The following is a 142,239-nucleotide window of genomic DNA, read 5'->3' on the forward strand; positions in this document are numbered from 1 at the left end:
TTTTTGCCACCTATTTTGAATTAATTTGCAAAGGCCAGGCACGCGTGATTTGGATCACGCGTGCCTCATGTGGCCCAACCGGGTCACTGGCTTGGGCCAATGACTTGGCTGGGCTGGCTAGGTCCAGCCAGCCCAAAAAAAACATAAATAATAAAAAAATAGAAAAATAGAAAAATAAAAAAATAGAAAATATGTGTATGCATGAATAAAAATAATATAAATTTACTGGTATATTCACCAACGCCAGAGTTGGGAATAAAATACTGGTTTAAATTTATATTATTTTTATTCGTTATATTTTATTTTATTTTATTTAGCAAGAAAAAAAAATAAAAAATATATGTGCATGTATGAAAAATAAATTTTATTTTATTGGTTTATTCACTGACACCTGAGTCAATTTGTTTATTCACTAGCATTAGAGTCAGGAATAAAAAATATTAATCTAAATTTATTTTATACCTGCGTAATAGTTACCAACGCCAGAGTTGGAATTATCCGTAGTTGAATATTTACTAACGCCAGAGTCAGGAATATTGTGAATAAATCATCATAACATAAGCGAATAAAAATCTAGCAATTTGAGACAAAAACAACAATGCAGTTTGCCTTAGGCAGAACTTTTAAGGGGTGATAATATCTTCCCATTTATGTAACCAGTCCCGAACCATAAAATCTCTGTTGACCAGTTAGGGTTCCTAGTGACCATAATAGTAGGTGACGACTCCTCAAACAAGACATTTTCCCTTAAGGTAACCAGATGCTAGAAATCTGTTCTTTTTCCATATTCGTGATTATTTTGAGGACCGCAGCAATGTCGGGTGCGATATTAGGTTAGCCCAACCACACATAGGAGTTTGATTCTGGTTAAAGGGGTAGCCAGAAGGGATCTCAGGTTAACCCAACCACAAAAATTTTGGTTCTGGTTAAAGGGGATTGCCAGATGGAATCTTAGGTTAGCCCAACCACACACATGATTTTGATTCTGGTTAAAGGGGATCGCTAGAAGGGATCTCAGGTTAGCCCAACCATACAGAGGATATTGGTTCTGGTTAAAGGAGATCTCCAGAAGGGATCTCAGGTTAACCCAACCACACAAAGGATATTGGTTTTGGTTAAAGGGGATCGCCACAAGGGATCTCAGTTTAGCCCAACCACACAGAGGATATTGGTTCTAGTTAAAGAGGATCATCATAAGGGATCTCAGTTTAGCCCAACCACACAGAGGAGTTTGGTTCTAGTTAAAGGAGATTGCCAGAAGGGTTCTCAAGTTAGCTCAACCACACCCAGATTTTGGTTTTAGTTAAAGAGGATCGCTAGATGGCATCTCAGTATAGCCCAACAATGCAGAGGATTTTGGTTTTGGTTAAAGAGAATCGTCAAAATGGATCTCAGGTTAGCCCAACTACACATAGGATTTTGGTTCTGGTTAAAGAGGATCGCCATATGGGATCTCAGGTTAGCCCAACCACGTAGATTTTGGTTCTGGTTAAAGGGGATCGCTATATGAGATCTCAGGTTAGCCCAACCACACAAAGAATTTTGGTTCTGGTTAAAAGGGATCGCCATATGGGATCTCGTGTTAGCCCAACCACACACAGACTTTCGTTCTGGTTAAAAGGGATAGCCAGATGAGATCTTAGGCTAGCCCAACCACACACAAGATATTGGTTCTGGTTAAAGAGGATCGCCAGATGGGATCTCAAGTTAGCCCAATCACACAAAGGAGTTTGGTTCTGTTTAAAGGTAATCGCCAGAAGGGATCTGAGATTAGCCCAATCACACAGACTTTGGTTCTGGTTAAATGGGATTGCCAGATGGGATCTCAAGTTAGCCAACCACACACATGATTTTGGTTATGGTTAAAGGGAATCATGAGATGGGATCTCAGGTTAGCCTAACCATGCATAGGAGTTTGGTTCTGATTAAAGGGGATCGCCTTATAGGATCTCAGGTTAGCCCAATAACACACAAGATTTTGGTTCTAGTTAAAGGGGATCATCAAAAGGTATCTTAGGTTAGCCCAACAATATAGGACTTTGGTTCTGGTTAAGAGGGATCGCTAAATAAGATCTCAAGTTAACTCAACCACAACATAAATTTTAGCTTTGGTTAAAGGAAGTCATCAGACAGAATTTCAAGTTGACCGAGCTGCACATAAAGACATTGGTTTTGGTTAAAGGAGATTGCCAGATGGGACCTCACATTGATCGAGCCACAAACATTAACTTAGCATTGGAAGAAAAATGAGAGGAACCCTACCATTAGGAAATTCTCAAAAGAAAAAAAAAGAAAAAGAAAGAAGAAGAAGATATAATTTAAAGGGGTGCCAAGATCGAGTTCTCAAGATAATTGAGTTATACATAGTTTTTATCGTTAGTTCCTGATTGAAAGGATCGTTATAAAGATAAAATTTCAGATCAATCAAGTTGTGAAAAGATCAAGATTGGAAGTTCAGTTTTGTTTATATTTACAAAACTTACTATGCAAAGTCTTTGCTTAGTATGTATTAGGGGGCATCTGTTGTTACTCATATTTGGGTTCCCACATAAAAAATAAAAAAATACAAAAAAAATAAAAAAATATTCAGAAGAAATCCAAAAAAATAATAAAAGTGAGAAAAGGATGCTGGAAAGCCCATAAAATGGCTAGAAATTGGTTGAGGATGTTCAAAAATACAAGAATTGAAATTTGACAGTATATTGTTTTACTGATGAGAGCCTTGTTGATAAGGAAAATTCAATTTGAGGAAGAAAAGTCTAAAATCAAATGTTTATGAACTCAATTAAATTTTATAGAGGGTTTGATTGCAAGAAAAAATGTTTTTAAGTCAATTTGGGCTTAATTGGGAAGAAATTAAAGTTCAGGGGTCCAATTACAATTTATCCAAGGACTTGATTACAAAATTTCAGAACTTGAGTGACCAAACTAAAAATGGTCATTTCACATCTCAAAACAGCACCGTCATTATTCATCACCTTCTTCATTACAACAGGGAAGCCATTTCAGCAGGAAGAAGAAGAAGAAACAATTAGCCTCAGCTGGCACAATGCAATACGTTACTGAAACATATTGGCATTTATTCGGTTATAAAGCCAGAGAAAAATAGACGCCCCTACCATCGCCAACTTTTATCATTACTTCAGCAATAACGGTCTTGAGTGTCTTTATTATTAGGGAAAATGCATGCATTCTCTGGCTATAAAAGCCAGAGAAGGGATGAACAGAGGATGCTTGGGGGGAACAGAGAAGCGAAGGAGTAAGACGGGCTCAAAACAGAAGGAAATCAAGGAGAAAAAAAAACAGAGAGGGAGAGAAAATAGGAGAACAGGGGAGAAGAACTAAAAAAATAAGGGGGAGACAGATTACAGAAACACAGAGAGAAAGACAGAAACCAAAAAAAGAAGAGAGATCTTCCGGGTCAAAACTTCAACAAAGGAAAACAGGGGAGAACAGAGGAGAGAGAGAGAAGAGAAACAGAAGCAAAACAAACCAGAAAGAGAGAAGACACAGGGACAAGGGGAATGAAACAAAGACAGTGACAGGGGGAAGATCAATCAAAACAGAAGGAGATAAGGAAAAAACAGAGGCTTGAGCCTCTTCACTAGGAGGAAGAAGAACAGTCACTGCCGCAGCAACCACCATCGTTTTTTTTTCCAACTCAAACCACCACCAATGACAACAAACACGCTCCTTCACTCCAATTAATCTTCTCTCCTTCTCTGATCCGTCTTGTTGATTAACGTTATGCAGCAAATGAAATATAATTAGCGCAGCACAGTAACCAGCTAATTATAATTAACTGGTTACTGTATCTTCTTGTGCTGGACTTTAGTATTCCAATCCACACGGCTGGGTTTAGTCTAGCCTTGTAGAAAGAATGTTTTTTTTTTGTTGGTTTTGGTCTGGTTTTATTTTGGACCGATTTCGATCCAGTTTTTTTCTAGACCAGGTTCTTTGAAAACAATTCTTTTTGAAACAATTTATAATTTTCCCGCGTATGTTTCTATTAATTTTGCTTAATACTGAATTGTATTTTTATATCGTAAAGATACAAATCCAATATTAAAATATCTAGTTTTCATCAAAACATTGCAAAAATTATAAAAACAAAAAATATTTTTGTTTTCATGTATACGGCCAAGTCTATATAAAAAAATCATATCATATTTTCATACAAAGAAAATTTTTTTAAAAAAAATATTTTAACATGCATTTTGGCTTTAATAACCAGTTCATTAAAGTAATAGGCCAATATTTCAAAAATTTCAAAAAAATCATTTTATTTTCTTTTAGTATTTGAGATTACGAATTTATACATAAAACGTATTTCCGATATTAAAAAGGTATTTCTTTTGTTGATATAGAATGATTAAATTTTACTCGATAAGACAAGGATCTCCTTACAGAGGAGAACTTTTCTTAAACCTTAGGAAGATCAAAAATTAGAACATGCAATAACGCCTCAGTTTTTTATCAGACAATCAAACAATGCAGCTTAACTTAGATATGGCGTATTTGAGGTGCTAATATCTTCCCTTTATGCAATTAGTCTCTGTGCCCGATCTTTGAGACCAATTAGGGTTCCTAGTGACCAAAATATTAGGTCGCGACTCCCATTCCAATTTTTCACAATTCCTTGTCTCCCTATATTTTTCAAATAGATAGATACACTATATGAGAGTGGACGCAATCGTCGCGATGCCGCATACGTGCGACAATGTGGAAGATTTATTACATTAGTGGCCCAACCTAGTGTTTCAAAAATTCTAGCGTAAGGCTTGGTCTATGTTTTCTTATTTTGTCAGCCGGAGTATATGGCTTATGAGGAACAATGTTATCTTCAATGATAGAATTGCAACCTTCAAAGATAACTTCCCCTTGATTCTACATCGTCTCTCAAATTTGCTCAAGTATACAAATAAGTTCTTCATGGCTACGAGAACTGATTTAATTATGGGGCCTGAAGGTTTTATAGATTGATCTAACAACACCAAATCAAGGTTTTAAGCATGATGCATAAGCTCCTTTAGTCTCAATGTTCTTTTTCTGATTTGTATTTGTTAGCTTTTTATCTTTTATTGTCTGAAAGTTCAGTTTTATATTTTTTTTCTTTTTTGTTTTTTTTTTCTTCTATCTTGCTTTTGGCTACCTTCTAGTTAGCCCTTTTAATATATCGACTTCTTCCAAAAAAATAAGAAAGGAAATAATGTTCAATCATAGGGTATCTCTCAGTCAATGGGTGAGGCTGGGTTTACACCAAGGTACTCTTTTTATAATGTTTGCATATATGTGTTTATACAATGTTTAAAATGTTCAAAACTCATCAAGAATATGATAGAAATTATTTTAGTAAATCCTCTAAAAAAAATACCATTAAAAACAGAATTATTTTCACTAATATGTTTTTTTTCCTTGTTATCTAATCAAAAGTTAATTGTTATTATATGATATGAAAAGAAAATTAAGAGAATTACAGGTAGCTCCCCTCTAGTCCACAAATCCTGAAATATTTCTGGCTATAAGATCAATAAACGGGATATTCTCAATTATTCTATGGGAAGGATATCGATCAATTACCTACAACCCTGTAAATCCAATGTTGGTCTACTAAAGCTAATCGATTAAATTCCTTCGTTAAATCTACTAGGATTGCTTTCAATTGCTGATCTTTTAGGCAAATGCAAGAAGAAACAACTTAGCGCAACATTATTCCACCATAGTTTTTTATTTTTTTTTTCACATACCAATACAAGTTTTCAAACTTCAGATAGAGATGCTGTAAGGAACTCCTTTTCCTGTAACTCCAGGGTCAGAGAATGGCTTCAAAAGCTCATAAGGCACAACGCCTACTCCATTTCTATTCTTCAATTTAATGTCAGCATTCCTTTCATCAATAATTCCTTCAAACTCCTTCAACCTCCCATTGAACTTTACGAAAGCCGCATTTATAGCCGGTTCCTCTGTCCATGATGGCTCTATTTGCTGCCCAAGATACTCCTCATCGGGAGAATGATTTGATAACACATCCAATATAGCCATCACTGTTGTTGCCTGAATTTGTGAAGGGAATGTTGTCAATAGTATCACTTCAGGTTTCTCCCAAAATAGTTTCAGCAACTCATCGTTCGGGTCTTCGGTTGGCATATTCATCCTAGTAGTTGTAGGCCTATTTGGAAAGTATCCTGCATATGTATATTGTCCGAAATTCACTGCGGCATGATGACCGGAGGCTATCCATATGATAGTTGTCATGGTTTCAATAAGGTCCTGATGTGTTTTAAGCACAGGCCACCAGGGTTCATCTTTCTTGTCAGCGTGACCTACCGTTCGAACTTCTGTCCACCATGCTTGGAGCTCATTATCAGACACAATGAGACTTGAGTCTGGATAGTAGTGTTTGACATAGTCACTAACCCACTCTTTGATGATATCCCATAAAACCAAACCATCATTGGCATATGGATAGTCTTCCACCATCAATTTCAATCCATGTGGAGCAGATGGATCTTCCACAGCCATTCCCCTATCAATTATCAGAATCAGAAAGAAAATGTTTTAACTAGCAGCCGCTTCAAAAGGCTTATTAATTATGACTAGCAGCATCTAAGTTTGGTAGAATGATAGGCTAGCGCTAAGGATCGATCAAACATACCTGTTTATTAGATCCTTGGGCAGCGCCTCGTAGTCAAACCGCCATTCTTGATCATAGACAACAGAGCTTAATTCCATAGAATACTTGCCAGGAAAGAATGACGTCTCTATAATCCCTTTTGCATTAATTAGATATTGTCGAGCTAGAGCATTGATCTCCATTGTGTACCGGAAATGCGGGTGCAAGAGTCTGTAGATTGGATGCATTTCACTAAGTTGGCGATTGGCCGCGATAATGTATGGTTCTGTGCAGCAATGTGTTCTTAGCCTGCAAAATATAAAATATGATACATGTTTGTAAATCGATTCAAATCCTATTTTTTTCATCGCAATTTGGAACAAACCGAAAATTTTTGTACATTAATGCAAGGCGGCTGCTAACTCAAGCGCAAGGAAAGTGCATACCAGTGACTAATAAGTTGGTGATAGCCAGACTCATGTGCAAGGACATGAGCTTTGGCAAGCCTCCAAAGCCAAACACCCGTGGAATGCCAAGCTGGTCTAAACACTTGCTTCCATTGCGGCTTACCATCCATCGGTGGTCGAGTGAGCTCAATAGCTAGTGGTCTCAATGTTCCTTCATGGGTTAAGAAGAACAATGTCTGTGACCCGTATAATGTCGTGCCTTTCAGCTCTCTTATTTTGCTTACAAAAGGTAGGAATAAATCATGGTAGTCAAGGATGAAAAGCTTCTGATCTTTTACTGCCTACGTTCATCAATGCACCGAATTTAGTTTGTTAAGAGGAAAATCAAGATGAGTTTCAATACCGTTATTCAATCGGTTTTCTACTTCATACCTGTCCACATGTCATGAACCCTTTGATTTCTTGCTCAACCATTTCTGTAGTGATTGCTGATTCTTGGGGACCATAGATTTCAGGGTCTAGTTTACTCCTTAATGGCCATTCCTGCATGATTTAATGCAATACTTTCATCAAGAAAAGAGTAATGTTTCAGCATCGTTAGTTTTAATATTACCAACATGTGTGAACAATTGATTCATTTCTTGATGAACCGCATGAACCTGGACTGGTTTTTCCTTTCTTATTAATGGACAAAAATACTATACCGTGACCATTTTGATGCTACAAGGGTTGAGACCAGAAAGAGTCTGTCTAGCAAATTCTTCATCCCTAAACCAAAAAAATCTGTCTCCTGAAACACAAAAACTCTTAAAATGAGAAAATGATAGATATCTTTTCATTTATGATTGAATTATTAATTTCCCATGTCGAATCCAGTTCTTATTATAGGTATAAAAAATATCTTACTCTCCATGGTATCAGGAGTCTCAAATTTCAAGACATCTTTAGTTCCATCAGTAATGGCCCTGAAAAGGTTAGGCAGAAGATCTTTCCAAAACCCCTGTTTCTTAAGGGGAGGCAAATTGATTCCTTCATTGAATAGTGCATCAATGGAACTGAAGAATGGGAATCCAAGTTCACTGTCAACAATAGCGGTTGATAGAGAAGGAACTAGGGCATGCAATACTGATTTGAGAGTCTTGGCCGAAAACGTGCCCATCTTTATTTCTGAGAATTCTTCATCTCGAGGCACGTAGAAGCTGCTACTCCTTGTCTCCGTAAGTGGATCTATCAGCACAATTGTTTCCAAATGGTTAGAATCAATGAAGGATAAAATTAATTTCCATGATTTAGTTGATAGGTATAGATTAACAGTTATATATTTGACAATTTCTTTTAATGGATAGGTTTAAGTTTAGTAATTCTAGTTTATTTGATTATTATATAATGAAAGAAGGATTATTTCCATTACGTAGATTAAGATAAGCCTTTCAAGAAAAAAGAAAAAAAACATTTTCTTTGCTGGTTTATGAAAGCAAAGTTATTAAATCTATATTATTTAAAGCCTGGATTACGAATTAGACAAGTTTACTAAGATTAATTCAAAAAATTAAAATATTTTTATTTATATTTTAAAAAAAACGATGTTTTGAATTTTTTTAAAAATTAAATTAGATTTTGATATGATTTTATTGAATACTAGATTGACCTGATGATGATTTTTCATCATATTTATTTTAAAATCAAACTTAAATGTTAATTTGTAAAACTGGGTTTAACAACCTGGGATGAAAGGATCATAATATTGTATCTGTTTTTTTGAAACAAACAACATTGGACTTTGACTCGAACACAATCCAACACTACTATTTTTTTCATTATTTTTCTGCATTTTTACCTGACTCGGTCCGTGGTCGGCCAGTACGGCAACGCCTAGGGTACGGGTGCTCTTTGCCACCTAGCACCGGCCTTGCTGTCTCTGGATCGCTATCAGGATTTCCAAGATCATTGTACACGTCATAGTCATAGATCCTTTCACCTTTCTTTCGTTCTCCGTTGTCATTGCCTCGTAAAGTTTCAAGTTCTTCCTCTCTCAGTTTTGTCAATCCATTTGGTGTTTCTGATGGCAAGTATGACTATTCCATGAAACACAAAAATCAATTCATATAAAAAATTCCGTTATGTGGGATATTTTACAAGATTAAAATACCATCTTTTTATTTTTAATATTAGTATATTAAAACAATAAAATAAGTTTATTTAAAAAAATATCTAATTTATATATATTTATATGAGTCAATATTATTTTTTTATTTTTACCATATCCATATGATCCATGACCTGAAAACTTCACATGGTAATATTGACATTATCGTGAGAAAAAAATATATAAATCATGAACGTTGAGTTAAAGCATATAAAGTATACATGTCAGCTCCTCCGATGGATTATATCCTGTGATTTTATCACATGAAATCTTTTGTATTGTTTTTGTAGTTATTCACTCTTTCAACAAAACGTTTAATGTAAATTTAAATTTTTTTCTATAATTTTCCTTAATTTATTCTTATTTTATATTATTAGTGTGATAAAGATGAAATTTTCAGAACATTCGAACTGACAAAATGGAATTGGATCAGCCCACACATAACATCCACAAATGCCACCAAAACATTTTTAAGAAAAAAAATTGTACATGAAGTAACATATATATATATATATATTAAGAAAAATAATTATCCAACATGATAGTTGATTAATAATAACATCAAATTAAAAAAAAAACTCGGATCACATGAGAGTAAATAACTATTAAAAAATAATATAAATCATATTTTAGATATCACCTACTACTTTTAGGCTTTTAAACTGAAATAGTTTTTTATCATTATTTTTTGATATGATATTAGAGTTTTCATTTAAAAAAATATATTAAAGAAAGATATAAATAATATCTTACAACTTCATCTCATAATTTAAATTTTTAAATTAAAATAATTATTTGATGATAACAAATCTTATTATCAGAAAGTAACTAACCTTGTTAGTGAAAAAGAGTCTCTTCTTTTTATTGTCAAACTTCGAATGGATCCATGAATCACAAGTCACATGAACTGGTCCAGTAGGGAAGCCATCAAAGACAACATCATGAAGGTACATCTCTTTATGGTGCTCATTTTCAACAAAAATGGCACCAATCTCTCCAAAATCTGGTGGAACCACAAAATCCGCTTCATACTTGATATCCTCTCCTTCATGATCTATCTTGTATGCGTACTTTCGAATTGAGGGCTTCTCTAATCCCGTCTCTAGAGAAATTGAAAAAAAAAAGGTTGGAATTTAGACATGGAATCAACTTTTTTCCTTTTTTTAGGTGGGTACGTACAGCTTTTTTACTTACACAAATTTGTTCTTACTTCAATCATTCAAATATATATATAAATATATTTGCAAACAAGGAATATATGTTAATTTTTTTCAATAAATAAATCATTCGATAAGAACTTAAAAAGTTGTTTCTTGCACTTGTAAAGAAAAAAGAAATATAAAATACTTGGAACACAGGTCTTTCAAGAAGCACTGCTTACTTGGGTCAAGCTCAGCACTAACAAGCTCCAAGAGGAGTGTTTTGCCAAACAGGTCTTTAAAATCATCAAGTCCTCGTTCTATCCCTATTTCTGTCCAAAAATCAGCAACTGTTTGTTTCACAGTCACCACAGCCTTAACATCTGTGGACTGCTGTGTGACACTAGCTATAGATTTAATGCTTCCATGCTTATAGCCAACACGAACTTTTTTGTTTGCTTTAGTGGACAAGGACCTTGAATACACAGGAAAAGAAGCATGACCACTGCCATGGATGAATGGTTTAGGTAGTAGAAAAGGGATTTTTGTTGAAAGGTGTGACTGGTGAAGCTGTGGCTTCAACATTGTTGCTAATAGGAGAGGAGATACTTAGGTTTAACGAGGAGTTTGTTGTATGAAAATCTGTAGTGAGCAAGCTATGATATATAGAACTAGAGAGAGAGAGAGAGAGAGAGAGAGAGAGAGAGAGGAACATATTTTTCATATTGTCTATAATTCATGCATGTGATACATAAATTATTGGCATGCAAGATAAATAAATTTGTTTGCATGTTATCATAACATCATTTACATGTTCAAATTCAAAGAAAATTGTCAAAAATAAATTTCTGATGAAAGAGTGGATATATATGATTTGTTTAATAAACGTGTGAAAATTAATAAATCTGACTTTTCAAATCCAATTCCAAATACAGATACTATCAAGTTATATTGTTTGAATTATTTTTTTAGTGGATGTGACATGAAAAAAAGATGTGGATATTTAGGTAAAAATAGAGATAAAATTACCTAGATGTAAAAAAAAAAAACCTAGACGCCATATATATATATATATATATGGAGAAGCCTGTAATATGAAGAAGAAATCTCTCCCTTAGTAATTATTGTGTTATGACCATGTTAAATTATACATGCGTTTATATTTTCTGACACTATAAATACATTACCCAAAGCAGTAGGGAAGCTAGACTAGCTGGTTGGAGAAACATAAAAAAGGGAAACTTATGCAGAAAAAAGAAAAAACTTACCAAAGCTAGTTCATGACAAATAATCTTCTCAATTCAATAACTTGAATTGTTAGGTGAGGTTTCAGAATACGATTTATATTATTTTCTAATACATCCCCTTAAGTGAAAACCATTTGAACTTGAAATTTACAGAGACCCATATTACCTTATACTTAATTTTTATCAAATAAATTAATAGGGATGGTGAGATTTAAACTCGTAACTGCTTGGTCATTAAAGTTTTGATATCATATCAAAGAATTATCTCAACCCAATAACTTAAATTTTTAAATGAAATTCTAAAATATAATTTATATTATTTTCTAACGGTTAGTCGGTTGCACCAATTGAGTGCTTCATCATTCTCAATTGCTAATAACGATTTATAATCGAACTACTAAGAAACAACTATAATTCCACTAAATTGATTTTCTTTTTCCATATGATGCCCCCCACAAAAATAAAAAAAATTGCATATCTGGAGAGAATTGGGTATATTGTTTCCATCAAAGTACATGGTATTTCTTTTTCTATATATGCTGATACGTAAAAAGTTATGATTGTCCCGAATAAAGATGCAGATCTGACTATTAATTAAAGGTTCATACACGTTGTGAGCACACCAAAAAAATCAATTCTTATAATTTTGTTTATCTTTTAAATAAATTTTATTACACAGAATTTGTGTGTACAAGAACCTTATATATAATTAATAGCTTAGCTTTAATACAAGAACCTTATATATAATTAATTAATATATATTGTCATCAATATTCTATATAGATTTCATATAAGTAATGGATGATTGTTTATGGATGTATCGAAATTCACCTCAAAGAGTTGCATATAATGAATTATTGTAATTGGGTTGATGGTTTTATTAATTACATATTATCTAATCTAAAAAATATTAGTGGGGGCGATATTAAATGACCATGTAAAAAGTGTAAAAATAAAAAGTTTCTCGATTAAGATATCGTAATAATGCATCTTCTACAAAAAACATTAATTGAGAAATTCATGTGTTGGTTTGCACAAAAAAAACCATATGTTCCTTACGTGACCATGGTAGAAAAGATGGTTGGGTCAACTTTTAATTTTAGCAACGTGCATGGAGTTGTAGATGACAATAGTAATCCTTATAAAAATATAGTAATGGATGTGATGAGAATGAATCAAGGTTATGTAGGTGAATGTCTAGTCATAGATGAAAAGCCAAATGCAGATGCGGCAAGTTTTTTTATCTATCAAAAGACTCTGACGAACAATTATGGGATGAGTGCACAAATTATAGTAAACTATCAGTCGTTGCACAAGTGTTCACCATTAAATTAGATCATGGGTTGAGTGAGTTCAGTTACGATATAATTGTTAAATGAACGAGAAGTATTTCACTTGAAAGGAATGGTTGAAAGAGAACTTTTATACTGTTAAATCCATGATAAAACTCATTGGCCTATGATATTAGAAAATTGATATGTGTCCAAACTTCTTCATGTTGTAATACTTTGAAAATATAGAGTTGACCGAGTGCAGAATATATGGGCATGCTTGTTATAAACCCAGAATTAGTGGGGGGAAGGACTTTTGGTGCACATAAAAAAAACTTAGATACTTCTCCTTCTTTAAGATACTACAAAGGTTATTCATGTTTTTAATGACTGCTGAGCACATGACATGACATCATTCACATGATATAGTGGATGGAGTTATGGTGTACCTATTTGATGGTAAAGTCTAAAAATATTTTAACAGGGAGCATCTTCAGTTTTCAATAGAATCAAGGAACATGAGTTTTGAGTTATATATAAACGGATTTAATCCATTCAATTCATTTGTTTCTCCTTATTCTTGTTGTTCGATGATATTCATGATTTACAACTTACCACCAAGGATATGTATGAGACCAAAGTTCATATTTTTATCTACAGTCATATCAGGTTTTAATATTCTAGGTTAAAATATAGAAGTTTATCTTCTATTAGTGATTGATGAGTTGAAGTAATTATAGAGATCTGAGACTTTGACTTAGGATGTCTCGAGAAAACAAATTTTTCATTTGAAAAAGTTTTGATGTGAACTATTAATGATTTTCTTAACATGACATCATTTATACGATGTAACAGATGGAATTATAGTGTACCTATTCAATGGTAAAGCCTTGAAACATTTTAATATAGAGCATCCTTAATTTTCAATGAAATTAAGAAACATGCGTACAACTTTTAATTTTTCAATTTTTTTTCTTTTTTTCCTTTTCTTTTAAAATTTGATTTTTTATATCTTTTACAGTGAACTAACCAGTCTCTATGGATCGACTTGATAATCAAGGAGATTTGCTTCTTCATTTTTATTTTTTTTAATTCGAAGTTTGATATGATTAGTTTTTCTAGACGCACCAAATTTGTAATATAGTTCACATAATATATTTAATCTTGATTGATAAACAAACTAATACATGTATATATAAAAATAAATAAATTTAATCTCAATTCTTCAAAATAGGTTAAAGAAAATAAATTTATCGTAACACCGTGGTATATTATAAATATGCCTGGGGACTGCACAAATAATGGAGCTATTGCAAAGGGGCATTTATATTTTGGGATGTCAAGTCAGGCATGTAGAAGGTACTTTCATTCACATGCATCATCCCAGATAAGACATTATCATGATCAATAATAAATTAATAATTGAACGGAAGCCAGTCAATATGATAGAAAATATACACGTCATTCAAGGAGGATCACTCTTTTTTTCCCTTCATTTTCTTTTGATTGATTGATTCATCTCATATATTGTTACATTTTATTAATCACCATCAATTGTGATTAGTTAATCTTCAATTTTCTTTTTATTAAATAGTGAGAATCTAATCAGTTTCTTAATTTATAATTTGATTGATTTAATCAAAAATTTATAATTTTTTTATTCAAAATAATTTTGTTTAAATATTTTCATTAAAAATAAATTAATCTAGATTATCTTAAATATTGTTACATTGTATTAATCACCATCAATTGTGATTAGTTAATCTTTAATTTCCTTTTTATTATTATAAAAAATTGCAAGAATCTAATCAGTTTTTTTAATTTATAATTTGATTGATTTAATAAAAAATTTATTATTTTTTATTCAAAATAATTTCGTTTAAATATTTTTATTAAAGATAAATTAATCTAGATGATCTTAAATAATTTAAAACCCTGGCTTTACGGTTTAATAACTATAAGTTTTTACATTGAACGAAAGAAAATGCAAAAATCATTGAAATGGGTCATCAATCAGTATCCCAGAGATGGGGCTAGCTGGTTGATGACGGTGTCTTGTCGTTGAAAATAATGCAATGAAATTATTCCTTATGAAAAATGATTAATTGAAAATGTTTATACACGTGTAGCTAGAATCTACCACAAAAGTGAACCGGCAAAATAGCACATTCACATGAAATTTACAGTGGGGCAATATTAATTTTTTTTAAAATATAAAAAAACTAAAAGTATAAAAAATATTTTAATAATATTATTAAATCTAAGCAAGTGAGTTAATTTTTAAATAATTTAATGTTTTTTGTATTAATAACATTTTTACAATAGATTTTAATCATAGGATTTAGTTTCGGTACTCGAACCTATTTTGACAAAAAAATACGAAGTTTAAGTAAAAATTGAAGTGATTGAAGGCTGGATTCCAATTCCTTGCATGATTTTTGTTGTTACCTAATTTTTGACCTATTTTTTTATAATTTTTTTTAAAAATTCAAAAATAGCAAAAAACAATGAAAATAAAAAAAATATATGTTTTTTTAATATATTTGCATCTTTTTTAGCATTTTCAGCATCGTCTCAAAAGAATTTAAATTTTCAAAGGTCTTTCACACGCGTTCGACTTTTCATGCATTATTTTTAAAATTATTGATTTTCCTCGTTGAGTTGACGTTGATATTTCTCGTTTTAAAAAATATATCAAAAAATAAGAAAAATCAAAATTTAAAAAAAATAAAGAAGTTGAGGGACCAATGTCTTTTAGGAACCAAGCCACTTTGTTTATAAATAGAGATCACAACACACACAAAAAAGGTAGTTTTGAAAAATAAAAGAAACACAAAAAACTCTAAACCTAAACTGCACGCCTTTCCTTCTCCACAAGCCGCACGCCTTTCCTTCTCCACAACCGTCAGATCAACCACCTGAAGAAGAAGGAAAGAACAGAAAACCAAGAGGAAGAAAGAAGATTGAGAATAGATCTGAAAAAAGGAGAAAGAATAGGAAAGTTTGCTTGTGTTTTTCTTGTTTTGCAGGTCATCGTCGGCAAGGAAAGGAAGAAGGGAGGAAGTCATTCCAGATCCACCAGGTCCCCTTCACGCGCCGCCAGTGGCTGCCGCGCTTGGAGAGGACGCACCAGCACTGTTCTGGTGGTTCAAAAGACTTCCCAGCAGTTCCTAGATTTTTAGGGTTTATTTTGTAATTTTTGAATTATATAATGTGTTTGATTTTTATTATTTTGTAATATGTAATTATGTGTGTGAGAGTAAAAATAGTGATGAGTGCATGCTTGTTTTTTTATGTTTTTAAATAATAAAAAACCAAAAAAGATAAAAAAAAGAATTAAATGTTTTAATTTCCATAGAATTCGGTTTATATTTTTAAAAATTAAAATTAAAATACTATCGCACGTGTGCGGCGTCACGAAAAATGTTTCTCTCTTAAGTAAGTATCTAGAAATCGAGAAATATGGGGAGACAAGAATTCCTTGTCTTCAATTAGTGGAAAGCAAGAAAGGCGATCGCCACCTAGTATTTTGGTCACTACAAACCCTATCTGGTCTCAGAGATCGGGTACGGGGACTGGTTTTATAAAAGAAAAGTATTAGCACTCCAAATACGTCTTACCTAAGGTAAACTGCATTGTTTGATTGTCTGATAAAAAGTTAAGGTGTTATTGTATTTCTAATTGTTGGTCTATCTAAAGTTTAAGAAAAATCCTTCTCCGTAAGAAGATCCTTATCTTATCAGGTAAAAGTCTATCCGTTCTAATATCTATAAAAAAACACTATCTTTTTAATATTAGGAATATGTTTTACGTATAATTCGTAATCCCAGATACTAAAAGAAAACAAAAATATATTTTTAGAATTTTTGAAATATTGGTCTAGTTCTCATGGCTCTAATAAACTTGTTATTAAAGCCAAAATACACGCTAAAACATATTTTTTATTTTTTTTATGTATATAAAAAAACGATATGATTTTTTTTTATTTGAGAGACTTGGCCGTATGCATAAAAACAAAATATTTTTTTTGTTTTATAATTTTTTTTGCAATGTTTTGACGAAAACCGTGTATTTTAATACCGAATTTGTATTTTTACGGTATAAAAATACAAACCAATATTATACAAAGTAGATAGAAAAATACAAGAGAAAATCACAAAATTTTTTAGAAAGATTTTTGGAATTTTTAAAATTTGTTTTAATGAACAGTGGATTACTCTCCATTGTGCAACGTGAACAATGGAGCACCTGCCGAAGAAGAAGAAGAAGAAGAAGAAGAAGAAGAAAAAGAAAGGGAAAGGGAAGGAGGTTGACCTACGGTGGAAGCTTGGCTGCGACAAGGAGATACGGTCGGTGGCTTAGTAGGCTTCGGTGGAGGGAATGGTGGTCGGTGTCAGTTGTTGGTAAAGGAAGAAGAAAAGTTATAGAGGAGAGAGGCTCGGCGGTGCGCTCACTATATGAGGTGGTCGGGCGGTTTCTTGTGATGGAAATGAAGGTGTTCAATCTATGGTGATGATATTGATGGCTAAAAGCCGCAGTGGAGAGAGAGAGAGAGGTTCTGATGGCAGCAGAAACTGGGTGTTGGAGGCTGGTTTTTTGGCTTTCTTTCAACCATAATTTTTTTCTCCTTGGAGCATGCAAATCACATTTATTTATAGGTGGTGGAAGAGGGAGACTTTGTCTCTTCTAGTGCCAAATGTTAGCCCTTGGTTCGACCCAAAAGCACTCCAACCATTGCTTCAAAGAAGCAATGATGAACTGCTAGTTTTGTGCAGGAAAATGGTTGGTCGGGTTGGCTACTTTGGGGCGGTGCCACCACCTCTGTAGCCTCGATAAGCATGAACAGTTTATACTAGCGTGTAGTTAGGTATCACAGGATCATTTTCGCGCAGGTTTCATCAAATTTGGGGAAGAAACGAGGCGTCAAACACCTTAGGAACAAGGCCCCTCGAGCAACCTCACTGGAGAAGAAGATGAATAGTAACTTTTTTGCCAATTGCGCTTTAATCCTTCAATTTGTGACTTATCTCTAATTACATCCTTGATTCACTTCAAACTTTCAAAGTGTGAAGTATCTTGCAAAATATCTTGTTATTATTCATTGTCTTCTTCATTTGGCCTAAAAAGCTATTCAGGTGGCTACTTTTCAAGGGTATTTAATGATTCTTTTCTCAACCAAAACGGACAAACAATACACCACCATAATAGGTTAACATTGTACTACACCCCAAAGTAGGTCTCGCTGGAAAATTGTCCCTACAACAGTCGCAACACTACCCTAAAATGGCCAACCTGACTAGCTTTCAGCAGCTAACTTTTTTAGGCCATGATAGCAACTGTAAACCAATAGTTGGAATCTTTCCGGATCGAATTAAGGGCCAAGATTTGACACCAGTAAAAACAAGATGTCCCTCTTCCATACCCTATAAATAGGGGTGAATTTCATGCATTGAGTTCTTCCTAGTTTTTTTCTTCTTATCCGCCATCCATCTTCTTCCTTTTCTTTCTTCGCGCCTGCACTGCCAGCATAACCATCAACATCACATCAACATTCCCAGCACTGCTAGTTAGCCACCCCCCTCACATCAGGTAACCCTCTTCTCCTCCCTATTTTGCTGGAAAACCATGACAATTTGCATGTAGAACCATTCTTCTGTTTGCATTGCTAAGCCGAGCCAGCAACCATGTGGATCATGGGTTGGACCCATTTCAGCCCACCCCACCCCCCAAAAAAGCATAAGGGTATGTGGGGCCACCTATCGGCCCAACTCGACTAGGTCGGGCTAAACCTACTTCGGTCCAACCCATATATAAACAAAAAAAAATTTAAAGGCCCTTTAAAAAAAATTGTGATTTTCTCATATGTTTTTCTAATAATTTTGTATAATATCGGGTTGTATATTTAAACTGTAAGATACATATATGGTATTAAAATACTTGGTTTTCTCCGAAACATTTCTTAAAAAAATTAAAGATAAAAAAAAATCTCAAAATTTTTTAAAATTAATTTTCTCTTTCAAAAAAAAACAAAAAAATATTTTTGTTTTCATGTATATGACTAAATCCTAAAAGTTTTCTAAGCATACTTTTTACAAAAAAAAAAGCATCTTTCTCGTATTTTGAAATGCAAAAATAGAAATTGAATCCGAGTTGTGTTAAGTATTTAAATTTTATATATTTAACACTTTGTATAAATATGTAATTAATACATCTTTTATCTAGCAAATAGGGAGATACAAGGAATTTTTGTCTTTTATTCATGGAAAAATGGAATGATATTTGCCACTTAGTATTTTGGTCACTAGGAACCCTAACTGGTCTTAAAGATCGGGTACGGGGACTGGTTGTGTAAAGAAAAGATATTAGCACCCCAAATACACCCGACCTAAGGTAAGCTACATTGTTTTCTAGTTGTTTTCGAGTCTTCCTCGGTAAGGTGGTCCTTATCTTATCAAGTTAAACCTAACAGTTCTAACGTCAATAGAAGAACTACCTTTTTAATATAAAAAATACACCTTACGTATAAGCGCATAATCCTTAATATCAAAAGAAAACAAAATAAGTTTTTTTTGTTATTTTTGAAATATTGGCCTAGTTCTCATGACTTTAATAAACTGGTTATTAAAGCCAAAATGCATGCTAAAACACTTTGAGAAACTTAGCCATATGTAAGATAGCAAGACATATTTTTTTTATTTTGTACAGTTTTAATGAAAATCGGGTGTTTTAATACTGGATTTGTATCTTTACGGTATAAAAATACAAACCAATACTAAGCAAAATTCAGTAGGAAAATCATAGATTTTTTAAAATAATTTTTGAAGAAAATTTCTTTTCATTTTTTTGGGCTGGGCCCAACGCGACCCATGTGGCTGGGCTGGACCCAGCAAGCCTAGCTAGGTCACTAATCCAAGCCAGTGACCTGATTGGCTTTTAACCGCAAGTGTGCATGAATAATTCACGCACGCCTACCACAACCATAATGTAATTAAATTTCACATGCACAGTGTTTGTGCAATTATAAATGGAAGGAGAAGGAATGAAAATCTTACATGGTTCCTAGTCGTTGCTTGGAGAAGTCCTTCCTGAGCTTGTCGCTGGGATTCTGGGAAGAAGCTATGATGCCACTCCCTGCGTCTGGCTTCCCTTCCATTCTGTCTTCTCCTCGTGTTCGTCTCTTATCTCCTCTCTCTGTGTCTGGTTCTCTCATTCTCTCTGTTTCTTTTCTTTTGTTCTTCTCCCTTATTTCGCTCTGTCACCCCTGTATTTCCTCTATTACTCCTCTTCTCTTCCTCACACTCTCCCTTTCTCTATGTTCTACTCTCTTACGCTCTCCCCCTCTCTCTTTTCCCCCCTTCTGTTCGTCTCTTCTCTGGCTTTTATAGCCCGAGAATGCATGCATTTCCATGGTAATTGTATGAAGATTGTAACGGTCGGCGTGCATTATGGTAGCGAGGGATATTAGCCGTGGGACATGCTCCCCTGATTGAAGCAGCTCCGCCGCTAACGTCTCCATTATCTTTTACTGTCGAGACCGTTACTGATGAAAAAGGTAATGAAAAGTTGTCAAGAAAACGACATCGTTTTAACATTCAAAATGAACATTTCTGATTTGGTCATTGGATTTTTTGCAATTTTGTAATCAAGCCCCCCTGATAAATATAACATTTTATATATATGTTTATCTATCGTGACTGATGAGATCTCTTCATCATTTAAGTATCTTTCTATAATGATATTCACCAATCTTTCAGGGAAGAATTTTAGGCCATAAAGTAGATCATCAAGTCATTTTATCTTTGGTGTTTGGCTTATCCAAGACTAGTATATACCCCAATAAGAAATCAATAAGATTGGTGTTACCAAATTTTTAACAAGAGATCTTCCTGAATGTTTTTTTTTTCATTAGGATTTGTGAGATTATGATATTTTCCCCTGTATTTTAGATGATTTGAGATATTTAATGCCTATTAGTGGTACTTATATATATATGGCTCTTTTACCATATATTATCCCCTATGTTCTCTCACTATTAATAGAGAGTCACTATATACTTGAAGAGTGTAAGCTTTTAAGGCTTATATTGGGTTGAGCTCATTTTATCATATTATTGAAGGAGATGAACTTATATTAGAGCATATATATATATATATATATATATATATATATATATATATATATATATATATATTGATTTGAACAAATAAAGACTATATTAGTGCCACTCTTACGAATGTTAGAGGCATCATCTATAAACAACTTCTTTCTCTAAATAATTGGACCTTGTTTATTTCTTTATCATAAGATCATTGAAGGAACATTCAATTTAAAGTCAGTGAGAGCTTAAGCCTTAATAATTAGTTAAATCTTATATTGTAGTCCAAATTCTACCAACTTAATGGTCTAATGGATTAAATGCCTTTGTATATTTGGTTTATAGAGGATCTATCTAAATAGCTGATCGATAAGCACTATAATTAGGCGAGCCTAAAAGTAGGGATGAATTTTCTAAATGTGCTAACCAATATCAAGACCATTTTTTCCACCTTTAGATACCTTTTTTTTCTGTATATTATAAAGTCTAACTAGTATAATAAATCAATTTTTATGTTTCTTTTCTTTTCAAACTAGGGTGGTGTTAGCAATAATATCACATACCTTTAAATATAAACAAAATAGTATTCTTTTCCATTGACTATGATAAGTTATACAAAAAAGATATTAAGGCTTTTAGCTTTTCAAATACTTTTTCACACATTAAAGTCCATTAAAAGTTACTAATATTTTAAAGGTGCCAAAAAAAACAAGTCATTGTTTTTCTATCTGGGAAATGAAGTGATTCAGGACAATTTGTCGGCTAGGAAGCTTTCATACATCTTTCAATAATTAGGGATGATCATGTCTAGAATGGCCTGAACTTTTTCAAGGTTAAGATTAATCCTTTTGATGCTCACGGGTAACCCTAATAATTTACTTCACATATAAAAAAATACATACTTAAAACAACTTATATTTCTTTAGTATTTTTATAAGAACTAAGACTACCTCTTGTAGGCCTCATATGTGCTCTTTAAAACTCATATATTGAACTAGCATGTCATTCACATAGTTCTTTATATTCCTACCTAATTGGTCGCCAAATACCTTATCCACCATCATCTAATAGGTTTTTCTTATGTTATTGAGGTTGAAAGGTATGGCTTTATAATAATATGTTCATCTATTTATAATGAAAAAGGTTTTTTTTGTTTCTCATCATAGGGGTACTTGGGTATCTTATAGTAGCTAGATTTTTCATCCAAAGAACTCAAAATCAATGATTGAGTTAACCATCATATCAGTATTAATAAGAAAGAAGTTATCTTTCAGGCAAGACTTGTTGAAGTCAGTGACATTGGCAAACCAAATAAGAGTATATGACTTCTTGAATGATTCTCACTTTTAGAAGTTTACCACTTCATTGGATATCATCTTTTATTTTTCCCCCTTCAAAACTCTTTTTCTTCTAACAAATAGAAGAAAAAAAATAATTGATATTAAGTTAATAAAAAGGCATGTCTTAGATGATTCTAAGAATATACACAACCTAAAATGAAATCAATCTTTTAATTTTTAGGATCTCAACAAGTTCACTTTATTCAACCATTAAAGTTGAACCAATCTTCATTAAAGAGTCTAGATATTCCTCCTTTAAAATCATATCCTGCAATTCTCTAATGAATTTAGTCGAACTTTCTCTTCTCTTTAATGTCAAACCTTTTTGGTTATTAAACATGATGGTTTTCTTCATTTTTAGACACGAAAAGATGTATTTATAAAAGGTTAATTGGTTGCCACTAATCGTAACCACGTTGTCCTTTGTAGGGAACTTTAAAGTTAGACACTTAGTGTTAATGGTTATATTAATGTCATGGAGAAGGGGTCTTCTAATAATGGTATTGTATGCAAGGTTTATTTTAATGACCATGAAGATTTAGTAGAATATTCTGCACTAAGGGTACGTGCTCATGGTAACGAGTATCTTAATAGCTCCCTTTATACTTACTTTTTTCTTTCTCTTTATCCCTATTAAAAAAGTCTTGATTGAGCATAACTTAGAGGTATTAATCTTTATCAGGCCAAAGACTTATTTGAAGAAAATACTTATGATCGATGCTACCATTATCCATAAAGACTCAATGTATTTAGTGATTGGAAAGGATGGTGGTAGTGATGAATGATAGGTTTATACCAATGATTTGACATTTATAAGATGGTGAGAATATGCTTTCTATATAACTTCCTTATTTTTATTAAAGTCTTCCTCTATTGAGAACTTGTCTAGAATGAAGTTAAACTTTGTATAAAGGTAACTTTGTATAAAGGTTAAGATATCACTTGGTTATCCTCGGTTCTAGTATGAGTTGGTCTAATTTTATATAAATTGTTTAAAGTAGCCTTTCATTATTAGACTTTATATCTCCTTCATTAGTATAAAACAATCATCAATTTCACGAGGTCTTAGTATAAAAGATAGTATTTTATGGATTGTGATATTAGGGCATCTTTCATGGAAAGGTTAGAAAAAATATAATTTTCTCTTAATATGATAACATATATTTCCATTTTAGCGATATTTAGAGAGGTGGTTTAAAGCTAAAAGATCTAAACGGTTGTGAATATACCTTTTAATGTTTTCTTTGGGATTTGAAAATTATATAGAGACTTGTCTCTTTGGATTCTTTTCTTCTTTAACCTTAACAAACAAAGGCGAGCCTATCTTGCATCATTAACATATTTTAAGTGAATTTAGATATCTATTACATAATTTACTTGAAAGAGATTTCTTTCTAAAAAAGTATAGAACTCACTATATAGATTAGCATAATACTTGTCTTTTGAGGTTTATATGGCCACTAACTCCATAAGCCATCAACTCTTAGTACTTTATTGATCAAGCTAGAGAGGTAAGCTTTGGTACTCTTATTTTTCATTTATGTGATGATGAAAAAACATTAGTGGAACTTTTCTTGGCAGTGTTGAGTGACGAGTTCAAAACATAGGTCCTCAAAACCAAGTATGGACTTGAGGTGCAAATTATTGTACCATTTTCTCGTTGAGCCTCTAAAAATAACAGGGAAGTGTTTTCACTTAGTATTCATTATTTAGATTATTAACTTAATAGTACCATTTATATTTTACATGTGTTATCAAGGGTCACTCAAACCATCATAACTATTCAAATTCATCTTTATAAAGATAAATTCCTATATGGGACAAGGGTAGAGGTTTGGACTTGGTGGTCATAATAGTTATGCTTAGGATGTTAAACCACTTTGACCTTATACCTTAGTAGGGGCATTTAGGTTCAAGACTAACTAAATTCATCTAGAAGTGTAAACCTTTTACATGATATCCCTTTTGACGATCCTCTAATTGCAATGACATTCCAACCATTTCTTCACTCACCTTTTCTTTTGTTTCGAACCTTGACTTACCAACACATTTTGTAACCCCACATCCTTTCGAGTGTGCCTTCATGCCTTATTTTTTTTCTTTTTGAGTGTGTCTTTGAGCCCTCATCTCCCAGGTAATGTATTTTTTAACCCTACCTCCTCTCGAGAGCCATTATCTCTCAAGTAGTGTGTTTTCTAATCCTATCTCCTTTTGAGCACGCCTTGGGGCCCTCATCTATCGGGTAGTGTGTTTTCTAACTTTACCTCCTTTCGAGTGCGCCTTTGAGCCCTCAATTATGGTAGTGTGTTTTCTAAATCTACTTCATTTCGAGCACACCTTTGAGCCCTCACTTCTTAGATAGTGTGTCTTTGAGCCCTATCTTGCCATCCCTTCAAGACATCTCTGGCCAAATCCTTTCGCCAAGTAGATTATATGTTGCATTTGGCCAAGTCATTCATCACAATGAGACTATTGTGAAAAATCTTTGCATTTTTCACCTTGACAAGTCACCCAATACAAAAGGACTACCTTGAAAATCTTTTCATTTTTCACCACGGCAAGACGCCCATTACAATGAGACAATTTTGGAAAATCTCTGTAGTTTCCACTTGGACAGGTCACCCATTACAATAAGACCACTTTAAAAACCTTTCATATTCCATCTGGGCAAGTAGCCCATTACAATGAGATCACTTTGAAAAATATTTGTATTTTTCACTTGGGCAGTCACCCATTATAATGAGACCACTTTGAAAAAAATTTACATTTTTCACCTAGGCTAGTCACTCATTACAATGAGACCACTTTGAAAAATCTTTGTATTTTTTCACCTGGGCAGGTTGCTCATTACAATAAAACCACTTTGAAAAATCTTTGTATTTTTCATCTGGGCAGGTCACCCATTACAATGAGACCATTTGAAAAAAAATTTGTATTCTTCATCTAGGCAAGTCACCTATGATAATTTGACAATTTCAAAATTTTTAAATTTTACCAATAAGCAGGTTTGGTGTTACAACTATACCACTTCAAAAAAAAGGAGAAGTTTTTCTTTTTTTCACAAAGATCATCTTTACAAACCTTATCTCTATTTCTTTTGAATGCACTTTCTAGCCCTCGTCTTTGGGATAATGCACTTCCTAGCCCCATCTCCTTTTCCTTTGAGTGTGCTTTTAAACCCCTACCTCAAACACTTTCAGAAGGATTAACTATTTCTTATTCTGGAGAATCCATTATCTCCCATTCCTTTTTCTTCTTTACAAAGCTTACTATCTAAAGTCTATCTTTCTATCATAAGCATTGTAAAGAGGAGAGAGCAACTGTCATAACCTATTTCTGGGTTATTCCTCAAATTCACCTTTTTTCTTTCCAAAATAAAAAAATAAATTAATAATAGCAAGTAGACTGACATTAAGGCAAAAGCAGGATGAGGAGGATTCCAAAATATATAGAAAAATCAAGCTAAATTTGTTTTGACAAAATTAGAAGCCTAATTGTACTCCTTTGTACGAAACCTGGAAAAGCAATGTAGATTCTAGGTTAAATTAACTGATTTTTGGACGAATCATCATAAAAATCAAGTCCAATGACATAATTATATTTTTAATAGGCCAATATGATTTAATCATGGGTCAAATTAAAGTTTAATTACGTTTAAGAATTAATTTGGGTCCAATTAAAGGATTTAATTAGGTGCAAGGACTTAATTATACTTTAAATGGGTCAAATTAGTTTTAGTTGGGACTTAGTTGGTGAGAAATTAAGTTTGGGAGCCCAATTTGGGCTTAATTAAGAAGATTGGAATTTTAGGAGACCAAATTTAATTTTTACCAAGTTAATTGATTCAAATCAGGAGTAAAATTGTAAAAAAAACCAAAAGTTTGGGGTCAATTAAGAGTGAAATTGAAGAAACTCGCAACCAAGGATCATTTTGAAAAAAAGGTGTCAAGATCTATGACTGAATTGATTGAAATCAGGGGTGAAATTGAAGAAAATTAAAAGTTTGATGGTAATTGAAGGTCAATTTGCATAAATCCACAATGAAGGACCAAAATGAAAAAGGTGCTGAAATTCAAAGCTAATATTGAAATTTGATTGGGGCAAAATTAAATTAAATCAAAGGTTTAAGGTCAATTAGGGGTGAAATTTAAAGAAATTAAATATGGAGGACCAAATTGAACTTCGGTCAAAATCCCTAATTTAACGTTCAAAACAACACCATTTTGAACATTAAAAAAAGAAGGGAACCACATGACGCGTCGTTTGGTTACTATTCATTATCTTCTTCTTTTGGCCGAGAAAGTTGTTCGGGTGGCTACTTTTCAAGGGCATTTAATGCTTCATGTCTTAACCAAACCGGACAAACAATACACAACCATAATAAGCTGACATTGTACTACACCCTAGAGTAGGTCTCGCCAGCCAATTGTCCCTATAGCCGTCGCGGCACCACCCTAAAATGGCAAACCCAACCAGCCTTTAGCAACCAACTTTTTTAGGCCATAATAACAACTCTATACCAACAGTTGAGATCTTTCCAGGTCGAATCAATGGCCAAGAATTGGCACCAGTAAAAACAAAATGTCCCTCTTCCATCCCCTATAAATAGGGGTGGATTCCATGCATTTAGTAGGATGATACCAGAGCCTAAATTTGGTGAAAATCAACTTTTCTTCCCAATTTTTTCTTCTTATCCACCAACCATCTTCTTCCTTTTCTTTCTTCATGCCTCTGTCGCCATCGGCGCCACCAACATCTTGTTGACATTCCCAGCACTGCCAGTTAGCCACCCCCCACACCAAGTTGCCATCTTCTCCTCCCAATTTTGCTAGAAAACCATGGCAATTTGCATGTAGAACCATTGTTCTGTTTGCATTGTTGGGTCGGGCCAGCAACCATGTAGATCATGGGCTGGACCCGTTTCGGCCCAACCCATATGGCTGGGCAGGGTCCACCCTACCACCCCCCCCCAAAAAAAAAGAATAAGGGTCTGTTAGGCCACCTGTCGGCCCAACTCGACTGGGTTGGGCTGGACCCATTTTGACCTAACCCATATGCAAATAAAAAAATTCAAAGGCCCTTTAAAAAAAAATTGTGATATTCTTATATGTTTTTATAACAACTTTGCATAATATTGGGCTGTATATTTAAACTATAAGATACAGATCTAATATTAAAATACTTCATTTTCTTCTAAACATTTCTTAAAAATAATTGAAGATTAAAGCAAAATCTCAATTTTTTTAAATTAATTTCCTCTTTCAAAAAAACAAAAAGTATTTTGTTTTTATGCATACGACCATGTCCTAAAAGTTTTCTAAGCATACTTTTTACAAAAAAAAAAAGCATCTTTCTCATGTTTTGAAATGCAAAAATCAAAATCATAAGTAGTTTATAATTATTTGTTAGGGTTTGGCCAAAATATCAAAAATCCTTCACCAATCATTTTGTTCACTTTATATTTAGAGTGTTAGGATTTAGATGTAGACTTTAATATTAAGGGGTGTAAAACTATATAGTAGAGTACACCCTCAGGTATTAATGATAGAAAGTGCAAAATAAATGCAATGCTAAAATTTAGACTTTACAACAATTAGGATTTTGCCCGATAAGATAGAGAATCCCACACGAAGGAAGATCTGCTTTAAATGTTAGAATAGACAAACATACATGAACACGACTTAGAATAACAATCAAATAATAATACAGCTTACCTTAGGTTAAGTGTATTAGGGGTGATGCGTCTTCCCCTAACACAATTAGTCTTTTACCTGGACTCTTGCAGATCATTAGATTCTCTAGTGACTATAATATAAAATGGTGATTCCTGAACGTTAATCATAATTTTATAATTAAACCCAAAACTCTTTCCTTTCTCAACTCCTCCAAAGAGGTAGAAAAGCGTGTCATTGGATGTCACCCTATGGCTGGTAATACACCAATTTCTACATCAATTATACGTTATCTCTCTTCACGAAGAAATTTCAAAACCTAGATGTATAAATACACCTAGTCAGATGGCAAAAGTTAATACCCCATCCTTGGCCACACAAAAATAGCGATAAAAAGTTAGGCCTAAAGCTATCATGTTTAACCTTCAGCAAACTCCTTGTGAGTAAGGCAAATTATCACTTTAAGGAATAAAAACTGAGCCATGGAATATATCATCTTTCCAAATGCAGAAAAAATGTTGAAATTCTTCAGGCACTTTCCTGTAATCACGTGGGCAAGTCCTTTTCATGTCAAATTGTGACCTGAGGATGATGGACTAACAGCACAAGTGAACGACTGTCCATGACATTATGCAACATGATAAAAGGGAATAAGGTTGCTTTTAATGTAGGGATATTAGTGAGAGCAGAAGATGTTATTAAAATTATATGGAAGTAATTTGAATTCAGAACTAGATCGATGACCAAACAAAATATTTTATTTTGTGATTGGTCAGCAAATATAAGTTTCAGTCCTGAACAACCCAGTTCAAGGGAACAATGGAAAGAAGAAAACATAACGTGTCACAAGAAGAAAAGGAAGACATGGCATTGTTTTCAATGGAAGATGGATAAGAAGGTGAGCTAACAACAACAGCACTCAATATGACTCTCCTGTTTTCTAAACTAGACCAACCATATGGAACAGATCACAAATAGATCTCTCCCACCGTCCCACGTACATCGATCTATGTATATAAACCCATTATCATCCCTGGTTAATTTGTCACAGACAATATCACACAGTTCTTTCTTCTTTCAATCCTAGCTAGCTAGTTCATATAGTCTCTTCCAGGCCTTGAGATTTAGCATCGAGATGGCAAGTTTCAGCTGTTTTATCTTATCTCTCTTCATTGCTCTATCAATTTCAGGCGGCGAGGCAGCTCGTCAGCTTCTGCAATTGCCCCCTTTACCTGCGGTACCCAATTTGCCGAAACCAACATTGCCACCAATGCCTTCCATACCAACACTACCACAGCCTACATTGCCAGCCGCACAACCTTCCCTGCCTAAACCCACACTGCCTCCACTTCCTAGCCTGCCAACAATGCCTAGTCTCCCCAAGGTCACCTTGCCTCCACTTCCAAGCATGCCTTCAATACCCACTATCCCTATCCCAACAACAATCCCCACTATCCCTATCCCAACAGCAATCCCCTCTATCCCGTTCCTCTCCCCACCACCTGGAAACTAGACCATGCTATTGCTCATTCTGAGTTCATATCTTTTGGTCCCTGTGAAGAAGTGTGAGGAGTTGTGCTGTTTGCTTCTGGTGTTCTTCATTCATTTATATATATATATATATATATATTTTCGCTTCCTGTTTCATTCCCTGTATTTCATTGCCTTCTTGTATTATACACATATACCTTTATCAATTAAAAGAAATGTAGTTTCAAACATTGTTATCTGGTGTTTTTTCCACAGATTTGATTACTAAACTCTGCTCTTTCTGGATTTCTGCTGAGCTTCCACTATTAATGATGAAACTGTTGATTTCTAACAAGAGATTTATTGAGTACAAATGCCAAAACTTGACGTATGCCAAGAGACTACAGCAGATATATACCAAGTTCAAGATTATCTCCTGTGTTTAATGCTTGCAACTAGTGTTGAGACTTTTTTAATTTGAAGAAAAAAAAATGATCCAGATCTTTTTCCGAATAAATCTTGTGAAAACTATGGTTCACGGCATAATAGATAACCAAGCAAGTATTCAAGATTTTGATAGTCCAACCTTATTGAAAACAAATTATAGCAGCTCAGTTACCCAACAACCAATGTACTGTGAACAAATAGTGTTTTGTTTAGCTGCACAAAAGAGGAGAGGAGAGGAGAGGAGTTTGGATCCTGGAAACACAACGTTAACGTTTTTAATGGATAGGAAGGTAAACTAACAATAACAAAACTGAAAATCGTTGTCCTGTTTTCTCAACTATACAAACAATACAGGACAGGTAGATCTTTCCTACATCATCTATATATACCCAAGGAATGCCCTGGTTGGTCACAGACAACCTTGCACTTGCAAGATTCTTTGGTTGCTCATTTGTATCTCATAGGTTCATTGAGGCCTTGTAGCTTAGTAACAAGATGGCAAGATTCAATTGTTTTATCTTAGCTCTCTTCATTGCTTTATCATTCTCGGATGGCGAAGCAGCTCGTCAGCTCCTGCAATTGCCCTCTCTACCCTCTCTACCGAATTTGCCTAAACCAACACTGCCGCAGTCCACGTTGCCAACCTTGCCAGCCACTCAACCATCACTGCCTAGGCCTCCACTGCCTCCACTTCCCATCCTGCCAACAATGCCTGCTATCCCCAAGGTCACCTTGTTGGGATTCAGAATCAAGAACGATTAAAGCTTGATTTATAAATCATATCTTAGTGATGGAGTCGGATTGTAATTTCTATAATTCAGCCCTAAAGTTTAGGTGCTAGTCTGTCAATTTACTTCTTTTAGACAAGATCTTTTTATATAAGCCATGTATATGAGTTGTACAAGACAGAATAAATAAGGGCAATTCTGGTTCTTTCTCTTTATCAGTCCCTCTGTTTTCTTTACGATCAGTCCCTCTGTTTTCTTTATGGTATCAGAGCATAGATCTAGTACGTGAAACTGCTCATTGTTTTGCTTCCGCCAATATCAGCATGACTGAAACTTCATCAGAAAAATATTTGACAGAGAAAATGGATTTTTATGATACCTGCTACATTCATCTCTCAGATCACACTAATCATGCTATTGTCACTCAACTCTTGGAAGATGACAACCACACAACATGGAGTCGTGCCATGATGGTATTCCTAAAAGCCAAAAATAAGCTTGGCTTCATTGATGGCACGATCAAAGCACCTTCAGAGAAAGATCCTAAATGTTCAATCTATCAACCCATCCCTGATGAATACCATAATCTTCTTCGTCACCGCTACTGATGTCTGGGCTGATCTCAGTGAACATTTCTCACAAGGAAATCTTTCACGTATCTTTGAATTTAAGCGAAGGATTGTTGAGCATCATCAACAACAACAAACCATAGCAACCTATTACACAACACTCAAGTCTTTTTGGGATGAGCTAGGATCATACAACGATCCATCTTTATATAACTATGCAAGATTAAAACAGATTGTTGTAAGAGAAGAACATGAGCGAATCCTTCAATTCCTTATGGGTTTGAATGACATAGACTCTATTATTCATGGGCAAATTCTTGATGCAACCACTCCCCAACATCAAAAAAATCTACTCGCTTTTGCTTGATAGCCCTATTCATGTCATAAACGTGAAGAAAAACACAAGGAACACAGAGAATAAACAACCTGCAAAGTCACAAAACAGCAAAGGCAAATCTTTATATTGCACACATTGTGAGGGAGATACACATCCAGTTGATCGTTACTATTATATCATTGGATTTCCACCAGGGCATAAGTTCCATGGTAGAGATGTCAAGCCACCAAACAAGAACAAATGGTTTGCAGCCAATAATACCCACAACATGATCAAACTCAACACTGCAGCAAATGGACTCTAGGGCTTTTCTCGGTTCACAGAAGAAGAGTACAACCAAATAAGGGCATTACTCAGTAAAAATCAGTTTTATGGAAATGTGACAGGTAAAAACAATTCCAAATGTTGTAAAGCTGCGATCATTGACAGCGGTGCAAGTGATCATATATCCTATTCTTCTCATTTTCTATCCCAAAAAAGTAAAATAAAATAAAGTTTATGCAGTGTGGAGAGCAAATGAGATGAGAGAGGTTCTTAGCATATTGTACATCGCTTAATGAATTTGATCTCACAGAAAGGAGCATATTGTGGCCACATCTAGCTTTAGAGATTGAGAGGATCTGATTCAACTTAATTGGAGACCTTGATCTGCTAAACCGAGAGCTGCCACTCTTCTGGAACATTAGATGAGCCGTCTGCAACTTCAGCAAACAGACTTACATTCATAGCTCCTGATTAAGAACGAAAGGCTATCTACTGAGAGCATGATCTGTGCCCTGAGTTGCAACTTAGGTCCATTTCCTTTTCATGCACGTGAGGAAGACATAGATGGACTTGGCTCCAGTCACCAGCAAAGAAACGTAGTTCTCCTTCAATACCAGCACTTCCCTCTTTTGTTGCAGAACGGTGAGATCTTACTGAAAGATTGGCATTTACATTGGGAATGGTGAGGCATCGAAGGACTTCAGCATTGAAATCATGGAAATGTACAACACTTGCACCCATACAACAAAACAAGAAGCTTAAGAAATATTTAACATTAAATAAATTTTAATTAAATAATTTTAATTTAAAATTAATATTTAATTATCCGTCGATAAAACCATCGGTAAAACACTCCAATAGAAAGCCTAGAATCTCTAATTTCACAACAGACGAGGCTCCTTTGTTCTTCATCTTTCCCATATGTAAAAAACATCAATATCCATTTCTTTCTTTTCTCTTCTCTCCTCCACTCCTTCTCTTCTCCTCCATGCACAAGTATGTATTCTTCTCCTTCCATCTTTTTTCTTCTCGGTTCTTTTTTAATTAATATACTTTATAATTTTTTTTTTCTTAGCTTCACTTGCAACCACATTAAGGTAAGATTTTTCTTTTTTCTTCTTTTTTTGTGTTTTTTTTCACTATACTTGTTTTTTTATTTTTTTAATTGTTTTTGTTCTTAATAATTGTATGAATATTGTTGTAGGAATTGTTTTTCATATGATTTTCTTCTTTTTTCCATTTTTCCAAACGTTTTGAGTATTATAGAGTGTTGATTTATATTAATTTAATTATTTTATCAGTTTTGTAAAATAGATTTTTTAAAATAATTACCAACAGAATTACATATGATATTTTTTCGAGGGAAATACCAACGAAATGAAGCAGATAATTGTTTTTTGCGCGTTTTTTCTATCAGTAAATCCATCGATAATAATATTTTTTTACTAACAATGGACTTACTGACGAACAAAAAAATACCGAGGAAAGATTCACCGACGGAGCATTTCCATCGGTGATTTCGTTGGTAAATTAATTAACAATGGAATAATAATAAAAATATCAACAGAAAATTCCATCAGTAAATATAAAGATTGTGGTAGCATGAGAGCAGAAGATGTTATTAGAATTATATATAAGTAATTTGAATTCAGAACTAGATGACCAAACAAAATATTTTATTTTGTGATTGGTCAGCAAATATAAGTTTCAGTCCTGAACAACCCAGTTCAAGGGAAAAATGGAAAGAAGAAAACATAACGTGTCACAACAAGAAAAGGAAGACATGACATTGTTTTCAATGGAAGATGGATAAGAAGGTGAGCTAACAACAACGACATTCAAAATGACTCTCCTGTTTTCTAAACTGAACCAACCATATGGAACAGATCACAAATAGATCTCTCCCACCGTCCCACGTACATCGATCTATGTATATATATAAACCCATTATCATCCCTGGTTTGTCACAAACACTAGCACACAGTTCTTTCTTCTCTTAATCCTAGCTAGCTAGTTCATATAGTCTCTTCCAGGCCTTGAGATTTAGCGTCGAGATGGCAAGTTTGAACTCGTTTATCTTAGTTCTCTTCATTGCTCTATCAATTTCAGGCGGCGAGGCAGCTCGTCAGCTTCTGCAATTGCCCCCTTTACCTGCGGTACCCAATTTGCCTAAACCAACATTGCCACCAATGCCTTCTATACCAACACTACCACAGCCCACATTGCCAACCGCACAACCTTCCCTGCCTAAACCCACACTGCCTCCACTTCCTAGCCTGCCAACAATGCCTAGTCTCCCCAAGGTCACCTTGCCTCCACTTCCAAGCATGCCCTCAATGCCCACTATCCCTATCCCAACAATAATCCCCTCTATCCCGTTCCTCTCCCCACCACCTGGAAACTAGACCATGCTATTGCTCATTCTGAGTTTGATTAGTAAGCTTTCTGTCAAAAGTTCATATCTTTTGGTCCCAGTGAAGAAAGTGTGAGGAGTTGTGCTGTTTGCTTCTGGTGTTTTTCATTCATTTATATGTTTTCGCTTCCTATTTCCCTGTATTTCGTTGCCTTCTTGTATTATACACATATACCTTTATCAATTAAAAGAAATGTTGTTTCAAACATTGTTATCTGGTGTTTTTTCCACACATTTGATTACTAAACTCTGCTCTTTCTGGAATTCTGCTGAGCTTGCACTATTAATGATGAAACTGTTGGTATCTCACAAGAGATTTATTGAGTACAAATGCCAAAACTTGATGTATGCCAAGAGACTACAGCAGATATATACCAAGTTCAAGATTATCTTGTATGTTTAATGCTTGGAACTAGTGTTGAGACTTTTTTAATTTCAATAAAAAAAAATCAAAAAAATAGTAAAGTAACAGTTCAACCGCAACCTTAAACAAGCTCTTAGATTCAAATGGTTAGAAAAATATTCATTTGATCATAAATTTGAGTTTCATTACTAGGAAAGGGTGTTCTTATCATAGATGATTTTTTATTTGTTTTACTTCGTATAAAATCTAAATAGAAAACAATTTCAACATATTAGACTATATAAATATAAGAAATAATCTTGAGAAGAACAAATATAAATGTGAGGCTAGCTACCTGAAACTAATTGAGCAATTATGCGGAGCCAAAAAGGCAAAAAGCTCATAAAAAAATAAAGACTTGGCTAACCTTTAGATTGAAGGAGAAGCTTTACTTCCCAAGCTTCAACAGACAACAAACAAATGCCGGTGGTTTTTTGCAGATATTTTTATTAAAAAAGTTAATTAACAGCAAGGACACCTAGTTAAAAAGCTGAAAAAGCAAGGGGAACTAAAAAAAAGGAAAGAGGTGTGTAAAAAAAGATCATTCTTAGCTAACTATAAGAGGGAATGAGAAGCCCTGCTCCACAACCCTCAATAGATAACCAACAAATGTTGAGAGATTAATGCAACCAAAAACAAATGCAAGCTAGCTAAGACTAAAAGTAATAGACAAAATAGAAGATACTGTTGTGCCTGAAAATAGAAAAAAGAAAAAAAGAAAAAACCAGCAAGATCAACGATTCAAAATGCAGATAGACAAGCCAATTTCAAAGCAGTCTCAAAATAGTGAAAAACATAATAGAGAGGGTTCCTATCTTTTCAAACAAAGGAAAATGATAAAAAAAAGGTGTGCAAACCCCCTCGCAGACCAAGAACACTTTAATTACAATGACCCTCGGAGAAAAACATTAGCGATCAATGTCAGAACCTAACGTCAATCAACTCTCAATTGCCAGGGTTTCCATGTAAACTCAAACGACAAAGCCATGTTAGTAGACAACCAAATAAAAATGCATGGGAATACCACAAAACCCACATACCAATGACAATAAAACCACATAGCAAGTAAAACCCAACTATAATCAATTCGTAATAGATCAACAACAGGAAAAATAAAAGAAAGCGAACTAAAAAACTAACAAGAATCCCATTCCCCAACTTAATGTTAACCTATCATAGAAACACCCAGCCTGTGACATCGAGCATGGATTTAATGCACTATAATGGCATATTCACTAACCTATATAACAAAAAAGCCATGCCCTTGAAAAAGAAAGTCTACAGGTAATAGATGAGTCTCAAATGAAAGTAGAGCCAAGCCACAAACAATAGACATCAACAAACTCCCCATCTCTAATGCACCAAAGCCACATAACGACATGCCTAGAAGATAACAATGCATGTAGGAAAAAAAGGTCATTAGCTAAAATGATGAGGAAACATATGAGAAGACGACAAATTGAGCACCTCAGCCGAGAGAAAATTTAATCCACAGTATACCTATACACACGCCACAATGAAGCGAGAGATGAAAAGGAGATGAAGGCTAATCTTTAACTGAAGACAATGCCACATGGAAGCGTGTAAAAAGTAAAAATTCTATTTTTATAACATTCACATGAGAGCCTCAAGCCAGCAAGCTTTATTTTTTATAACATTTATGACAATCTAGCTATTGAGAGTCCAACATAACAATTATTTTTATAGCCTTTAAAGCCAGCAAGCCAGTTATTTTTTATAACATCCACGTGAAAGCCTAACACGTCAATTATTTTCGAGAGCCTTAAACCACCAACCCAACTATTTTTTTATAACATGCACTTAAGAGTATACAATGTTCATCGATGAAACAGCCGGTCATTCATGTGAGAGCTCAACACACAAATCACAAGTGAGATCCTAGCACATCAATTATCTTTCCCAACACGCATTTCAGAATAACCAATATAATTAACAATCATGCACTTGGGAGTACACAATGTAGTTTTTTATATAGTGCACAGTACATAACGTTTCATCTATGAAAGAGCCTAGCACACCACAGTACACAATGTATAGTGTTTCATCAATAAAAGAGCCTCTCACACACTAATTGCTTTTTTTCTAAGAGCTTATCACACTAATTATTATTTTTATTTTTACAGCCTCTCACACACCAATTACACATGAGATCCTTGCACACCAATTATCTTTCCCAAAATGCAGTAGATAGTGAACCCAAACAATATAATCCACAATATAATCCACAATAAAATCACACACAGTCTACAATGATTCACTGATGATTTTTTTTAATGTGTCCTTACCATTCTAATTGTTTACAATTTGTTATTACATTTTAGATTATTTTTCAATGTTTTCTTTTAAAAATTTGTTTACAATTTCAATTTGTTTACAACACATCATCCTTCCCAGCACTGCCGGTTAGTCACCCCCATACCAGGTAGCCTTTTTCACCTCCTTATTTTGTTGGAAAACCATGGCAATTTGCATGCATAACCATTGGTTTGAACGCAAAATGAAGAAAATTTAATTAACATGGTTGCTGGGTCAAGCCCACAACCCTGTGGATTGTGGTATGGACCCATTTCGGCCCAGCCCATATAAAAACCTGTTCATTGGCGAATCGTTTGAATTATTTTCAAAACAAGTTTGCTTTAAACTAACATAAAAAAAGATTTATGTGAATTCTCCATGAAAACAACTCCTTATAAATAACCAAATCTTATTTCGCACAACCTCAACCCCAAAGAAAACCTGAATTAAACACTTGGGGGCATGATCAGGTTGACGGGTATTATAGAATGTATAGCATGTATATCTCTGAATAGGAAATTAATATAGGATTATTCCAATGTTGTAATCCCTACAGTTACTGCTGTATTTTGCCCTACATATATAAATAGGAAAGGTTGGCTAAGCCCAACCCAAGTCATTCTGTTACTCTCAACTTGGTATCAGAGCCCTAAATAAACTAAAACACCTCTTCTCTTCTTTGCAATGGATCCCTCTCAGCCGGAAGCCATCTCCTCCTCTGCAGCAGCACTGGTTGTGCCTTCCTGCACTCCTGCCGCAGGACCACTTTCTTCTTCAGCTTTAGTTTTGCAGTGGCCACAACATACAGATGTTGGCCATGCTCTTCTCAACCAATTCAACCCCAATAATGCTCATCTGCTGCCGGTCTCTTCTGTTGAAGCTACTGTAGCCTCTGTCGTGGCAATTGTCCCCCTCTCCCACACTCATCAGGTCATCTCTTTGAAATTGACAAACACTAATTATTTGTATTGGTGAATGCAGATGAAACCATATCTCTTAGGCCAAGGAGTTTTTGGCTTTGTTGATGGTTCAAACTCCTACCCCTCTCCACATATTCTTGTTGCCGATGGTGTCTCTCTTCAGGTATCTCAACTCTTTCTTCGTTGGAAACAACAGAACCAACTCATTCTAAGTGCCTTGCTCTCTTCGCTATCCATGGAAGTTCTTCATCTTGTTGTTGATTGTCTAACCTCATGTTCTGTCTGGCACACACTTGAGCAAGCTCTAGCTTCTACATCCAATTCCCGTATTATGCAACTTCATGGCTCCCTTCAAGACCTTCGACAAGGTGATGATTTGGTAACTCAATTTCTGCAAAAAGCTAAGACTTTATTTGATGAGCTAGCAACTGCTAGCCGGCCTATTTCGCTAACCGATTTCAATCTATATGTGTTTCGTGGCCTTCACGGAGAATTTAAGGACTTAGTGACAAGTCTTGTTACAAGGGCAGATCCTCTACCATATGCAGATTTGCTTAGTCATCTGCTAACTCATGAATTTATTCATAAATCCTCTCACTTGTCTATGGGATCTGCTGTCATTCATGCACCATTGCTGCCCACACCGAACATCCCACCTTCAGCACTCCTCTCTCACCGTCAGCCTTCTGCTCAGTTTGGACACAACAGGGGCCGTTCTTATGGCAATTGGCGTCCTCAACAAAACCTTCATAGAGGTCCTCAAAATTCTAGCTCCAGGCCTGATTTTCGTAGCTTCCATAGCACTCCCAGCAACGACAATAGACACAGCAGCTAGCAGGGAAATTGGCAGCGCAACAGGGGATCCAATTCCCGCTGCCAGTTATGTCAAACCTTCGGACACACTGCTCCTCAGTGCTCCCAACTTCAGCAACGCGGCTATGGACAGCAACATAGTGCCAATGTGGCACTACATACTTCTGCAGGTACTGTTGACTAGTTTCCGGACACCAGTGCAAATCAACACGTCACACCTGACCTTGCAACCTTGACTGCTTCAGAACCATACAATGGTAATGATAATTTGCATGTTGGTAATGGTAAGGGACTTTCCATATCTCATATTGGCCATACAAAAATATATAACCCACATTGTTTGTTCATTTTATCTAATGTCCTACATGTTCCTGCAATTACGAAACCTCTGCTTTCTATTCAGAAATTTTGTCTCGATAATAATGTTTATTTTGAGTTTCACCCTTTTTTGTTTTATGTCAAGGATCTCAACACCAATGAAGTACTCCTCTTAGGACAGAGTAAAGATGGTCTCTATACCTTGTTCAAGTTCAGGTCTTCCGTCCCGTCAATTCCTCAAGCCTATTGGTCTCCCTGCATCTCTGCTTCTGCTGATTTGTGGCATCGTCGCCTAGGTCAACCTACCTCTCGCATTTTTCAATTTTTAGTCTCGAAAAATAAGATTATTTGTAACAACAAACGTCTTAATTTTCAATGTCAAAGTTGTTCCTTAGAAAAATCATCGCGTTTGTCTTTAAGACCTACTGGGCACAAAACTTCTGCTCCGCTTGAATTAATTTTTAGTGATGTGTGGGGTCCTGCTCCCCTTTTTTCTTCGGATAGTTATCGTTATTTTGTTATATTTGTTGATGCGCTCACAAAATGTATATGGCATTATCCACTTGTTGCAAAATTTGATGTTTATCCTGTCTTCCATCAATTTCAAACTCTTGTCGAACGTTAGTTTTCTTTAAAAATAAAATGTGTTAAACTGATTGGGGCGGTGAATATCGCAAACTCTCCACTTTCTTTCAGACTATTGGTATTCATCACCGTCTGATTTGTCCTCATACTCACGAACAAAATGGAACAGTAGAAAGATGTCATAAGCATATTGTGGAATCCGGCCTTACTCTTCTAGGTCAATGTAAAGCACCATTTTGTTTTTGGAATTATGTGTTTGACACTTCGGTTTATCTCATTAATCGTATGCCTACTCTTGTTATTGATAATCGATCCCCTTTTGATAGTTTGTTTCAACGGTCTCCTGATTATAATTTTTTACGTACCTTTGGTTGTCTATGTTTTCCTTTTTTTGCGTCCTTATAATAATGATAAATTGGATTTTCGGTCTTTTCCTTGTGTGTTTTTTTGCTACAGTTCCTCTCACCTTGGTTATCGATGTTTTGACATTGAATCTCATCGCATGTATATCTCCCGTCATGTTCGTTTTCATGAACATGTTTTTCCATTTGATAAATCTGAACAGATTGCACAGGTCTCCACTCAAACCCACACACCATCTCCTATTACCATCCTCCCAAATCTAACCCACTTCCCACTGTTCACCACCCAAAACACACCCCATCCTGCCTCTGCCTCTGCCCTACCCTCACTGCCAACCCAAACACCACAGCCTCCATCTTTCCCTTGCTGCTCACCACATGCATCTTTATTTCACCATATTGTTGCAGGTACAGGTTGCAGCTCAGTGTTTCTTGCTCTCCAACACGAAGTCCTTGATAGCAGTGGAACATCCTCTGGTTCCTCCTCTACTTCTCTTTAATCAGCTAGTAACCCGGTATCTGCAGACTCTGCCTCTGCTGCCAACCCTCCACTTGCGGCAGCTTCTTCCCCGGCTTCTTCCCCTGGTATAAATCTGGTGGTTGATCTCTCAGCTTATCCACTGCATCAGGACACCTCTGTGATACCTCCTTCTCCTGCATCACCACCGTTGCTCAGTCGGCACCCTATGGTCCTTAGATCACGGTAGCCCAAAACAGCAAATATGGTCTCCTTTGCTACAGCTAATACAGCTGCCACTCGGGTATTGCTCTCTCCTTCCTTTGAACCTGTTGCCTTTTCTGATGCAGATAAATATGTTGCTTGGCATGATGCTATGTGTGATGAGATCAAGGCTTTACGACCCAATCACACTTGGTCCCTAGTGCCCTTTCATCCTTCAATGAATGTTGTGGGAAGTCGATGGGTATATCGTATCAAACGTCGTGTTGATGGCAACATTGACCATTATAAAGCTCGTCTAGTTGCTAGAGGCTTTACTCAACAAGAAGGCATTGATTATTCTAAAACTTTTAGCCCAGTTATTAAACAGGCCACCGTCAGATTAGTCTTTTCAATTGTAGTTTCCTGAAATTGAAAGATTCATCAGCTTGATATTCATAATGCTTTTCTCAATGGTGTTCTTACTAAAGAGGTCTACATGAAACAACCTCCAGGTTTTGTTGACCCTACTCTTCCATCTTATGTGTGCAGACTGCACAAGTCACTATATGGTTTAAAATAGGCACCAAGGGTATGGTACACTCGTCTGAGTGATTTTTTACTCTCTATTGGTTTCATTGCCTCCAAGGTTGACACCTCCCTGTTTATCTTATCTGATGGCACTAATATCTTTTATCTCCTCGTTTGTGTTGATGATATTCTGCTTACAGGCAGCAACTCTGCCATGCTTCATCACCTAGTCCAGTTACTAAGTTCTGAATTCAAGCTTCGTGACTTAGGTGATGTTCACTACTTTCTAGGTATTGAAGTTCAGTCTACAGGTATGGGTCTGATGTTGCTCCAACACAAATATATTCTTGACATCCTCACTCGGGCTGGTATGACTACTTGCAACCTGTTGATACTCCAGTTTCTTCTTCTAAACTTGCTATACAGCCAGATCATCCATTTTCTGATCCCATACGATTTCGTCAAATTATAGGTGCTCTTTAGTATCTTACATTCACTCGTCCAGATATCTGCTTTGCTGTTAATAGAGTCTGTCAGTACATACATGCTCCTACAGATTCTCATTGGGTTGCTGTTAAACGCATACTCTGCTACCTCAAAAGAACGACATCCTATGATTTTCATATCACTCGAGGTACCTCTTTTGCTCTTCATGGTTTTACAGATGCCGATTGGGCTGGGAGTATTGATGATCGCAAGTCTACGAGTGGCTATCTTGTTTTCTTTGGTCAGACACCGATTTCATGGAAATCCGGCAAGCAACGTACAGTTGCCCGCTCCTCCACTAAGGCTGAGTATAAAGCCTTAGCAGATGGCACTGCTGAGGTCATCTGGCTTCAATATTTGTTAACAAATCTACAGGTTTCCTCCGGCTCTGCTCCTACTATTTGGTGTGATAATCTTGGTGCGACTTATCTCTCGGCGAATCCTATCTTTCATGCTCGTACTAAGCATGTTGAGGTAGATTATCATTTTGTCCATGACCGGGTTGCGAAGAAGGAAATTCAAATTCGCTTTATCCCCTCTAGAGATCAACTTGCTGATGTTTTCACCAAACCACTTTCCGCTGTGTCCTTTACTGCTTTCAGGTTCAAGCTTCGGGTCGATCCTCCACCCTCAGCTTGAGGGGGTATATTATAGAATTTATAGCATGTATATCTCTGAATAGGAAATTAATATAGGATTATTCCAATGTTGAAATCCCTACATTTACTGCTGTATTCTGCCCTATATATATAAATAGGAAAGGTTGGCTAAGGCCAACCCAAGTCATTCTGTTATTCTCAACTGCGGGTAATCCAAAAAACACATAATAGGACTAGCTCCATGATTTCCTTTCTGAAAAAACAAAAAATGTAGGGTAGAGTTGGCGACCTTTAATATTTGTAGATAAAGAAGTATGTTGATGTTATGCCCTTCCAAGAGGTCAAGATCACAAGATGCAACTCGAGTAAACAAGAGTGAAAAAGCCATTAAAGCTTACTACAGATGCCCAAACTTTTAGGGAAAGGAAAAATCCATGAAGAAAGGGGACCTATATTTCTCAAGTAATTATACATGCATATTGATCATAATACATTACTTTGATCTTTAATAGATTAATGTCTTAACAATAAATCTTTTTCGAGCACACCTTTGAGCCCTTATCTCTCGGGCAGTGCATTTTGTAACCCCACCTCCTTTCGAGTGTCTCTGTGCCCTATTTTTTCCTTTTGAGCACGCCTTTGAGCTCTCATCTTCTAGGTAGTGTGTTTTCTAACCCTACCTCATCTCGAGTTCGCTTGTAACAGTCTCAAAATTATATCATCAAGTTCATAACTATTTCATCAAAATCACCCTTCAGAACAAAAAATATTATGGATGTTTTGTTTATAAATCAAACTTTCTATAGAAAATTCAGCAGAGTTTCCTTTCTTTTTTATGATACCAAGTTATCGATTAGACTTCATTCAATCACACTACTCAATCTGCCACTTCGATCTAACCATCATGGATCATATCTCATCTCATCATTCAATATCTCACATAGCAATACTTCATTATGCTTTCTCAACCTTACATCATCAACAAATAAATCATAGGAATTATATTCTCTTATAATAAAACATTAACTAAGTTCATACAAGTATAAATTCAAAGGATTCATATTGAACTAATTATTACTTTAATAAGCATCCATCATTTAAACATGCATACTATGATTACTAAACTTCATTTTGAATAGCTTACTAATGCTAGTTTCTTACTTATACTTTCTAAATGTGTAAGTACCAAAAGCAATAATCTTTAGGATACATTTATTAAAATCTACATATAATACAAACTACATATAAGGTAAAAGATATTACATCCCAAAAGAAAAAAGTCTAAACACAAAAGCCTATATCCAACGCTTCACATCACCTCGAGAAATACCTGTATACATAATGTCGCACCCGACATCACGGCGACCTTAAAAATTTATATAATCTTTGGAAAGAACGGATTTCTGGCATCCTGTTTTTTAATGGGAAATGGTCTTATTTAAGGAGTCGCCACCTAGTATTATGGTCACTAGGAACCCTAACTGGTTAACAGAGATTCTATAGTACGAGACTGGTTGCGTAAAAGAGAAGATATTATCACCCCTTAAACGTCCTGCCTAAGGCAGGCTGCATTGCTGATCTTTGTCATTGATTGCTAACTTTTTTCTTGTTGGTTTATACTATGATTGTTTACGTGTAATATTCCTGACTCTGGCGCCAGTAAATATTCAACTATGGATATTTCCAACTCTGGTGTTGGTAAATATTACGTAGGTATCAAAATAAATAAATTTAAATCATCATTTTTTTTATTCCTGACTCTGGCGTCAGTGAATAAACAAATAAAAATCAATATTTTTTTTACGCATACACATTATTTTTATTTTTATGTAGCTAAATAAAAACAAAATACAATAAAATAAAATAAATTTACATTAGTATTTTTATTCCTGACTCTGGCGTCAATGAATAAACCAAATAAATTTATTTTATTTTATGTTATTTTTTTGCATGCAATTTTTTTTTATATAAGTAAATAAAATACAATGAAATAAATTTGAATCGGTATTTTTATTCTGACTCTAGCGTCAAGGAATAAATAAAAAAACAATAAATTCATATTTATATTTTTTTTACATACACAATTTTTATTATATATTTTTTTATTTTTTTTACATTTTTAGGCTGGGTCCAGCTCAGCCTGGCCCGGGTCACTAGCCCAAGCTAGTGACCCGGATGCAGAAAAACAGATGCACGCGTGAAACAATTCCACGCGTGCATAAACAGTGCGAAGGTAATTACTGTTCAAATGTTATTTGAACACAGAAGAGCAAAAAAAAAAAATGGCAATGGACGCACCTGTTTCCGAGGATTGCGAAGAAGGCTGCAACGCTGGTATGGCTACTTTGGTTCGGCTGCTTTCCACTCTTTCTCCCGGTATGCCCGCTGTCTTTTTTTTTTTCAGTCTTTTGAGATGAACAATCTAAGAAGATAATGGGTATGCCGGTGTTCTTTGGGTTTTTTTTTTTTATTCTGGGTTACTCTTTTTCTGAAGGGTCGAAGACAATTTCAAAGATAATGCTCCTCCTTGACTACTGCACTCTTGTTCTCTCCTTCTTTCTATGTATTGAATTTTTTTTTTTTATTTATGCTCTGTTTCTTTTCAGTGGTTTTCTCTGTTTTTGTCTCTGTTTTTTTGGGTTAATTTTTTGGTTTTTGCTCTGTTTTTGGGTTAATTTTTTCCTGTTTAATTAAATCTTTAAACTTCCAATCAAGTTGTACTTAACCTAAATTTTAATTCATTCTTCAATTATTTTATTTTTACTTGTTTTTCATCAATTTTTTAGAAAATAAAATAATTAAAATAAAAAGATCAAAAATTGGGTTATGACACATAACATTAATAAGAAATAAGTAAAATAACACATTAATAATGGTAAAATTATTATGTTCACAATTCATCAAAATATATCAAATTGTCTTTTATCACTGGCTTACTACATTCCAACATCAATAGCTCATTGATAATTTTATCAATCCTATACTTATAGGACTTCAACAATCAACACTCATTGCTTAATTTTAAATTTGAAAATTTACAAAATTTACCTTAAATTCAGCTAACCTTCCTCGGTAGCCAACAAATATCCGGTAATTTCATATGAATTACTCCACATCCAGCTAATCTCTTTTAATAGACAATAATTCCAATAATTCCATACGAATTACTCAACATCCAACTAATCTCTTTAATAGCCAATCAATCCGGTAATTCCATACGATTTACTCAACATTCAGCTATTCTCTTTAATAGCAAATCAATCCGCTAATTCCAGGGCTAAATTGAAGAAACTCGCAGTCAATGACCATTTTGAAAAACAAGGTGTCGAACTCGAGGGACCTAATTGATTGAAATCATGGGTGAATTTGAAGAGAATTAAAAGCTTGATGGTCAATTTGCATAAATCTAAAACCAATGACAAAAATAAAAAAAGGTGCTGAAATTCAGGGCTAATGTTGAAATTTGACTGGGCCAAAATTGGATCAAATCAAATGTTTAAGGTCAATTAAGGGTGAAATTGAAAGAAATTAAAAGGACATTTAATGCTTCATCTGTCAACCAAACCGGACTAATAATACACCACCATAATAGGCTGACATTGTACTACACCCTAGAGTAGGTCTCGCTTGCCAATTTTCCCTACAGTCGTTGCAACACCACCCCAAAATGGCCAACCTGACCAGCCTTTGGCAACCAACTTTTTTAGGCCAAGATAGCAACTCTAAACCAACGGTTGAGATCTTTTTGGGTTGAATTAAGGGCTAGGATTTGGCACTAGTAAGAACAAGATGTCCCTCTTCCATCTCATAAAAATAGGCATGGATTCCATGCATTGAGTAGGAAGAAATCGAAGCTCAAAGTTAGTGAAAAATTAGCTTTTCTTCCTAGTTTTTTTTCCTCTTATCCGCCAGCCATCTTCTTCCTTTTCTTTCTTCACGCCTCCGCCACCAGCACCACCACCAACATCACATCGACATTCCCAGCACTGCTAGTTAGCCACCCCCATACCAGGTAGCCCTCTTCTCCTCCCTATTTTGCTGGAAAACCATGGTAATTTGCATGCAAAACCATTTTTCTGTATGCAAAATGAAAAAAAGTTAATTAACATGGTTGCCAGGCCAAGTCAACAACTATGTGGATCTTGGGCTGGACTCATTTCGACCCAACCCATATGGTTGGGCGGGGTCCAACCCACCCTAAAAAAAAGAATAAGGGTTTGTTGGGCCACCTGTCGGCCCAACTCATCTGGGTCGGGTTGGACCTGCTTCGGCCTAGCCTATATATATATAAACAAAAAAAATTCAAAGGCCCTTTCAAAAAATTTTGTGATTTTCTCAAATATTTTTCTAACAATTTTGCATAATATCGGGTTGTATATTTAAACTGTAAGATACAACTCTAATATTAAAATACCTGGTTTTCTCATAAACATTTCTTAAAAAAAATTGAAGATTAAAAAAAAATCTCAAATCCTAAAAGTTTTCTAAGCATACTTTTTACCAAAAAAAATGCATTTTTCTCAAGTTTTGAAATGCAAAAATGGATATCGTAACTACTTTATGATTATCTGTTAGGGATTGACTAAAATATAAAAAATCCTTAACCAATCATTTTCTTCACTTTATATTTAAAGTGTTAGGATTTACCTATAGACTTTAATATTTAGGGGTGTAAAACTATACAGTAGAGTACACCCTCATGCATTAATGATAAAAAGTGCAAAATAAATGCAATGCTAAAATTTGAACTTTAGAACGGTTATGATTTTGCCCAATAAGGTAGAGACTTCCCTACGAAGGGATATTTGCTTTAAACCTTAGACTAGACCAACATATAGGAACATGCCTTAGAATAACAATCAAACAATAATGCAGCTTACCTTAGATTGGGTGTGTTAGGGGTGATGTGTCTTCCTCCTTGCACAACTAGTCCCTTACCTAGACTCTCGCAGACCATTAGATTTTTTAGTAACCATAATACTAAGTGGCGACTCCTGAACCTTAATCATAATTTTATGATTAACCCAAAACCCTTTCCTTTTCCAACTCCTCTCAAGAGGTAGAAAAGCGTGTCATTCGACGTCATCCCGTGACAGGTAACACACCAACTCTCCATCAATTATATGTTATCTCTTTTCATGAAGAAATTTCAAAACCTAAATGTATAAATACACCTTGTCACATGGTTATATATGATTTCTAGCCATTACACTGAAATAGCTATAAAAATAGCTATTTAAAGTTAGGCCTAAAGCTAGAACCAGGTTAGACTATACAATTTCTAGCCATTACACCGAGTTACGCACTCCATGTAACTTCATTTTATTTTTGTCTTCTTATATATTATTTTATCTTTCTACTTTTACTAACTTAAGTTGGGCAATTGTGAGGAGTATTTTAAGTTGTTGTTATAGATTATTAGATAGGTAGCCATGTTAAGGCAACGGCCAAGTTAAATTTCTTTCATCGTAAAAAATTAATGTGCAGGCAAGCCAATATTTTAAAAAAGCAAAATAAAAATAAAAATGAGACATGGGTTAGTGATTCGACTATATTCAACGAACTGTGTTAATTTAATAATAAAATTAGACAAAGATAGTAAATAAGGCAAAGAAAGAAAAGTTTGGAATAATTAACTATAAAAAATGAGCTAGAAATATCAAACTCAGAAGAAAAAAAAAATATTGTTGGAGATTCATTGTTGCTCTGTTGTTCACACTACCCCACCACTAAAAAGAGTTCACCAATATAATTCTAATATCATTATAAAGGTCTACATAACAACATAGAAAGGTTGCATACATCGTTAGAAAAATGACCTGAAAATCAAACAAAAAAAAATATCATGAAGTGAATATCTTATGCATATTTTAAATTAATTAATTTAATTTAATTTGAAAACAAAATTTCTTTCAATACATTAATTAGTCTGCTGAACAAAATATGAAGATCTCCACTGTCTTATGTAGATATACAGTTTCATTATTTGAAGATCTCGTGATTTCCTTTCTAATTAAGGATTTTGGCGGCCAAGTTGCACCCTGTAGCCAATTTTACATAAACCTTCAAGCAAACTCCTTGTGAGTAAGGCAAATTATCACTTTAAGGAATAAAAACTGAGCCATGGAATATATCATGTTTCCAAATGCAGAAAAAATGTTGAAATTCTTCAGGCACTTTCCTGTAATCACGTGGGCAAGTCCTTTTCATGTCAAATTGTGACCTGAGGATGATGGACTAACAGCACAAGTGAACGACTGTCCATGACATTATGCAACATGATAAAAGGGAATAAGGTTGCTTTTAATGTAGGGATATTAGTGAGAGCAGAAGATGTTATTAAAATTATATGGAAGTAATTTGAATTCAGAACTAGATCGATGACCAAACAAAATATTTTATTTTGTGATTGGTCAGCAAATATAAGTTTCAGTCCTGAACAACCCAGTTCAAGGGAACAATGGAAAGAAGAAAACATAACGTGTCACAAGAAGAAAAGGAAGACATGGCATTGTTTTCAATGGAAGATGGATAAGAAGGTGAGCTAACAACAACAGCACTCAATATGACTCTCCTGTTTTCTAAACTAGACCAACCATATGGAACAGATCACAAATAGATCTCTCCCACCGTCCCACGTACATCGATCTATGTATATAAACCCATTATCATCCCTGGTTAATTTGTCACAGACAATATCACACAGTTCTTTCTTCTTTCAATCCTAGCTAGCTAGTTCATATAGTCTCTTCCAGGCCTTGAGATTTAGCATCGAGATGGCAAGTTTCAGCTGTTTTATCTTAGCTCTCTTCATTGCTCTATCAATTTCAGGCGGCGAGGCAGCTCGTCAGCTTCTGCAATTGCCCCCTTTACCTGCGGTACCCAATTTGCCTAAACCAACATTGCCACCAATGCCTTCTATGCCAACACTACCAGTACAGCCCACATTGCCAACCGCACAACCTTCCCTGCCAAAGCATGAACTATAAGTATTTTATAGGGTTGATATAAAATATATATTGAAGGTAATGTAATGATTCAACAAATGTGGTTGATGTAAAGCATGAGTTATAATTACCAGAATAATAAATGAAGGCATAATTGATGTAAACCATGAGTTAGGGGTATTGATGCAATTTGATGAAAACAGTCAAGTTAAAGTATGAACTTTGACTAATTAAAATGGAGTAAGGAACATATAGATGATGATATCTTGAAGTATTCATGAGAATGATAGTCTAATATATATAATGTAGGAATGGGTGGTTACTCCTTGATGATAAGGATGAAATGAAATGGAAAGCATGTAGGGTTCAAATATGCATATAAAAGGTCTAATGATGTTGTGCTTACTTCTATTGTCTAGTGAATGTTAGTAAGGAAATGATCATATATTATGCTAGTATTTACCTCAAAAATTTAATATGTTTTACAAATATCTTTCCATCCAGAATCTCAACCTTACCACAATGCTCTCGTTTTACTTAGTCCTTTTATATTAGGAGGAATTTTATAATTACTGTTTTATGGCATGTAATTAGCTTAATGTTTATGTTACGTTTTGATATTATGAAGTTGTAAGAAATTAAAAGAGTGGTGTGTGTGTGATGTAAATATTGTAAACTCTACATGTGTATAAATGTCATGGACGATTATAATTGATGAAATTGATTGGATGGTATGCCTAAGGCTACTTGACTATTGATGATGTGAGTCGAATGTGATTTGGGTCGTTGCTCTTGTGTTCTACACATACTTATATGGATAAAGTTTTGAATAGGGCTCTTGTGAAGGGGAGACTTTACCAAAATTTTATTAAATTAGATAAATCTTGTATTTTTAATGGAAAACCCCTTGCATTATTAACATGCTTGCATAATGTATATTTTGTGTGTTGGCAATGATAGTGGTGTTTTTAGTGTTATGTTAATGTTTTGACTTTGCTGGAAATTAAGTTAAATTTAATAAATCCCTTATTTTACATGAAAACCCCTTGGATTGTTAATATACATGCATCATGTATTGTTAAATTGAATAAATTCCTTATTGTAAATGGAAGACCACTTGCATTGTTAATGTGCATGTATAATGTATATTTTGTTTGTTGGCAATAATAGTAGTGTTTTTATTGGTATGTTAATGTTTGACTTTGCTGGAAATTTTCTGAAATTTCTAAAAAATGGACTAACTGTTCGTTAAAATGGTGAGACATGTTTTTAGATATAGTTAGATTGTTTCTCCAAAATGGATTGTCCAAGTTAACCGTTGGAGACTTTTGGTCATTTAGTCATTGGACACTTTCATTTAATGCAGTTTTGTTTACATTTTTTCTCCAAATGTAACATGTTATATCATAATGTATGAGCTAATGTAAGGTAAGATTACAGTAAAACAAAATGGTCTGATTTACATAAATATGATGGTTTGAAGTATTTAAATTGATATGAAATTTCAGGTTGTTACATATATTATCTAATATGCATTGGATTTCAAATTTATAATTATTTTTTTTACTAGAAAACACTTACACATTAGCAACATCAAATATTTTTTAATCTTAAAAAGTGATATGATCCACTTAGCATGGGTCAATAATCCAGTTATTTATATTCTTTAGAAAGAGGATCTCTTCTCTTAATCTTTTTGTTTAGTTTCAAACAATAAAGCCTTCACCCAGAGGCTTGTCCTTCCACCTCAATGGTGGCTTCCCCTTTACCACCTAAATTTCCAGATTTACCATTAAAAAAATTATTTTGATACATGAAACATAATCTAGACCATATTAGCTATGTGACTCGCACTTCGTCGCAAGTTGAATATATTTTCTTTTCAGTAAATAAATGAATATACAGGCTTCTTCAACGCGTTTTTAAATATAAAAAATTATAAATTATAAATTGAAATTCTTAAACATGCATCTAATTAATAAACTGATATTTGATCAACAAATAACTTAGATTAAGATATTTAATCTCATAAAACAAGTCATACGCTTAGTTGTGTTTAATAACTTTGTTTCTTAAATAAATGTTTTACTTAATCAAACGATTATTTGTCAATAAAAGATAAAAAAAAAAGTAGTTAAAAAAGACCAAAATTAACATGTTTTCACCTTCAAAACCCGTAACCATGATCATAAGGCTTGAATTGATCGCATAGAAAGAAAATTCAAAAAAAACAAAGCAAAGCAACATTCTTAATAAAAAAAATATATAGTGGTGAAAATAATAAAAAAACAAAAAAAATAAAAGAAAAAATATTGAAGTCAACCCAGTAAACCTGCTAACCCTCACTGCCATGAGTAGGGATAACTCCAAGGAAATAAAAGTTAGAGATAAAAAAACATAAAGACCAATTCTAAAAAAATCAAATATTAAAAGATAAAATTGAAATTAAATCAATTGTATAGGACCTAAAAAAATCAAATCCAACTCGTGTCAACCTTTGAAAACCGTGACCTTATCATGAGGTCGGGACTAATTCTATTAAAGGAAAAACTAAAAAGAAAAACAAAGCAAAATACTCGATTAAAAAATTGTTGAGACATGAAATAGAAAAAGAAATTAAAAAAATAAAAAAATGGGGACCAAATTCAAAATAAAAATTAATTGAAATGAAATGCTAGGGATGAGATTGAAAATAAAATTCAATTAGTAAAAGGAAAAAAAAATCAAAAGAATGACCAAATTTGATATAAAAATCAAATTAAACCAAATGATTAGGGAGAAAATTGAATTAAAAGAAGATAAAAAAACAAAACAAATAGCAATCAAAAGAATAAGAACCAAATTGGATACAAAAAATAAATGATAGGACACCACTATACCTTGAAAAACAAAACAAATAGTAATCAAAAGAATCAGAACCAAATTAGATACAAAAAAAAAAAAGATAAGACACCACCATATCTTAGCAAGGAGAAGAGAGAAAAGATGGAGGAATAGAAAAAGAAAACCCACCAGAGACCAACCACCGCTCTGCCCCACACATAGGTTGCACCATTAGAAAGAGTACGTCAATGTGCTTCCAACGCAGTCATAAAATACGGTGTTTTGCCATCGCAAGTGAGGAGCATATGAGGTGTCCACTAGCTAGGGCTTGTATGGCTCGCACCAATTACTTAATATACATGTGTGTCTGTTTGTGTGTGTATGTGTAACTAAAAGACCAAAATGCCTCTTAGTCCACCTTAGTATAACAAAAAAAACCAACAATCAAAGACAAAAAAGCTCCCACAAGAAAGTTTTAATTTTTTTTATTATGAGGACAATTAATTAATATCATTGTTCATTAAAAAAAATGTACATAAAGCCCTTGGATGCAAGTTTGTTTTTCCCCTAAAATACAGTAATTTAACTATTAAACTAATTAATGAATTTGAAAAAGATAAATGTGTCCATGTGAAAAGGATCATATGAACTTAATTGCAAGTTATTTGGTTTGTGTAAAGAAGGGTGAAACTCTCTTTTCACATTAGACATCCATAATGTTTTTCCCATGTATTTTAGATTATTTCTTAATGTAATATCTATTACAACATAATATATAATGTGAAAAAATTCATGAAATGAAATTGAAAGGAGAAGAAATAATCATCTTGAGCAAAAGAAATCATCCATTGATGATTGTATTGCTACCATAAGAATAAACTTATTCAACGATGGTGGCCTACTTCCAAAGGTGTAGAATATTCATTAGCTCCCCTCGCTAACCTTCCCTGCATCGATGTTCGGCTTTGCAACCTCTTCCTGAAGGGGTTGGGTCTGGGTTGAGGCGACACCGAGGATTCTTCTTTGGGTCACATCCAAGCCCTTCATAACTTATGTATGGTGGTTTGTCTTTAATGGTATTGACCACATCTCCTGCTACAAATGTGGTCATCAAGAGCATGAAAACCCCCAAAACCAGCAATGCTCTAGACGATGCCATTAAACACCAACAATCAATATAAGTGTCGCTACTTTCTGAATATGGATTTGGTGACAATAATGCGAAAGGTCTGGCTTTTATAAATATATAGCATGCATGTAGTGTTTGCCATTTATAGCACAATTGTTTTTTGCAGCAACTCGAATTAATATGTGGTTGTCTCTTTGCTTCCCAGATTATATGCACTTTTTTAGCTATTTCCTTTCTACCACATAATTTTAAACCTAATATTATGGAGAATCATGGTAAAAAAAAAAAACTATGTATAACCATGATCCAAAAAAGTCGAGGAGAATCGTACAATGTGGAAAAAATCTCTCTAACCATCGCACAAATTGCTTTGACAATATTGGGCACGTGAGGATGGTCTACATTTGGCATGAAAAATATATTAAGATTATATTAATGACAATGTAATTCTCATAAATAGGGCATTTCTAACCTCTCTTTTACGCACTAAGAGAGTTTTGACAAATTGCTATCTATAGCGATCAAGAAAAAAGAGATGTGTTCCACAAGCCTTAAAATCCTCCCAACTTTTTGGTCTTAAGAGTACTGGTTTTAGAACGAGTGACCTTCATCATGGCCTTAAGGGAGAGAAGTGGAAGCTTCTGATTAATTTCCTAGCCAGGGATTAGGAAATAAGCAAAGAGTTTTAGTTTATTAATGCAACTACGAAAAAAAGTAAAATAAAATAAAGTTTATGCAGTGCGAAGAGCAAGTGAGATGAGAGAAGTTTGTAGCATATTGTACATCGCTTAATGAATTTGATCCCACAGGCAAGAGAAATGTGCCTCATAACATTTCATAGTCTTCGTTCATGATGACAAAAAAAAGTTGTTTTTTCCATAATATTCTTAGCTAAACCATAACAAGGATCACAACGAATTCCCTTAGAATTACCAGCTTATAGACAAAACCTTCAGTTTAAGGCTAAATTATGCGTAGTGAAATTCATCACTCATTTCTAGCATTATATTTCATATATAAAAAACAAAATGAACCCTAGAACCACACTAGGTTTGTAACCCAGCTCTCATAGTCTTATCGGTAGAATAAACGACACAAAAGATCAACTCCTAAAATCTACTGAAACGAACTCAAGATACATAAAGTTCTAACAATCAAAGTAGCAGCAATTAGACTCATGCATCGACAAGGATTAAACTTAAAGTAGTCAAACACAACAAATTCTATAGCCCAAACCACAGTCACAATTTTCTATGGGCTACGCCCGTTGTGGTTGTTCATGATTATTTATCTTCCCTAATCAACACAATTTCTTGTGATAACAATTTTACAAAACATGTAAATTTCATTACAAACTAACAATTTATGAAAGCATTGAATTTTTTCAAACGTTCTTCCTTGATTTCTTTTGTGTTGAGCTCTCTCTTCAACATGTTGATCTTATCAGTTTGGGAATTCTTGACTTAGATAATAACAGTTCAAATAATAACGGTTCAGGCTTGAGACAGTAACAGTTCAGATAGAAACGGTTCAAGACTTCAATAATAATTGTTAGACTTTTATATATATATATATATAAACTTAGTCATGCGGACACATGCACGTTGATATACTAACTCTGAAAATATACATGATATGTGTATGTATGTTATTGTGAGGAAATGAACATGCATAGAAAGTAACATATGTGTAATGAATGAATATGGATTTTCTATAACATTTGGGTTGAAGGGATCATGACAAATGACTTCTTTGTGATTCAGGAGGAGCGACCAAGATTGGATCTTCTCTTGGAGGAGGTCATGAGACAGGCAGAGCAAGTGCGTGATTTTTCCCTTCTCTTTGAACTTATGCAATTTAAAGTCTTTCTGGTGAATGTAATTACAATAATGTCAAGTTCAATGTAAATAAAGTCTAGCGTATTTACAAGATTAGCTATGGTTAATGGCATCTATGATAGGATTGTCGGGAGATGAATTATAAGATTAGCTTCGGCTAATGGCATCCGTGATAGGATTATTAGGAGATGAATTACAAGATTAGCTTTGGCTAATGACATCCATGTTGGGACGCTCGGGAATGATCAATAAGACTCGATTTGTAAAGGGTATTCGTGTTTGAATGACCTAGGAAAATTGATAGGTATAATTGTCTAAAAATTTTGAGGTTGGACTATATGAAATCAGTCGGTTCATGCAAGTTAATAAGAGTATTCAAATTAAAGATATGCAAATGAGTTTTATAGGGTTTTAAATGATTTACAAGCAAATTATAAGTTGATTGTTAGAATTCCTATGGATTCAATAGAAAATTTATATTTCTTTTGTAAACATAATGGTATGCTTACTAAGTTGTTTATGGAACTGGTACGTCAAATGTCTAGGAAGATCATTAGTTTTTAGGACTCCACTTTGTTAAACTTATGTAAATATTTAACTTAAGCATAATGAAATTAGTGTGATTGTGCAGTATGCCTTTTGTGTAAACCTTAATGTATATAAAAATCTTAGCTCAGTATATAGTACTTAGTTATGTAAACCTAGATGTATAAATACACCTAGTCACATGGCAAAATTAATATCCCATCCTCGGCCACAAAAAATAGCTATAAAAAGTAAAGCCTAAAGTATAGCTATCATGTTTAACCTTAAGCAAACTCCTTGTGAGTAAGGCAAATTATCACTTTAAGGAATAAAAACTGAGCCAAGGAATCTATCATGTTTCCAAATGCAGAAAAATGTTGAAATTCTTCGGGCACTTTCCTGTAATCACGTGGGCAATTCCTTTTCATGTCAAATTATGACCTGAAGATGATGGACTAACAACACTTGCATACACAAGTGAACAGCTGTCCATGACATTATGCAACATAAAAGGGAATAAGGTTGATGTGACACTACTAGGAAATCAATAAATACAAATAGAAATATCAAGAGAATATTTTCATCGGTAAATTTCTAATGGATTTTACCAATAGAAATATTCGCTCTATATATATCAAGGGAATTATAGTGGAAAAAAATTAAAACAAAGCCAAAAAAATTAATGATGTGTCATTTATACCAACAAAATTACCGACGGAATAAATTCTGTTAGTAAAATCGTTGGTAAACCGTGAACATGGTTCATCATGTCAATTACAAAGGGAATCACCAATGAAAAATTTTATTGGTATTTTCCAGAGAGCTCTAGAACTGTTGACTTCCCAATTGCACCGTTAATTACTGTTCTTTATAGATAAAATCATTGACGGATTGAAAAGTCATCGGTGTTATTTGCCAGTTTTCTAAAAAAGTTTGATTAAATTACAATTTTAAATTAAATATTACAGACGGAATCACCGATGGATTGAAAAGTCATCGGTGATATTTGGGGATTTCTGAAAAAAAATTATTAAATTGAAAATTTAAGTTAAATATTACAGACGGAATCACTGACGGAATGATTAAAAATATTAATATTTAATTATCCATCGGTAAAATTATCGGTACAACACCCCAATAAAAAGCCTAGAATCTCTAATTTCACAATAGAGGGGGCTCCTTTGTTCTTTTTCTTCTTCTTCTTCTTCTCCCCCATATGTAAAAAACATCAATATCCATTTCTTTCTCTTCTCTTCTCTCATCAACTCCTTTTCTTCTCCTCCTTGCTCAGGTATGTATTCTTCTCCTTCCATCTTTTTTCTTCTCAGTTCTTTTTTAATTAATATACTTTACGAATTTATTTTTTTTTCCTCTTCTTAACTTCACTTGCAACCACATTAAGGTAAGATTTTTCTTTTTTCTTCTTATTTCATGTTTTTTTCACTATATTTGTTTTTATATTTCTTTTAATTGTTTTTGTTCTTAATAATTGTATGAATATTGCTGTAGGAATTATTTTTCATATGATTTTCTTCTTCTTTTTTCCAAGTGTTTTGAGTATTATAGAGTGTTGATTTATATTAATTTAATTATTTTATCAGTTTTGAAAAATAGATTTTTTTAAATAATTAGCAACAGAATTACATACGGTATTTTTCCGAGGGAAATACCGACGGAATGAAGCAGATAATTTTTTTTGCGCGCTTTTTTTGTCAGTAAATCCATCGGTAAAATATCTTTTTTATTATAACAGACTTACTGACGAATAAAAAATTACCGACAAAAAATTTACTGAAAAAGCATTTCTATCAGTGATTTTGTTGGTAAATTAACTACCAACGGAATGATAATAAAAAACCAACTAAAAATTCCATCAGTAAATATAAAAATTGTGGTAGTGTGAGAGCAAAAGATGTTATTAAAATTATATAGAAGTAATTTGAATTCAGAACTAGATGACCAAACAAAATATTTTATTTTGTGATTGGTCAGCAAATATAAGTTTCAGTCCTGAACAACCCAGTTCAAGGGGAAAATGGAAAGAAGAAAACATAACGTGTCACAATAACAGCAACAAGAAAAGGAAGACATGGCATTGTTTTCAATGGAAGATGGATAAGAAGGTGAGCTAACAACAACAACATTCAAAATGACTCTCCTGTTTTCTAAACTAAACCAACCATATGGAACAGATCACAAATAGATCTCTCCCACCGTCCCACGTACATCGATCTATGTATATAAACCCATTATCATCACTGGTTAATTTGTCACAGCCAATATCACACAGTTCTTTCTTCTTTCAATCCTAGCTAGCTAGTTCATATAGTCTCTTCCAGGCCTTGAGATTTAGCATCGAGATGGCAAGTTTCAGCTGTTTTATCTTATCTCTCTTCATTGCTCTATCAATTTCAGGCGGCGAGGCAGCTCGTCAGCTTCTGCAATTGCCCCCTTTACCTGCGGTACCCAATTTGCCTAAACCAACATTGCCACCAATGCCTTCTATGCCAACACTACCACAGCCCACATTGCCAACCGCACAACCTTCCCTGCCTAAACCCACACTGCCTCCACTTCCTAGCCTGCCAACAATGCCTAGTCTCCCCAAGGTCACCTTGCCTCCACTTCCAAGCATGCCCTCAATGCCCACTATCCCTATCCCAACAGCAATCCCCTCTATCCCGTTCCTCTCCCCACCACCTGGAAACTAGACCATGCTATTGCTCATTCTGAGTTTGATTAGTAAGCTTTCTGTCAGAAGTTCATATCTTTTGGTCCCTGTGAAGAAAGTGTGAGGAGTTGTGCTGTTTGCTTCTGGTGTTTTTCATTCATTTATATATTTTCGCTTCCTATTTCCCTGTATTTCATTGCCTTCTTGTATTATAAATATACCTTTATCAATTAAAAAGAAATGTAGTTTCAAACATTGTTATCTGGTGTTTTTTCCACATATTTGATTACTAAACTCTGCTCTTTCTGGAATTCTGCTGAGCTTGCACTATTAATGATGAAACTGTTGATATCTAACAAGAGATTTATTGAGTACAAATGCCAAAACTTGATGTATGCCAAGACACTACAGCAGATACCTACCAAGTTCAAGATTATCTTGTGTGTTTAATGCTTGCAACTAGTGTTGAGACTTTTATAATTTGAAGAAAAAGAAAAAAAAAATAGGAAAACTTTTGTTCGACTATATCATTAAAATAATATATTTACATCCGATTTATTTTATTTTATTAAACTATGGTGATGTGTGTATAATGTAAAACCTAAGTTTTTCATATTTTTACCTCAAAGTTTGAACTTAAAAAATCAACAAAGGCAACGTATTTTTTAACGACTGGAAATTTTGCGTGGACAAAAACGAATGAAAATTATAGTGATAAAGAATATGGATAATCACTTGCATCCTAAAATGATTTTATATTATTTATACTCAAAACAAATCACTTTCCATACTAAACTTAATAAAATTAGCTAAACTTCACCCTTTTAGGTTTAGACTCTACTAGATTGATTGCTCGAGCTTTTGTTGTGAGTAATTTTATGCTACGTATAGTTCATATGCACACCAACAGTCTCATGTCTTGCTATGTTTCTCTTAACAAATATGTCATGTAAGCTCACTTAAAAGAATAGCAAGAAGTAGAATTGAAAGCCTAACTCACTTTATTAACATTTTAAGAAACATAAACATTGTCATTGATGAATTACCATGCAAACCATGCAAAACCATTATTATCATGCATCAATTTCCCGTTCTGCCATGTATGCCTAAGTGTCCCAACATCAATTGGTTCTTCAACTCCTTTCTTTTTCCTTGCTTGGCCATCATTCTTTACTATATGTTTAATTGGGCTTCGAATTGTTGTTAAAGTATTAGTAAGCTACCAGTATTAGATTCTTGGCATATTTGTTCATTTTTTGCTTAACTGTTGTGTTAAGGATAATAGACAACGGTTTCTGAGAATGATTTTGCTATGTAAGTTGTTTGCTTGCTGAAGTTGTTTGTTGCTGGTGATTTTATTATTATTCTGTTTCATTGTTGTTGATGTCTGTCCCAAAAACAATTAAATCCAACAACTTCCATATTTCACTATGCTCTTTGTTCTTTCATTGTTTAGTGCATGTTTAGTTTTATGCGATAAGTTTATTTTGCTAAATGGCTTCAAAATATTTTGTTTGCAGGTTTTTTTTGTTTCGGTTCTACTTAATCATTTTTTTTCCTTTCTTTTGGGGTTGGTTTGGATGAGTTTTCTTTGTTTTTATGCAGCATGATTTCTTTTTTGAATTCTTTTTGGCTTATTGTGTTTGGATTTTTAAATTCATCTTGGTTTACTGTCTTTTGAAGTATAATTGGTTTGTTTTTTTCAAACGAAAACTTTTTGTTTTTGCTTAGTGGGATGGAATAATTCTGTTGTTCCCTTAGCCTTTGCTTGACAGTTTAGCTGCAATTCTTATCATAGATGGGATGGCCTTGAACATTTTTCCTCAATCTTTGCAATGTTGACAGTTGCTTATGGCTAGGGCGTGGGAGGTTGGGATTTAGATGTTTTCTCTATTGAGCTTAGGAAAGGGTGTTCTTATCATAGATGATTTTTTTTTTAATTTCACATCGTATATAATATAAATACCAAACAATCTCAACATATTAGACTATATAAATGTAAGAAATAATCTTGAGAAGAACAAATATAAATGTGAGGCTAAATGTGAATTAAGCTAAAACTAATTGAGCAATTATGGGGAGACAAAAAAGCAAATAGCTCATAAAAATATGAAAACTTGGTTAACTTGTAGATTGAAAGAAAAGCTCTGTTTCCCAAGCTTTAGAGGACAACAAACAAATGTTGGTGGTTTCTTGAAGATATTTTTTATTTTAAAAGGTAATAAAGCATCATATTAGGCGAATGAGACAAAAAAAGGTAAAAAGCATATATTTTAGATTATTTTTCAATCTATTCTTTTAAAAATTTGTTAACAATTTCAATTTATTTATAACACATCATCCTTCTCAGCATTGTCAGTTAGCCTCCCCTACACCAAGTAGCCTTTTTCTCCTCCCTATTTTGTTGGAAAACCATGGCAATTTGCATGTAGAATCATCGTTTGCATGCAAAATGAAGAAAAGTTAATTAACATGGTTGTTGGGCTAGGCTAGCAACCATGTAGACCGTGGGCTGTATCCATTTCGACCGAGCCCATATAAGGACTTGTTCATGGGAATCATTTGAATTATTTTTAGAACAAGTTTGCTTTAAACCAATATAAAAAAAAGATTTCTATGAATTCTCCATGAAAACAACTCCTTATAAATAACCAAATCTTATTTCGCACAATCTTATCCCCAAAGAAAACCTGAATTAAACACTCGGAGACATGATCAGGCTGGGGGGCAATCCAAAAAAGACATAATAGGACTACCTCTATGATTTCCTTTCTTAAAAAACAAAAAATAAAGAGCAAAGCTAGCGACCTTTGAGATAAAGGTTTGTAGATAAAGTATCATGATGATATGCTCTTCCCAAAGGTCAAGATCACAAGAAGTTACTCAGTAAACAAGAGCGAAAAAGTCATTGAAGCTTACAAAAGAGACCCAAACTTTTGAGAAAAGGAAAACTCCATGAAGAAAGGGGTCTTATATTTTTCATGTAAGTATACATGCATATTAATCATAATGCATTACTTTGATCTTTAATAGATTAGTGTCTTAACAACAAATCTTTTTTAGTGCATCTTTGAGCCCTCATCTCTTGGATATTGCGTTTTATAACACTACCTCCTCTCGAGTTTGCTTTTGAGTCATCATCTCTCAGGTAGTGTGTTTTCTAACTCTACCTCCTTTTGAGCATGCCTTTGGGCCCTCATCTATTAGGTAGTGTGTTTTCTAAACCTACCTCTTTTTTAGTGCACCTTTGAACCCTTAATTATGGTAGTGCATTTTCTAACTCTATTTCCTTTTGAGCACGCCTTTGAGCCCTCACTTCTTAGATAGTACGCCTTTGAGCCTTGTCATGTTGTCCCTTCATGACATCTCTGGCTAAATTCTTTCATCAGGTAAGTCATATGTTTTATTTGGTCAGGTCACCCATAACAATGAGACTATTTTGAAAAATCTTCATATTTTTCTCCTAGGAGGGCCGCCTAATACAAAAAGACCACCTTGAAAATCTTTTCGTTTTTCACCTGGGCAAGTCGCCCATTACAATGAGACCATTTTGAAAAATCTCTGTATTTTTCACTTGGGTAGGTCACCCATTACAATGAGACCACTTTGAAAAATCTCTGCATTTTTCACCTGGGCAGGTTGCCCATTACAATAGACCACTTTGAAAACCTTTCATTTTCCACCTGGGTAGGTCACCCATTACAATGAAATCACTTTGAAAAATCTTTGTATTTTTCATTTGGGTAGTCACCCATTATAATGAGACCACTTTGAAAAATATTTGTATTTTTTCACCTCAGCAGGTCGTCCATTACAATGAGATCACTTTAGAATACTAATATCTTTGTATTTTTTCACCTTGGTAGGTAACCTATTACAATAAGTCCATTTTCAAAAATCTTTGTATTTTTCCACCTGGAAAGATCGTCCATTACAATAAGACCACTTTGAAAAATCTTTGTATTTTTCACCTGGACAGATCACCCATTACAATGAGACCATTTGAAAAAACCTTTGTATTCTTCATCTAGGCAAGTTACCTATAACAATTTAACCATTTAGAATTTTTTGAATTTTACCAATAGGCAAGTTGCCTGGTACAACTACACCACTTGAAAAAAAAAAGAAATCTTTCTATTTTTCACAAAGATCATCTTTACGAACCTTATCTTCATTTCCTTTTAATGCACTTTCTAACCCTTGTCTTTAGGATAGTGCACTTCCTAGCCCTATCTCTTTTTTCTCTGAGTGTGCTTTTAAGCCCTCACCTCAAACACTTTCAGAAGGATTAACTATTTCTTAATCTGATGAGTCCATTATCTCTCTTTTTTTTTCTTCTTTACAAAGCTTACTATCTAAAGTCTCTTATGAGACTTTCTATCATAAACATTGTAAAGAGGAGGGAGCAATTGTCATAACCTATTTCTGGGTTATTCCTCAAATTCACCTTTTTTCTTTCCAAAAAAATAAAAATAAATTAATAATAGCAAGAAGACTGACATTTAGGGGAAAAAGTAGGATGGGGAGGATTCCAAATATACAGAAAAATCAGGCAGAAATTGTTTTGATAAAATTAGGAGCCTAATCGTACCCCTTTGTATGAAACCTGGAGAAACAATGTAGATTCCAGGTCAAATTAAATAATTTTTGGATGAATCTACATAAAAATCAAGTCGAATGACATAATTATCTTTTTAATAGGCCAATATGATTTAATCATGGGTCAAATTGAAGCTTAATAATGTCTAAGAATTAACTTGGGTCCAATTAAAAGATTTAATTAGGTGCAAGGACTTAATTATACTTAAATGAGTCAAATTAATTTTATTTGGGACATAATTGGTGAAAAATTAAGTTTGGTAGCCTAATTTGGGCTTAATTATGAAGATTGGAATTTTAGGAGACTAAATTTAATTTTTATCAAGTTAATTGTTTCAAATCAGAGGTAAAATTGCAAAAAAATCAAAAGTTTGGGGTCAATTAAGGGCTAAATTGAAGAAACTCGCAGCCAAGGATCATTTTGAAAAAAAAAACATCGAACTCTAGGGTCCCAATTGATTGAAATCAGGGGTGAAATTGAAGAGAATTAAAGGTTTGATGGTCAATTGAGGGTCAATTTGCATAAATCCAAAACCAAGGACAAAAATGAAAAAGGCACAGAAATTTGGGGCTAATGTTGAAATTTGACTGGGGGAAATTGCATCAAATCAAAGGTTTAAGATCAATTAAGGGTGAAATTGAAATAAATTAGAAGCTGGAGGACTAAATTGAACTTTGGCTAAAATCCTTAATTTAATGTCCAAAACAGCGCCATTTTGAACAGTAAAAAAAGAAGGGAACCAAACAACGCGTTGTCTTATTATTATTCATTGTCTTCTTCATTTGGCCTAAATTCGGGTAGCTACTTTTCAAGGGCATTTAATGATTCTTTTCTCAACCAAACCGGACAAACTATACCCCAAAGTAGGTCTTGCTGGAAAATTGTCCCTACAGCGGTCGAGACACTACCCTAAAATGGCCAACCCGGCCAACTTTTTTATGCCATGATAGCAACTCTAAACCAACGGTTGGAATCTTTCTAGATCGAATTAAGGACCAAGATTTGGCACTAGTAAAAACAAGATGTCCCTCTTCCATACCCTATAAATAAGGGTGGATTCCATGCATTGAGTAAGAAGAAATCAGAGCCCAAAATTGGTGAAAAATCAGCTTTTCTTCCTAGTTTTTTTCTTCTTATCCGCCAACCATCTTCTTCCTTTACTTTCTTAACGCCTCCGCCGCCAGCGTCGCCACCAACATCATGTCGACATTCCCAGCATTGCTAGTTAGCCACCCCTCACATCAGATAGCCCTCTTCTCCTCCCTATTTTGCTGGAGAACCATGGCAATTTGCATGCAGAACCATTGTTCTGTTTGCATTGCTAGGCCGGGCCAACAACCATGTGGATCATGAGTTGGACATGTTTCAGCCCAGCCCACCCCCTAAAAAAGCATAAGGGTCTGTTGAGACATGGGTCATTGATTTGACCATATTCAATAAACTCAGTTAATTTAATAAGAAAATTTGACAAGACATCTACAATAAATAAAGCAAAGAAAGAAAAGTTTGTAATAATTAACCATAAAAAATGAGCTGGCAATATCATACTCGGAAAAAGAAAAAAGAAAATATCATTAGAGACTCATACCACTAGAAAGAGTTCACCATTATGGTTCTAACGTCATTATAAAGGTCTACATGACAACATCAAAAAAGGCCGCACGCATCGTTAGTGCAATGACCCGAAAATCAAACAAAAAGAAATATCATGAAGTGAACATCTTATGCTTATTTTAAATCAATTAATTTAATTTATCATTAACCTTCAAGCAAACTCCTTGTGAGTAAGGCAAATTATCACTTTAAGGAATAAAGACTTAGCCAAGGAATCTATCATGTTTCCAAATGCAGAAAAAATGTTGAAATTCTTCAGGCACTTTCCTGTAATCACGTGGGCAAGTCCTTTTCATGTCAAATTGTGACCTGAGGACTAACAGCACAAAAGGGAATAAGGACCAAACAAAATGTAGATGACCAAACAAAATATTTTATTTTGTGATTGGTCAGCAAATATAAGTTTCAGTCCTGAACAACCCAGTTCAAGGGAACAATGGAAAGAAGAAAACATAACGTGTCACAACAAGAAAAGGAAGACATGGCATTGTTTTCAATGGAAGATGGATAAGAAGGTGAGCTAACAACAACAACGTTCAAAATGACTCTCCTGTTTTCTAAACTAAACCAACCATATGGAACAGATCACAAATAGATCTCTCCCACCGTCCCACGTACATCGATCTATGTATATAAACCCATTATCATCCCTGGTTAATTTGTCACAAGCAATATCACACAGTTCTTTCTTCTCTTAATCCCAGCTAGCGAGTTCATATAGACTCTTCCAGGCCTTGAGATTTAGCATCGAGATGGCAAGTTTCAGCTGTTTTATCTTAGCTCTCTTCATTGCTCTATCAATTTCAGGCGGCGAGGCAGCTCGTCAGCTTCTGCAATTGCCCCCTCTACCTTCGGTACCCAATTTGCCTAAACCAACATTGCCACCAATGCCTTCTATACCAACACTACCACAGCCCACATTGCCAACCGCACAACCTTCCCTGCCTAAACCCACACTGCCTCCACTTCCTAGCCTGCCAACAATGCCTAGTACTCTCCCCAAGGTCACCTTGCCTCCACTTCCAAGCATGCCCTCAATGCCCACTATCCCTATCCCAACAACAATCCCCACTATCCCTATCCCAACAACAATCCCCTCTATCCCGTTCCTCTCCCCACCACCTGGAAACTAGACCATGCTATTGTTCATTGTGAGTTTGATTAGTAAGCTTTCTGTCAGAAGTTGATATCTTTTGGTCCCTGTGAAGAATTTGTGCTGTTTGCTTCTGGTGTTTTTCATTCATTTATATATTTTCGCTTCCTATTTCCCTGTATTTCATTGCCTTCTTGTATTATACATATACCTTTATCAATTAAAAGAAATGTAGTTTGAAACATTGTTATCTGGTGTTTTTTCCACACATTTGATTACTAAACTCTGCTCTTTCTGGAATTCTGCTGAGCTTGCACTATTAATGATGAAACTGTTGGTATCTCACAAGAGATTTATTGAGTACAAATGCCAAAACTTGATGTATGCCAAGAGACTACAGCAGATACATACCAAGTTCAAGATTATCTTGTGTGTTTAATGCTGGCTACTAGTGTTGAGACTTTTATAATTTCAAGAAAAAAATATCAAAAAAATAGTGAAAACAAAAGTTCAACCGCAACCTCAAATAAATTCTTAAATTCAAATGGTAAGAAAAATATTCATTTGATCGTAAATTTGAGTTTCATTACTAGCATGTCTTTGAAATAATATATTTACATCCGATTTATTTTATTTTATTAAACTATTCTGAGTTTTAAACTCAACTATGGTGAAGTTTGAACTTAAAAAATTCAAGAAAGGCAACGTATGTTTTAACCGCTAGAAATTTTGCGTGGACAAAAAGATTGAAAATCATATAGAATATAGTGATATAGAAAATTATAGTGATATAGAATATGAACTTAAAAATGCTCAACGAACATGATATAATAATCAACGAACACGATTACCAGCCAATAGTAAATTTTCCACCAATTATATGTTATCCCTCTAGATTTCTAGTTATTACGTCTAGATATGCACTCTCTGTAACCTCATTTTAATTTTCTCTTTTTATATATTAATTTATTCTTCTAATTTTACTAACTTAAATATTAGAGTGTTTCTTGTTTTTACGGGACTGGTCCAAGTCATGACAAACAAAGATCATATTTTATCTAAAGTATTTTTCAATACTTCATCAGATTCAAAAGATATAGCACTTATTATATTCTTGTCGTGTTTATATTCTTGTCAGTTTTGATTCTAAAATACAATATAATCTCTTTAAATAATCGTGTTTATTATAATAATAGTTTTATTTTTTAATAATTAGTTATTAAAAATGTTAGAGTTTATGATAATTTATGGATATGTTAAATTAATATGTTTATAGATACTATTATATGCATGTGAATATGAATTGAAATGAGTTTTGATAAATTAATATGTATTTTGTTATGAATTTCATATGAAAAATAATGGTGATCAATATAATAGTGATTAAAAATGAAGTACTGAACAACTCAAAAAATTAGAGACACAATAAAAAAAATAAAAAAATATATTAATACTTATATTTAACCCACTTATATAAAACAACAAGTCAACAAAGAATTGTTGCCAATAATTTCATTAGTCCCTGGAAAATTTAAAAATAGATGAATGAAAGTTTAATTGTATATATTGAGAAAGAATATCTTTAATAAAATTAAGAAAGAAATCATTATGAAGCAATTTCAAAATATGAAAACTCGAAAAGAATAATTATAATCTAAATTTTTTCATTTTAAAAATATTCTTAAATTAATTTTGTTTGACATGAGTTAGTAACATGCATTTCAAATTGATTTCTCTATATATAACACATGTCTATATAGTCTATAATATCAAGTATTTGTTAGTAATTTGTCCCCTCGTTTAAATTTTTTTGGCTCCGCAACTGGTTCATTGGTTTTTTTTTAGAATAGTAAAATTATTATTTAGCATTCCAATTTGTTGTTCTTGGTATTTAGTCACTGAGCCCTATTGTTAATTTTTTTAAAAAAAAATTAATATCCTTCGCCAGTTTAGTTTAGAGCATACAACATACAATTTTGTTTTGTATGCTCTTGCACCAAGACTTCACGAATAAAATGTTGAGTATAGTGAGTGTTCTGCTTTTGACATTTTGAAGCTTCGTTACCACAGAGCCGGTGTAAAGTGAAGTTTGACTTGGAAAAAGCTCGGGTCACTTGGTCATGAGTTAACAGATTGGATTGCCAGTGAACTTATTTGTATGAATTTTATGCATATCTACATTGTTTTAGTTTTTGTTTTACTTAAATTACATGGGTTTAGCCTAGGTTATGACAGAACAAGTTCAAATCAAAACTGACTTAGGATTACTATGCTAAGTTTATCGGGTTAACTTGTCAGATTGTGCCAAGTTTATTAACTATGCTATATTTAGGATTACTTGTTTCTCTAATCTCTATCTATATATATATATAGTTAACTTGATTGCTGGTCAACAACCAATAAACTGCACTAATTCACCTAAAAAAACAGGGGAGAATGGTAGAACTTCGAGTGTTTGAATCTTGCGTGTGAAAAAAGAAAAAGAAACTGAAGAAAATCATGGCTAGTCAACAACAATCAACATATGCTACTATTTTCAATAGACATGGTTATGAAGGTGAACTAACAATAACAAAACTCAAAATGACTGTCCATTTTTCTCAACAAAACCAACAATTCAAGAGAAATCTCCCCTCTTCATCTCCTCTATATTAACCCAAAGAAAAGTCGAAGATTGTCACTCACAATTTCCTGCAATCCTCTTTTTGCTTATATATTATTGCTCATATATAGTCTTGTGAGGCCTTGGAACATTACCAGCATGGCAGCTTTCAAGTGTCTTATCTTGTCTCTCTTCATTGCTTTGTCGTTTTTGGGAGGGGAAGCAACTCGTAATCTTCTGCAATTGCCAAATCTGCCTAAACCAGCATTGCCACCATTGCCTTCTATACCATCTCTGCCACAGCCCACCTTGCCAACCTTGCCAACCACTCAACCTTCACTGCCTAACCCCAATTTGCCTCCACTTCCTAGCCTCCCTACGATGCCAACAATGCCTGCAGTTCCGAAGGTCAGCTTGCCTCCACTTCCAAGCATGCCAACACTGCCTACTGTCGTCCCCAAGGCCACCTTGCCTCCACTTCCAAGCATGCCTTCAATTCCCAATATCCCTCTCCCAACAACAATTCCATCTATTCCATTCCTCTCCCCGCCACCAGCTGGAAATTAGTCTCATTTCAAGTTTGATTTTGGAGTTGTCATGTCAGAGATATATCTTTTGAGTGCTTGGCTCTTCCTTCTCTACGCAGTAGTGTGAGGAATTGTGTTGTCTGTATACCTTCATTTGAACACTGTTAATTGCTTCTTGTATTCATTTGTCTCCTTTCATCATATATATATATGAACTTTCACATTTAATTAGTTCATTCTTCTCTTTTCTTTTAACCAATATATGAGCCCATTTATTTAAGGTTGTCTGTGTTTGATATTTCATAATTTCAGAAACACCCTTTCTGAGATGGCAGGAGTTGTACCTTTGATGTTCTACCATGGCTTTGGAAATGACACTAGTTGTACCTTTGAATGATGGGCCTGTGATAATTAGCCGATTCGCTTGTAGAAAATGTTAGAAAAATAAATAGAAAGAACTTACATAGGTGTATCACGCTACGCCGCTGATCAGATGAAGTTCTTTTCAATATAAAACAAGGGTTGTTGAAGTGATGCTAATGTTTTTAAAAAAAAACCAAAAAATATCAAAAGTTTGAGTTGTTAACAAGTTTTTTGGATTGTGGACTGTAATAGAAATTTTTGTGTTATTTCATGCAACATGACTTACAAAATTAGAGTGCAGATTACCAGAAAGTATAGCTATCACTGCATAATATTTTTGCAGATTCTGCAGACCATTATTTCGGCCAAACTTTTGAGGAATTCGAATAGAAGAACTTCATGTTTGTACATTGAAACTATAAAAGGCATGATCAAGAGACATTTATGAGCTAATAAATACACCATTGCCGAACTAAAATTTTATAGAGTCATGAATGCAGAATAAAAAGTAAATCCTACAGGAATTTTGCACAAGCACACAGGCAAATCCTTTTTCAGCTGTGACCACAAGATAATGGACCGACAAGGTTTGCCTATATACATCAATATTTCTCTTTAATTCCCAAACTTTCTCCATCATCTAATCAAATGTTCAGTTATTCACCAATTTAGCATTTTATCCAACTTCATCTTCATGTGATAACTTAAGTTGTTAGATAAGATCTTAGAATATAATTTTTAAGCTTGAAATTTGTACAGGTCCACATTACTTTGTGTTTAATTTTTATCAAATAAATAGGGATGGTGAGAATCGAACTCGTAACCGTTTAGTCATCAAAGCTCTGATATTATATCAAAAAATTATATTAATCCAATAATTTAAATTGTTAAGTTAAGTTTCAAGAAATAATTTATATTATTTAATATACGGTATAGATAATATTATAAAATATTTATTTTATTTTATACACCACTAACAAACGAACTCCATTTTCTCGACTGTTTCCGTCTCCTTTTTATCTTGTTTTCAGAAAATAACCAAATGTTACCTCAGTTTTTTTTCTCTTGTAAGTGCTTTAAGCAAGTTGTGCTTGCGCCATCGGGTACAAGGGAAAATTCAATTTTTCACGTTCAACTGCATATCCCCTTTTGGTCAAAGAACAAGAAGCCATAACCCGTTTTGTTAGTTAGTCTTAGCATCTAGAAGACAGGAGTGATTTTGTGTGGAGTTATGCTGTAGAAGAAAGATTAGATTGGCTAAAACACTGAGTTTTTCTTCTTCCTTTTCAAGGAAGAGAACATTTTCAGGACTTGGATGTTCCTCTGAACTCAAAATTACATTACCAAACGGATAAAAATAGTTAGATTGGCCAACAAAACAAGTTTGAGTCCTGCAATAGCCAGCACGAGGAGTAAAAGAAGGGAAAAAAGGTACTCCTAGTCACAACAACAAGACAAAAAAAAAGCATGGTATTGTTTTCAATGGAAGATGGAAAGGAAGGTGACCTACCAATTACAAAACACAAAATGATTGTCTTGCTTTCTAACCTAAACCAACCATCTGTGACAGATCACACAAATGGATCTCCATTTCATTTCCATCTATAAAAACCCGATATGAGGAGCCCTAGTTTGTCACAGACAATCTCATACAGTTCTTTACCTGCTTATCTATTGTTCATATACTCTCTTTCAGGCCTTAAGACTTAGCATCAAGATGGCAAGTCTCAACTGTTTCATCTTAGCTCTTTTCATTGCTGTGTCACTTTCACGCGGCGAGGCAGCTCGTCATCTTCTGCAATTGCCCCCTTTACCTTCCGTGCCCAGTTTGCCTAAACCAGCATTGCCACCATTGCCTTCTATACCATCTCTGCCACAGCCCACATTGCCAACTTTGCCCACCACCCAACAACCTTCACTGCCTAAACCCTCTCTGCCTCCACTTCCAAGCATGCCGCCATCACTGCCTACTGTCGTCCCCAAGGCCACCTTACCTCCACTTCCAAGCACGCCAACACTGCCTACTGTCGTCCCCAAGGCCACCTTGCCTCCACTTCCAAGCATGCCTTCAATTCCCAATATCCCTCTCCCAACAACAATTCCATCTATTCCATTCCTCTCCCCGCCACCAGCTGGAAATTAGTCTCATTTCAAGTTTGATTATGGAGTTGTCATGTCAGAGATATATCTTTTGAGTGCTTGGCTCTTACTTCTCTACGCAGTGGTGTGAGGAATTGTGTTGTCTGTATACTTTCATTTCAACACTGTTAATTGCTTCTTGTATTCATTTGTCTCCTTTCATCATATATATATATATATATATATATATATGAACTTTCACATTTAATCAGTTCATTCTTCTCTTTTCTTTTAACTTCCTTCCATTGACGAGAGAAAAAGAATATCTTGTGATTGAACTTGATGCGATCATGATACAAAAAAATTAAATTTCTATTTAACAAAAAGCATTCTAAAAAATAATTTAATAAATAACTTCCTTTCATTAACAATAAAAAAAAGTATATTATAATCCAACTTATAGCCAGTGTAATAGAAATTTCTTTTTTAAATATTTTTTATTTTAAAATATATTGAAATAATAGTTTTTTTATGTTTTAAAATTTATTTTAAACATTACCAAATAAAAAACACAAAATAAATTGAAGCAAAGAAAAAATATAAAAAAAAATTAATTTTTTTAAAAAAATACTCTTAAAACACAAAATAAAATAAAATCTATTAATACAAGCATGTATAAGAAAAATAATCCAATTTAAAAAAAAAAGAATTCTAGAAAACAATCAAGAAAAGTAAGGGGATGAATTCTATTACCAGGTCCAGGAAAAAAATAAATGTAGGCAAGGCCCAATTGTACATTCATGCACCTTTGTCGGCAGAGGCAGGCCCAATTCAAGGTTTCAACTGGATAGGAAAGCCCATTTATTTAAGGTTGTCTGTGTTTGATATTTCATTATTTCAGAAACACCCTTTCTGGGATGGCAGGAGCTGTAATATAGTCGAACAAGGATGTTCTCCCATGGCCTTTGAAAATGACACTAGTTACTTTTGAATGACGGGCCTGTGATAATTTGCCGATTAGCTTGTAAAAACATATTAGAAAAATAAATAGAAAGAATTAGCAAACAAATGCAGTTAATATATTTTATTATTATTATTTTAAGCTCATCAAAATATTTAAGAAGAAGGAAGGTTTTTAAATATTTTTAAAGATATAAGAGATAGCAAGTAAAATAGAATAATATTTTTATTTTTAAGAATTTTTTATAGTGAGAATTATGTACTTTTCATCCAAAGAACACACACACACACAATAAAGGTATAAATTATCAAACATATTTAAGACAATTAAATATGGTAAATTAATTTAATAATATACATTATCCCATTAAAATAATTAAATATTAATTATGCTAATGTTAACCATTTAAATTTTGTACAACGCAATCAAAATTTTAGTCGGCCAAGTCAAAAGAATTTATTAACTATTAAACTATTATCATTAATTATAATTTAAAATCCCCCCATGAAAAAGTATTCATAATAATAAATAAGATGAGCAATTAATGTTATGTGATAGTATTTTTGTACCTTTAAGATTTGAATCTGCACTTAGTATCAAAAAATCTTAACTTGAAGAATCACAATAATTAGGATGTTTCGAACTAATTTCTTTAAACCACATTTAAATTTATTACACATAACATATAAGTGATTTTAAAATTTTATCAGTATTATGCTTTTTTTTTATAATAAACATGTATTTGTCTCATGAGTGTCTTCAAAGAATAGCCCGAGCTTTTGTAATGTTGACCTTGTCATCACACTCACTTAGATAAATCCTCCAAGAAAGTTTTGTGATCAACATTATATGAAAGTTTTTGACTTTATACTCATTCAAATTAGTCATTACAATAAAAAGTTTATTATAATACAAAGTTGTACTTGGGATCGCCTTCAAAATATATATATATATATATATATATATATATATATATATATATATATATATGTAATGTTTATGTTATCCTCAATTATCCAAAGGTCTTGTTTATACTTGTTGAACTTCATTCATGGAATCACCATATATTTAAAATTAGGTTTTCACTATTGGTGATTCATTTAAAGCCTTCGATTGTATTTTTCTCGATGATTGAATAACTCATTGGCGTGTCAAACCTTTAATTAGCTAATCTATAATGTTGTTTTTAGATCCAAATAAATCCAAAGAAATAACACCACAAGATATTAAATGTCTAATTGATTTATGTCTAACAATTATATCTCTTTTTTTAATTATAATTTTTACTCCTAGCCTTAGTTTTAATGGCTTGGCTATCACAATGTATTGATATAAGTGATATTGGTTTAGAAATAAATGGTATATCAATACAAAAAAATTGAAGCCCGCCCAGCTTTTGAACTAGCAGCATCTAATGCAACCAATTATACTTCTATGATGAAACGAATAATCATGGTTTGTTTAAAAGATTTCCAATCAAATGTATCATTATTAAAGTAAACACATACCCACTAATAGGTTTTATTTTTTCTAAACTAGAAATCCAATTTGCATAACCAAATCTCTCTATAATAGTAGAAAAACTATTATAATAAAGTGCAAAATCAACTTAAAAAATCTTTTTAAGGCACCCCAATGTGAAGCATTAAAATTATGTGTATATCTATCTAATCTATTAATTGTATATTCTATATCAGGTCTTGTATATTTGCCTAGATGCAATAATAACTCAATATTATATGAATATTTATATTGAGATACATTTTCACCATTATTTTTTTTAATTTAGTAGGAGGATCAAAAACACTATATACAGGAGACATAACAAAATAATTAAACCTTCTTATATTTTTTTAATGTAAAGTGATTGAGATAAAGTAAAATTATTGTTATTTTTCAATAATTAAATGCTTAAAACAACATTAATTGAACCACAATCCTTCATATCAAAATGTTTACATAATAAACATTTAGCAATATTTATAACTTGAATACTATTATTAAACATAAAATCATATAATCATTTTCAATTTGTTTAATATAAATATATTTATCAACAATATTTATTTGAAAACCGTTTAATATAAATATATTTATCAACAATATTTATTTGAAAACCATCAAATATCATATTTGTTTTGTGTCATTATTTCAAAGCTTGTTTTAAATCATAAAGATATTTTACAAGTTTATGAATCTTCTTTTCTTGACCAAGCACAATAAAACTTTTTAGTTGATCCACATAAAATTTTTCTTCTAAATCACCATTTAAAAAGTTTTTTTTAATATTTATTCGATGGATTTCTAATTTGTAAAAAGAAGTTAAAGTAACTATTAATCTAATTATAGTGATTTTAGAAATTGGTGCATATGTGTCACTCTTTTTTTCTTTTCAAACCTCTTAGCAATTAATCTAGCTTAAGATTTTTCTATAGATCTATCAATTCTCAATTTCATTCTAAAAACTTATTTATAATCTATTATCTTACAACTTGTGACAAATCGGTCAAAAATTAAGTTTTGTTAGAAAATAAAGAATTTATTTAATCTTTTAAAAAAAGGAACTCAAATCAATGTATGTTGAGGTTTATTTTTAAATAAAAAGATATAAAAATTAGCACAAAAACTTTTGCTCCTCTATTTATTTTAATCTTTCTAATTTTATCATAATCATGATTATTAACAATATCTATTTTAAAATAAAAACTTTCATTAATAGGTTTAGACAATTTATTTTTCATTGAAAAAGTATTTTCAAGGAAAATTGTATCACGTAACTCAATAATTATATTATTTGCAATTTCAGAAATTTTGGAATTTAAAACTAAAAATCTATAAGTAGTATTATTCCAAGAATATCCAATATATGTACAGCCTATAATTTTAGGACTTATTTTCCTTTTTTTAGTAATTGAAATATTTACTTTATTTATACACCTCAACACTTTAAAGTTTTTTTTTATTATTTCAAAATTTATATGACGTTTTATCCAAAAACATTTATAAGAAATCCTATTAATAAATGACAAGCAGAATGCAGAGTTTCATCCTATAAGTTATTAGACAAATCAAAACTAATTAACATTGCATTAATCATATCCATTAAAGTTATATTTTTCTTCTTTCCACTATCTCATTAAATTATGGTGAATAAGAAGGTATTACTTGACGTATAATAATACCATGCAATTATAAAACTTCATTCATTTTATTAGAAATATACTCACTACTCCTCTATCAGATCGTAAAATTTTTATTTTTCTTTCTAATTGATTTTCTCTAACTTTAAAAGTTTTAAACTATCAAACAACTCACTTATAGAGTTAGTCAAATAAAATAAACAAAATCTTGAAAAGTCATTAATAAAAGTTATAAAGAGTCTTGTACCACCACAAGTTAAGATATTATTATTATCATAAATATTATCGTGTATTAACACTGATAGATTTTTTTTCTTTTCTATTAAATTAAAAGCCTTTCTAGATTGTTTAGCTTATATATATATATATATATATATATATATATATATATATATATGTGACTTAGAAATTAAATTTAAATGCATCATTTTTTTAACAATGTTAAAGTTAACATGCACAAGTTTACCATGCCATGAATGAAAACATTGAACATTTACAAGAGGTGAAGATGAAAAATGTAAAGCAATTTTAGAAGAATGCATTATACTTAATTTATAAAAATCATTCAGCAAATAATATTTTTCATTTCAAGATCCAAATCTACCAATAACTATTTTAATAGATCCTCAAACATGAGTAAAACCATTTTGATCCAACAAAGATGCATTAATTAAATTTTTTCTAACATTAGGAACATAAAAAACTTCATCCAAAGCAAGAATTTTTTTAAACAACTCTTAAAACTTGAGCTATACTTTCATTTCTCATACTTATAGTTCGTGTGTTTGATGCCTAATAATAAAATAAAAATATTTTTTTATCAACACAAACATAAAACATTAATCCCATGCTCCAACCACTAATAATTTGAGTTAAAAATCATATTTCACTTGAGGCTAGAAATAAAATACATGTAAGTTGAAAAAGAAGAGCTAACCCTCACAATTACTTTATTAGCTTGTGGTTCAAAAGTCTATTGATGTATTGCTTTAAATATTTGACCAAGTTGATTATTGAAATTATTACCAACATGATTGTGTTAGACACAAACCCAATTAACATTGCACATTCTTTTTTCTTACTCATATTATTACTTTTAGGCCTATTAATATTATTATTGTTATTATTGAATTTTTTTTTTACTTTTTTTTTAAATTGCCTAGATATGAAAGAACCCTAAGCAACTTATGCCTTGGCTTGAAAATTACATTTTTGTTGTTTTGAGGTACAATGTTTTTCATCCATCCTTAAAGCAATAAACTATTCATTTAAAAAAATTGTTTTTTATTTTAAACCTCTAACAAAATCAAACCAAGAATGTGGTTATTTTTTAATATGATAAAATAAAAATAATTTGAATAAATTTCATTCCTTTAATTTTCATGTCATAAATAATATCTTTTCAACCCAATATCTTTTAAGATCCTTTTCTTTTGTACCATATTTATATTCAAGTGCTTTCCATACTTTAAAAATAATTTTAGTGCTACAAAAGATATGATAAATATTATGAGACAAAGCATTAAATTTTTACTATAACACATAATATCTTTATTAGTAAAGTTATCTTTACTACCAGAGAAAAATGCATCACTTGAAAAAACAACTGCATTAATCGGTTTTTCAGCACTTTTATTTTATTATCATATAAAATCACAAAAAAAAACCTACTTTAGCATGCCAAAATTTTATTTGTTGTTGCCAACAAAGAGATTTTTTTCTATAATTCTTTTTTATATTTGCAAACAAATCAATATTTTTAGAAAAAAATAAGGAAAGTAATCCGTGTTATATCTCCAAGGTTGTTAGGAAATTAAATGGAAATAATTATGAAAACAAATGCAACCAAGATATTTTTTCTTTTTCTATTTTAAACTTAGCAAATCAAAGCAAATACTAAAAATAATTAGAACTAAAAATAAATGGGAGAAAAAAATAACGGTTTAAGAAATTTTTGCTGAATTCGAAAATTCTAATGGGTTATGTTATCTTGGAAGAGACGTATTATATATATAATAATAATAAAATATAGTAAATTAATTTAATTATACATGTTTTCCCAATAAAAAAATTAAATGCTAATTATATTAATGTTAATTATTTAGATTTCGTACATCATTATCAAAATCTTAAACAACTAAATCAATAAAGTTTATTAACTATTAAAAGTAGATATTATTAATTATAATTTTGAATCAAGGTTCTAACAAAAAAAAACATCCATATCTTTTTTCTGTAACAAAAAAAATTAAGGGAAGAAAGATTCTTTTAAAATATTATTAGGATCATATTAAATAAAACTTTAACTAATAAGTTGTTGATTAGCTTTACAATCAAGAAAATAAAAATAAAAATAAAGAGACTAAAATGTGTGGCCATTTTGTACACCACCCCTTTTTACATTTTGTGATGGATTGGATCAATAATATTATTTTTTATTTTGGTTATTAAAATTTTTTTATTCAATTAAATCCTTTTGTAGCCAAATATTAAGGAAGGACAAGATTCAAAGATAGAGGATCAAAATGAAAAATACAGAGAAAATACATAACAAGTTAACTTTAGTCTTTCTACTTTTCGATGGATATATTTTCAGTCTTTCTAGTTTTTCATTTTAATTATGGTTCAAAACTCTATTTCTCTTATTTTTTTAATATTAGGTTTGAGAGAGAAAAAATAGAGAAGTTGAATTCTAGTAGAGAAAGAAAAAATCATCGTTTAACACTCATAAAAAAAGTTTGCCCTTGGTATTAAAGGGTTTTATTAAGGTGTTACTTGGACTTTATCTTGCCTGAGAAAAAGGATTTTAGCTCGTAAATGTTTCTGAATTCAGGTTAATTTTTTTAATTGATTTATGGGTAATTTAAAACCATAAATAGGTTTATATAGATCTTTAGTGTGTTTTTAGATTGTTTAGGTCAATGGGTTGAAAATAAGTTTTTGAGTATATAATACCTCTGCCTTGTTTTTTAGATGATCCTTCAATTGCCTGATTCTAAGCTAATATATGACAAGTCGTCTGTTGTTTTTTTAAATAAAAAGTGAATAACGCATCGTTCACCTCTAATATATATATTATAAAAAAGGGTTTGGCGCGGGAGTCAAAACTCTTTTTTATGCGCTAGGCATGCGGGCCCATGCGCTTGACTTATTTTGTTTTGCTTTTTATTTTAGTTTTTTTCTATATTTTACTTTTTAATCCATCAAATGGATTTGTTAAAAAAAAATAATTTAGAAATTTATTTTTTTAAATACCACTAGGTTTTTAATTTTTTTTTATGATATCATAACTTTTTTTATTGTATTAGAAAATACTCTTTTTATACAACCCTTCATGATGTTTTTTCTTTTTAAAAAATATTTTATTTGTTTACTCAATTTTATTGAGTGTTGTTTGATTAAATACCATTTAATTTTTTGTTTATTTTCAAGAAAGATTATAGCGTTATTATTTATAACATTAGTGAGCACTTTTTTGTAGCTCTTTATCATGGTTTTCTTTATAAAAAAAAATTTATGTTGTGGTTTCCTATGCATGCCAAGTTTTATTGTTATGTGATTAGATAAGAAAATACAAAAAATAAGTTATTAAACCAATCCTGAACCGTCACATAGTCTGCGGGTTTAGTGGGTTAACTCGAGTTGACTCATGTCTATAAAAACATCCTCATCTCAGTATATAAAAAGAAAAAGGATAGAACGACGCTATCTTGAATTTTTTTTCTTGTGAAATCAAATAGGGTTTTAACCAGGTTACATCAGGTTAGTTCTTATTAATTTAATTTGAAATCAAAGCAGGCAAGGGACCGAGTCAGGGTCGTGAGTCTCCATGTTAACTTATTAGGTTAGACTGAGTTTGATGATATTGTCAAAAAGTTACCCATAACAACACATTAAAAGTTTATTGTTCTTATATTTTAAACGTATTCGCATCAAAATTAGTTGGTATAAAAAAAAAGAGAAGAAATCTTACAAAGAAAGGTTTGGCAAAAAAGAAAAGGAAGTATGTTGTTGAGATAAAAAAAGTTTCGATTAAAGAGATGCCTTTCTTGCCCTATTTTAAACTATAATTTGCATCTATTTTTTAACTTTTTAACTTGATTTTTAGTTATTATTAATAACTATTTTTAATATTTATGATGTTTTTAATATTCTATATTTTTATTAAATGAATATATAAAATTTTTTGCTTGTAATAAAAAATTTTCTTGAAGCTACAAAATATAATGGTAATGACTACACTTTTTTTAATGTTAAAATATTTTTTATTCAACCTGTAACAAAGTGTAAACATGAGTCTAGTATTTTCTATAATATCTATAATCTATGAGCTTCTGAAATTCCTCATAACACACAAAACATAAGGTGGTTCTTGATGGCATTTCATGTAAAAATCATCCTCTTATTTCTCCTTTCCATACTTTAAGACACTATTTTAATGTAATTTTCTCTTTTTTAGTAATTTTATTTTTGGAGTTTAATGAAATATTTGAGTTGTTGATGTATTATTATAATACTTTAATTATTTCCTAAAAATAGAAAAATTCCTAATTTATTTTTTATCATTTCTACTTTTTTTCTTGTTTTTCTTTATGTATTATTTATCATGAATTGATGTTTTTGCACCAAGACTCCTTTGGCTAAAATGCTCTCTGTTTTTTTTTGTTTCATACTTTCAAGGACAACTTATTTATAATGGTGTAAGTGATTTTCAATTGAAATTATATTAAAATAATATTTTTATATATTTTTATTTTATTTTTACATCAAAATTATTCAAAAACATAAAGAAAAATTCATTAATTTGATATTTTTTTAAATGATAAACAATTTAAAAAACTTTTTAAAAATCATATTATAATGCAAAAATAAATGTTCATATATCTCTAAATACTTGCCAACTTTCTCTTAACAACAAAATTATACTAATATTAAACTTGATTACTGGTCAACAACCAATTAGCAAACGATGGAGGATTGATAAGAAGAATTCCAATTTTTTTTTTTTTTGGCCAGAAAATAAAAATGTAGACAGTCAGCAACAATCGACATATGTTTCTTTTTTACAGTGTAAGTAGATAAGAAGGTAAACTAACAAAAACTAAACCAAAATCAGTGTCCTGTTTTCTCAACTACACCAAACCGTTCAAGAGGGATCTCCCCTTTTCATCTCCGTGTATAAAAACCTCAAGAATAGGCCTGCTATGTCTCACAGAATCTCATACAATTCTTTGTTCGCAATAGGTTTCTAGTTCATAATCTTGCAGGCCTTGAAATTTTGGCAAGATGGCAAGCTTCAACTGTTTTATCTTAGCCCTTTTCATTCTTTCGTCGTCGTCGGGTGGCCAAGCAGCTCGTCATCTTCTGCAATTGCCTAATTTGCCTAAACCAACATTGCCACCATTGCCTTCTATTCCTGCACTACCACAGCCAACATTGCCGAGTTTACCAACTTCTCAACCTTCAATGCCTAAGCCCACTTTGCCTCCACTTCCTAGTCTGCCAAAAATCCCCAAAGCCACCCTGCCTCCGCTTCCTAGCATGCCAACATTGCCTGCTGTTCCCAAGGTCACCTTGCCTCCACTTTCAAGCATGCCCTCAATCCCCACAATTCCAATCCCAACTGCAATTCCTTCTATTCCATTCCTCTCACCACCACCTGCTACCACAAAGCCTTGAGTTTCTTCATTCTGTTCATAGCAGTGAGAACCTGTATGTACCATTAGTGTGGCTTTGGTATGGTATAGGAGCATATATACACTCTTGCAGTTTCATGCTATCGGATGCCAGAATTCTTCCTTCGTTGTGTCTTTAGGGTGTTACTGGGTTTGTTTCATTTCTGTTTGTGTTTCTTTATACTGTATTTTGATGGAGTTTTGTATTTATGATTGCGCTTCGAGATATATGATCATTGTATTATGTTTCTTCAATTTTAGTTTGCCTCCAAAAGCCATATGTGTGTGCTTAATCATGTGATGCAATGAATCTGAATTTCCATAGTTATGGTAAAGAACATACCTTACCTTCAGTACAGCAAACATCAGTCAAACATATCACAGATTTCTTTTTGTGGATTCCCAATCCATAAAATCTAAAACCTTATGACACAACAGATGGATAAGGATGGTTTGTTGAATAGGAAAGTAAGATTATTCTAAACCATCAATAATATGTATGATGCAAGCAGTACATCTAAAATGATTTCATTATAGTCTTCAAAGAAAAATCCCTTTGCAATCCATTGAAAATTGCCCAGTAGGCTCCTTATTTTCATCCTGGCATATCTAACAAGTTTTCCAATTCTATATGAAACAACAAAAGAAAATGTATTAAAACAGCAAGCTTGAACAGAATGATGTTTCATGATATATAGCAATGTCACATGTTGATTTGAAGTTATTTCAGACTTCCGGGTTGTGCTATACTCATGTAAGAAGAAACAAAGTCAATAGCAGCAAGTTTAGCATACAAAATTATAAAGGGTGTAATATGTATAGAAATTATTCTTCCTGACATCCCGTATTTCATGTTGGACTATTATTGGTACATTTCACAACTTGTAGTGATCGTATATCAGTAAGTCTTAAGGGATTTAGTCATCCGATATCTTTCAGTTGATGGCTAGTGGCTAGCCATTTCACCTACTCATCAATGGATGATAAAAGAGGCAGGCTGTGGAAATCTCACAGGGGGTGAATTGGAGAATGGTATAACAATCTAGATTGGCCCTGGAGATTATGACGCTGAATATGCATACCATATATGTCAGTCCTCCGTGATTCTGAACCCTCCAAAATTAGAAAGCTATTAAGTTCAAGAAAAGAACTGAATGATTGCCACCAAGAATGCAGTGTATCTTGACCGCTTTTACTCTCAACGTCAAGCCCTGAAACCTGTATAAATTGTGAACCATTTCCCCTCCATCCATAGTGTTCTCAAGAGAGTTGTTGGTCTCTTCTTTCTTAGTGAGGTGGTTTCAATTCTTTTGTTGATTCACCATGGTTAGAAAGAGTAAGGGTCGCCAAAAGTTGGAGATGGTTAAAATACCAAATGAGAGCAATTTAATGGTAACCTTCTCCAAGCGTAGGTCTGGCCTTTTCAAGAAGGCTAGTGAACTCTGTACTCTTTGTGGTGCTGAAGTCAGCATCATTGTGTTCTCGCCTGGCAAGAAGGTTTTCTCTTTTGGCCACCCTTCTGTTGAAAAGGTCATGGAACGTTATCTCTCAGGAAATATTCCCCAAACTTCAGGTGCTTTTCATCTTATTGAGGTTCATCGCAATGCTAGGGTCCACGAACTCAACATGCAGCTAACTCAGGTACTGATTGGCAAGAATTTTCAAAGTATATTTAGTTTTTCCTTTGGTAAGAATTATCTGCAGAAGATATTGTGAGAACCATTTTCTAAAGAAATTTCTTAGGTGCATCAATTTGCTTTCATCAGAAAACCAAAATATTTTCTTACTAATAAATGATTCACTAGGTGGCCAGCCACTTGGAAGTGGAGAAGAAAAGAGGGGAAGAGCTAGACAGAATGCGCAAAGCTAGTCAGAGTCGGAACTGGTGGGAGAAGCCTATTCAGGAACTTGACTTGGCACAGCTTCAACAATTGAGGGCGTCTTTACAGGATCTCAAGCAGGATGTGACCAGGCACGCCAAACAGATTCTGATTCAAAATTCAGCTCCTCAGCCTTTTATCGCAGCAAACCCCAGCACTAGTGGGAATCATCTTTTCGATACCAGGAATACTGGATTCATCTCAAACATGGCTGTGCCTCCTTTCAACACCAACATGAGTGGGACTCCTTTCAACACAAACATGACTGCTAGTCCATTCAATGCAAGCTCAGCAATGCCTCCTTTTGGATACAGTCTTGGATATGGGACTAGTTTCTTCTAGTACGTTAATAATTCCTTTGAAATAGAATGTCTCAACCATAACACAGTTCATTTATGTTTTGAATCTGTCAATACTTTCAGGTTGGAATTGAGTATTGTGGATCAAGATATTCAAATGAAATGATAATAAATACCATTTTTATTTGTGAAGGATTGTCGTGATCTCCACACCAATACATACATCCTGTCGAGCATATTAATATTTTATATGCAAGGAAATGATTCAATTCAGGATTTTCAAAGGTTTCATGTTAAGATATTAATGACTTGTTTTCTCTTTTCATTTTGTTTTTGGAGAAAAAATGTCCTGTGACTAGAGGTTCTTGATGCATAAAGCGTTCATCTAACTCTATGCATTACAAACCATTGCTACTAAACTATGTTCCTCCACTGCAATTTACTTGCTGATCAACTGGTTTTGTATGGATTCTTTAAGTTCCAACGAATAACGGTAATATACCGAGAAGTTCCCGCGAAAGAGAATGATTTTGCATCATTAATTGATTGTAGTTTATTTGGTAAGTTGATTCAAAATTTAAATTTAATGTCCGCAGTTGTGTTTTTTTTGCGGTCGCGCTTTTTAAAGAAAATCTCCACTATGTGAAACATTGCTTGAAATGGCTTGCAGTTTATAGTAAGTTCCAACGAATAACGGTAATATACCGAGAAGTTCCCGCGAAAGAGAATGATTTTGCATCATTAATTGATTGTAGTTTATTTGGTAAGTTGATTCAAAATTTAAATTTAATGTCCGCAGTTGTGTTTTTTTTGCGGTCGCGCTTTTTAAAGAAAATCTCCACTATGTGAAACATTGCTTGAAATGGCTTGCAGTTTATAGTAAGTACCTTAAAACTATATTTGATTAAGGTTAATGTAAATTACAATTGATCTATGAACAACCTCTTAACGACGCTTGACGAATTGCTGTATGATCTGTTACCATGTTAATCATCATTGCCTGAAACACAAACAACCTCTTATTAACATCCAGAAGATGTTGTGTTGATTATCTTCTTAGTTGCACCTTTAAGTTGTAGTTACAGATATGATATCTTTTATATTGCAAACTTGGCTAGTGCCCTGCACTTGACCAGCATTAAATGATGTTTGCTGCAAAAACTGGTATAAGAGTAAGGTAATTTTATGTTTTTTAAGATGTAGATTGTTCTGTCATCACTTATGCTGTAACAAAACATTACTAGACTTTCCTTTTGTAGTGTGGAGGAATTAATTACGAATTATCAACTTATCAAATATCCCATCTTGCCAAATCATATTCCAATCATCTAACCATCATCAACACCTGTAAGGATCCTATGACATCTTTTCGAAGAATTGCAGATGAGAAGATGAACTGCCAACAAGAAAACTCAAGGGTTCCAAGTCATGGTTGCTTGCTGAAAACTAACAACTTGACTTGTATAGTTGTGAATTTAGAGCAGAGAAGTCTACTAGTTTATGAGCCTAGAACTTGACTAAGGATCAACCAAAGAATGACACTTACAACATTTGTTGTTTGGTCCAAGAACTCTAATTAGATAAACAAACAGATGATCCCAAAGAAGCAATAGTCAACTAATATGATATAGAAGTAGGTGAACTAACAAGCAATCTCAAAATTGTCTTTCAGATTTTTCCAACCAACTAGTAGTGCCCAAATCACCATAGTGATCCCATGTCCTTCTATAAATACTTATAACCAGCCTTAATTTTCCCATACAACCCTAACAGAACAACTTATTTGTTCATTTTCTACTCATATATTTCTGGTGATCACAAGTATTGATTGTATCTTGAATATCAGTGATGGCCTCTCGCAAAAGCTTTATCTTAGCTTTCTTCATTGCTCTGGCATTTTCAAGCATGACCATCAGCCTGGCTGCCCGTCATCTCCTCCAGTTACCAACACTGCCACCATTGCCTTCCATACCAAACCTGCCACAGCCCACATTGCCCACCTTACCTACAACTCAGCCATCACTACCAAAGCCAACACTACCTCCACTTCCTAGCATCCCTACCATTCCTACAGTCCCAAAGGTCACTTTCCCTCCTCTTCCAAGCATGCCCTCAATCCCCACAATTCCAACTATCCCCTCTATTCCATTCCTTTCCCCTCCCCCTGCAACTACTAGCCCTTGATTTTCTCAATCTATCCTTCTCTTCTAATAGTTTACCCTTTTGCAGTTCCTTTCTTGTGATGCAAGACGTGCAGAAGTATTTCATGTTTCTTTTTGAAGGAATTCTGTCAGTCTTCTATGACTTGGGAAGTAATGGAGGCTTATAGCTGTATGCAGTTATAGTTGCCCTCGCATATGTGAGCTTAGCCGTGTTTTTCTTTTCTTCCTTTTGTGTGCTTTATTATTTTCTACTTTCTAGGAATCGGAGTTCCATAGACTTATGTGTGTATATTAATTCATTATTACTGAATAAAAGGTTGTTTGCATACATTTCATGTTCATTTATGTACTTACCTCAAGCAAATTCTGAAGAAAATGCCATTCACGTCAGGAATTTTTCGCGATTGAGCCTGTTATGGAAGCTTTATGTATGCATGCACGTTCGTGCATACGTATATGTTCTCACTTATGGTAAAACAAAAATTTCCAGTTTATAAACAGAGCTACATCTTCAAGATTTCAATTCCATCACCTTCATCTCCATCATTTCTAACAACAGAACCTTTATTTCTTAAGAGAAAAAGTCCTACAGAAATGAGTTCTGCAGAAAACATTCCTGACCCTCCTTTATACCTGTTTGCAATCCTTAAGCAGGATAACCTTTTCTATCTAAACACAAATCTTTTAGCATTTTTGGCAACAGAGTTCAGTGCATAATTGCGAAATACGCCGAAACACCATCAATAGACAAAGCATCAGAAAAGTAATCTATGAAACAGAGTTGCACAAGCACGGTTACGAAACATATTTTGCTTTTGCCTCCATCAGAACAAAGTAACCCAAGTTTCACTGGTTTCAGCATTACAGGAAAACTAGTTTAACCAGATAAGGATATCTACAAAACCTTTGTTATAACCAAATTTTATTCTGGTAGCATCCTCTGCTAATTAAGTAAGATAAAACTACATTAAGGCCTCAACCAGAATCATTGAACATAATCAGCTGTAGAAAAGATTTCCTACTCTTAACATTTCTGATAGATATCGAAAAGAGATCAGCAGCAGAATTCTTTGCCTGACAATTCAGCCACACCTAAACCTTACCTTGATAAGTTTCCATTGATGCACTACTTCACCGATTCCTGAAACAGTGATTCGAAAAGTCATTATGCTAAAGAAGGGCTATCATAGTTAATATCAACCAGGTTGGATAATCAGAAAGGACTTAGTATAAGGAGAAATCATTAAGGACTTGATTGGTTTTCTTACAGTCAAACAATGATCTGGTTTACATTGAACAAACTGATCACTCTCCAGCATAACAAATAGAAAACACATTAACTAATCCCCAAAACAGAATGTAATAGCCCCAAACAGAAGCTTACTACACAAATGTAAAAGAGTTGAGTAGAAGAAAGAAAAGATTAGTTGTGTAGTTTTATTGTTGTATCTGACTTTTGTCGCATATCTGAATCTATCAAACAATTTCGTTACTCATTGGTTGATCGTGTGAAAAACATTACCATTGCTTGTATTTTCTTATTTATGTTGACAAAAAAAATTTGTCCAAGCCGCAGCAGGGCACGGGCACGGGCACGGGACTAGTTACTAGCTGAACTTGCTAGCACAAAAGTTATTGACTCAGATATCATCGGATAATCCTGCATTTATCTCGACGCCACAGATTCCTACAGTACGACTTCTTTAAGAGATTGCTTAGTGGCCATAAGATGCTAATTCTACACAGGTTGCTATCCCTTCTGGGCATTTTCCTGCATTCATCAGCAATGAATACAGGTTGCCATCCCTTCTGGGCATTTTCCTCGGGGGTGCAAACTGAGTAAGTCATTCTACTTCTAAGATAAGATTTAAATAAAAAAATCTGTTCCGTCAATTAACCCGAATGTTGGATTTTTCGTGTTAGGGGAGAGTAGCCATGGTCTCGAAGAGCCCTTGCCCACAATGCAGTAGCAGCAGTACAAGGGTTTCAGGTTGTTCAAAATTACCTGTCCTGACGGCATTAAATGTTGCACACTATTGTAGGTAACCCAATATTTATAGCATATTAATGAGTTGGCATAAGTAGTTGTTGTATCTCAGATTCAGCTATGAACATGAAGAAGCAGTAAGAAACTTGCGTACAGAATTTAGTTTTGATCTCAATCTTAGATAACAAAGTAACTCACAAAAGCAGCAGATCATTTCCGAAGCATTTCTGGAGTAGGACTTTTCAAGAAAGCCAATTAATTAGCGAAAGCGTTTTGAAAATGGAGTTTGTAAACATGAAAAATCAAGAATGTTTTGGAAAATAATCGTTAGAGATGAATTATGAAAAGAAATAAACGATGTTTGATGTTTGAGTGATAGCTGCAGTAGCCCAAGAACAGCATGCAAAACACTGTAATGATCTGCAGCCAAAAGCAGTTGTGCCTCTTCTTTTATGGACTTGATACACAATCATATATCCAAACAGATTCCAAGAAAATTGTTTAGCACAAATTCTTTCTCAACTTGCAAGTTTGAAGGTTTTTTTTTTTTTTTTTTTTTCCGGCCATAAACAAGCCTTAATTCTTGTCCACAACAACAATTCGACACTATTGATTACAAGAATTGTGGACCTGCACCAGCTCATGAAATCTAACCACATCTGAAAGAAAATTACTTAATGAATCCAGTTAGTCAAGTCCCCTGCTGGTTAAGAACCCAAGTTAACACCAATTTGGGGCTTGATTTCACTTCCTTTTCTATTTAGTTCATGTATATAGTAAGCTTAACCCCACCCCTCCCCTATATATACAAAAGCAAATTGTCAAAATCAAATAGTTCTCTGCTCTGTCATGGCTTCTGTTCATCACCTATTGATCATAGCTTTCTTCATATTGATTCCACTTTCATTCACTAATGTTGCCTTAGCAACTCGGCATCTTCTTCACAGTGCTAAGAATGTTCCTCCGTTGCCTAGGCCTAAATTGCCTCCTTTGCCACCCAACTTGACTTCCACACCAACAACACCAGTACCAACGCTGCCATCCCCAGCTGAGACATTCGGACCGCCCACGTTATCACTGGTTCCTCCTAGCATCTCTGTGTTAACACCACCAAATCCACCAAAAACACCTCCAGTTACAGCAGAATCCCCAACATTGCCACCACCAACCTCCATGTCACCACCAAAGGATGAAACGCCACCACCGCCAACCTCCATGTCACCACCAAAGGATGAAACGCCACCATCGACTAGCTCCAAGTCACCTCCTCTGCCTAACCCTATATCGCATAAATTGCCCACCTTGCCCAAATTCCCACCGGTCAAGTCCTGGCCTATGCCAAAGCCAAAATCATTGCCTACCATACCCAAATTCCCACATCTCAAGTGGCCTTCCTTGCCACCTTTCCATTGGATACCAACAGTCCCAAGTGCAAGTCCTTCAAACCAAATCCATAACTAGACCTTGAGGGTCCGTACCTATCACCATGTTTCTGGTCAGCGCTGGAGGCAGCAGCCACCTGCTGTGATTGTTCTATCTAGACTAGCCACGGTCCACATGTACCAATAGAGGCTACCAGTGTATACAGACCATCGATGGACCAAGTCAGTTGTGACCATGATATTACTCCATGTTTGTTGTCGACGATTTTAGCATTGTGCTACGTAGTGTTCAGAAATGTAAGGCAAGTCAGTGCTCTTAGTGCTCCTTGTTTGTAGTTTTCGGTCAGACCATGCAATAAAGTGGTTAGCATGTTTTTTAAAATAAAAAAATTAATTATCATATGAAAAATCAATAATTATGGTTAATAAAATAAATTTAAAATTATCCATTCATTAAAAAGTGTTGCTAATATTAACTAAAGATTAGGTTGAGAAATTAAAGAATAAATATAAATTAAAATATTTAATTTTGTATCATAAGAGCCCTTCAAAAAACTTTCATTTGATTATACAACAATATTTCTTTTTATGAAGTGTACTAATTTAAATTTCATTGAAATATAATAATTTATTAAAAGATAGTTTTTGATATTATGGTAGCGGTTATTTTTTAAAATAATTTTTAATTAAAAATACATCAAAATAATATATATTTTTAATTTATTTTTAACAACAATATATTAAAATATTATAAAAACATATAAATTTTTTTAAAAAAATAAAAACACGATTTTACTGAAAAAACAAATATTAACCCAGAGGTTAACTTAGTGGTTAGAAAAGTTCGCTTGCTTTCCTTGCTTTTGAGGTTTAAATCTTAAAAAAATTATCTTAAAATCATCTGAGATAAAAATTTAGTTTCAATTAATATTAATATGCATAGTAGTCTGAAAAATACTCATAATTATTAAATAAAAATACTCATAATTATTAAATAAAAAATCCAATTAATTTTTTAAATAATATAAACCATTAGTAAAGTCTTGTTTATTTTTATATTTTAAAAATGTTTTTGATAAAATTTTAATTTTTTTATTTTTTCTCTACTTTAAATTAATATTTTTTTAGTGTTTTCAGATCATTTTGATATGTTGATGTCAAAAATAATTTTTTAAAAATAAAATAACATTATTTTAATATATTTTTAAATAAAAAATACTTTAAAAAACAACCACAATCATAATCCTACACATTCTCCAAATATAAAATAAAACATGGATAAAGCCAACAAGTAAAAAAAAAAAAACCACTTAAATAAATCAAACAAATAATAACGAGCGAGAGAATTTAAAGAAATTCAAATCTAAAAGCTCAAGATTAAACTTACTTTTATATGGGCTTAGATTCAACTCCACGAATGCAAAGTCCAGGCCCATATCCAATCTCAAAACCCGACCCGACTCGACTCCTGCCCAACACTACAATGGTCATTCGTTCTCTGCTTTCTCTCAAGCGCTAAGGCACGAGGAAAGCTAGCTATACCGGTCGGAGATTATCGTTATCACCTTTAGGATATGAGTCAATCCTTTTAAATTACTAGGTAACATCTCAATCCATTCACTCCTATTTCTTTTCTTTTTTTTACATCACCGTTCCTTCCAAATTCAAACTTTTCTTTCTTTCCTCTTTGAAATTTATGTTTTCTTCGTTTATTTATTTTCCAAGCAAGAATTAAAGTACGGTTTGTTTAGTGCTTATTATTTCAACGAATTCATGTTTCCTTTTTAGTATTTTTGGCTTTATTTTTTAAATTTCTTCTCTTCGATTTGTGGTTTTTCTCTTCGATTTTTTTATTTATTTTTGATTTATTCAGTATTTTATAGGTCTCTGCTAGGGTTTGATTTTTGGTTACTTACACAAGCTTCCTTTTCAATTGGAAATTGAAAATTTAGGAGATTTTTTTTTTAAATTTATTTCATGGAGAGTTCGAGTGCGGTTTACTGCTCACTGTTTCAACGAACTTAAATTTCTAAATTTGTAGTATTTTGGATTAAATTTCTTATTTTCTCTTCTTTTTTGTGTTTTTTTTTTCACAAGTTAATCTGTGGTTTCCATTTTCGAATTTCGATGATGTAGTTTTTTTCTAGCTCCCTTTTTAAAACTTCTTCTCATTTGTTTTCTGTTTTCCACGTGGATTTTTATGAAATGAAGTAAATAAAAAATGGAATTTTAAATAGTTATTCAGTTTTTTTTTTCCTTAGTTTAATAGCTGAAAGCTGGAGTTTTTCCATTTTGATGATTATAGGCAAAACTGTCTTTAAATCATGGGTGGAGGTGGCTATGACTCCGGAAGTGCTTCTGACGATGGTAAGTTGGTTATTTGACGCAATAGTATGACGAGATTTGATTGTTTTATGCTCATTGTTATAATAATCATTGGTTGAATTCTGTATATAAATGCGGCTTTTGAAGGCTTTCTGGAGTTGTGTGTCTTCTTTGTCATGGACGGTGAAGTGCATTGTTATTTTGTACTCGGACACGGTGTTGTAATAGATATAGGTAGAATTATGATGGCCCTGGTGTATTGACTGCTTGTGTAATTAAAGTCTGTAGTCTTTGGTTTTAATGGCTGTTTAAGTTGATTTTGTTCCCGTAGTTAGACAACCTTGTGAAACACAAAACTGTGAAAATCAAATTGGTAAAAAAAGAAGAAGAAAGAAAAGAAAGAATTGGGATGTGTTTCTTATATGTATTCAAAATTAGTTGCTTTTCTTTTTCTTCCGTGTGTTTTTTTTTATAACTCCCATGTGGTCATCCTATCCTAATGCTTGGATGACTGTTGGACAGATGATGACGAGGAATATGAGGAAGTTGGTGGTAACCGATTTTTGGGTTTTATGTTTGGGAATGTTGATAATTCTGGTGATCTTGATGCTGATTACCTTGATGAGGTGAGCTTATGTCTCTTTTATATTTGATCTTTTATTTCTTGTATTACTTGCTGTAAAAGGTTTCATAAACGTGCACATGTATTGCAAGTGACAGTTGGCATCCCTTTAAAACTGAGATTGAGCGAAAGCAGTACTATTTATTTGAGACAGGAAAAAAAACAAAAACCATAAGAGGCTTAGGCTGGTGAAATGAAGAAATAACAGTGTCTTAAGAATTCAAAGATGTAAAATAAACTAAACTTCATTGGCAATGGTCATTTGTTGTGGCTTGGTACTTGGGAGGTGAGATTGAGTGAAAAAGTTTTCAAATCTCAATATGAAAACCTCTGATAGCCCCAGATTGTTAAGTGGATGAAATTTGATCTTTTCCTAAATTCTTTTTTTTTCAATCTGGTAAATGTGTGTTGTTCAGCCATGAGCAGTATAGACAAAGTCAGTTTATGACATCTTAGAAATTTCAAGTCATGTTCAGGCATGCAGTAGCTTTGTTTTGCACCAACTTTTATGTTCTCATCCCATAATGCAACTGAGTTGTGGGTTTGCTGCGTTTAACATACATTCTTCTTTTGCTTTTAACAAGGAACATCCTTGTTTGTTATTATGGTAGTTTTTCAGTTCGATATTCTCACTTGTGGTGCTAAACTATATAATTTCAGGATGCAAAGGAGCATCTTGCCGCATTAGCTGACAAGTTGGGTTCGTCGCTAACAGAAATTGATGTACGGAAAATTTGTATCATGTGTTATGTGTTCTAGCTTTCCGTTCTCAATTATGCTTGGGCTGATATCTTCCCTTTTTTTCTTTTGGCTTGACACTATAATCTCATGCTATTCTATTTTCAGTTGTCAGTGAAGTCACACCAAACATCCACTGACGCTGCAGAACAAGGTGATGTTGTCTGCCAGGAAAAACTATGTCATGCAGTTTTTGATGTTGTGTTAGTATCTTTGGTTCTTTAACTAAACAATCTCTCTCTCTCTGTTGTTTTTTATTTGTCTTGACTTACATTTTACTGGTAACACTTTAAGAAGCTCTGTTTGGATTCTTCTACTAATCTGGCATACTGGTTAATGAAACATAAATTGTCCTGCCTAAGATGCTTTGCAAGTTATAAACTCTTGTTTTATTTCTATTATTGTATGTCAAGTATGCTGGGAAGCTTTCCAATTTGATCATATGGCTCTCTCTTGCGATGACACTTCTGTTTAAAAGATAAAACTTACGTTTAAGGAACATAATCAGTAATCTCAAGTTTTGAGGCATGCATAGTCACCAGAGCAATACCTGGATTAACGTGAAGAAACAATTGGTTGAATCCCATGAAACCATTTCATAGAAGTAAATCGATTTTGATTCTTGAGAAATAATTTTTTAGGGTATCTTTAGCTTTTTGAATAATAATAAAGAAAATAATGAAAGATTAGGTTGTCATGAATATGCTGAAAGATATTTGTTAAGTGGATGAAAGTATGTCGGAATGCACATGCAACCTCCCAGGAAAGACATCAAGGATCTGAATGATGAAGACCCTTAGTCCTGTAGAACTCTCAGGAAACACCTTAAAACCACCCAAAGCATGGTACCATAGGAATGCAAAGAAACTATCTGATCTGACAACATTTGTCCTTGGTGGTAAAGCCCATAATGTTATTTCTTTTTTCCTTTTATTGTTGATTTTTTTTTTGTGGGAGGTGTGGAAAATACATCCTTTTCTGTTGTATATAACTATTATCAGTATGAATGTATTGGAGAATTGGGGAAACATAGTTCTTCATAAATAATGTTATCCCAATTTCCAAATACATTCAGAATGATAATAGTCACATGCTATTGCGGAAACTAATGCATGTCCAGCTCTTTAAATAAGTTAAATAGAATTTCTTGAACCAACATTTAAATGAAAGAAGAAAAGGAGCATTAACTGAATCTAAGACTATGCTTGATGTTTTTTCAAACACTGGAAATTATCAGTGGTTGGAGTTGAGACTAAATTTCCAGAATGGGAAGAATTTTTCAAGTAACTCAGATCTCTGCTCTTATTCTCAGTGATAATTGATAAAAAATTGGGATTATCATTAGTTTGTGATTAGGAGAATCTAACAGTTTGGTTTTTTCTCTTCATCTAGTAGAAGTCAGTGTGAAGCTAATCAGGTTTGTAAGTCATGTTATGTTAATATTTGGTCTGGCCTGGCCAAATGAAAGGTTCGAGTTAAATATGCTTGGTTTTACTAAAAATACTCACTAATGAATTTATTTCTGAAAATGGTCATGTTTTCATTTTCAGGGTTGGATAGGTTGTCTTTTTGGGTGTCTCAGAGTATTTTTTTGTCAAGTTCAAGCCATGTCAGAAATTTCCAACCATTCCTCTGGCAGCATGTTCTATGCTGCAAGAACAAATTATACACCTTTTGGAATGGACTTGTGATTAAGAGCTCAAACAAACAGTCAAAAGTTTGTTTTAATGATTTTGCTGCCCACTGTTTGAAGACACCTTAGGTTGTAAGCTACTATAGTCTGATTTGTTCAACCTAATGTTTGCAAGCATTGGACTTCTTAGATAAGCTGCTTCATTTCTTGTCATCTTACTAGAATTTGACTTCAAATACTTCTATGTATTGGAGATTAATATAAAACCATACTTGGAGCTTCACCTAACAACTTAACCTTTTGAGTTGAATTAGTTCTTTTGATATGATATCAAAACCTTGATAACTAAACGGTTATGAATTTGAATTTCACCACTCTCATTCCGACTAATTAAATTAACAACATTAAGCACGAGGTAATGATGGATCTATGCAAGTTTCATACTCAAAAGGCTTTCAATTGAGGAGGTGTATTAAAGAGTAATATAAAACCATTCTTGGAACTTCACTTAACAACTGAAGTTGTTAAGCTTTTGGATTAAATTGGTTCTTTGATATTGTGTTTGTCTAGTTGGGGTTAATTTGACTCCTTTTCTTGCTATTGGGACTCTTCTTATGAATACTTCTTGGATTTGAGATTTATGCCTTGATGCATATTTTGATGGTGTCCAATGGTATTCTTTCTTGCATAAGTACATGCACATGCATCCATAAAATGTTGTGCATTTATGTGTGTGTCAAAATATGTAGATTCCACACCATCATACTCATGCATAATGCTGTTTGTGTTTAGGTAACTTGTAGTTTCTCTTGTGGCTTACCCCATTCAACCTTCTGATTATAAGTTTACTTTGTATTTATGCTGCTAGATTATGATGCAAAGGCTGAAGATGCAGTTGATTACGAAGACTTTGATGAACAATACGAGGGGCCTGAGATTCAAGGTGTTAGTGAGGAGGACTACTTGTTGTCAAAAAAGAATTATATTTTGTCTGACTCCACATTGCAGCCTCCTACATCCGACAATGAAGATTATGATGAGGATGTGGAAGAGGAACTTGAAAAGGAACCTGTGGTTTCGGATAAAATTCTTGAATTTCAAACTGCCTCTCTAACAGGTTTGCTTTTGGGTGATTCACATTGGTTCATTTTAATATATATATATATATATATATATATATATATATAAACGTTTGATCTGGAATATATGTAATCATTTTCCATGTAAGATATTGAATGCCGTTGCTCTATCTTTTAAGGTTTTATTACTCATAGCCTATTCTGTGGTTTTAGTGGTTCAGATGCGTTCTTTCCTTAACCCCTCTCAAGCTTTTATATTGAAATCTGGTACTATTCTCTTTGGTGTTTCTCATTTTCGCTGCTGGTCAGATCAGAACTTGGTTTCTCTGAAAAATGCTGGCATTTATATTCTCATTTGTGTTTGTTTTCATTCATTTGATCCATTTTTCCTTCGGTTACATTATTTTTAGGTTATAGTGATTCTCTAAAGTTTGTGGGGCTTGTTCTGGTGTTAAATAAATGTTGGATATCTTTTTGCATTTTTCTCATCAATAATTGTAGCCAAGGGATATTATTCTGATCGATCAGGTTCTATCTGGGATTTTAGGAGAGTGTGCTGTATTTTTGTAGCATGCACATTATGCTTCCTCTGTCAACACTTGGTTTAAGAGGTTTGCTGGTGATGCCACTTCTTGGCCTTTGTTTTTCTTTTTTCTTATTTTTTTTCCTGTTTTATATGATTATATCTCTGTTTCAGTAGCTGTCTTTTTCTCATGTTGTACATGCATTTATATCCATATGACATCCAAAAATCTTATATTTTTTGCTCTTTGTTTGGGGTTTGCAAAAATATAGGATGCCATCAGTTCTGTTATGGCAATTTCTTGGCATTAGAATTGACTTTTACCTGACCGGACCCACCTTTTGGATAATATCAATTGTGAGGAATGGAATTTGTTTATGTCAAATACAGCTTGGATTATCTAAGACACCAAGTCACCAATGTGTGACTGTTAGATAAACCGAAATATGTTTTCGGAGCAAATCTTTGGGTATATGATGTGCATTAACTCAGACATGCTGGGCTTGCTGGTCTGGTTCAGTCAGATCCATCTCTGGGCATTAATTTGCCATACTAGCTGTCTTGGATCAGAACTTTCGGTAGTGCATTTTTGCCTCAACCTAGCAAATCCTCATTTCAAGTGCTCAGACTCAGCAGCTCTAATTCATTAAACATATATTTTTTTTATCCCCATTTTGCTGGAACCTGGAAGAGTTTTTGGTATGACGTACAAATTTGGTATCAGCTTTTTGGGTGGATTTTCTGTGTGAGATTTCAGTAATGTCTGGATTCATTTTGCCCTACATTCAGTTTTGTGTTCTCAGACAGCTGAATGTGTGTGTGCATGAAGTAATTCAAATAGCATCCACCTAGGAGTTTTTGCAGTACAATTGAACCTGATGATTTCTACCAAGCTTTTCTCCAAATTTGAACTTTCTGAGTAGCTCTATCGTCTCTGAGATTTTGCTTAACTGACACAAGAAAAAGACTATAGAATCAAGGAATTTCTTGGAGAAAAGTGATAACTCATCTGACTAAGCGACCTCACATATATCCTTTTTTTTTCTCTTAATAAAATTGTCACAAATATTTTATTTCAATTTGAGGTTATTATCCTTGGCTATGGAATAGTCATTTGTTTTTTACCATGAGTATCCCCACTTGCACACACACAAGCTTTTCAATTTTCTAAATTGTGCCAGCAAGATTATTTAGTTTAGAATCTCCTTTTCAGGTCAGCATGATGTTGGAGTAGTTTCAGGAGTAGGAGTAGAGAAGTCTTCTCAGGATGATGTAGAACTTGGTTCCATGGATTCTGAAAGTTCTGATGCTAAATCGGAAGATATTCATGAGGTCATTTTACCATATTCTTCAATTTTCTGTAGGTGTTACATATTATTGCATTTGCATTCTAAATGCTGTTGCATGATGTTCTCATCAGCAAATGTTTAGTCTCATTTAAGAAACCACTCTATGGACATGTTTAAAAGATGAGTGCAAGCCTTTGGATTGTAAAAACATTTGTGCATGTTTGATTATGATGTCAATATAGATGAATGCTAGCAAGTTACTAAAACTTCTATCTGGTATTCACTGTGTGCCAATTCTCTGGAAAGGAACAAAGCTCAAAATAAAAAATAAAAAATGCTCCAATTCTGTTGAGTGTCGGCTAGGGAAACATTCAAAAAGCCCCCAAAGCATTGCAGGGAAACATTCAAAAAGCCCCCAAAGCATTGCATCACAAGGATGCAAAATCTTGATTAAAACAGATCCCGCGGTTTGTTTAGATCTGGACAACCTCTTAGTTTGCTTACCCCTTGTTTGCACTATCCCATATATTCTGGTGTTATTAGAATATACCTTGGGAGACTATGTTGTTCCACAACTATCTTCTTGATGGGAAGTGATCCTTGAAAAGTTTTACTGGTTCTTTCCATCCAGAAAAACCAGATAGTTGCCAGCAATAGACATGTTTTGTTGAAGTATTGGAACATTTCCTCTTTCCTAAACCCAGAAAGGCAGCTGTCAAGAATTCTGCCATCCTTGTCAAAGAACTCAACATCACCCATGGCACAACTCTAATAGCAAATAATCACATCCCGCACTTTTTAAGGAATGGAGGAAAGAAGATGGTACAGAGAGGGAAAACATGTTTATCCTTCAAACCTGGGAGTTAATTTGCTGCTTGCACTTCTGAAATGTTAACCTGATAAATCTTGATTGTCTGTTAATCAAAGACATACAATGTTTTCTGTGTGACATGGTCAATAAAATATGGCAAGGTGTAAGTGTGCAACATCTTTGACCCAAGATTCTGAATAATTCTATTGCATCTTTTTGCAATAGTTATCTTGTTGCTCTGTGTCTTATTGAGGTCTTTATGCTGAAGCAGGAGGAAGCTGATCATGTCAAGGGGCCTCTAGATGGTAAAGGTCCCAGTCCACTTCCTATTTTGTTTATAGAAGATGGGATGGAGATCTTAAAGTTTTCTGAAATATTTTCTATCCATGAACCTTTGAAGAAAGGACAAAAAAGAGATCACAGATATTCCATTTTCAAAGGTATGCTCTCTTGCTTTTGGTATTTTCTTTCAGGCGCGATGTTTTCATCTCATAATCATTTAACTTGTTCTGGCAATGTCACAGTGAATATAACCTGTGCACCACCTGTGCAATTTGCATTGTACACTCTTCTTTTCATTTCTTTTTAGTTTCTAGTTTCTTGGTTTTGCTCTTCAATAATGAGGAAGCATTGTCTATTAATTCGGAGCCGTCATCTTATGGTTTGCTTTTTTCTTGATTTCTGTTTTAACTTTCTTGTTTAACTCATTTTCAGAGAAGTATACATCTATGGATGCTTCTGATATCGTTGAAGAGGATGAAGAGGTGTTTTTAAAGGACTCTGGTCAACTGTTTCCATCACATTTGCTAGTAAATCAACATGACATCTCAATCTTGAGCGAAGATGCCGCAGAATTAGCAAGATTTGGAACTGTTCATGGAGCTATTAAAACGTCTGTTCAAATTGAGGAACAAAGAAAGAACTCTTATCTTAGTGCTGAACCAATGAACGAGGAAGTGGAATGGAAGTCTCCAGTGCATTCAAAATTCTACCCCCTTGATCAGCAAGACTGGGAAGAGAGAATTCTTTGGGACAATTCCCCAGCTATCAGTGACAACTCTGTAGAGAGTTTTGATCTCTCGGGACCTGACACTGGATCTTCATTTATTAGGGAAAGTGAACAAGTGATTAGTCCACAAAATCTTTGTTCGGAGCTCCCAGTGGAGTTAAATGAGAACACCAGTAACTTTCTTCGGAACAGGTCTTCTGTTCTCTTGGAGTCCTTTGGCTCAGAAGACTCTTCAGAACCCGGAAATCTTCCATTCTCAGAAAGCAGATGCCATCCACAACTTCTGAGATTGGAATCTCAGATGGAAGTGGATAGCTCCAGTCATGTTGATGATAGAAGAGAGAATAATAGTGCGGAGCTTCATGAAAGTGATGCTGTAAGGCGTTTCAGCAAGCTCACATTGCAAAATAGAGATTTGATGGAAGGATCTTGGTTAGATAATATAATATGGGAACCAAATGAAACAAACATAAAGCCTAAGCTGATTCTTGATCTTCAAGATAAGCAGATGCTCTTTGAAATTTTGGATCACAGGGATAGTAAGCATCTTCAACTTCACGCAGGGGCAATGATCATAACTCGAACCCTAAAGCAAAGGGTTTCTCATGAGCTACTAGGCCATGGAAATCGATCTGGTTGGCAATTCAACATTGCTAATGACAAGTTCTACATGAACAGGAAAATTTCTCAGCAATTGCAATCAAATTCTAATAAACGAACTGCATATGGCATTAAAATACATCACTCTGCGCCTGCTATAAAGCTTCAGACAATGAAATTGAAGTTGAGCAAGTAAGTTTTGGTGGCCAACCATGTAGTAGGTTTTTTTTTTAAGCTATCTCATTTCTGTGGTCTTATTGACAGTTATTCTTCAATTATTGAGAAGATTAGATGGTGCTGGGTTTCCCCTTTGAAAAGCTATGTTTGATGAATTGAGTGTATTTAAAGCCTTTTTTCAATTCATAATTTTCAATATTTTAATATAAGATAGCATATCCAAACTCACAGTGAGGGATAGAATCGCTTAGGAGGGAAAACATCTTATGAGTAGAAGTGATGTACTTCTGTGAGTTAAAGGCATTATTTTTTGCAGGGTAAAAGGAAAAGGGGCCAGAATAATACTAATGGATGACCATGGATGATAATGTAGTGATTTTTGATGAAGGCAAGAAATCAATCATGAATTTTTTATTTGAGTTACTCGATATGAGTGCCTTGTTACTTACCAAAAAAGGAAAAGGGTGTTGTGATAGCTCGGCATTTGTGATATTGACTTGGATTTTCTTATTGATCATATACATATATGAATTTGATATTGATATTTTGATTAGAAGCCATTTGTTTGGTGATTCTTTGCCTGTTTGTTTTCTTTTATTTGAAATATTTATTCTTCTTAAGTTTGCATCTTATGTTACTGGAGCAAGCCCCAATAGTAGTGCTAGGCACCTCAGGCAAGAGGAAGCCTAATCACCTTAAGGCTCCATGCTCTTTAGTATAATTGATTCTGGTGTTTTTCTTGTTTTCTTTTCAGCAAGCTGTATTGCTTCTAATATATGTCGTGTTTTCTTGACTTGAATGTAATTGAAGCCTGGGTTCATGATATATATTTTACCTATCAATTCTATGTCCTGCATTTTCTATATATTCCTTTTGAATATAATCCACTGTTTTGCAGTAAAGATTTAGCTAATTTTCATCGACCAAAAGCTTTATGGTATCCCCATGACCATGAGGTGGCTGTCAAAGAACGAGGGAAGCTACCTACAGTAGGACCAATGAAAATTATATTAAAGAGCTTAGGGGGCAAAGGAAGTAAGGTGCATGTGGATGCTGAGGAAACTGTCTCTTCTGTCAAAGCAAAAGCTTCAAAAAAGCTAGGTTGTAATCACTTTTCTGGTTGTGATATGCCCAATTTATGTTTTAATTTCTTGTATTGTGAATCCACTTTTACAATGTGTTATTTCTAAATTATTTAAGAAGATTAAGAACTTACTTGAATATTCTTTTTATAGATTTCAAGCCATCAGAAACTGTGAAGATATTTTATTTGGGGAAGGAGCTTGAAGACCACATGTCTCTTGCTGCTCAAAATGTTCAGCCAAACTCCTTGCTTCATCTAGTTCGTACAAAAATTCATTTGTGGCCAAGGGCACAAAAGATTCCAGGTGAAAACAAGTCTCTGCGCCCTCCAGGGGCATTTAAGAAGAAATCTGACCTTTCTGTAAAAGATGGTCACATTTTCCTAATGGAGTAAGTGACAGAAAAATCTTTCTTCTTTACCTGTTTACTTATTTACAAAATTGTCTAATCTCCCTTGAAGGCATTTAAAAAGTTGTTTTCATGCTTCTAGACAATTTGTTTTTTACATACATGATACATGCTCAAATTGGTAAGTAGAGACTTGCACGCTCCAGTTAATCGAGTTTTATTCCCTTTGATATTCTTCCCTTCATTTTCTTTCGGTAGCCTTGTTGTTATACATAATTTTGGAATCAACAGAAGCAATTTTAGATCGAAGGTTTTTATTATTAACACATAGATATTCCTGAGATGCGTATCTGAAGTAGCTAGTTTGGTTTCATTAATTTCATTTGAAAATGTGATATAAAATAGATAGCTTCTTGTGTGCATCAAACCGTCAGTGCATCATTGTCCTAGTGAAACTGAGGAATTTTGTAATTTGATCATTGATTTGCTACCACTGGTCATATTCATGTGTTGCTGTGTTACATGCTCTCTGTTTTGCTCTACCTTCTCCTTTGTTTCTTCCCTCTTGCTATTGCATGTCCTTTATTTATCTTCACTGTTTTTTTTATATATTTTTTGTAATTCTAAATTCTCTAGTTTTATTTGTTCCTTTTTCTCATGTTCATATCTTATTTAAAAACGATCATCATTCTTGCAAAATCTGTATACAAGACATTTTTAAATCCTTCTTCCAAAACAAATTTTCCACTACTGCCTCAAGTAAATGAGTTCTAAAACATCCTCTGCTCATCCTTTCTCTGATAACATGTTGTGGGCAGCACATAGTAGGGAGGGATGATCTAACTATTTATTCATTTCCTTTGAATTTTAGCCATTAGACTGGATATTGATTAAACACATCACTAATTTCTGGTATAATTGACGTTTATTTATAAAACCTCCATTTTAGTGGATGAAATTTATGAGCCTCAATTTAGGTAGTAGTTGTGATTCTCTCTATGTTGTATGCTTGTTCATCATAATGTGTCCTGCAATTCTTTGACAAACCTCCTATGGTATCAAATTAATATATAATTGCAAAGTTCTAATCTTATTATCAGTACAGACTTCATCAATTTTTTATCTTTTTTTGTTGAAATCTATATCCCAGTTGTTTTTTACTGGGGCTGGTTGTGGTTTTCTATCAACATGGCAGTCAATCTTAAAAAAGAAACCTGGATAATTGTTTCAATGTGTTCCATTTAAATTTTTTTAATCATGCTTTTGGTAATTCTACCTTTTTTGAGAAAGGAATCTTCCAGCATACTTTTATATATATTTTTTGTTCATTTAGAAAACCAGTTCTACTGTACCTATGTAACCATTTTTAGCTGATCTTTCACATATTTAGTTTTTGGGCATGTAGAAATACTTCATTTGTACCTTATTAAAATCTTAATTTCCAAAATGTAATTGCTGAGGCATCAAATAATTCATTTAAACTTCCTAAGTTTTTTGAAAAAAAGGTGCATCCTACACACTTTTTTTTCTTAATTTTTGAATTTCCTCTTGCCCTCATGCATATGAAGATGGTATTTTGACAGGGGTACATCTGCTTTCTCACTGCAGGTATTGTGAGGAAAGACCTTTGTTGTTAAGCAATGTTGGTATGGGTGCTAATCTCCGTACTTACTATCAGAAGTCAAGCCCAGGTGATCAAACTGGCATCTCATTGCGCAATGAAAAAAGAAGCTTGGGTAATGTTGTGATACTGGAGCAGACTGATAAATCCCCTTTCCTTGGAGACATAAAAGCTGGCTGCAGTCAGTCATCTCTTGAAACAAACATGTATAAAGCACCCATATTTCCCCACAAGGTGCCACCTACTGACTATTTGTTGGTTCGTTCTGCAAAAGGAAAGCTTTGTTTAAGACGCATTGACAGGGTTGCTGTCATTGGACAACAGGTTTGATTCAGCTTTCTTTTATGCTATTCGAGGTTGCCTTGAATTAGACTCTGTTTGGAATCTCTAGTTTTATTTTCTTCTTGTAGTTTTATTGTGATTGGCAATTCATACTGCATTTTTGGAACACCTAAGAGTTATTTCTATCTTCCTTCATGTAATGACCTACCTAATATTGCTCCACACCCTAGGCTCTTATCACTAGATCAGGATGTGAATTTTTTTTTTTTGCTAAAGTGCTTGCTCCAAAGTGACAGCCATTATAGGGAAAGTTGTTTGAAGTTGGGAGAGGAAAGGATAGGAGTTGGGACATTTAACTGATAGTGCTTTTATTCATATTACACAATGTGATGTTCAGGCTTAGACTGGAAGTTCTTCTACAATACTCCTCCCCGCCTCCTGGGTGCCTTTTTTCCCATCCCACCATTGGAAATTTAAACGCTGTGGTGTTTTAAGATAGAAATGCAAGAATTAATTATTATTTGGTTCAAGGGGGTACAAATAAATTTGGATTATTTGATCTGTCTTTGCAGGAGCCCCTTATGGAGGTTTTAGCTCCTGCTTCTAAGAATCTTCAGGCATATATCATAAATAGGTTATTGCTGTATCTTTATCGTGAGTTCCGAGCTGCTGAAAAGCGCGGCACACTTCCTTGGATACGTGCAGATGAGCTATCTGCTCTTTTTCCAAGCATTCCAGAGACCATCTTACGAAAGAAGCTCAAAGAATGTGCTGTTTTACGGGTATAATTCTTGCTTTATAATTTACTTTAGATTTGGAGTTACTGATAAATAATAATTGTTCGGATGATTGTTGGTTTTGCACTTTGATCAATGAATCTTTCAGTTTGCCCAATGTATTGCTTTACATGGAATGTTCAACATGCAGAAGGATGCAAATGGACACTTGTTTTGGGCCAAGAAGCGTGATTTCATCATTCCATCTGAAGAGGAATTGAAAAAGATGGTCTTACCAGAGAATGTGAGTTTCAGATTTCATATCTCATTCTCTTTCTAATTATTATTTTTTTCATATTCTATGATTCTACTATGGCAATAAATTTGGATAGCCGTGGTTTTAGTTTGATTTGAGGTCATTGTTGAATGCATTTTTGCAATTTTGTAAGCTTGTAAAATTGCAAAGATGCTGTAAGCGCTTTTTTGGAAATTGCTAGTCATTTTATTTGCAATTTGATTATCTAACTAGCAAGTGTTATTGGATGAAATTCATGCATTCTAAATGCGAATGAGATCACGAGTACATTTAACTTGCATTGTTAGTGTTAAGGAACTGTCAGGTTTATAATTAGCACAAGGTAATGATACACTTTTTATTGAAAAATTAGTTCATAATATCACTTGAGAACACATTGTTAATCTAAAATGATTGGTATCTGCTACCTTGTGGATCCATAAACTCTCAGCTTCAGCTAAAGGTGAACCAAATGAATTTGGTGGTTTAATAGAGTTTGCTGTGGAAATAATAATGATCATATAGATTTCTTGAATCTGGTGCTGCGGTGGTTCCTTAGTACGCCGAAAATTCTTGTAATTAGTTGCTCCATGCACTTCTCCCTGTTCTTTTAAATAAATTTAGGAGTTATCCCCTTATTTTGGGTGTTAGGTCTGTGCTTATGAAAGCATGCAAGCTGGTCTGTATCGTCTTAAACATTTGGGGATTACGAGGCTAACGCTTCCTGCTAGTGTTTCGACTGCAATGAGTCAGCTCCCTGACGAAGCGATAGCTCTGGCTGCTGCGTCGCATATTGAGAGGGAACTGCAGATAACTCCATGGAGCCTGAGCAGTAATTTTGTTGCTTGTACAAACCAGGTAAGATATTCTTTTTCTGATTTATGAGACTTTCTAGATATCTCTGATTCTAATGAACTTCAAGTCAGCATTGCCTTTGAAAGTGTTGTGGATGCAGCTACCATTTACTGTGTGAATATCTGCCCTCTGTAAGAGCTTATATAATGAAATAGCATTTCCATTGTGAGAGTGTTATTCTTTTTGTTTCCTTCACTGTTCTCAAGAAATTGATTCTTTTGGATTTAGATTCTCAGTTCTCAGGGATTGACCTGAACATTCATTGAGAAATTGGCTTCATTGTTTCCTAAATAAAATTTTATACGATCATGTTTGGTTCTGTCAGAGATTGGGAATCTCATTCTGTTCCTTGCTTAATTTTGTTTGGTTTGCTAGTAACAAGGACTACAATACTGCAAGTACTGGGTTGTATTTTAAGTGAAATAGTTTACTTAATATCTAGTAGAATTAGGACCCAACTACAAGTACATTTAATTTCATATAAATTGAATGTGAATCCCAATCGGAATTGGAACTAGAATCCTGGCCACATTCTATTCCCAGCACCTGCAGTAACTGAATATAAGTTTTATTAGTGTATGGATCTGTCTATCACTCCTGGAGTATGATTGCAAAGTTGAATGCTTAAGGGGGGGGACACTTGTGTATGAAAAGAGCTCTAAAGTTGTAATCTAGTAGTACCAACTTCTCGGTTGCTGAGATGAATGCAACAAAAGTGTGTTAGAAGGAAAAGAATTATTGTTATTTTTGGACATAAAATCTCATAGAAATGCAGATGATGGGATAATTTTTGCAGATTCTTCATTTTGTATGTCATTTGTCTTTTCTGTAAAAGGTTGGCAACTCGTTGACATATTTTTGTAAGATATTTTTCGATCCTTGTCAAAAGAAAACAAATAAATAAAAGAATAAAAAGAAAGTTGGGTACCGATATGTCATCGCAATATGCCTGCCAACTGCCCTGTATTGTTTTTTCCTTCTCTTTTTTCTTGGAGTGATTGTCATTTTGCTTTCTATTTTACTTTGTCCATTATCAGTGGTTTATCCTATCTACTCCAGTGTTCTCCTTAAACTTATGTATCTATCAAACAGAATGGCGGACACTCCTGAATTTTCACCTTTTGTGTTGTGTTATAATGACAATCTAGCAATTTCTGCTGGGATAATGTTGTAATTGATTTTCTCACTTTCTAAAATGATATAGAAGTAATATGGTTAGTGGTTCTCTAGTCCATACAGCTCTAGTTATTGTATCTTGCTGTACTTAAGTAGTTTCTTTTGCCTCTTTGCTGGTTATTTTCTATTCCATATTCTTGATATTTTCCAGGGCTATGCAATATTTTACAATTACCCCTTTTTATCTCTTTGAATGTCAAATCTCAATTTTAATTTTTTGTATTCAGGATAGGGCAAATATTGAGCGTCTTGAAATTACTGGTGTTGGTGATCCTTCTGGCCGGGGCTTAGGATTTAGCTATGTTCGTGCTGCTCCAAAGGCACCAATGTCAAATGCAATGATGAAGAAAAAGGCAGGTGCTGGTCGAGGAGGTTCCACTGTTACAGGGACAGATGCAGACTTACGTAGATTGAGCATGGAGGCTGCAAGAGAGGTGTGTTAGTGTTTTTCTTCAAAGGAATTTTCTATTATTGACTCAATAATCGTTATTGGATTGTATCTTGGAGATACCATCTAGGAAACTGCATAGAACTTGTTGGTTTTCTGAAACATGTATTATTACATCATGTTGAACTGAAAGAAAGGGAAGCATTGGGGTAGATTTAATCAGATATCTAGCATGCATAATCATTATAACATGACATGGAGATTGGGGTAATAAAGATGGTTCTTTCCCTCCTTACACTGAAACCCCATACCTGGGATATCATGTTTTATATTATACCACAAGCATTCTTTTATTTAATTTGGTGATACTACATATTGAATTATCTACTGACATTCAAAGATTAGACAGAATTCGCACATGGTAACAGAAAAACCACACTAAATACATTACAAAAAGGAAGGACTGTTACATTTTTAATAAATGCAAGGGCTGAGGCACAAAATTGCTGTGCCTCAATGGGTGCCACTGAAAAATCTAGCGATAGTCCTCTTTTTTATGTCTTAACTAGGGTCATCTGTAATTTTATTGACTCCCAATAAACAACATGACTGGTAAATAACAGCCTTAAATTAATCTAACGTATCCTTAGAGAGTAAAATTGATTGTGATGAACAAGAAAGATGCAAATGATTGATTCAGTTATTATCCGGTTTCCAGGTGCTTCTGAAGTTCAATGTACCTGACGAGCAGATTGCAAAACAGACAAGGTGGCATCGTATTGCCATGATACGCAAGCTATCAAGTGAACAAGCTTCATGTGGGGTCAAGGTTGATCCAACAACTATCAGCAAGTATGCACGTGGCCAACGAATGTCCTTTCTTCAGCTACAACAACAGACAAGAGAAAAGTGCCAAGAAATTTGGGATCGCCAAGTTCAATCTCTTTCAGCATTGGATGGTGATGAAATTGAAAGCGATTCTGAAGCAAATAGTGATCTGGATTCCTTTGCCGGAGACCTAGAAAACTTGCTTGATGCAGAGGAATTTGAAGGGGACGAAAGTAATTATGAGTCTAAGCATGACAAAGGAGATTGTGTAAAGGGGATAAAAATGAGGAGACGCCCCTCACAAGCTCAGGCAGAAGAAGAATTTGAAGATGAAGCTGCTGAGGCTGCTGAACTATGCAGATTGCTTATGGATGGTATGGTTTATTTGCTTGCTTCGTATGGGCATATCTGATAAACTATTGCTTGCATACTTCCTTGGACTTCTAGATAGGTGAAACTTAAATCTTCGCATAAAAACTCCTGCTACTAGAATATGGCAGTTAAGTGCTGCCACATACTGGGGAGCATGAACCACTTATAAATCTTGGTGTGTTAAAATCACTTTTACTACCTTAACATACTGAAACATTAGTAATATGACACTTTTTTTTTTCATCGTGTTTGTGTTTCTTTAATCTTGTAGTCTGGTTGACTTTCATGATAGGTTCTTTTGTACTTCGTTTACATGTGATTTCCTGTCCCAATGTTGATTAGTTTTTGCTAATGTGGCATAACCCTTAAACTTAAGGAACTAACTTAGGTGGCACACTTATGGTAGATGGATCATAGATTGCATGTTGTTTATTTATAATTTAGCTATTTTAGTGACTTGCTGTGCTGCAGATGATGAGGCTGAGCAGAAAAAGAAAAGGAAAATAAAAACTGGTGGTGTTAATGCGGTATTGGCACCTACAAAACCAAGTTTTGTTGACAATGTTCACCGGGGTAAGAAAATGAACAAAACCCAACCCAGTGGATCATATACGCCTAAAGAGAACAGCATCAGAGACTCAAAGGAGGTAATACATTCCACCTTAACCATGTTGTTCATAGTTTTGAAACCTGCATTTTCCTTGGCCAGTTCACTTCCAGTTTGTTGTCATATCTACTAGTAAATAATTTCTTCCTGCTTGTGAAAGTGTATACTGGTGACTGTGCTGGCAGGTAGAAACACTGTTTATGAAAGGGAAAGCATCTGAGAAGGTGAATACAGTGAAAAAGATAGTCGGCATCTCTAACACGCCTCCATTGAAAGCAAAAGTAATAATGGCAGATGGACTTAATCACGTGAGCCTCTTCATCTTTTCTTCATTTCATATGGAGCTTTATCATTGTTTTTGGAAATTCTCTTTTAGGAACATTTAACTAAAGATACAGATTCTGATGGATATAATGCATGGGTATATTCGCTTTTGTTTTCAAGGTTTAAAATGTCTTTCAATTTTATTTTTATGTGTAATTGCACAAAAGAAGTTCCTTTCACACTGAGTATACCTTATACATGTATCATAAACTTATACTAAATCTGTCGGGTCTTACTGTACACCTGGATATGTGATTATGGGAGCATGGAAAAAATAAAAGATATGAAAGAGAAGCATAGGATAATCGTTTTTTGTATTTTGACTAATTAGTATTTCGGCAATGTTCTATTATTGTTATTGATTGAATCGGGGTGGATCCAAAATTCATTGGTAAATGAAAATTCAACCTATTTTTACACTAAGAAAAAAAAAAAACAACGACAACAACAAGAAAAGGCAAGGCAAGGGGATCTCCATCTCTAGGAAGATTGTTTCCAGGATAATCTAATAAACAAATAAGTGCAGTATTTCATTCTTCTCTGAACTTTAAAGCATCAAGTAAGTCTACTTTCTTTTCAAGGTAATCCTCTGACCTTACAATGTAGTTATCCATCTTCTTAAGTTTCAGTCCTTTGCTATGGTCAAGCGTAGATTCTTTATAAATCAATTACCATTCAAGAGTGCATTGCCCTGCTCGGATGTTACTCAAGCAAAGAATGAAAATAGGACACAACTAGCAACTAGAGGCTTCTTTTTAATTCAAGGAGACAACCAGTAAATGGTGCTATTGTGATGCATTTTGTAACTCACTAAACCCAAATGCATTTTCTTCGTCTTCCCTGACTATAGCGTACCAAGTGTTGTGCAGTGATATAGATGCAACCTAAGGTTATTTGAGATTTATATTTCTATTCTGGACAGCCATCATGCTTTGTAATGATTTTTTCACTGTTAGTTGTTCAAGCAATGGCTGGTATTTCAATAGCCTGCCATGCTATATTTTATGGCTGCATTTACTTCAGATTTTTAACATGTGAAACATTACACCCATTTTAACTTTGGAAATCTAGCTTTTCAACTTTTTGCCCTGAACATTCTTAATTGTTTTTAACGCAGATTTTCAAGGAAAAGAAATCAGCAAGAGAGAAATTCGTATGTGGAGCATGTGGACAGGTGTGTAACTTACCAAGCTGTGTTTTTATTTTTTTTATGCTTCAGAAGAATTTATCAGTTGTAGTTGGTTTGCCTTTTATTTTTCAGCTAGGACACATGAAGACCAATAAAAACTGCCCTAAGTATGGAAAGGAGCCTGAAACACCGGTAGAAACTACAGATTTGGAAAAGGCTTCCCGAAAATCTACTTCTCAGGATCTGTTGAATGTGTCCCAGCATAAGTTGCAGAAGAAAAGGATGGTCTCCAAAAGTGCAACCAAAGTTGAAGTTTCCGAGGGTGAGAAATCTAGTTTAGCAAAATCTCTTCCAGTGAAGTTCAAGTGTGGTTCCACGGAGAAATTATCTGATAAACCTGCTGATGGAGCTGCAGATCATTCCGATCAACCTACAACTTCCGATGTCCGACCAGTCAGTTCTGATATTGATACTGGGAGTAGGTCTACTGCTAAGGTTAATAAAATCAAAATTTTTAACAAGGCAAAACCTAAAAACATACAGGTTGAATCACATAAGCCCTCTATTGTGATACGACCTCCAATGGATACAGAGAGAAGCCAAATTGAATCACATAAGCCCTCTATTGTTATACGACCGCCAACATACACAGACAGAAATCATGTCGATCCTCATAAACCCTCCATTGTGATACGTCCACCAGCTGAGAAAGATAGAGAAAAGACTCAAAAGAAAATTGTTATCAAACAGTCCAAAGAGATTATTGATCCGGACAGGGTCAGTCAGGATGGAAGAACTGGTCGTGAGCATCGGAAGACTAAAAAAATTGCTGAACTATCCAGTTTTGAGAAGCATGGTAAAACCATGCATTTTTCCAGAGAGTCAGCAAAGAGAAAAGCCGAGGACAGAAGATGGTGGGAAGAGGAGGAGAAGAGGAGAGCTGCTGAGAGACTGAGAGAAGAGAGAGCAAGGAGGATTTATGCAGAAGAAACGAGGTCACTTGAAGAACAGGAAAAATTAGCTGACATTAAAAGATACACTGAAACCATCAGATGGGATTGGGATGAAGAAGAACGCCAAAAAGCTAAGAAGAAGAAGAAGAAGAAGATGAAGATGAAAATGAAAAGGCCCGAAATCAGTGATGATTACTTGGATGACTACAGGGGAGCTAGAAATGGCAGAAGGATGCCAGAAAGAGATCGGGGTGCAAAAAGGCGACCTGTTGTTGATGTGGGGACATATGGTGCTGATTATACCCCAGCAACAAAGCGTCGTAGAGTTGGAGAGGTACTAATTAGCTCCAACCTTATTACTTCCATATGGTTTGTGCTATGCATATATGTTGTCTGTTATACAGTCATCCATAGTTCCTTTTATGCAATGGGTTGGAAGACCTTTATTGGTCAAATTGTCTTTTGTGAAATTGTGCTAGCTTGGCTTTTATTTCCACCCTCACTTTTTTTTTAAGAGAAGGGAAGGAAAGAAGAAATATCTTTGGTGCAAAGCCCCATAATTTAAAAGTCATAGTTCAGAGCTCTTCATTGCTTTTATTTCTGAAAAGCTTGTCAGCAACCATTTATTATTCTACTGTTCACTCCTGACTGGTTTTGAGGAGTCTCTTTCAGTGTAATGACTTAGGGGTTGCTCAATTTAGTGGTAACTGAGAATGACTTGATTTACCTACGCCTCGGCCCTTTCTATTCACTTTCTTATGAAATGTATTTGATGGTATCGTCTCTCTGGTCGTTATTTAGCTTTGCCTCTTAACTTATCCTGAGCAATATTTTTTATTAACTTGGGAATTATTAACAGCTAAAATAGAATCTTCTTGCCTAAATGGACGTGGAAATCCAGCTTTAGTATCATATCCCTTAAGAAACAGCAAATTGGAGCATCGGTGCATTTGTACCATTAATTAGATATTAAAGAGAGACTATCAATGTATCTGCAAATTTTAGTTTCGCTGCTTTTGTATGAAACCTGAACTAAGTTTATCGATTTTTCTCAACTTCCATACAGGTTGGCTTGGCAAACATCTTGGAAGGTATTGTGGATGCCCTTAAAGATAGGGTAGAAGTGTCCTATCTTTTCTTGAAACCTGTCCCCAAGAAGGAGGCTCCCGATTACTTGGACATCATAAAACGTCCCATGGATCTTTCAACTATTAGGGACAAGGCGAGGAAGATGGAATACAAGGATCGAAATGAGTTCAGACACGATATGTGGCAGATTGCCTACAATGCCCATGTATACAACGACGGGCGGAACCCTGGTATTCCTCCTCTTGCAGACCAGCTTTTGGAACTTTGTGATTACCTGTTGATGGAGAAACAGGAGAGCTTATCTGAAGCTGAAGCTGGTATTTGAATCAGGGTTCGTAATCTCATTATTTATATATTCATAGCTGAAGCCGAAGCCGAAGCCGAAGGAGAAACAAATGCCCCATTGTTTTCTTAATCTCACTATTTATCCCAAATCCCCGGGTGGCAAAAGCAATTTTTAAATTTGTTTTCTTTCCTGGGGTTTGGAGGAGGGTTAGTAACAAAGTAAGTTGAGCTTTGGGCAGAAGCCTGCATGGCAATTGTGCCCTTGTAAAATAACGAGTCATATATCTTGTAAATTATATATATATTTTGAAATGCAGGAATCAAAGACTGTTGTGAAACAGAATCTCTCCTTTCCTTTGTCGCAGAAAGAGACGTTTGCAGTCAAGTTCTACTGCGTTGAATTGATGGTTGAATGTGTGTGTGTGTGTGTGTGTGTGTGTGTGTCAAGTTCTACTGCGTTGAATTGATGGTTGAATGTGTGTGTGTGTGTGTGTGTGTGTGTGTGTGTGTGGCTAAATAGTTCTCAGATCATGTTGAACGATGTGGCTAAATAGTTCTCAGATCATGTTGAACGATGTATACCAGTTACAAAACTTGGCTTGGCCTAGCAGGTTGCTAAAGGTGGTTTCAAATCATGAAAACCTAGGATTGCAATCGGTGACCTGTTATGTCAATCCTCACCTGTTATGTCGATCCAGGTAAAAGTTAATTTTTATATTTTTTTTTTACATGTTATAGTATATACTAGTTACATGTCTTGTGCGATGCCGCGAGTCAATTATTTCTGCATTTTAAAAATAGTTAAGATCTAAAAATATTAGATTTTTTACAAAGTTATACTTAAGAGTCTCAGGTTTGGTTGCAACGCCTGATCCAAGAGTAATGTTTATAATATTAATAATAACATTAAACTTGGGTTAACTCTTAGCATAAAAGTATTTGGATTGCAATACCAGACCCAATAACATTGGACATGGGTCTGGCTGCAAAGTTGTGTCATAAAAGTGTGATAATTTAATAAATTAGTTAAAAAAACCAACAAGAAGAAAAAAACTAATGAAAAAAAAAGAAAAAAAATATGAATTAATTGGGTTAACCCTTTAAACCAGGTTAACCCGTCATACCTTAAATTTGCATCGTGAAAGCTTGATAGTTAAAAAGAAAAAAAACAAATTAATGGGTTAACCCAGAATTAACTGGGCTAGCTCGTCAAATCAGGTTAACCTGTCAAATCCAGAATCCGTGTAATGAAAGTTTGATAACTAAATAGAAAAAAATTTAACATTAACAATTTAAATTAAACAAAAAAATTAATTAAAAAAAGCATCAGCTTTTTCATAGTGGATTGCACTGTGCAGTTCACAGTCAAAGGCATAAAAAAAAACTAAAGGCATCAGTCGAGAACTACTTAGAAAAAAATTTAATATTAATAAACTAAATTAATTAAAAAGAAAAAATAAAAGAAAAAAAACCTCTAAGAAGAAAAAAAACTAAATAGAAAGAAATTTAACATTAACAAACTAAACTAAACGAAACGAAAAAAATAATTAAAAAGAAAAAAAAGCAAAAAATAAAATAAAATTCATGTTAACTCGTCAAACCAAGTTAACCCGTTAAACCCGGGATCTGTGTCATGAATGTCTGGTAACTAAATAAAAAAAAAGTGAATATTAACAAACTGAACTAAACAAAAAAAATCAATTAAAAAGAAAAAAAATCTGGGTTAACTCGTCAAACCATGTTAATCTGTTAAACCCAGTATTTGTGTCATGAAAATCTGATAACGAAATAAAAAAAATTAACATTAACAAACTAAATTAAACAAAAATATTTATGAAAATAATAAAAAAAAAATTGACGGGTCAACCCGGAATTAACTGGGTTCACCCGTGAAACCAGGTTAACCCGTGGAACTCGGGATATGTGTCATGAAAGTCTAATAACTAAATAGAAAGAAATTTAACATTAACAAACTAAACTAAACGAAAACATTAATTAAAAAAAATAAAAAAAAAAGCATAAAAAATCCCAAAAAGCATAAAAAAACAGCTAAAAAAACTTAGATAACCTATAAAAAAAAACACGCCTAAGGAAGGAATCAGTGTAACCTCTAAGAAGAAAAAAAAACTAAATAGAAAGAAATTTAATATTAACAAACTAAACTAAACGAAGCGAAAAAAATAATTAAAACGAAAAAAAACAAAAAATAAAATAAAATTCATGTTAACTCGTCAAACCAAGTTAACCCGTTAAAACCGGGATCTGTGTCATGAATGTCTGGTAACTAAATAAAAAAAAAGTGAATATTAACAAACTGAACTGAACAAAAAAAAATTAATTAAAAAGAAAAAAATCCTGGTTAACTCGTCAAACCATGTTAATCTGTTAAACCCAGTATTTGTGTCATGAAAGTCTGATAACTAAATAAAAAAAAAATTTAACATTAACAAACTAAATTAAAAAAAAATATTTATAAAAATAATAAAAAAAAAATTGACGGGTCAACCCGGAATTAACTAGGTTCACCCGTGAAACCAGGTTAACCCGTGAAACTCGGGATATGTGTCATGAAAGTCTAATAACTAAATAGAAAGAAATTTAACATTAACAAACTAAACTAAACGTAAAAAATTAATTAAAAAAATAAAGAAAAAGGCAAAAAAAAATCCCAAAAAACATAAAAAACCAGCTAAAAAAACTTAGATAACCTAAAACAAAAACATGCCTAAGGAAGGAATCAGTGTAACCTCTAAGAAGAAAAAAAAACTAAATAGAAAGAAATTTAACATTAACAAACTAAACTAAACGAAGCGAAAAAAATAATTAAAAATAAAATAAAGCAAAAAATAAAATAAAATTCATGTTAACTCGTCAAACCAAGTTAACCCGTTAAACCCGGGATCTGTGTCATGAATGTCTGGTAACTAAATAAAAAAAAAGTGAATATTAACAAACTGAACTAAACAAAAAAAATTAATTAAAAAGAAAAAAAATCCGGGTTAACTCGTCAAACCATGTTAATCTGTTAAACCCAGTATTTGTGTCATGAAAGTCTGATAACTAAATAAAAAAAATTTAACATTAATAAACTAAATTAAAAAAAATTATTTATGAAAATAATAAAAAAAAAAAATTGACGGGTCAACCCAGAATTAACTGGGTTCACCCATGAAACCAGGTTAACCCGTGGAACTCGAGATATGTGTCATGAAAGTCTAATAACTAAATAGAAAAAAAATTAATATTAACAAACTAAATTAAACGAAAAAAATTAATTAAAAAAAGCAAAAAAATTCCCAAAAAACATAAAAAAAACTTAGATGACCTTTTAAAAAAAAACAGCCTAAGGAAGGAGTCAGTGTTTTACTGTGGACTGCACAGTGCAGTTCACAGTAAAACACTGACTCCTTTTAGTTATAGTTCAATTCATATGAATTATTTCTCAACTTTTCAATATGGGATAGGTATGCCATAATTTTTTATTATTATTACTTTTATAACTTATATTTACATGCATTGTTTTTTAATTTTTCAATGTGTTACAACTATATATAATTACATTCTTATAGATTATTTTTTTAATTTTTTAATGTACACTTTATATTTTTTTATAGCATACATTTACATGGATTATTTTTTAATTTTTTTATGTAAGATAATTATATTACACTTTTTTATATATAGCTTCCATCACATGGATTGTTTTTTAATTTTTCGATGTAAAATAATTATATATAATCTATATTCACATGAATTGTCTTTTAATTTTAATTTAATATGAGTCAGTATGTGTCACCTACGAATTTGAATTGATTAGAGTTGTAGGTGAGATATGTGATTTTAGAATCTCAAGTAACATATGCATCTCTTCAAACTCTTTTATTTTTTCAGATAAGTTTTCAATTATATTATTTCTCTAAAAATTTATTCTTATTGCGCTACTTTGAAAAACAAAATCTAAACAAACCATGTAATTAAATGCAGATGTAAACAATTAAGTGGAATATAGTAGAGAATTAAACTACAATGAGTTGCTTTGAAGAAATTAAACTCTAATTTTCCAACCCGTGTAAAAAATTAAAAATCTTCTCTCGTCTCCCATTTCTCTCTCACCTTGTTGGATATATGTGTATATGTGTGTGTATAAAAATTAAAAAAAAAAAAAAAAAAAAAAACAAGTTATGATTTAGCTTTTGTGTTAATTGGTGGCTAATAAGCCACGTAACCCTCCCTTGCAATTGCTGCCAGCATAATCAATTGTGGGAGCAATTCATATCGGAATATTAAGTATTTTTCTTGCATGATTTAATTTATTTATTTATTAAATGGTGGCTAATAAACCATGCATATCCTATGTAACAATCACACAGTGATTTGTAAGAATAATTATAGTATTTTTTTATATTTTTTTACATGATTTAGCTTTTATATTAATATAATATAGTTGATTAAACATGGAAGATAGTGACAATAATTTTTTTTTATTAACATGGATGTCTGGGCTAACTTGCGCACATATCGACTAATCTCATGGATCATGAAATTAACGACCATATAAGTTTCTAGTGGCTATTATATTAGCAAATATAGGGCTCGAATCTAATACTACAGGAGAAGCAAATCTTTTAGTTTCAAACTCTTATTACTAGATCAACTACTAAATAGTTAATGATAAATAGTTAAGACGGGGCAACATATTAAAGAATAACACAAGTAAGAAATGAATTAATAAGAGACTAATATAATGTCATTAACAGAAATTAGCAAAACAGCACAGCAGATACAATGGTTGTATTAATCATATACTACGAACAGACATCAACAAGAGTCAAAGAGAGGAGAAAGGAGAATTATCAATTCCTGTCCCTCTCAGCAGAAAAACAGATGCCGTGCTTCTTTATACAACGCAACACCAAGAAACCCCACTGCTTATGTTCTTTATTGAATCTAGTGGATTCATATGATAGGTTTCACGACTGAAATTATCCAAACATGGCAGAATAATCACAAAACACACAGAGAACTATGAGGGTCTGTCTTGTCTCCCTTTTCAATCCCACCATTGATGCACAGCTACTCCCTCGTCTCTCAGTCTTCCATACAGTGCTACACATTCCCAATAAGCCCTCCTGCTCTTCTTCCTTTGCCCTTTCTGCAATTTGTTGTTGTTGCACTCTAGAAACAATTCATCCACCAAACCAATTGTCTTCCTCTTCATCATCTCCTCTGCTACTTCTGCTTCTGCTTTCATCACAACGAACTCATCTTCCCTCACATTCTTCATCAACCAATTTGAAACATCAGCAGGTGATGCCACCCTCCCAGGTACTCCCTCAGACAACATGTTTATGCTGTGAAACTCGAAGTCTTGATTTCTAGTTGGATAGTTTTCATTAAACCATAGCATTGCACCATTCTCCTGATCCTCCTGTGAGCCCGCATCAATGAAAAATCGACGCGAGAAATCTTCTAAAGAATCTCCCAACAAGTCAGGAAGATATTTGAATCCCTTCAAGTACATTCTAGATTTTTCCAGAGTCTTTCGTGGTGGCTCAAGCAGAATATCTTCCAAGCCTTGCAATGCTTCTTTCTTAGCATCTAATGCTAGCTGCAAAGGCCGCCTCTTTGCCAAAGAACTCACTATCTGATTCACCAAACTCGTTTTCCTCATTGCCACGATGGTTGAGTCATATCGCCGAAGATACACAACTCTATAATTTGACATCTTTTGCAAAGCGTTTGAGGGGTCATTGCTCAATTGAGCAACCAGAATGCCTCCAACTTTCACAATGCGATCTAAAAACTTTGCATCTTTAATGTGCAATGTCAACGCAAAATCAAATGTTGCATTCGGGAACAAGCTTTCTTCCTCCAAATCAGATTCTGATACGAAATCAATATCATTGACATTCAAGAATCTTGAACTATCAACTACAGCCCCGACGCCGGAGAAAACAATGAGAGCTTTATCGCCCTTCTTGATAAGGCCCTCCTTGGCCAAATCTTGCAACAACAAATCGAAGAATTCAAGATCAATTGAAGCAGAGCCAGAGACGTCAAGATAACAACTTGAATTCAGTTCCCTTAAAATGGACCCCATAAATGGCAATGCAAGAATAATCATCATGAAAAACAACGAGCGAGACACAACACGCATTACTCGGGAATCAGGAAGCTTAAGCACCAAAATGATATCTGAATTTAAGCCAATCCCTCCATTGTGCAAATGCTTGATCTCATTTAGATCCTTGGTAGAAAACTCACTGGCTGATTCCATCCTTTTCACCTTTCCACCTTAGTTTCTCACTAAAAACAATGAATTTAAATCCACAATGGAGTAAAATCTCGAGCTTTCTTCCTAAGTAGCAAAAGCCAACTACTTTGAATAAACACAAAGCTTGATTCTTTGAAGGAAATGAAACCAGCACAACAAGAAAAGAATGATCATTAGCGAGTACAAAACCTGGAAGCTGTATGGTTTCCACCCACGAGGGCCACACGGTTACTTATAATTCTACACCAAAGGAGCAACAACTCCCTACTTCTCTCAATTTCCATGCTCTCTCTCTCTCTCTCTCTCTTATTTTCGCTTTCTTTTTCTTTTTTGTCTCACCAAACCCAGATCAGATCAGAACCAACCATTCACATTTCAGATTTCTAAAACTAACTCACCCAAATGTCGTTCAGAAATCTGAAATGTGAGATTACAAGGAGAGGGAAAGAGAGAGAAGTGTCAAATGTGAACAAGCTTTTGTCCTGTTGTTGGTGTGGCGTTAAGAGTGATGGGGACAAAGGTGGTTGTGTTGGTTTTATAGGGTTCGGGACGCAGAAATGATAGGCTAAATGTGTGATTGATGAGTTGTAGGATTTGATTTTCTTTGCTTCCATTAGTTTTTTTCAGAATGCCGTGTGAGAAAAGTGTCTTAATTGAGGAATCTTGGAATTAGGACTTGAATCTTGCTAGCTTACGTGTGTTTTGATAGTTAGGAGTAATCATCCATTACTATATTTGTGTATTAATTTGCATGGGTTTCCGACTGTTCATTTTATAGTTTGCAGTTTGCACATCTCATGGTTTGCTCTTTATTGTTTCTCCAAGCTGATGCATGCTCTATGCTATGGAGACCCCAGGGGGATGTGTTTGCATCGGAATTTAATAATATTTTAAAAAAAATTATATATTTTTAAATTATTTTGATATATTGATGTCAAAAATAATTTAATAAAAATAAATAAATATTATTTTGATGTATTTTTAAGTAAAAATTACTTTCAAAAACACCTTAGACCTTAATTAATCCGTTGAATGACTATTTTGCTTGCTTGTCTTTTATAATTAATAAACTTGGCATGACCTGGTAAGTTGATCCCGATCCAAAAACTTATGTAGATTAAGTTTTAATTTAAACTAGTTTTAATATTAACCTGGTTAAACACGAGTAACCTAACAGGCTAACCCGTGACCAGGTTAACTTAGCTAAAACCTGCTCAAAACTGATAAACCATGTTTGGGGTTCTGTTTTCATTAGAGTTCAACAAATTTTAATTTTTTTTAATTTAAAATTGTTTTTTATATTTTTGAATTGTTTTGATGTATTGATGTCAAAAATTATTTAAAAAAATATTATTTTGATGTATCTTTTAGCGAAAAGCACTTTAAAAAGTAATTATTATCACATTCTCAAACATCACCTAAAAAACTTTAATTGAAGTGCTAGAAGGTTATTTTGCTTGCTTGTCTTTTATAATTATTAAACTCAGCATAACTTGATACATTTATTCTTACAAAACCCGATCCAAAGACTTATCTAGATTGAGTTTTAATTTAAACCAGTTTTAAAATTGAATTGATCAAATTTAAGTAACTTAACAAGTTAGCTCATGACTTGGTTAACTCGTTTAAAATTTGATCAAAACTCATCTAGATTAAAACTAATAATTTTTTAAAAATAATCTAAAACAAAACCTTTTTGGACAAAAAAAAAAACAAGATAGACCTAGAATATTGATTGGGTAGCTTGTAAGCTGACTATTGTAAGCTATGAAGGCAACCAAGAGGGGGGATGAGGTGGTTGAAAATCATAGGTAATCCAATCCTCGAGGATGACCGTGAGAGTTTTGACTGCTTGCTTGCTTGATTTCTTTTTGTAACCATACAAACTTTTGACCTTGTAGTCTTGCAAGATCAACTTTTTCTATGCTTGATCATATAACTCTAGTTTTTTCTAGAGAAAGTAACTATTTAATAGCTCTATCTGTTAATTTTTTGTTGGGTTATTTTGATAAACACCTGGTGTGCTTTATACACACCAGTTTCTAGCCAGTAGTTTTCTCTTCCATGATTCTTGCCTTGATGACCTACAATTCTCAATCAGCTTGCCGATTCAATGACCTACAATTCTGAATTAGCTTACCAATTCAATCCTTCACAATCTCTGGATAGGCTTCTAATTTTTCTCATCTCCAATGTTAGCCCCGAGACTTTCCTTTTTAGTTGGTTTTGATCTTATAGTTGTTGGCGTGTATAATCTTCTTGTTTCCTTTTTCTCCTTGTTTTGTTCTTTGTTGTTGATCCAAACCTTGAATGTGTCCAGTTTGTTAGCATGCCTTCAGTGGCTTGATTAGGTTGAATGAAAAACAATTTTCTAGATTTTTTTTATATCAATGACACGTCGTAGTCGGGTTAAATTTTTCTTGAACGTAAAAAACATGTTCAGATATTGCTATGCTTTTTTTAATAGAAGAAGATTTTAATTGTATAAGGTTAACTTGATGTGATCCGGTTAACTGTGCATGTCCAAAAACAACTCGAATAACTTTGTAAAAACATAGTTTGACTAAAACAATTTCAAGATGATATCTTTTTTTAATATTAAAATAACAACATATTGGATTGACTTGGGTCAACCCGGGTTAACATGTCAAATATATGACCCGGATTATGAAACTCAAAATAAATTATAAAACTCAATTTTCAATTAACTCATTGTTGAAAGATGAAACTGAAAAAAAAATCAACTAAAAAAATAACCCGAATTAACATGTCAAACTCGTGACTCAGGTAATAAGACCGAGATAACCTCATAAAAAAAAATTAAAACAAATTATGAAGTTAAATTCTCAATCAATCTAGTATTGAAAGATGAGACTAAAAAAAATCAGTTAAAAAAAAAACATAAAAAATAACCTAAGTTAATCTGTCAAACTCATGACTCGAGTCATGAGATCGAGATAATCTTATAAAAAAAAATAAAAACAACATAATTTAACCCAGAACTTGTCAAATTTGTGACCCTGGTTATGAGACCGAAATAACTCTATAAAGAGCAAATCAAAACAAATTATGAAACTCCATTTCCAATTAATTATGTCAAACTCAATATTGAACGATGAAATTTATAAGAAAAATAAATTAAAAAATGACACAAAAAATAAGTCAAGTCAATATTGGTTAACCCGTTAAGCATTATCTTTGGTTATAAAGTCGGGATAACCTCATAAAAATCAAACCAAAATAAATCACGAAATCTAATTCTTAATCAAATACAATATTAGATGATGAAATTGAAAAAAAATTCAATTAAAAAAATAATAAGTCAACAGGATTAACCTGTCATACCGCAACCCGGGTCATAAGAAGGGGACAACCTAATAAAAAGCAAATTCAATACTGAAGGACATGAAACCATGATAACCTATTAGAAAAAAAAATATGACATAATTTAACCCAGGTTAAAATATCAAAACTCGTGACTCTAACAATGATACCAAGATATTCTCATAGAAAACAAGTCAAAACAAATTATGAAACTCTATCCCTAACTGAGCTAATATTAAATGATAAAAGTGAAAAAAAAATCCAATTAAAAAAAATAAAAGACAACTTAAGTCATCTCGGGTGAACCTGTTAAGCATTATTCTCACGTCATGAGACTATAATAACCTAATAGAAAACAAGTAAAATAAATCATGAAGCTTAATTTTTAATTAATCTAATATTAAAGAATGAAATTAAAAAAAAAGTTAAATAAGAAAAACATCCTAACCAACCAGGTTAACTAATCAAACCAGCGATCTATGTCATGAATGTGAGATAATCCAATAAAAAAAGTAATATTAAAGAATAAAATTATATAAAAAAACATTGATAAAAAAATCAAAGATAAAAAAAACAAATTAGAGCCACACCAAAACATTTGGTAAAAATACAATTTATTGCTACAGTAATTTCCTTAAATGTTTTATTGTTAATGTTAATTAATAATTATAAATGATAATATTAATTGAGAAAATATATGCTGCCAAGTTTTATTTACTAATATCATGCGCATAGTTATTAAATTTGGATTGGCAATGATGATGGGAACCGCTAATGACAATGGCTGGTTGACTGAAAACCTTGTTTTAGTTTATTTTTTTTAAGAATTAAAATAAATATTGATTTGATAACTTGTTGGGCCAATCATAATTCGTCATATTAAGATAAGATCTATACGGGTCAATTACTATAATTTTCTTGAAAGAATTATATCCAAAACTATAATTTCAAGTTTTTTTTTTCTTAAAATCTTTTCAAAACAACGTCGTTTAAAATGAATATAAGTTACTCATCACAAATCACTTATTAACCAAACAAACCGGCAATCCAAGCTCCGGGCCAAGCCAGCCCCTAGTCCGGCGATGTATAGCAAGCAGCGGTACCGTACTGTATTTAAATAAACTGTAAAGGACAAGAAAAGCAAAGCAATTTGACAGAAACACAATCATGGGAGTGGAGTAGCAGGTGATCAGACCTGGAACCGGTCCCAAAACCAACTGCTGGTCAAAACGTCACCGTTCACTGCACTCGTTCTGGTTAGCTACCTAACCCCCTTCCTTCTCTGACAAAACCCTTTTTTTTTTTACTTATTCTGACTTGCAGGTTCAGTCAGAATTTTATTGCTTTCTGTTTGGTTACTGAGAAAATGCATGAAAATATAGATACTTGAGATTCTAAATTTATGAAAGTTTTGTTTTTTTAATATGGGTTCATGAGATTGTTATTGGGTGTCTTTTAATTCACTAAATTGTTAGGTTAGGTGTTGTAATTTAGGTTTTTTTCAAGGTGAGTTTCACTTGAGCTATAGAAAATTTTTAATCTTTTTTTTGTAGGGGGAGAGGAGGGTTAGTAGAGAAGCTTGGAGAGTGAAATGGCTTAATAGTTACCGGTGAAATATTGGGATAAGTGTTATTCTAATATAAGGGTTTTTTTTTATTATTTTCTGAGTTAAGGTTTTTTATTATTATTATTAATATAGTATCCGGATGTGTTTATATGTAACTCAATTAATTTTATATATTTTAAAATTAATGATCATGAAAAGACTTGAAGTGATAATTATTAAGAAGCAAATTCAAAACCTAACCGGTTGAAATTTGTTATTTATATATAAGGAGGTGAGAAGATTTGATCTTTGTTGTGTATTCAGGGAGATAAAGCTTGGAGAGTTATAGTTTATGGCGCTGTGTTACTGGGAATTGAAATGAACAAGGAACTGATGTTGGGTGTTCTTATTTTATAGGAAAAAATCGAGATCTCTCGCAGAAGTTTTGTAGATGAGGAGGGTTTTTCTTGAATTGTTTTAATGTAACTGGAAAGTTTTTTCATGCTTTTATTTTTGTGATTGGAAAAAATAGACGTCTTTTTCGTATGCAATGGAAGACAATGCTTCATTTGAATTTTCTAGAATTCTTTCATTGTAAAAGTCATTGGAAAATGGAGCCGTGGGTTTTTAACTCAAAAAATTATTTTGAAATTATTTTAATCTAAAAATATTTTTAGAATTTTAAAAAATCAATTTCTGAATTTAAAACACCTCTAATTTACTCTAATTTGGTATTAAAAAACACAAAATGAACTTAAAAGATTTTCTCAACCTTATTGTTTTTTTAAGTAAGATGAAGGGTTAAAAAATATAACATTAAACTTCCTTTTCGAGGAAAACTCTTAGACACCGGAACAAGTTGTTTTATTATTATATCAAGAACTTCATCTCTTTAATTCTGAGGATGGAACTTAATTAATCAGGTTCTAGATTTACTTTTTAGAAATTACTATTTCGAGTCTTACAAATCTCAGAGCTACTAAAAGTTTACATAGTCGTTAAATTTAGGGTTCATAGGATTGGTTAAGATATACAAGCTGACCTGGACACTCACATAAAAAAAATTCATCTATCTTATCTTGTTTTCTAGTAATATTCTCTCTCGTATGTAAAATCAAAAAATTAAATAAAAAGAAAATGAAGGTTTGGGCTGAAGCGTATAACAGTTAAATTAAAGGGAAAAAAAATTATTTGAAAAAAAAATTGAAGGAAAAATACCTCAAATACCTCAAGAGCCGCTAATTCCTCGAAAGCTTGTTTTTCCTCAAATTCAATTTAAGTCCATTTACTTGGACAGGATCGAGGAGTGTCTGATTTAACGGTCAATTGCATGTAGACAGAGTCTTTCTTATAGAACCCTAAATTTACTTATTATATTTTTATATTATTTTTAATATATTGATATTAAAAATAAATTTTAAAAAATAAAAAAATAATTTTAAAACATTAAAAAAGAAACACATTAAAAACAAGAAATTAAAAAGTCGAAGTGGAACCAAGAGTGCCAAAAAGTCCCAAAAGCCACCTTTGAACAAGCAAACACCTAGAGTTTAGTCTCTTTTACAGCACAGTCAACATGTGGCATGGTGAGGTGAGATAGCTGCGTGAAGCTTTCAAGAAGGACTCCATGTTCCTTCCCTCTCAGTAATTGAACTCTTGGTTAATTTGATCATTTATCAGGTTTTGTAAATTCCATATAATTCAACAAGTGACCACTTGTAAGGTTGAATGGTATTACAACGTTCGAAGCGCCAGTCTGCAGAGGCTGCCATTAACAGTCACACCTTTGAACAGGAAAACACGAGCGCCTAGTCCTTCCAACAACACTAACCCAAGTCAACATGTGAACGGAGATTGCCGCGTCCAGCTTTCAGGAAGGTCGTCTAGTCTCTGTATAAATATGGATGGATTATGGTCTTAACACTCATCAACACACCTTTTTTTATCTCTCCATCCTCTCTTGTATATTCACTCTGTTCATTTCTCCATCAATCTCGATTATTAATTCAACTCTTTCTTTGATCATCAGCTCTTGAAAGTCCCATTAGAAACTATATCATGGGTTTGAAAGGTTTTGCTGAGGGTGGTATTGCCTCCATCATTGCCGGGGCTTCCACTCACCCTTTGGATTTAATCAAGGTCCGTATGCAACTTCAAGGTGAATCCCACATCCCAAATCCATCTTCCGTGCAGTCCTATCGCCCTGCTTTTCCATTGAGCTCTACGGCCAACATCTCCTTACCGACCACCTTAGAACCCCCTCCTCCACCCCGTGTGGGACCCCTTTCCATTGGTGTCCGTATCATCCAATCCGAGGGTGCTGCCGCTCTTTTTTCTGGTGTCTCCGCTACCATACTCCGCCAAACCTTATACTCCACCACCCGTATGGGCCTTTATGATGTCCTCAAACATAAATGGACGGATCCAGATACTAATACCATGCCACTTGTCCGTAAGATTGTGGCTGGACTAATCTCCGGTGCTGTCGGGGCTGCTGTTGGTAACCCTGCTGATGTAGCGATGGTCCGCATGCAGGCTGATGGACGTCTCCCAATTGAACAGCGTAGAAACTACAAGAGTGTTGTCGATGCCTTAAGTCAGATGTCAAAGCAGGAGGGTGTCGCTAGCCTGTGGCGGGGTTCGAGTCTTACAGTCAACCGTGCGATGATTGTGACGGCGTCACAGCTTGCATCATATGATCAAGCCAAGGAGATGATCTTGGAGAAGGGTTTGATGAGTGATGGGATCGGCACCCATGTTTCAGCAAGTTTTCTGGCTGGTTTTGTGGCTTCCGTTGCTTCAAACCCTATTGATGTGATCAAGACTAGAGTTATGAACATGAAGGTTGAGCCCGGGGTTGAACCACCTTATAAGGGTGCATTCGATTGTGCAATGAAGACTATCAAGGCAGAGGGTCCTATGGCCTTGTATAAGGGCTTTATCCCTACAATTTCAAGGCAAGGACCTTTCACTGTTGTGCTATTTGTCACATTAGAGCAAGTTCGGAAATTACTTAAAGATTTCTGATCAATTATTATAACGATGAAAATAGATCAAGGAAGGCAGTAGAACAAGCACTCAAGCTTGTATATTCATTGATTTACTTGTTCAACTTTGATTACATGTTGGAAGCAATATAATTTTTCCCCTTCATTATTTGTTTAAGAGTGTGTGGTTGAACATTAATGGATGAACAATGGCCACTGCAGTTATCCAATACTATTATTCCTCGTGCGGTGATGATCAGTGGTGAAATATACTGAAAATTACAATAAGCTAGTCTGATTTAGAGATCATACTCAAAGTATGAAAAATTTTCTTATTTTTCTCTTCCTGATCTTTGTATTCAGCTGTCCAGATTTTAAAGACAGAATGTACAATGTCAAATGTTCTTCCTGGTTTGAAAACCACTCCCCTCTTCTTAAGCCTCTTGGGTCCTGGGCTCTTGGCGGAAAACTTGATGGACCTTGGCAGGCACAAGCCCTAGCATCCATTGGAGCAAAATCGAGCCTCAACAGCTTTCGAATCGAGGGTGCTAGGACTTGAAAACTAAGCTCCAAGTTGGGCCATAACAGTAACACATGACACAGCAAGATGCTAGCATGAATGAAGTTCATCATAGCTTAGGATGCAAGGAGAGAAATATATGATAATCCCAGATGGAATCATAATTAGATCTTAGGCTCATTATACAGCTTGCCAAAAATGATGTCCCAACAAGCTCAATCATTCGTTTTCACCCTCCAATGCAGACGTGATATGCCCAGATGCCATATGATCTTCATGGTTTTAGCCTCTCATCAGCCATTTTGGTGGACCAAACTCCCTTCTACAGCAAGTTTTCATTAGCAGCATGAGCTTGAAAAACTCAACCACCATGGTTTGAACAATGATGCTGCATTATATCTTTGCTGCACGTGAATCAATATGCCAAAGCGCTCATTATTGGTGGGGTGATTCTACAGCCACAATCACATTTCTTTTCTGTTAGTTTTCAAACCAGAACTCAAGAGTTATCTTGCGGATATGGCCACTAATCCTATTAATATTAAAAAGTAAATGCAATCTTAAGTAATATTATGTTTTGTTTTTGGAAGAGTAAGTAATATTATGTTACCATACATTATGTAAGTCATATTATGTCATCTTTATTTAATTATGAAACTGCCGTTTAATAAGTTAATTTGAGAAATTTAAAATTTAAAATCCAACCTGAATTAATTTTTAAATTAAAATAAAAAAATAACTTAATTAAAAACTGTTTAATCATGTCATATTTTAATAATATAGTTGATTTGATCAAATCTAATTAGATAAACATAGAAAAATAAAAAATAAAACAGTATTATTTTAATAAAAATAATTGATCTAATACAAAAATTTTAAATATTTATTTATTAAAAATTAACTTAGTATTTGTAAACTTTATTATTCTATTTCTTACCATCTTTATCTATAATCTTGTAATGACGAAACATGATATCATGGAAAGGATCACCCACTAAACAGGAGATCAAAATTTTTGTCATAGAAAATGTTGATTTTTATTTAAAAAAAAAACATCAAAATATTTTTTTATTTTTTTTAAACAATAATACATTAAAAATATTAAAATATATATATATAAAAACACCAATTTAAAACTTTTTCACATCCAACACAGTTTTAAAACCTATCTAAATATAATTTTTTAAAAAAACAAACAAACAAACAAATAGCCTTGAAACTAGAGGTGATCATTTTCGATTCGGTTCAGTTTTTATCAAAAAAATAACTAAACCGAAAAAAATTAAAAAAAACTGAACCGGTTTTCGGTTCGGATCAATTTCGGTTCGGTTTGGTATGGTTTTTTTGGACAAAAACCGGTTCAAACCGGTTTTTGCTCGGTTTTTTCCGATTTAGCTCGGTTTTTTTCTAGTTTTTTCTGTTTTGGTTCGATTCAGTTCAGTTCGATTTTTTTTAGTTTTTTGTTTATAAAACCGAACCGAACCAACCAGTTTTTTTAAAATTTTAATCAGTTTTTTTTTACAATTCGATTTTATAAGCAAAAAACCCTGTCAATAGATGAGGTCGGACAACAATAATTTCTATTGAAAAATCCCCGTCAAACTCCTGCAACTTCTGCCAGCCATGAAATCTTCAGCTCATCTTGCTAGGCCTCTTGACACAGCGCCTGTTACCTAGCCATGAACCTATTCTCTTCCCAGATGAGCTGATTGCCTTTCACCGACGAGAGTTAAGAAATCCGACCATGCTTGGTCAAGTTACTTTATTTCTCCTCCGCCAATTATCACGGCAGCTAAAGTTTTCAAGGCCTGCGGTGGAAAAAAGGTTGCCTCTCACAGTCGAATGCTAAATTATTCCGTTTGTCGGACACTTAACAATGAAGACTCAAGGTGAGAGGAGGCAGGGTGGGTTACAAAGCACTAGATTTATGTATAATATAATCTTTATTTTCTTTTTAAAAACTTTTTCTATTATCTTTATCAAGGCTTTTTGCTTAAAAAAATATATATATATTTATGTGTAGAACTTCTTTATCGTCCACTAGAGAACATCAATATCATACAGAGCCCGTGCCCGTGCCCGTTTTATCTCCACTAATCATCACTTTCAAAAGCCACATTTGCCTCTAATTACATCACTAAAGTTACTTGGTTTTGCTTTAATTTTAGGTAAATATATGAATCAAGTGCATTACAACATTGTATTGACTCATTACAACATTTTATATGCACACATGCGCATAATGTTTGCTCGAATCAACGAGTACCTAGTCGGGGTGCGGTGGAGATCGCTCCTTAAAGTGTTTTTCATTTAAAAATATATTAAAATAATATTTTTTAAAAAAAATTTATTTTTGATATCAACACATCAAAACAATTTAAAATTTTAATTTAAAAGTAAAAAAGTTTAAGAAATTTTAAAAATACAATTGGACCGTAAAACCAAAAGGGTCTAAAAAAATACTTTTAAAAAGCAAATTTCAACTACTACTTGAGCAATCAATACTTACTCGAATTAATAAGTGTTTGTTTAGAATGTAATAGAGATTACTTTTCAGAATATTTTTTACTTGAAAATATATCAAAAAAATTATTTAAAAAAAATTTATTTTGATATAACATATCAAAACGATGTAAAAAATAATAATTTAAAACTAAAAAAATCAAAAAAATTAAAACATACAATCAGGGATCTTAAAAAAATACTTTTAGAAAGTAAATTGCCAAAAACTCAGGGATGCGTGGGACCATATTTTAATATTTAGGGCATAAAGTTGACACTACTTTTTTTTCCCATGAGGGTGGGGGAATAAGGAAAGTTATGATCAATACTTGAAATATAAACCATTGGGACTGTGTTTGTTTCTTTAGGTCATAAACAAATAGACTCTATAAAAAGAGCGTACCTTTACAAAATTATATGTTTAAATTGGTTTAATGGCATATTTTATCCGTAAATTATTAGAATTATGGTAAAATAAATATATTCTTAAACTATTTTTTTTTATGAGTAAATTAAGTCATTTTGTTATATTCAACATTTACAACTAAAACTAATGGTAAAACTTTGACTATCAACTAAAATGCTTTATACGATGTCGTATAGAGCATTTTTTTTTAATGATAAAAGCTAATAAAAGACTTTAATTCACTCAAGAAATAATAATTTAAAAATACAATTTATCAAATTAATAATTCATGTTTTATTACGATTCTTTATAAATACACCAGACGAGATATAAGGTTGAAATTGATCCATATATCTTGATAATTAAAAAAACATAGACCGATATAGTTTAATTAACTTATATAATAAGGTCTTGTGACAATGTATAGTTTAAAATTGTTTTGATGTATTTTTGAAAGGAAATTAATTTTTTTATTGTTTTAAATTAATTTTTTTTAGTGTTTTTAAATTGTTTTGACGTGCTAATTTTAAAAAAATAAAAATATTTTTTCGATGTATTTCCAAGCAAAAACAACTTTGAAAAACAATTGTTCCTGCAATACCAAACGAGCCATAAAAAATTTAAGTGAAAAAAAAAGTGTAATACAAGCAATTGATTTAATTATTATTATTTAATTTAGAGGCAAAATTAAGATGAGTGGAATCCCCTTATATCCTGGCACCATCTGATGAAAAATTTGGAGCATATATGATTGCCTCAAAAAGGGAAGGCCTTATGATGATTTGATTAAATATAAGTTATCCCTATGATTCTTGTTCCCTCCACTCCAAGCAACATTTTACTAATCCATGGGTTTTCCTACCCATAATTTATAAAATAATTCATAGATTATTGATTTTTGTTATTATATAGGCTTTCTTTTTACATGGGTTCTCTCTGCTATTAAATAATAATAATAATAATTATTATTATTATTATTATTATTATTATTATTATTATTGATTATTTTATTGGCCATTAGTAGAGAGGATAATTATGAGGAATGGCACATGTTAATGTCTGCATGATTCAAGGTTGTTTATTATCATTATTGGAACAAAAGCAATCATTTCAGCAAGGAAGGCAACAGGGTAAGGCCTGGTGTGGCCCAGCCCAGATGTGGCCCACCTTTTTGTTGAAATGGATGCTAGGCCCATGATAAAAGTCCATTCCATGCTCTGACTAGGGGCCCATGGTTCCTTGGAAAAATAAAAATCTAAGAAACAAAATAGCAAGGAGACAATGTAATAAAAAAGTGAAGGGATATTTCCACTAGCAAGAAACTGATCACAGTGGCTTTCCATGAATGCCTCTTCTTGTTGTTGTTTTTGTTGGAAGAGGGCCCGATGCCTAATAGTGTGCTGCGTGGCTTCTAACTGAGTTATGTGAGTTTTTGTTTGTTTAAAAAATATTTTTAATATTTTTAATTTTAAATTAATTTTTTTTATATAGTTCTAGATTGTTTTGATATTTTTGTGAAAAAAATAAATTTTAAAAACTATATGTATATATATATATATTCATGAGTTTATAATTAAAAAAACGCTTTAAAAAGCAACCACTTTTACAAGGAACGTTTAGAAACGCGAGTACACTCGCATTTCTAAAAAAAATAATTTTTTTTATATATTTTGGATCATTTTGATGCACTGATTTAAAAAATAATTTTTAAAAAAATAAAAAAAATATCATTTTAATACATTTCAGCGTGAAAAACACTTTAAAAAATAACCACACTTCCAAACAAACCTATTACTGTATATATTGTTGTTTGATATTGTAGTATTTTTTTAATTTTTAAAGTATTTTTTATTTAAAAAATTATTAAATTGATATTTTAAGTGTTTTTAATAATTTTAATACATTGATATTAAAAATTAAAAAAATATTATTTTTATAAATTTTTAATTAAAAACACTATTAAAAAATATCTCAAACAATAATACTATCCACAAAAGGTATAAAATGTTTATTTTATTTGGTGTGAGCGAGTATATTCCAGCGAATATTTTTGTATTTGACAAGTACAAGAGATGAAATCAATCAATCTCACTAAATAAAAAGTTACACCTTGGAATTCTGCCTATTTGGTAAGTCTCATTCTCCACTTATTAATTTATTTGTAACGTCCCATAAATTTACAATTCATGTAATAATTCACAATGTTGTAACCCATTTTTGGGTCCCCAAATAAATGAAATAAAATAAATAGCCAAAGGAGGTTAGAAAAATAACAGGAGGCAGAAGCGCTCAGCAAATGGTCAGAAAAATCAGTCAAGGAGGTTAAAAATACAAAGATTGGATTTTTGACAGTATATTCTTGAAGGATGAGAGCCCTGTTGAGAAGGAAAATTTGAAATTTGAGGAGAAAAGCCCAAATTTGGAGGTTTATGGATTTAATTGGATTTTTAAATGATTTTATAGGGGATTTGATTGCAAGAAAAATTGATTTTTAAGTCAATTTGGGCTTTAATTGGAAGAAATTTAAGTTCTGGGGCCAAAATATATTTTTTAGGAATTTATTAAGTCAAATCAGGGGCTTAATTGCATAAATATTGAAGTTTAAGGGCCAATTAGGGGCCTAATTGAAGAAATTGGAAGTTATTTGATCAATTAAGGGCTCAATTGCATAATTCAGAGGCCAAGGACCAAAGTGAAAAACGCGGCCAAATATAGGGACGGGGTTCGAATTCGGCAGGGATGCAATTGAAAGGATAAAAGATGATTGAGGGCTGCTTTGTAAATTGACGCGTTTTGGCGTTTTGCAGGTTTTAAATGAAACGGCGCGTTTTCTCCAAAACGACGCCGTTTCATCTGTTCAAAAAAAAAAAAAAAAGAGGGCAGAACGGTGTCGTTTTGAACGACACTGTTCATCTTTCTTCTTCCCCCCGAAACAGACAGCGGGGAAGAGGGAAAACGGTGCTTTTTTTTGAATTTTTGCCGGCCCCCTCTCTTTCTCTCGCCTGGAGCCCACCGACCGAACACAATGGCCGACCACCCACCGCGCACCACCCGCCGAACCTCGGCAGCCGCGCCCAATGGCCGACCGGCCGGCTGTTACCCATGAGAGCCGAAAAAAGAGCCACTCACTTGGCTCTATAAATAACACCAACACAGCTGCAACTGAGGGAGGACGGAGAGGGAAGAGACCCGAAAGAAGAAAAAAGGAGAGGCAACGAGGGAGAGGAGAAAACGAAAAAAAAACAGAGGAGAGAAAGGGAGAAAGAACCGAAAGAAGAGAGAAACCGAGAGGAGAGAAAAACATAAAAAAAAAAACAGAGAAAAAAAGACAGACCGAGAGAAGAAAGGGAAGGGAAGAAAAGAAAAAAAAGAAGAAGACCGAACCATAGGAAAAGGGAGGGGAAAAGCTGGAAACGGGTAGAAGGCTGGAAGAGAAACAGTAGCACCGCCGGACGTTAGGAACAGCTGCAGCGCCGCCTGGAGCCGCCGCAGCACCGCCAGCAAAGCCGACAGACCAGCAACGCTCCGCCACAGCCCCGCCAGGTAACCTTTCTTTCCCTATATCTATAGCATTTTTTTCCTTCTCTGCATGCAGAACGAATAGCGTTCTGCATGCAGGGGTGGGGGGAAATTAATTCCCCCCCCCGCCCGGTTTAGGCTGCTGGGCCAGGCGGATCCTGGCCCAGCCATCTCTTCTGGGCCGGTCCTGGCCCAGAGAGGATAATTGTTCGGGCCGAGATCGGCCCAATCCATTTTAAGGCTGAGTCCGGCCCAACCCAGTTGGTTGGGCCGGACCAGCCCAGCCCATTTAATATTATATATTATATATTCTTTTGTTTTAGATTATTTATATATAAATATATATAAAAAAAAATTTACCAAAATTCTTCAAAAATTATTTCAGAAAATATATGTTTTTTTCTGTAATTTTATTATTGTACTTTGATCAATTTTGGTTTGTATTTTTATGTTATAGAAATACAAATTCGATTTTAAAATACCCGGTTTTCGTCAAAACATCAAAGATTTTCAAAATAAAAATGTCTTTTGCTTTAAAAAAATTCCTAAATATTTTTAAAAATATTTTTGATTTTTCAGCATTTTTTTTTATCAAAGTGGATTAATATTTGGTTATATTTTTATATCGTAAGAATATCAACCCGGTATTAAAGTACCCGATTTGCATCAAAACAACAAAAAAAATATATACATAATTAAAAAATGTTTTGTTTTAAAATACGGCCTAGTCTCTCCAATATATATATATATAAATATTACAACATCATATTTTTCATACAACAAAGAAAATTTCAAAACGATATATGTATTAGCATGCATTTTGGCTTTAATAACCAGTTTATTCAAGCCATGAGAACTAGGCCAATATTTCAAAAATTCTAAAAAATCCTTTTTGTTTTCTTTTAGTATTCGGGATTACGAATTTATATATAAAATGTTTTTCCTGATATTAAAAATATGGTTTTTTACATAGTTTTTTAGAACGGTTAGGTTTTACCCGATAAGATAAGGACCTCCTTATTGAGGAGGACTTTTCTTGAACCATAGACGGCCCAACAACTAGGAAACACAACGAGACCTTGAATTTTATCAGACAAATAAACAATGCAGCTTACCTTAGGTAGGGCGTATTTGGGGTGCTAATACCTTCCCTTTACGCAACCAGTCCCCGTGCCCGATCTCTGAGACCAGTTAGGGTTCCTAGTGACCAAGATACTAGGTGGCGACTCCCACACCATTTTTCACTGCTAAGAGACAAAAAACTCCTTGTCTCACCATATTTACTAGATATATACCCCCCAATCACAACACACCTGAGGGTGGACGATCGCTGCGACGTCGCGCACCCCGCGACAGAATGGCGACTCCGCTGGGGACCTTGTGGACTAAGCTTTGTTTTTGTCTGATTTGTTTTTGTTTTCGTGTGTTTATTGTTAAATATAGAACTCTCTCATGCGTATATGCTTTAAATATTTTTACACATATTTTTACACATATTGTTCATGCATTATATAGAACTGTCTCATGCATCACATACTTTGATTATTGAGAGCACACACAAACTTTAAGTTAAGTGGGGGACTAGCAGCTTACCTTACGACTGTTAGTCAAGGTTTAAGTTTGTGTAAACCCCAACTCTTCGCTGAGTGCTTAGACTGGCAATAGTTGGTACATGTGCCATCTCGTTGCCTACAAGCCCCCATATTGCCTCCACGAGGGCAATCACTGGGACAGCAAGAGACCCTTTTTTAGAGACTGAATAGCCAACCTACCCTCATCAAGCACAAAAGAATTAGAATCGGCTATATGGTGTATGCTCCACAAAATATATTTTTGCATAAGACAAAACCTAACCATAAGGCATTTGGTTTTCAGGTCTTTTCAGCTCACATTACATATGCATCATGCATTGTTCTTTATCATACATTCATTTACATTTTTCCACGCATTTACATTTTTCCACGCACACCAGATCGTGAAACATAGGTCCCACCTCCAAAATCCACAACACCCGGTCTAGAGCGAGAATGGAGAACGAAGAAAGAGCCCACTTAGAGTCACATTATCAAACCGAGTTGGAGTCTGTAAAAAATGAAGTTTCTCGGCTGACCGATTTACTTGAGCAGCTTCTAAGAGCTAAGAATGGGGAGGGAACATCAGCACAACAGCCTGAAGGAGCGCCAACAGCTCACATCCCTCAAGCATCTCAAAACCTGGGGGCAAACTCGGCCAATGAACAACATTTTGTGCCTATCACCCCTATCCAGCCAACTCACGCTCCAATCACTATGGACTTAACAACGGAGGGAGTCCCGGATAATAGGCCTACCAGTTTGATGGACCATGACAAGCTGTTTGCTTTGGAAGAAAGATTAAGGGCAGTTGAGGGTAATGACTGGTTTGACCCTATACGAGCAGCCGAAGTATGTTTGGTACCAAACATTGTGGTGCCAAAAGATTTTCGGATACCAGAATTCATTAAGTATACTGGTTTGGAATGCCCAAACACTCACCTTCGATCCTACTGCAACAAAATGGCGGAAGTAATCCATGATGATAAATTGCTCATCTATTTCTTTCAAGATAGCCTAGCAGGATCCGCTTTGAGCTGGTACATGAGGTTAGACAGTGTCAGGATCAAGAGCTGGAGAGACTTGATGGAGGCTTTCCTTAAGCAGTACAAGTTTAACATGGAAATCGCTCCTGATCGAACAAGTCTAATGTCAATGAAGAAAAGGAGCCAAGAGTCGGTAAGGGCCTATGCGCAAAGGTGGAGGGATGAGGCAATGCATGTCCAACCCCCTTTGATAGAAACGGAGATGGTGACCTTGTTTGCCAATACCTTTAAAACACCATATTATGAGCACCTAATGGGTAGCTCATCTCAGCATTTCTACGATGCAGTACGCATAGCTGAAAGAATAGAGCAAGGGATTAAAGCTGGACATATAGTTGAGCCATTGGAGGCGAAGGGTTTTATTGGAAGAAAAATGGAAGGTCACATTTATGACTTTGAAGGTGGGTCCAAGGGCAATATAGTGGATTCACTCAACCCACAAATACCTACCTCTCATGTTGCCCACATAAACTTTAACAAACCATTTTCCTCTAATCGAGCAAATAACCAGTCAAACAACCAAAACAACTACCAAAGACCAAATACAAGGTACATTGCAGAACAACTACCGCCATTACCCATGCCTTTGAAGGAAATGTATGCCAAACTACTGAGCATTGGACAAATAGCTCCTATCCCTACATTACCACTACAACCACTATTCCCCATCTGGTATAAGCCCGAGTTGACTTGCGAGTACCATGCTGGTATTCCCGGACATTGTCTTGAAACGTGCTACGCTTTCAAGAACATGTTGTTGAAGCTCATCAAGATAGGATGGGTGTCGTTTGAAGACACACCCAATATCAATTCAAATCCATTGCCTGGTCATGACAAAAGTAATAGGGGATAAAGGGTTGGAAAACCTTGGTCAAGAATCGTCAATAATGAAGAAGGCGAGATCGAAGGAGAAGACAAGGAAACGCAAGTGGGGAAGGAAGATGAAGCATTGCCTCGGTTGACTTTCCAGAACGGGTTGACCCAATAACTTCTCGTAGTTTTCAAAATGTAAAACAACTTTATTTGCCTTAGCATGTTTTTGTCATTTGCTTTTGTCATTGCTTTTATTTTCTCTATTTAGCAATCAGGGCTCATGTTTTCAGCCAGATTTTATGTTTGTCTTTGAGCCTATTTTTTTTTAATAAATGATGAGATTATGCACTTTTTGAACAAGTTTGAGTGGTTATATCATAAAATGGTTTAATATGAAATTTAAGAAAAGCTAACCCTAAAGTACATCCCTACCTCTGATAGCGTAATGAATGGATAAATGATTAAGGGGTCACTTTATAATCATCTGTAATTGTCTTTATCAACCATAACAATGTGCATTTTGAAAAAAAAAAATCATCATTATCCCTTCACGCACTAAAAAAGTTTATCATTGGCTGAATGAATAAAAGCCCAGACTAGGATCACACCCCTACACTGGGGGCAAAACGAGTTGTTTTTTTTGAATTGGTGGGAAGCCCATAGTTTTGAAAATCAAGCTAAAGCATTTGACAAAAGCATGACAAAGAGGCAAATACAAGTCATACATTTTGAGAAAAGGACTACTTGAAGAAAGTCAAAGACTTCTTCTCCAAGAATATGATAGGCAACACGAGAGATGAATTCAGCATACGACTTCAAAAGTAAAGTTCATGTTAAGAGGGAGTCTCATGAACTAGAAGAAGAGGATGGGGCCTATGTTTCAAAACCAGGTACGAATGCATGCATTGCATCTAATCATAAATCATTGCATGTATGTTTTTTTGGATCGTTACAGAAGGAGATCTTAGCGCATTCCAACAAGATTATGGACAAAGAAAGAATCATTGAGTTGATTCTAGAACAACAAGAAGATAAGATAATGGTTTTCAAACCATACCAGCAGGAAGAACGACATCGATAGCATTCGGTAAAAAGGAATCGCCAAATGGGATTCCAAGTTGTTAAGATCGCTAGAAGGGATCTCGTATTTCGATGGAGGTCGCCAGAAGGGACCTTAAATTTCAGCTTTTGTATAAAAGGAATCGCCAGATGGGATTCCAAGTTGTTTGGATAAAGGAGATCGCAAGAAGGGATCTTGTATTTCGATGAAGGTCGCCAGAAGGAACTTCATGTTTTAGCTGAGGTAAAAGGAATTGCCCGATGGGATTTCAAGTTATTTGAGATCACCAGAAAGGATCTCGTACTTCGACATTCATCAAGGAAGGTCGCTAGAAGGGACCTCGTATTGAAACTATTTCTTAGAAAAGCATGGAGTTTACTAAGAATTCTTCCCCTTGGGTAGGTCACCCATACAATGAGACCATTATTTTTCTTGGGTAGGTCACCCATACAATGAGACCATCATTTTTCTTGGGTTCGTCACCCATACAATAAGACCATCATTTTTCTTGGGTTCGTCACCCATACAATGAGACCATCATTTTTCTTGGGTAGGTCACCCATACAATGAGACCATTATTTTTCTTGGGTTAGTCACCCATACAATGAGACCATCATTTTTCTTGGGTTAGTCACCCATACAATGAGACCATCATTTTCTTGGGTTTGTCACCCATACAATGAGACCATCATTTTTCTTGGGTTAGTCACCCATACAATGAGACCATCATTTTTCTTGGGTTCGTCACCGATACAATGAGACCATCATTTTCTTGGGTTCGTCACCCATACAATGGGACCATCATTTTTCGTGGGTAGGTCACCCATACAATGAGACCATCATTTTTCCTGGGTAGGTCACCCATACAATGAGACCATTCTTCATTTTTTTTACCTGGGTAGGTCACCCATAATAATGAGGCCAGTCTTCCCCCTGGGTAGGTCAGCCATAATAATGAGACCACTCTTTCCTTTTCCCATTCGGGCAGGTCACCCGTCATAATGAGACCACATACGTGTTTTTGTATTTGGTTATGGGTAAAGGAATCGCCAGATGAGATTCCAAGTTTTTGGGGTTAAAGGAGATCACCAGAAGGGATCTCGAGATGACTAAATTTTGATCATAGTTTTTGGGTTAAGGAGGATTGTTGTAAGGACAAAGTTTCAGAGCAATCGAGCTCCGACTAAATCAGTTTCGGGAGCTCAGTTTTGGTTTATCTTTATAAAACTTACTGCGCAGAACCTCTGCTCCATAAGCTTTATAAAGAGGGGGCATCTGTTGTAACCCATTTTTGGGTCCCCAAATAAATGAAATAAAATAAATAGCCAAAGGAGGTTAGAAAAATAACAGGAGGCAGAAGCGCTCAGCAAATGGTCAGAAAAATCAGTCAAGGAGGTTAAAAATACAAAGATTGGATTTTTGACAGTATATTCTTGAAGGATGAGAGCCCTGTTGAGAAGGAAAATTTGAAATTTGAGGAGAAAAGCCCAAATTTGGAGGTTTATGGATTTAATTGGATTTTTAAATGATTTTATAGGGGATTTGATTGCAAGAAAAATTGATTTTTAAGTCAATTTGGGCTTTAATTGGAAGAAATTTAAGTTCTGGGGCCAAAATATATTTTTTAGGAATTTATTAAGTCAAATCAGGGGCTTAATTGCATAAATATTGAAGTTTAAGGGCCAATTAGGGGCCTAATTGAAGAAATTGGAAGTTATTTGATCAATTAAGGGCTCAATTGCATAATTCAGAGGCCAAGGACCAAAGTGAAAAACGCGGCCAAATATAGGGACGGGGTTCGAATTCGGCAGGGATGCAATTGAAAGGATAAAAGATGATTGAGGGCTGCTTTGTAAATTGACGCGTTTTGGCGTTTTGCAGGTTTTAAATGAAACGGCGCGTTTTCTCCAAAACGACGCCGTTTCATCTGTTCAAAAAAAAAAAAAAAAGAGGGCAGAACGGTGTCGTTTTGAACGACACTGTTCATCTTTCTTCTTCCCCCCGAAACAGACAGCGGGGAAGAGGGAAAACGGTGCTTTTTTTTGAATTTTTGCCGGCCCCCTCTCTTTCTCTCGCCTGGAGCCCACCGACCGAACACAATGGCCGACCACCCACCGCGCACCACCCGCCGAACCTCGGCAGCCGCGCCCAATGGCCGACCGGCCGGCTGTTACCCATGAGAGCCGAAAAAAGAGCCACTCACTTGGCTCTATAAATAACACCAACACAGCTGCAACTGAGGGAGGACGGAGAGGGAAGAGACCCGAAAGAAGAAAAAAGGAGAGGCAACGAGGGAGAGGAGAAAACGAAAAAAAAACAGAGGAGAGAAAGGGAGAAAGAACCGAAAGAAGAGAGAAACCGAGAGGAGAGAAAAACATAAAAAAAAAAACAGAGAAAAAAAGACAGACCGAGAGAAGAAAGGGAAGGGAAGAAAAGAAAAAAAAGAAGAAGACCGAACCATAGGAAAAGGGAGGGGAAAAGCTGGAAACGGGTAGAAGGCTGGAAGAGGAACAGTAGCACCGCCGGACGTTAGGAACAGCTGCAGCGCCGCCTGGAGCCGCCGCAGCACCGCCAGCAAAGCCGACAGACCAGCAACGCTCCGCCACAGCCCCGCCAGGTAACCTTTCTTTCCCTATATCTATAGCATTTTTTTTCCTTCTCTGCATGCAGAACGAATAGCGTTCTGCATGCAGGGGTGGGGGGAAATTAATTCCCCCCCCGCCCGGTTTAGGCTGCTGGGCCAGGCGGATCCTGGCCCAGCCATCTCTTCTGGGCCGGTCCTGGCCCAGAGAGGATAATTGTTCGGGCCGAGATCGGCCCAATCCATTTTAAGGCTGAGTCCGGCCCAACCCAGTTGGTTGGGCCGGACCAGCCCAGCCCATTTAATATTATATATTATATATTCTTTTGTTTTAGATTATTTATATATAAATATATATAAAAAAAAATTTACCAAAATTCTTCAAAAATTATTTCAGAAAATATATGTTTTTTTCTGTAATTTTATTATTGTGCTTTGATCAATTTTGGTTTGTATTTTTATGTTATAGAAATACAAATTCGATTTTAAAATACCCGGTTTTCGTCAAAACATCAAAGATTTTCAAAATAAAAATGTCTTTTGCTTTAAAAAATTTCCTAAATATTTTTAAAAATATTTTTGATTTTTCAGCATTTTTTTTATCAAAGTGGATTAATATTTGGTTATATTTTTATATCGTAAGAATATCAACCCGGTATTAAAGTACCCGATTTGCATCAAAACAACAAAAAAAATATATACATAATTAAAAAATGTTTTGTTTTAAAATACGGCCTAGTCTCTCCAATATATATATATATAAATATTACAACATCATATTTTTCATACAACAAAGAAAATTTCAAAACGATATATGTATTAGCATGCATTTTGGCTTTAATAACCAGTTTATTCAAGCCATGAGAACTAGGCCAATATTTCAAAAATTCTAAAAAATCCTTTTTGTTTTCTTTTAGTATTCGGGATTACGAATTTATATATAAAATGTTTTTCCTGATATTAAAAATATGGTTTTTTACATAGTTTTTTAGAACGGTTAGGTTTTACCCGATAAGATAAGGACCTCCTTATTGAGGAGGACTTTTCTTGAACCATAGACGGCCCAACAACTAGGAAACACAACGAGACCTTGAATTTTATCAGACAAATAAACAATGCAGCTTACCTTAGGTAGGGCGTATTTGGGGTGCTAATACCTTCCCTTTACGCAACCAGTCCCCGTGCCCGATCTCTGAGACCAGTTAGGGTTCCTAGTGACCAAGATACTAGGTGGCGACTCCCACACCATTTTTCACTGCTAAGAGACAAAAAACTCCTTGTCTCACCATATTTACTAGATATATACCCCCCAATCACAACACACCTGAGGGTGGACGATCGCTGCGACGTCGCGCACCCCGCGACACACAATATAAATTGGTTATTTTTCTTTCAATGTTGAAATTTCATTAATTCAACATAAAATATATATAGTAGTTAATTAGTTAACTAACAAAGAACATAAAAAAATTACATTATCTAAATGAAAAGAACTTATAGATTGCGGATCTAGAAATGAAATGTCATATTTGAAAAAAAGTTTCTTGACCGATATATGCATATTTGTTAAATTTTACCTGATTTGATAGATTAATTTATAAAAAAATTAATACTCAAAGTTGAACATAGACTAGATTTTTAATTAAACTTGATTAAATTTTGACTCGATAAAAATTGACTGACCCAATCAATTTTTTAATAATTTAATTGACTTAGCCAAATATGATTAATCTAGTCAGGAGTTTTGTTAGCTATAAAATATTTTTTGATGAAAAGTGAAAGGAAATAAACTAACCTTTTGTTATGTTCTTTTTCTAACAATGTCATAGATGAAGTCATGAAAAAAACTACATAAAAATTAGATTTTCATGGTTAGGTTGATGACTTGACTATCCTAAAAAATTAAGTCGTTTAAGAAACAAAAAACTCCATGATGTTTAAGTTAATATATGCATATAAAGAATAAAATATATATACAGGAAGAGAAAAAAAAAAGCAAGGGCTAAGATGTAGATATTTGACCTGACTTTCAGTGGTTTCGTATGACTTTCATAGAACTTGAATGGTTTTTCTTATTAGAAATTGCTTTCTGATTGTATTTATGATGATACTGAAGCTGGCTAAAATTGCTCTTTGCATGGAAGATTAACTGTATCTATACATTCATGCATTGAAATTTATTAAAGGAGAAGAGATTGTATCATTGGTTGAAAATTTGGTGTCGTATTAGTTTGGCTGACCATGGTAATTATTGGTTGATGTGTTATGTTATAATTATTGTGTCATGCATGTTATTGATAAAAATTATTAATAATAGACTTCTCAATTCGTAAAAAAAAAAATCTTTTTCTCATAGAAAAACTATTAGCATAAAAAAATAATATATATGAAAAACTTGTATGAACAACTCATAAGAACTCAAAAATATATACAAAAAAGTGTGTCTATTAAAACTGGTTAGATCGGGACAATACCAAGTATAAGTGG

The 142,239-nt window shown here is 33.8% G+C and overlaps 8 protein-coding genes across 13 annotated transcripts; 4 read left to right on the forward strand and 4 right to left on the reverse strand.

Annotated features, from left to right (window-relative positions):
• Positions 1-5,641: 5,641 nt before the first annotated feature.
• Positions 5,642-10,937, reverse strand: LOC133671132 (linoleate 13S-lipoxygenase 2-1, chloroplastic-like). Its single transcript, XM_062091781.1, has 9 exons — positions 10,548-10,937; positions 10,000-10,268; positions 8,858-9,095; positions 7,927-8,247; positions 7,725-7,810; positions 7,453-7,563; positions 7,060-7,361; positions 6,656-6,922; positions 5,642-6,526 (listed from the first exon to the last, which is right to left on the reverse strand). The coding sequence occupies exons 1-9, from the start codon at positions 10,888-10,890 to the stop codon at positions 5,767-5,769; spliced, it is 2,697 nt and encodes an 898-aa protein (XP_061947765.1). The 5' UTR covers positions 10,891-10,937; the 3' UTR covers positions 5,642-5,766.
• Positions 10,938-29,136: 18,199 nt separating this feature from the next.
• Positions 29,137-34,074, reverse strand: LOC133671493 (uncharacterized). Its single transcript, XM_062092259.1, has 6 exons — positions 33,897-34,074; positions 32,316-32,443; positions 32,124-32,176; positions 31,498-31,570; positions 30,509-30,578; positions 29,137-29,432 (listed from the first exon to the last, which is right to left on the reverse strand). The coding sequence occupies exons 1-6, from the start codon at positions 34,072-34,074 to the stop codon at positions 29,137-29,139; spliced, it is 798 nt and encodes a 265-aa protein (XP_061948243.1).
• A 23,768-nt stretch (positions 34,075-57,842) lies between these two features.
• LOC133671495 (uncharacterized) lies at positions 57,843-80,784 on the reverse strand. The gene is made up of 6 exons (XM_062092260.1): positions 80,523-80,784; positions 70,696-71,013; positions 68,340-68,547; positions 68,147-68,228; positions 65,146-65,425; positions 57,843-58,111 (listed from the first exon to the last, which is right to left on the reverse strand). The coding sequence occupies exons 1-6, from the start codon at positions 80,782-80,784 to the stop codon at positions 57,843-57,845; spliced, it is 1,419 nt and encodes a 472-aa protein (XP_061948244.1).
• Positions 80,785-82,059: 1,275 nt separating this feature from the next.
• LOC133671065 (agamous-like MADS-box protein AGL62) lies at positions 82,060-82,958 on the forward strand. Its single transcript, XM_062091691.1, has 2 exons — positions 82,060-82,377; positions 82,542-82,958. The coding sequence occupies exons 1-2, from the start codon at positions 82,060-82,062 to the stop codon at positions 82,956-82,958; spliced, it is 735 nt and encodes a 244-aa protein (XP_061947675.1).
• Positions 82,959-84,763: 1,805 nt separating this feature from the next.
• On the forward strand, positions 84,764-85,099 carry LOC133671496 (protein PELPK1-like). Its single transcript, XM_062092261.1, has one exon. It carries the CDS (start codon positions 84,764-84,766, stop codon positions 85,097-85,099), a length of 336 nt encoding a protein of 111 aa, XP_061948245.1.
• A 4,698-nt stretch (positions 85,100-89,797) lies between these two features.
• On the forward strand, positions 89,798-111,946 carry LOC133670517 (transcription initiation factor TFIID subunit 1-like). Of its 5 annotated transcripts, XM_062091025.1 has the most exons (23): positions 89,798-90,046; positions 90,752-90,813; positions 91,294-91,397; positions 92,054-92,116; positions 92,240-92,285; positions 94,633-94,881; positions 96,580-96,698; positions 97,738-97,906; positions 98,181-99,267; positions 100,151-100,353; positions 100,488-100,725; positions 102,292-102,628; positions 103,159-103,368; positions 103,472-103,606; positions 104,249-104,455; positions 105,856-106,062; positions 106,735-107,218; positions 107,688-107,863; positions 108,009-108,131; positions 109,265-109,321; positions 109,409-109,598; positions 109,692-110,563; positions 111,296-111,946. In XM_062091025.1, exons 2-23 carry the CDS (start codon positions 90,771-90,773, stop codon positions 111,641-111,643), a joined length of 5,667 nt encoding a protein of 1,888 aa, XP_061947009.1. In that variant the 5' UTR covers positions 89,798-90,046; positions 90,752-90,770; the 3' UTR covers positions 111,644-111,946. The 5 variants fall into 5 exon arrangements, with proteins under 5 accessions (XP_061947009.1, XP_061947007.1, XP_061947008.1 ...); XM_062091023.1 differs by having other exon boundaries at positions 89,800-90,046; positions 109,409-110,563; XM_062091024.1 differs by having other exon boundaries at positions 89,802-90,046; positions 103,514-103,606; positions 109,409-110,563.
• Positions 111,947-116,653: 4,707 nt separating this feature from the next.
• Positions 116,654-117,880, reverse strand: LOC133671498 (uncharacterized). Its single transcript, XM_062092264.1, has one exon. The coding sequence runs from the start codon at positions 117,878-117,880 to the stop codon at positions 116,654-116,656; it is 1,227 nt and encodes a 408-aa protein (XP_061948248.1).
• Positions 117,881-122,227: 4,347 nt separating this feature from the next.
• On the forward strand, positions 122,228-125,900 carry LOC133670901 (mitochondrial uncoupling protein 5-like). Of its 2 annotated transcripts, none has more exons than XM_062091500.1 (2): positions 122,228-122,457; positions 124,777-125,900. In XM_062091500.1, the coding sequence occupies exon 2, from the start codon at positions 124,806-124,808 to the stop codon at positions 125,772-125,774; it is 969 nt and encodes a 322-aa protein (XP_061947484.1). In that variant the 5' UTR covers positions 122,228-122,457; positions 124,777-124,805; the 3' UTR covers positions 125,775-125,900. The 2 variants fall into 2 exon arrangements, with proteins under 2 accessions (XP_061947484.1, XP_061947483.1); XM_062091499.1 differs by lacking the exon at positions 122,228-122,457 and adding an exon at positions 124,254-124,625.
• Positions 125,901-142,239: the final 16,339 nt, after the last annotated feature.

The sequence above is a fragment of the Populus nigra genome, chromosome 13 (assembly GCF_951802175.1).
Source record: "Populus nigra chromosome 13, ddPopNigr1.1, whole genome shotgun sequence".
Lineage (NCBI taxonomy): Eukaryota > Viridiplantae > Streptophyta > Magnoliopsida > Malpighiales > Salicaceae > Populus > Populus nigra.

Bases quoted from the DNA above. Each gene is read 5' to 3' on its own strand.
- LOC133670517 (XM_062091023.1), top strand. From the start codon at position 90,771: ATGGGTGGAGGTGGCTATGACTCCGGAAGTGCTTCTGACGATG. The intron at 107,219-107,687 runs GTATGGTTTATT...GCTGTGCTGCAG, and splicing joins ATGCAGATTGCTTATGGATG to ATGATGAGGCTGAGCAGAAA. The intron at 107,864-108,008 runs GTAATACATTCC...CTGTGCTGGCAG, and splicing joins GCATCAGAGACTCAAAGGAG to GTAGAAACACTGTTTATGAA.
- LOC133671065 (XM_062091691.1), top strand. From the start codon at position 82,060: ATGGTTAGAAAGAGTAAGGGTCGCCAAAAGTTGGAGATGGTTAAAATA. The intron at 82,378-82,541 runs GTACTGATTGGC...ATGATTCACTAG, and splicing joins TCAACATGCAGCTAACTCAG to GTGGCCAGCCACTTGGAAGT.
- LOC133671495 (XM_062092260.1), bottom strand. From the start codon at position 80,784: ATGGTACATACAGGTTCTCACTGCTATGAACAGAATGAAGAAACTCAA. The intron at 68,548-70,695 runs GTAAAGGGGGCA...ACTAATTTCCAG, and splicing joins AGGCAAACTGGGCACGGAAG to CTGGTGGCGGGGAGAGGAAT. The intron at 65,426-68,146 runs GTAATGTTCCAA...AGCATGGTCTAG, and splicing joins ACTTGAAAGCTGCCATGCTG to TTTCCAGGTGGTGGGGAGAG.
- LOC133670901 (XM_062091500.1), top strand. From the start codon at position 124,806: ATGGGTTTGAAAGGTTTTGCTGAGGGTGGTATTGCCTCCATCATTGCC.
- LOC133671132 (XM_062091781.1), bottom strand. From the start codon at position 10,890: ATGTTGAAGCCACAGCTTCACCAGTCACACCTTTCAACAAAAATCCCT. The intron at 9,096-9,999 runs GTTAGTTACTTT...TTCATGGAATAG, and splicing joins GACTCTTTTTCACTAACAAG to TCATACTTGCCATCAGAAAC. The intron at 6,923-7,059 runs GTATGCACTTTC...TATATTTTGCAG, and splicing joins CACCAACTTATTAGTCACTG to GCTAAGAACACATTGCTGCA.
- LOC133671496 (XM_062092261.1), top strand. From the start codon at position 84,764: ATGGCCTCTCGCAAAAGCTTTATCTTAGCTTTCTTCATTGCTCTGGCA.
- LOC133671498 (XM_062092264.1), bottom strand. From the start codon at position 117,880: ATGGAATCAGCCAGTGAGTTTTCTACCAAGGATCTAAATGAGATCAAG.
- LOC133671493 (XM_062092259.1), bottom strand. From the start codon at position 34,074: ATGCTTGGAAGTGGAGGCAAGGTGACCTTGGGGAGACTAGGCATTGTT. The intron at 32,444-33,896 runs GTAAAGGGGGCA...TCAATGCTGAAG, and splicing joins AGGCAAATTGGGTACCGCAG to TCCTTCGATGCCTCACCATT. The intron at 31,571-32,123 runs GTCTCCAATTAA...GTGACTTTGCAG, and splicing joins TCTCGGTTTAGCAGATCAAG to GTTGTTTATTCTCTGTGTTC.